At 41.8% G+C, this 144179-nt stretch overlaps 1 protein-coding gene across 4 annotated transcripts; it reads left to right on the forward strand.

Moving 5' to 3' along the window:
* The first annotated feature begins 5164 nt into the window (after positions 1-5164).
* KIF26A (kinesin family member 26A) lies at positions 5165-100961 on the forward strand. 4 transcript variants are annotated; one of them, XM_088166291.1, is made up of 17 exons: positions 5167-5520; positions 7846-8091; positions 37649-38149; positions 54561-54721; positions 63535-63720; positions 73131-73314; positions 85083-85292; positions 87259-87352; positions 87840-88102; positions 88352-88535; positions 88830-88989; positions 90615-90777; positions 91332-94710; positions 97758-97948; positions 98403-98423; positions 98821-98971; positions 99489-100961. In XM_088166291.1, the coding sequence occupies exons 1-17, from the start codon at positions 5386-5388 to the stop codon at positions 99662-99664; spliced, it is 6405 nt and encodes a 2134-aa protein (XP_088022417.1). In that variant the 5' UTR covers positions 5167-5385; the 3' UTR covers positions 99665-100961. The 4 variants fall into 4 exon arrangements, with proteins under 4 accessions (XP_088022418.1, XP_088022417.1, XP_088022420.1 ...); XM_088166292.1 differs by lacking the exon at positions 98403-98423 and having other exon boundaries at positions 5165-5520; XM_088166293.1 differs by lacking the exon at positions 63535-63720 and having other exon boundaries at positions 5168-5520.
* The last annotated feature ends 43218 nt before the right edge of the window (positions 100962-144179 follow it).

Raw genomic sequence — 144179 nt, forward strand, 5'->3', positions numbered from 1 at the left:
CGAGATCAGCTCTGAGCTGCCAAGCCCAGGCAGGGACAGGAGAGCCCTTGCACCAATGTGTTTTACCCAGCCCTCCCTACACGGCAGGTCACGACCTGGGGATTACTAAAGCCCCTGCTTTGCACCAGACTGGTGAGATCCACATTGTGGCCTGCATTGCCCTAAGTGCAGGTGGGACATGGTCTTGGAGCCCCTTACTATGGTGGGAACTGCAGAGGGGTTCTGTAGGCTGGGCTGGGCCCCGCAGGACAACAGGTGAGGTGAGGAAGCCCTGTTAAGGTGAGCAGAGGGCAGAGCTCCAGGAAGAGGCACCCGAGCCCAGAGCTGGAGGCAGAGCTACCCAGAGGCAGGACGGAGTTGGCTAGCCCGACTCACCTCGGGGACAAAGAGAAAATCTGCCTGTGGGGATGAATTTAGCCACACTTCTTCATGTGTTTCCTCCGTCCCTTCTGGTGCAGGCATATCCCGCCTGCGGAGTCACTGCTCAGCCATTGTGGAGCCACTCTGGAGCTGGTACTGGTATCCTCTTGACTGGTGACCGGGAGAGGGCCGGGGGCCTCTCCGAACACCCTCCCCCCGAGCCCCAGGGGTGTCCCAGGCAGTCGCTCCAGCCCTGCGTCTTCAGTCGGGCACCCTCAGCTCCTCGGGGGTAGCCGCGTCCCCACCTGCATGTGAACAGGCGGGGGCCCGTGTCTGCCATTCACGCCGGTTTCACCGATACCATCGTTATTTTCTCCGCAGTCTGCAAGGGCTGAAGTTTCCCTTGATGGTCTCAACTGCCCGCCCCGCAGATCAATTAAACCCAGAGCCAGCCTGATCAACATAAAGGGGAGGCCACACAGCAAACAAACAAACCAACCCAAAACAAACGGGCGCCCCCGCGGCTCCCAGGTCCCCCCCCCGCCCCCCGGGCAGCCCGCAGTGGAGAGCGCCCGGGAACGCCCCGAAACCTGCAGCGCCCCGCGGGGAAACAGCTCCCTTTACCCGCAGGGAGCGGGTCCGGACACCCCCGGAGTCCCCCCGGCTGCCCCGGGGCTCCCCGAGAAGGACGAGGCCGCGGGTCCCCGAGGGGTCCTGCTGCCCCCTCTAAATTCCGGGCCCTGCTCGGTTTGCCTCGGGGCCGGCTTTGAATCGGGCTATGCCCGCCTCCCCTGCCCACCCTCCCAGCTCGCTTCGCCATCGCTCTCTTTAAAGAACCACTCATTTATCGTGTTTTCCTAATTATGTTTTATTTAGCGATTCATGAGCTATTTGGTGTTCCACTGACTAGGGTTATTCCTGGTCTGCTTTCCTTTCTCTCCCTCCTCCTCTTCCCTCGCTTTGATGTCCTCTTGCATATTATACAAACAAGATCAAAAGCTACTTTTACCACCTCCGCCCACCTCACACAATATTTGTTACGGGAGAAAGTGTGTTTCGGGTCAAAACTCTGGCTTGTTAGAGAGAGGTACTAACCAGCTGAAACCGGGGGAAGGGAGGGGAGAACGGGAAGGGGCGGAACAACATCAAGTACATGAACTTTAAAGTGAGCCCTATTACCACGTTATTTAAAGGTCTGATCGTGTCAGGTATTATACTGATGAAAAATGTTATGTTGGACAAAATGCTTATATTTTCCTGCAGTATTAATGAGAAGTTTGCCCTGGGCTATTTCCCCATCTCAGAGGGCAGCAGATGCAGAAAGTCCTTGGGGAGTAGATCTTTGAAATTTCATCAGCATTCATGGGTGACCTAGCCTTTTCAAGCACAATGATAGACATGATAAATCATCTTTGCAACGAATTCTAATTATCCTTTATATGGCCAGGTTGCCTCTCGAAAAGCAGATATCTAACACTTTTCCATATTGCTTCCAGATTTCGGTGAGGGTGTCAAAAGTCTTGTGTAATCCTTCTTCCCTGCTGCTGACCATGTTATGTGACATCAACCCCAAACCCCCGAATGTGCTCAAGTCAAACTACTCTATTAAGTTACATGCTTGCCTGTATTGAACTAAATTTAATTCCTGTCCTCTCTTACCCAATGAAATTATGTGGTGCAGTGTAAGATAGGATTAGAAGTATATCATTATAGCAATTAATACTATAATGCCTCCATGATTAGTGTGCTACATTGAATTTCATGGATTTTTGCTCACTCTTGCCTAGATTTCCCTTGGGTCCTCTAGCCCAAACCATTGTATTCTTAGTAAATTAAATGTGAAATCACAGCAATATACTTAATAAATCCACTATCACCTGTATGGTGTATTAATAAAGGGGTCCAGTGCAACCTGTACAGCATCACCTTGCAGCCTGGGATGCACACACTGGGAAGGCTGCTTCCCTCAAGGTGGGAGCTGCCTGCTGTGTCCCTCCTCTCCTGCCCAACTTTCTCTCTGCTTGCAGAGCAGGCCCAGGGGAGTAGAACTGTGGGAGCCTAGCACTGCTCACCCCAAAGCAGGGCACAGAGGGGATGGATTTGGGCTTGTGGCTAGCAGGAAAAATGCCTTGCTCCATGGTTATTTGTGGAAAGGAATGCATTGCAATGCAGTAACCCCACACCATGCTTGGGGACTTGGTTGAAATCCCCCACACAGGGAGGTTCAAGCCTTTTCCCACCTCCCCTCGGGGAAGAGGCAGGGGTCTTTAAAGAGAAGCCTGTTTGAAGTGGCCCTGATGGAAATGGGGTTATTTCAGAGGTACAGTAATGGCTGTCTGGTTATCTGCAGCCAGGGCTCTGTGGCAGGGAGATAAGATATTTATTAAGAGACCCATTTTAATGCTCAGGGATCGCTTTCAGAGGGCCCAAGAAAAATGGACTTTATCTAGTATATTATTATGTACAGTCACCCTGTTGATGTTTTACTTTAGTTTAGACACCATGAATAAAAGGTAATAACTTTCCCTTCAGCTTGTTTATCGGAAAGACACCTGAGGGCAGTGAGGTGGGGAGATATTTGCTTTAATAGGGGTGATTAAAAGGAGACTCTTCAGGATTAGGGGTGAGGTTGGGGTTGCACAGGGACCCTCAGTGCCTGACATTCAGGGCATATTTTAGAGCCAGACCTTCCTAGGGACTTTGTCAAGTCAGGAAAGGGGGATAAACTGTGTTGGGGAAGGAAGTCATGGTGGGCTGTAGGTGACATGAGGACAGGGAAGGCTTGGGCTGTCTTTGAGCATGGTATGAGTGCTTAAATTTGGTTGGTCTGAAAATGTGGGGGATGGAGACAGATGCCTCAGGCCTTCTCCAGAGCAGGCAACAGCCTTCCTGGCCTGGCTGAATTTTTCTCTATTGTTGAATATTTCCAAGCCAAGGTAGGAAAGACACCAGTGAATGGGAAATGACATTTCATGCTTCTGGTTCTGGTGATGGGCACTGTTCTACCTCATGCTGAACACCTGAACTGAGTGCCTGGGTGGGGACACTTTTTTACCTGGACTGTTGATGTCCATACCACCATTTTGCTTGAATAGTTTTTCCTTCTGCATTCCTCTTCACCCACTTCTTCCTACTCTCTTGGTAATGTGAGGCCTTCCAAGCATGGGGATCTTCTGTAGTAGGGTAACATCCCACTTGTGCAGGGGATGGTGGGGGAAGACTTTGAATGCATAGTGGTGCACAGCAAGACAGGAGGCTGGGACAAGGTTGGTGGGGGGTGAGAGGGTGAGACTGGGCAAGGTGGCCCAGGGATTGACCTTGCAGACACCATTCCCAGAGGGGTTCACATTGGCACATCTCTGGTCTGAGACATCAGGAAGGAATGCAGTGAGAAGCCAAAAAAATCCTTGCACTTTTGCTGTAAGCATCTCTCCACTCTCATCCTCCTCTCCTCTCTCCCAGCGCTGCTTTAGTGCCTGTCTGTTACATCTGTACACCTCCATCCTACAGAGACATCCATTAACCCACTTCCTTCATCTAGCACACAGCTGGGAAGCCCAGAACAGACAATGAGTATATTCAGAATAAACTACAGTGTCCTTTCATGACCATAGAGATTTAAGACTTCTCTCTTTTCTCTCTTCCTCTATTTCCTTTCCCTCCCTCCCTTCCCCCCTCCTCCCTTCCCTCAAATCCCCTTCCTCTTCTCTATGCCTCCTTCCCTCCCCGCTCCCCAGCAGTCGCCACCGTCCCGTGGCTCCCTCCCGACGTGCTGGGCTCCGGCCGGGGCCAGGCTGCGGGCCAGGACCTCAGCCCTGCCCCGGACGCAGTTGCGGGTGGGAGCAGCGGGTCCGGCTGCCCCTGGCAGCAGCAGCCGGTGTCCGGGCGGGGCGGCGAGCCGGGATAAACAGATTATTCAACTCCCTTTCACTGCAGGCCATATGAACTGGATAATGCTTTTGTCAGGCGGGGTGGGATTATTTGTTTAGCGGGAAAATACGCGGGAAGGGATTAGCGCTTTGCCCGGGGCCCCCTCCCCGCTTCCATCCATCCCGCCCGCCCCGACGGGCCGCGCCTCAGCGGGGACCCCCGAGCCCTGCCCGGCCCCCAGGCTGGGAGGAGAGGCAGCCTGCAGGGAGGGCTGCCCGAGCCGGGAGCAGCCATCGGGCACCTGTGTCTCAGCCCCTCGATGAGGAGGAGCTCGCTCCCTCCTGCCGTCCGCACCCACTGCAAACACAATTAAACAGTGGGGAGAAAAGAGGAGGGAAGCTTTTTGGAGGAGTGAAAGGCCGAGTGCCTTCCGGAAAGTGCTTTACTCTGCTCCCTCTGGCTTTCCTTTTTTTTTTTTTTTTTTTTTTTTTTTTTTTTTTACCTTCCCCTATTTTTTTTTCTTTATTTTTCTACGTGCCTTTCTTCCCTCTTAAACTGACTTCACTGGCAGCTTTTCCCTCCTTGCGCTCACCGCGGAGGAGGAGGAGAAGGAGGAGGGAAAAAACAACCCACCAACCCAGCCACTAAACCCACCCAGCAGTGGATGGGGGGAGGCAGGAGGCTCGCAGTGCGGGCTCCTGGCCAGCGGGCGGTGGGAGCCCCCTCGCTCGGCGAGCTGATGGCCGGCGGCGGGGGAGCAGGGCGCTGCCGGCCCCGCGCACCCAGCGCAGCGGCGGCCCCGGCCGCGGCCCCAGCGCCTGCGGGGCGCTGAGGGCTCCGCGCCCGAGCTCGCTCGTCAGGCAAGGTGCGCTGAGGGGGGATAAAACGGGAGGGAGAGCGGCGGAGAGCAGCAGAGAGAGGCAGGGAGACTGGCGGGTCTGCCCGGCTGCTGGCTACCTCACCCCGGCGGCACATCCTGGCAGATGACGGAGTAACTCACCCGCGTCTGGCTTTTTTTTTTTTTTCCTTCTTTTTTAAGGGGTGGGAGGTGTCTGCTATTTTATCCTTTTTAAAAAAAAATTCCCCTCTGTGTGCGTGTGTGTATACAAATACATCGCCTCCGCTCAAGGAGCAGGATATTTTAAACCCCAAACTATGGCTTTTCAAAAATCGCCCGATGCCTCCAACGCCACGAGGAAAAATCCCAGCCTCTTGGAGATAGGAGCCTTGTGCTTGGACTCGGAGATCATCTTCGGCTTCACCAGTCACCTCCTGCGGAGAAAAGCCAGGGTAAAGGGATCTTGTAAGGGGATCTTGCCGCGGTCCGGGGGAGCTGGGGCCCGGGAGGGGGTGGAGGGCCGGCTCACGGGAAGGGGGTGGCAAACTTGGCGATGCGAAGTTGCGGGCGGCGGTGCCGGGCGGGTTTCAGCACCACGAACAGTCCTGGCGGCTCCGCGGAGCGGCGCGGAGGGGCGCGGGGGAATCGCGCTGCCGGACCCCTCCTGGAGCTTCCCCGTGGGACCGCGGCACCTTATGTGACCCCGCTTTCAGATGGGGAGTGGTGGCACCGCGTCTTGCTATTTCCAGGAGGGTTTTGTACTTACTAAGAAAAGGAGATTGCTCAGCCCCGTAGCGCGGCTCAGCCCAGCGTCGGCCGGGGAGCCCACCCCTTTACCCCCCGCCCCGTCCAACCCGAGCCTTGGAGCCGCGGGAGGGTTTTGCAGAGGTTGTTTGGGCACGGGAAATTTCGGAGCAAGTTCCCAGAGAGCAGCATTGCCCGGAGCAGGCGGGAGAAAGGGAGCCGGGGCGCGGCGCCCTGGTGCGTGTGTCTGTGCCGGTCCCGGTTCCCCGTCGATCCCAAGACGGGTACACAGCAGCCCCCGGGGACCAACCCGTGTCCCCCTTTACTCCCGCACCCAAACTTTTCCCGGGCTGCCGGCGGGCGCTCCGAGAGGCGGGGGGTGGCGATCCCAGTGCAGGGGGGCTCTTTGCCCGCCGTGCGGGGCGCACCTCAGAGCTGTGCTGGTCGCCCGCGGCCCCAGCCCTGCCCCAGGGCATGCATCCTTAGCGGTGGGGCCGGTGGGGCGCTTCACACACGTGCTCGGGAGAGCCGGAAAAGTTTAAGCGGCGGCGGAAAGGTGCCTCCTGAGGAGGGATTATTTTTTCCCCCATACGTACGTGTTTCCCCACTCTTTGTGCTCGGCGATGCCCAGTTAACCACAGACCTTACCCCACGCGCCAGCAGCACCCACTCGCGCGGTGGCGGGGAAGGGGCCCAGAAGCGGTGTTGGCATCTCCGGGGGAGTGGCCGCCGTCACCCGGCGCGGCCCCGCGGGGCTCCGGCTGCGGGTTCGGCTGCGGGTTCGGCTCCGGCTCCGTCCCGGGTGGGCCCGCGGGCGCGGCGGCGCCGGCAGGGGGCGCTCTGGTCACAGGGACGGCGGCCGAGCCCGCGGGGCCCGGGCACGTCCCGGCCCCGCCACCGCCGCACCGGCCGCCGTGACAGACAGCGCGCTCCGCTCTCCCGGGGGAAAAAACTAAAAAAGGGAGAAAAGTGCTAAATATACGCGCCGGAGCGGCAGCCAAGTAAACAATTAGCTGCGAGCGTTAATTTCTCCATCTGTCAGGTCAATTTTCGCGTGTAGGAGCATCCCGTCGCGCCCGCCGAGCGGCGGGAGAGTCGGTCCCGCGAGGCCTGTGCCCCCCGGCACTCCGCATCTGCCTGCGGAGGGGGGGCACCGCATCCCAGCCCGCGCAGAAGAGCGGCAGGAGCGGGGGGAGCGGAGCCCGGCCGGACCCCTGACCCCCGCTGGCAGCTGGTCCGCACCCCCAGCGCCGCTTTTCTGACTCCGCGCCCTGCGGCGGGACCGCACCCCGCGCCCGGCCCTTTTTTCTGACTCCCGAGGAACTTGGGTTTTAGAGTGTGAAGGAAGCAACGACTTAAGTCACATTGATTTTGGCACGATCCCGTAAGGTCACTATGAAACGGCATCTTTCTCCACCCGGCGCTATCCCAAACCTAAACCCGAACCCCAGCCCGCCCCGGCCGAGGCTCCCCCGCCCCGCTTACCCCACCCCACCCGCCCCCTCCCAGCCCCTCCTCCCCTGCCCTCGGAGCACTTTTCTAGCTTTTTTTGCCGACGTGCTCCCGTGCTCTGGGTCCTTCCCCGTGCCGCCGAGGGGAGCTCACTCCTCCTCCCTCTCCCATCCCAAACTTCGTTCCCGTCTCAACATGGGAGGCAACATCACCTAGAGCGCCAGCCCGGGCGGCGGGGACCCGGCGCGATCACTGTTGGCACCCCTGACCCCCACCCCGCCATGGGCGCCCCGGGCCGGCCGCGCCGCCGGGCACCGCGCCCGCACTAGCGGAGCGGGGCGCGGGGCAGGGGAGCATCCCCCGCTACCATGATCGCTGCCGCCGGCAGGAAGGCTCTGGGACCTGATCCCCGGGCGCCGGGGGTAAGTTCCTACAACACTCCTCCCTGCGGTTGAGCTTTTCTTTGGTTTTTCCTTTTTTTTTTTTCTTTGCTCTTCCTCACTTTTTTTTTTTTTCCCTCGCGAGGGTGGGAGCAGCGTTGCCTCCGCGTCCCGCGTTGCTGAGCTGTGCTGTCTCCGCAGGTGGCGGAGGGGAGCGCGGTGCGGGAGCTCTCCCCACGGAAGAAGCCTCCGGCCGCCGCCGAGGAGGAGCGCTGCGCCAGCCGCCCGCCGCCCGAGGGAGCGGGAGCCGCCGCGGGGGCCGAACCGCGGCCGCTGGAGCGGGCGGCGGCCGGGGGCTGGTGCCGGAGCTGCCAGGCGCAGCTGGCCGAGCTGAGGAGGCAGGCGGCCCGGCTGGCTGCCGGCGGCTGCCCGCCCAACGCCCCGCCGGTAAGTGCAGCGGCCAGCACCGCCGGGGGGTTTGGGGGGGGAGGGGGGGGCACAGAGCCTGGCGTGGGGTCACAGGTACATCCCCAAAGGATTTGGGAGGGCAGCGTGACGGCAAAGCCGGAGATTTCCAACCGAGGAGGGTTCTTCAAAAGTTCAAGGATTTTTTTTAATCAAAAAGCGAAACTGTGCGGCTGGACGCTCACCGGCTGAAACAGTTAAAAATAAAATAGGGAGTTGGGGAAGAGGAGCGGAAGAGCCGAGGAGCGGCTGTGCAGGTGCCGTGCGGGACGCGCCCTCGGGGCCGCCCCAGAGCGCGGGTGCCGGGGGAGCTCCCCGTGTCCCCCCGCTGGAGCCGGGGCCGCCCAGCCCCGCTGACACCGCCCCGGGGATGCCGGCTCGGTGTTGCGACTGGGGTTTGCCTTTATCCTTACTAAGAGAAGCTGCTGGTGGCAGGCGTTCAGCTCCTCCTTCCGAGAAGCCCATAAAGTGCAGCTGGGAATCAAACACTTGTGTCTGTGGCGCTGGAGGAAACTTTGAGTGGGATGATTTTTGAGTGGGCTGTGATTTTGCCCTCTGGGTGCTTGAACGTGCCTGCCTGCCTGCCTGGCTGATGGGCTCACTCCTGTCTTTAATGTCCCTCGGGTAAGCACTGGCTGTGTCATTTTCCTCCGGTTTGTGCGGCACGGTGGCACTTAATACCCAGTAGGGAATGAAGAAAGTGCATGAGGACGCAGAGAGGTTCTTTCTAACACAGGTGCAGCTTTATTGTAATTGTCTGCACAGTTTTTCCTTTCCGTGTTTGTTTTCTGTCTATCAGAGGCCTTGATTATCCTTGTCCCTTATAATTTGTCAGAGCAGGCAGAGCAAAGCCTTTGAAAGCTTTCAGATTTGATACAGTCTTGCCTAGACATTTAAAGTGATCCTGAGAATTAGCTGATGGGGCAAAATGCAACAGAAGACCCTGAGATTCTGTTTCAGGACACACAAAATGTGTGTTGGGGTTTTGATAACGTTTGGAAGTAATGTATTGTTTTCTAAACAATGCTTATCTGGATGTTTGCAAGAATAGGGGGGAGGGTCTGAAGAGGAAGCCAAACCCTACTGACCTTCGTTTTCATTCAAAGAGTTCCTGTATGATCTACAGAATTCCCATTGAATCTAAATATAGTTTTGTTTGGAAGTGCATTGTGGAGCAGTGTCCGAATGCACAGTGAGGTTTGCATTTTCAGGCCAGATCCAATGCCTTTTGAAATCGACAGGAGTCTCTCTTTTGACTTGCTGGGTTTGGAGCAGGCTCTTATTTCTGTGGTGTAAAAGGTCTCATATCTTATCTCATTGGATTCAGGACTGTTGGACCTTTTGTTTTCTGGATTGCTGCAAATGGTGGAAAGAAGTTAAATTTCCCTTGTGAAGTGCCTGAAATAGGCTGCTTCAATGAGGAGCACAGAAACCCCTGTTCCTGTTGTTGGGGTGGGCCTCTGCCATAAAGAATTGGGTCCTATCTGTGAGCAGATCTCTGCCATGGGAAAAAAAAATTCCCAGTGTAGGAGAGTCGGGGGCCTCAGCCAGGTGTTCAGGTGAGGAGACCTGTGAGCAAAGGCCTGTTTGTGTGGTCTCCTTCCTGCAAGTCTCGGGGGACTTCCTTGATAAGCACTCGATGATGGGTAAATTAATCCCCCATTTCTGCAGGGTTTCAAAGCATGCCTAGGAACATAATAAAATGGAAATCATCACAGTGTCAGAACCTCAGCAGACCTGAGCACGGAGTAACAGATATGTGGAGTTTACACACTATGCAGCATGCAGTAAGGCTTGATGGTTGAAATTTCTTGAAAACTGCATTCTCTGACCCATGTGAGACCTGCAGCCTTATTGTAAGCTCAGATTCCCTCTAATCCTGGTGTGGTGAGCAGCTCCTCAGGAAGGAAGATGCAATAAACAGTTGCACTTACTGCCTTGTGAGTGTGAAGTAGGTTAGTGGGAGATAACAGTCAGGGGTTCGGCTACTCAGCTGCTGTGAATTGGCCTTGCAGTGGGAATCTGATGCAATATGTTGGCAGAGTGAGCACCGTGTAATGTTTGTGCCAAAAAGGCAGCTTGCTTGATTCCCCCCCCCTTGCTTTCTTGTTTAATTATATAACAAGACATCTGAAAATGCAGCTCCTCTCTGCCCATACAATGCAAGTCCAAAGTTTCCTACAAAGCTCTTCTAATGCACTGTCAAACTAAGCAACTACTGGATGAGTAAACACCAGAAGGCTACTGCTTGGAGCATGCTGCTCTCAAAGGATTTACCTCCTTTGCCATAATAATTAAGAGATCTTTCAGCACAGATTCAGAAAGGTTTCCACACCTGGTTGAAAACCCTTTGGAAAGGTGGGTGGGTGCCTCAGAGATGAAAGAAGGGCTAGTTTCCTGCTGTTGATATCTTTCCTGATGAAAGAGTGGAGGTGTATTCTCATGTGTGGGGCAGCTGACAAGGGATTGAATTCACATTAGAATAGAAAACCAACATAGTGTTTGCAGTCTGCAGGGATAACAAATCTAATTACTCGAGAGGGCTATGATTCATACAGTTTGTGTTGCTATCCTTTCAATTAGACGTATTTAAAATATATAAATAATTTAAAGTTTCAGTGTTCAGATGATGTGCATTGATTACAGAATACTGTTAGTTGTTTGTGTCTCTTCAAAGTCCTCCAAATCTCTGTGGACAGCTGATAAAAAGATGCACCTCTTTGCTTATGTTAAAACGCTTTAAACAGTCTCCCAAGCACAAGGTTTACTGCATCCTACACTCTCAGTTCCCTTCATACTACTGCTGCTGCCTTTACAGTTTTTCACCACAGTGAGGCCTGTGTGTGAATCAAAATGTGATTTTCATTAACTGTGGATGGAACCAAGCAAAGTTTAATCTGAAATTATCCCAGATTAACATTCTGGTATTGCAGTTTTGGCATCAATCACTGGGTCATGTACTGAACTAATGCAGGAGGGAAAAACAAGGTGTCTTGGTTTATCCCTAATTGAAAGTTTTGCAGGCTGTGTCCCTGGGGAGTTGGTAATGGGATACAGGATCTCTTACTGCCAGAGTTCTGGCTGGAGTGGAGAGCAGGTTGCCGTGCCTGGAAGTTGTTGCTGTTGGCAGCTGTGGGACAATCCATGGGAAATGAGTTGGTGGTCTGTGTTTCACTCCCAGTTGGCAAATAGCCTTGTCACAAACCACAATTACCACTAATTGGTATCATTGTTGGCAGTTTCAGGGAGACACTGAGGACTGAATGGGATGTAGATTAAATTAGTAATAATATTACTTAGCACCTAAATTCTTCATTGTGCTTCACAAATGCTAATTAATCAATTTGTGTGATTGCCCCTGTTAGGTAAAACCCAAACATGCTGTCATTTTTGAGGAGGTGTATGCCAGAGTGAGGTGTGTGTTTCCAGAAGGAAGTGGAGGGGCAGGGACTGTTCAATATGAGAGATGTGCTCCTCTAGCTGCATTTCAGGAGGTAAACTCTTTGCTGCCTCTGGCACAGGCAATAGCCTTTAGGATATACAGCTACTGTAAAATGGTTTTAGCTAATCCCTTATGAGCAGAGGAAAAAAGCTCTGCTGGTGTTAGGAATACACACACAGATGCAACTACATCCACAGAAGGGATTTATACTGGTGTAAATATTTTGGTTGTAGAAAAGTAATGCTTGTGCCCAGGTATACTGTATTAGAAAATTTTTTTTATCAGTAGTGAAAGGAGGCCAAGACCAGCAGAAATTCACTTTGAAAGTGATTAGCTTTGATCATGTTTTTCCCAGCCCAGGGATTCAGACATGGCCTTTCACTTGTCCCCGTCCACCCTCACCCCCAGCTTCAGCAGTTTATACTGTACCTACTGCCAGTGCAGGCAGGTGCTAAAGGCAACATCAAACAGGCAGAAACATTCATTTTGTGTTATAGCTTGAGTTCAGGAAGTTCTTGCTGTCTTAGTATTTAAGAGCTTCTTTTTTTCCCTGTTCTGTTGTTCTGTTTTAAATTTTTACCCTCATTGCATTATCTGCACTGTGTGTTACATGAAGCACACCACTGAACAGCTTCCAAGGGCCTGAAGGGCAAAGAAGAGAGTGTGGCTCTGTTGCTGGTGGGATTGGCAGTTTTTTGTTCCTCAATACCTGAAAAGTCTGTATTCCCGGTTGCCCAGGTAAACTGCACTTGGGTACAAAGGGTCACGCTGCCAGCCCTGGTCGGCAAGGAGCCTCAGTGACCAGGTTATGCCTTTGTTGCTGATGAATCACGAATCATTTGAGGGAGCCAAGCAAGTCCCAGCCTGCTTTTTCCTTGTCAGGGCTTGGTGTTACACCAGCCAGAGTTGGAGGAATCTCTGGTGCTCTGGGAAAAAAGGGAAGATGGCAGTGGCTTTAGACGTGCTGTTTACGTGCATGTGTCTTACGTGTGCAAATGCCAGGCAGCACTGCTGGACTCCCATCACCTCTCCTTCTGGTCAAAGTGATGGTGGCACACCTGTGTGTGCTGCTGACTGCATCACCTGAAGGGGAGATGAAGAACAGAGTTTTGGGATGGGCAGGCTCTTTCCTATGGGTTTCTCCTGTATGTTAAATAACTCCCCCATGTTTCCACCAGCAGCAGAACTAGGGAAGGAGGGCATGGTAGGATGGATGTTCACTGCATTTGTCCTCCCAATCCTTCTGCATTAATCCCAGCTGTTCCCTCCTTGTCCCAGATGGCTCCATTAGAGGGAGCATCTTCTCTGCAGCTGCATACAGTTTGGTTGACAGCAAGCTAGTACTTGGACATCTGGCTTCTGCCAAACAACTAATAACACATGGGTACTGCCCAGTTTCTCTCACAGTTTGTGGAAGTTGTAGGAACTTGTTCTGAGCCTTCTACCTAAATTTCATATCATTTGACAGGTTCATAAGCTGTTAAGGAGGGCTGTCAGTAACAAGGATGGGAAGAAGGGCCATGCAGTAGCTCTTGCTTTGGAAAACTAAGCTGAGAGTCAGGCATGGGATTGAGGGCTGTAGTCTTGATGTGTGAGAGTCAGGGATGTTTGTGATTCCCACCTTGGCCACTCTGATAGCCTGGAATTGAGGCAGGGAGAGCTCATGTGGTCCCTGGCTGCCAGTACCTGTCTCCTCACTGTGCACTGTTGGGTGTTCCAGGAGCCCGTGCTGCACGTGGAACACCCTGGGAGAGGGCTCTGTGTCCTAAGTGTTTGCCTGTGGAGTCATGCTTCCCTGAAAGAAAAAGGATTCACAGCATATGGGGGCTTCTTGCAAGACTTGAGGTGCATGTGGAATTGGCCTAAGCTTTTAGGAGCAATCTCTGGCTTCACTGACTTTTCCTGCCTGTGCCCATTGTTTTCTGTTAGTGTGTCAGTCCTTAGTACTGGGGTAGCCCTTACTGCCTGGAATTTGAGTCACAATGGTGAAACAGCTGAGTCTTGGCTAAGTTTGGGGTCTTCTGTTACTTAGGGGCTCTTCTTATTTTCATGGGAGGTCTTTCTGCAACTGGGTTGATGTGGATAAGGGGAATTGAGTGGGAGAGCTGTCTTTTACAGATTGCTCTCTAGAGAAATCCAATTTTCATGGCTCTTTACAAGCACTAAATGTGCCTTAAAATGTTCTATACTTAACATTTCAAAAATGCGTAAGTGGAAAAGTAATGTCTTAGTTAATAAATATGAAACTACGGGGCATTTTTTTAAGATGCACATTTAATATTTAATTTTGTGAGAGAGACTCTTGCAGAGACTTGGCTGTGGGGTGCTCCAGGCAATGAGCTCAGATGTGGATTTCAGGTACGTGTGCAGTCTAATAACAGGGTTAGTGACAGCACTGTGTCAAATGTGTTGACACGAGCAGTTCCCTTCTTTGACTCGCAGTCGTTCCCCATGTGACAGGACAGGCTGCAGAAGCTAATTGTAATGAGTTTGCTTTAGACACTTAGGATTTTCAAGCATGCCCTTTTAAAATACAGGTGAGAGGAATTATCTTGCAGTTTGGATGCTGGAGGCAAGAGACCTTCTCACTGGGGGATCTGAAGTGGGGGAGTGGGGATTGCACAATTAGCTGAAGGTACTGTGGTCTCCTGGGTAGCTGAGGGTAATTAGTGTTTCTCTGGCTCTTTCTCTGGCTAATTCCTTCAGCACCCTGCCCTATTAGGGGAAAGGGAGGAAACACATAAACCATTTCAAAATCCCAGGGGGTGGGAAAGAGCATCTGCTCCTAACATCTGAGGTTACTTTGAACCTGTTGAAATATGTAGTAGCTGCTTTATTGTTTTTGCCAAGAGCTTCCACCTACAGTGATCCCAACCTCTGACTGGTTAACAATGAGGTTGTTGGAGGCAGTAGTCATCCTCCTCCTCTTCCCTGCTCCCAGCAGCTGATAGTGGCTGCTGCCCTGGACCTGGCACTGCAGGGTAGAGGAGTGGGGATGTTATTTGTTTTTTGTTTTCCCCCCAAGACCAGGATTGCTCACCTTGTTCACAGTTGCTGCATGTGTCTCCTGCTGCTCGGGTGCCCCAAAATAGCTGCACTCTGTAGGCCTGAGTTGTTCTTGCCACAGTGAAGATGCTGATGTAGGGAAGAGCCAGTTAGCCCCTGGGTTTTCAGCTGGCATAAGAACATTTTGTCATGAAAAGTGAGCAGAGATTTTGCTCTTCACACTGGTTAGATGAGGAGAATCTCTCTGAAAGCATCTCTATGTCTTAAGGAATATTTTTCCATGCCAATGCTGTTGCCTTTCTCAAAACTGGATTACCTTCAGGAACTAGATCTATTTGGATATTGGTCACACTGAGTATGGCAGGCAGCTGTCCAGTTGGAAGTACTGTATCTGCTCTTATTTACTGGAAATCAGTGGAATTTAACTTGTCTGAATTTGTCTCCTTGCCCTCTGGCTGCAGACCTACAGCACTGGAATAACTATTTTGTATTTATTTACGTGTCCAATATATCCCCAAATGGAAGGCATCATTAGTAAGGTGGAAATCTTGTCTATTGCTGGCTGTGCTTGGGATTGGGACCTACCTGACTTCTTCTACAAGTGTCTACTATTTTTGTATAGTGACTTATGGGAGAAAACTTGGGCCTTACTTCAAAGAGAATCATACCTCCTGCTGCCTCTCTTAACAGGAATTGTCCCACTGCAGGGATGCAAAATCTGAATTAATCCCTGGATCTGTCACTAAGTTTGTGAATTTGGGCAAGCAGCTTAATATCCATGGGCTTAATTTCTCCTTTGCTCAGCAAAGAGAAAATGCTTCCATCTTTAGTTCATTTCTACTTTTTTTGTGGTGAAGACTCTCTTGCTTGTCTCATTAAGCATCATCAACTGCTGTTAGTAGAGCTGACTGCTGCTATTCATGTGCATTATAAGAATATATCACACAGGACACAGAAAATAGTGGACTCTGTGACTTGCAACTGAACTTTCAGGTCAGGTGTCAGGGAGGGATTTCTGGATCTGGGGTCACTGCAACAGCAGAAAGAGCTAAAAAGCTGGGGACTTCAGGTAAACTGTAAAGGTAGTAACAGGTAGTCCTGAAAATCTGCTAGTTCAGCAGGAGAGGAATGGTGAGGCTGTGGAAGGAGGCTGAAGGTCTGTGTCCAGTTGAAGTGGAGTTTTAGTGGTAGCTAAAAAAGTTTTATCTGCATACTGCATGATGCCTCCCTGTGCTGGAACTGGAAATCTGCCTTGTGGAAATGTGATGTGGCCTTGTGAACTGGGGGCTCTCAGTGGCTTCAGTCCCTCTTACTGCTGCTGGAGTTTATGCCAAGGTGTATTAGTTTTTCATTAAAATGTTTTACTTTTAAATGAAAAGAAAGCTAAATTTTATAGAGGAACTTAAGAGCAAAGCTTCAAATTATTATTGCTATAATTTGGAATATGATGGGAATATGTCACTTAGAAGGAGTAATGTATTCTTTTCTAGGATAATCTAAAGGGAATGTAAATTTTTGGCATAGAGTTCTTTGGACTGACTTTGCTTTGAAGCTGCTTGAGCCTTTAAGACGTAGCTGGCAGATGTTCATTCTCATGTTGGAGAAAAAATGTTTAGTATAAATGTATCCATCTATTTTAGGCAGCATAATGCCATTGTTATGTGTTTGTTTTATCACCAAGAGTCTGACTGCTGTACACATTACCATATTGTACAGTGAATCAGAGAAATCTCAGCTCTTGCTCACAAAAAGAGGCTTAGGTGAGTACAACACTCCTTCTTTGAGTCAAGTCTTGAAATCTGTCTTTGATCAGCGTTCCTGGAGTTTGCAAGCTGCTCTGAGTTTCAGCTGGGGCTGGGCTGCTTTTACCAAACATCAGTACCTGTGCAGGATTGAGTGGAGCACTGGACAGCCGTGGGAAGATGATCAATTTTCATGTTCTCTTAGCAAATCTTCCCCTGATGCTGCTGAGGGATTTTACACTGCTGGGTGAATGGGATGGGAGGCCTTCTGTACAAAACTGAAATGTGATACTTCTGCCTAGGCTGGGCATAGACTTGGCTTTCAGCATGAACGGTGAAAGAGGAGCATTAGTCCTGGTTCTCCCAGCATTCGAAAGGCTATGTGTAAATGTGTTTCCTGTTTTATTGCAACATACCATTTGTTACAACACGGTTTGTGTTGCTGTCTGTGTGTGTATAAATTCACCAGTGCTGATTATACTGTAAATGGGCAGCGTTTGGCTTTGTGTTTGAAACTCATTTGGGATGTTAAATATACTCGGTTTGTATTGTATTCTGGTTTTATTACCTTATGTTGTTCTCACTGTATTGTATGTTGTAGCATGTATTTACTCCTTTTGGCATTGCCTCTTTTCTGCTAGATCTCAGACTATGGCAGTTTCCTATAGTTTGCATATGGCTTTATCAAGTAAAATTTCTTCTCAGGGGTTGCCTGGTGCTTTTGCATCTTATGTGGCTCCTGAGGAGTTCAGGGATGATGTCTGTGCCCAGGGTACATCCCATGGCCTTCAGCAGAGTGGTGCTGCTGAGTGTTTTGGAGGAGGTGAGACTGCTGAAGTGGTTGAGACCAATGGCACTGGGCCAGACTGGTGGCACACATCCAATTCCCACCCCAAAGCAGGAGCTGTCTCCAGAGACTGTGGAATGTGATAGTCATAACAATTGTCAGAAACCTGAGGACTAACAAATGGTTTGTACAATCAGGAAATCTGTTCATCCTTGTTTCAGTCACTCTGCTCCTCTTGGGTCACCCATGGTGCTCCCATGGTGCATGGCTCTGGGAAACCTGGTTCCAAGGAAACACTCGTTAATGGTGGGAAACAAATTTGCTCTACAAGATTTGGCCTTTGGAGGATGGAGGTGAGGGGCAAATGTCTTTGTCATCATTTCTAGGCAATGCTTGGTGCTACTTCTCTGGACAGTGAGCAGAAGATGGAAGGGCTGGTTTGTCCAAAATAACCTTTTTAGAAGATATGCCTTAGTATGATCTACAGGTACTGCAGAGCTTTTGTAAGCTATCTTGACAACTATGCTGTGGGCGAAACATGGGACAGGAATTGGCCTATAACTGTTTTGCCTGTAGCTTGAAATTCAAAGTTTAACCCAGAATCTGCAGTTAAAATGTTCAGGTGTTAGTGTAACTTGTGTAGCTGTAAACTGTGAACTTTGTCTTTCTCTGAAGATTTTGTTGCAGAGGCAGGCAGATACATTTGACATTCCTCCAACAAGCTCTCACAAGGGTAATTTTGTGAGGATGATTGAGTGGCATGGAAACACTGTAAGATATCGTCCTTTTGTGGATTTTGTAAAGAGGAGATGCAGTTGAAATAATTCATAATATGCAAAGAATCTCAGCAGACTGCTGAGAAAGCTTCTTTCAGCAATTACCTGTAAGAATAAAGTAAAAAGCCTTTATTATTGATACTCACTTTTTACATATTAAGAAATATTCTTTCTGATACTTTCAGTTTTTTATTTGTAGGCTCCAAAGGGGTGTACAGTAAGACAAATGTGTTCAAGGAAGAAAAAGATATGAGTTAATACGTTAAGTTTACATATTTTTCATTTGATGGATTTATGGTTTTTAATTACATCTTCATGTCTTGCATTGGGATCCCTGGGGGCCCTTTCTGAATTTCATAGTTGTACTCTTGTGCACATGAGATACTTCAACCTGCCACCTCGTGCAGTCTTACTGCTGCTTCACTGACCTCTGGTGAAGTTACTTGTTATTCAAGTTTAAAATCTGAGATTTCCACAACGAGCTAAATTATTAGAATATTTGTGTGGCTGAGAGAGTTTTTCATGCTGTCACGTTGTGAAACGCAGGCTGTGAATGGGTTTCTCTGATTTTTGTGTGGAAGGTGGAGTTTGTGCTCAGCATTTGCTCAGTTGATCACAAGGAGCAACACCCTGGCTCGGTGTTACTGGCTCCCTGAGGGCAGTTTGGCAGTGGGAAGTCGTCATGTCTTTGGTAACAACCCTTTGGGGAGCCATAGCTGGGTTTAGGGAAGAGTATTTTCAGCAATGCGTCATCCTGAGTGCTCATCTTCTGTCTCCAGTTACATGTGACGCTGGATTTTCATTTCATAGCAGTTTGCATCGTGGTTCTTTTATTGGCAGTGGGATCAATAACCTGTGTTAACAGGTGGAAAACGAAGCCTGTTTGCTCTGTGCAGTTTCAGTTGATTTACATGGGTGAATTACAGAGGAACCCAGACTGCAGAACTGGTCAATGTCTGTTATTCCAATCCATCCCTCTGTATTGGTATCATTACCTCCGTCTGCTTTTCTCTAGCCCATCCTCTTCATTTTTCTGTTCACTGGAAACATAATTACCTGTTCATGTGTATGTGTGGGGAAATAGTGCCAGGATCTATTTTTTATAGCTATGATTTAGCTTATTGAAGAGGCAAAAACTCTGGCTGACAATATTTAGGCTTTCCAAAAGATACTTGCTTTTGGGACTGACAGGGAGCATGAATATTCAGGCTCAACTTGAACTCCTGTTCTCAGATTTGTGCTGTGTATTCTTTTATTATTCTGGTCATGGCTGCTCATAAGCACATATATCTCAAAAGCAAAATAGCTCTGTTGTGCTGTAAGAATTTAGCTGGATTTCAGCTTCTTATTGCCAAATCTTTTGATGACATGAAAGATGTGTTACATACAGGGTTGGCTTTCCTGACTCACCCTGAGTTTTTCACTGAGTGTTTTATTCCTGTGGGAGGGTTTGGCTCCTGGAGGATTGGGTGCAGTGAGAAGTGTGGAGTAGATAGTTAAAGAACTGAAATGCAGAACACTTAACCCTGAGAAGTGAACTCAAGTGAGAACACAAAGGCATTGTCCTCTGAGGTGATTCATTGGAAGTCTCTACTTTTTTGTTTTCTTTTTGCAGTTTTTATTTTAATTTCTCTTGCTAGAATCATAGAATATCCTGAGTTGGAAGAGACCCAGAAGTCCAACTCCTGGCCCAGGATGGACCATTCCAAGAATCACACTACACTGGTCCAGGCTCAGTCTAATTTTTCTTTCTTGTCGCTGGAGCAACAGTCCTGTTTGCTAGTGTTAGAAAATTGTCCATGGCATTCTGTCCTTCCAAGAGGCTGTGTTTGTGCTTTCTCTGGGAAAGCTGTCTCACCAAGCATAATGGTAAGAAATGGTCCACCTGCTGCTAAGGAAGTGAGCTGAAAGATGTCTGGTTATTCAACAAGAAAAAACATAGATTCACTGAGTGAAAAACATACTTCTTTCTGTACCTGAACAGGATTCCTGAAGTCTGTGCAACAACAGAGAGTTAAGGTAATCCTGATTTTACAGAGTGAGTTAACCCAGGAGTTTTGTAGCTCAGCTGAGTGCAATACAGGAGTGACATCAGTGAGAGATTAGAATAAGCTTTGTTATCTTCAAAGACTGTTTACTTAGTGGTTGGAGAATTGCTGTGTTTGTAGGCAGAGGTAGGAAATGTCCTGGGGCAGGTGGGAGCTGACAGCATTACACAGAGCATCAAGTGTTTCTCCTCATGCATTGCCTCCCAACCTGCTGGCTGCACTGCTTTTGTGTACACCACCCATACAGAGGTCTTTAAGAGATTGCCAAGGTTGTTTTGGATGCTAAACACTGAACTCAAGCAGTATCCTTAATTTCTCTGAATCTTGGAACAGTATCACTTGTATTTTTCTTACGTGTGTAAGTTTTCCTTAAAATATTGGTTGGAGGTATTTTAAAAATCTCAGAGTTGAGTTCTGAGGATAGTTACCTAGCCTTGGGTATTTCAGCTATTGCTTGTTATCACATGAAAGACAGTTTGGATTTGGGTTTTTGGAGGATTCTTGTGCAGCTCTTGGGTCTTTTCTGCAGAATTCCTTTTGACAGTAGTTAAGTTACATCTGATCTCCAGAAAGAGGACAACCTGATTTGCAGATTTATGTATACAAACTGCTATAAATTTAGTTTGGAGCCCACTGGGATACATGTCCCACATGCAAGTGTATTGCAAGTCCCTTTTTTCTCATGAAAACATCCCTGTAAAAGTGGTCTTGAAAGTGAATTTTTGCCTCATTGGCATTTTTCAAAAGACAAAACACAGATGCAGTGTTCCAGGCAGATATCTTTTTCTTCCCAGCTGTTTTGAATGCTCATTTGATGTTAAGTCTTTGTTCAATCCAGTCATATGTCATTAATGACTCTGGCATAAGTAGGTATGCAGAGCTGGAGGAAATCCTGTTTTATGCGTTCCTATTCTAGGAGAGCCTCAGAAAGAATAACAATAATGCAGCTCGGTGAGGTAATGGGTAAACATAGTAAGAAATAAAACGTGCTTGCTCCTTACTGAAGCAGAAAAATAGCTTATGAAGCATAATGTTGTCTTTGATAAGTGTAGATAATCTGACCTGTTTCAGAGTGTGGATTAAGACATTAACTGGGGAAGGTGAAACAGTTTCTCATAAAGAACCTGTCCCTCTGGTTGTAAAGGAGGTGTCAGCAAATGTTAATGAGAACTAAGAAGGAGTAGGAGCCCAGTCATAACCCAGCAGAGTCACATGAAAGGCTCTCCCTGCCTCGGTGGTCAGTGAATTCCCACCTGAGCTCGAGGGTTGTGTTGTGCAGTTCAGCCTCACCCTGACTCTCAGGTGGGTGATGCTTCCAGGCAAGGGGTGGGTGGTGCAAAGCAAAGGTTGGGTCTGTAGGTGTCCTCTTCTTGGTCCTCCCAAGATGCTGTAGGAAGGAGAAAATGGGAGCATCCCCCAGCTTTTCCTTCCCTCTGCTGAGTGATGTTTAAGGAAAAGTTTGTTTTCAAGAGGAACCGGGGTTCTTATAGGAAATTCTTCCTCAAGTCCTTGAGGAAGTTAAGGCTGGATTTAGAGCTTTTGATCCTGGTCAGCAGAGGGATAGCAGGTAAAAAACAGGATGAAATTATGTGGACTGCTTTTCTTTGAGAAGAAAATGTGAAATTGTGTAGTTTTTCCATCATCCAGCTTCCACAGCAGCATGTGTGAATACAGTGAAACATCTGAACTCCAGCCCACTCACACTGTGCTGCAGGCCTCCCTAGGGGCCCAGGGCAATTCAGCTAGCATTACATTTTTAGATAAGCTTACCCCATTTAGCACATGCATTTTGATCAGCCTGAGATTACAGACTAGTGACTTGCATGCATATGTACCCGAGCCCTGGTGTTGGTGTGCCTTAGATAGGCACTAGTTTTATGAGCATTAATCTGGTGTGTGTACTTCAACTGTATTTCTCTTCCTCTACCTTCATCTTTTTGGCTGCAAAACAGCAGAGATCCCTTTTCTTTGAGTAGGCAGAATCATACTTGTGACATATTTTAAGACTGCTTAGAAGATATAAACTTATTTAAGCGCTTGTGATTTATCTAGTTTTGCTTTATTTGATTCCTTAAATGTCAGCCACTCTGAACAGCTCTAGGATTTTCCTCCTTTATTTGTGAAGTGTCAGTTGATGAGAATGCAGCTGATGTGCTGAAAGCATCACTCCCTTAGGAATTCGGTGTGTGAAGTGTTTAGCTGGGAAGAAAGCCCTGTGACAGTTACCCTTTTGTTTTTGTTTTCTTTTGCTTTTGTCCCCCTCCTTCCCCCCACCTCCCCAAAAGCTTCGGTTTTGCCCTGCTGGTTTAATGGTTAAAGAATGCTGCAGCTCTGTTCAGCTGTGCAATGCCTTTCAGGTAGTGAGAGGTATCTGAGGAATGAGAGGGATCCTATGGGAATAACTGGCTGGCACTTGGTTGACCTGATCTGACGGGTCTATACATAGTCCCAGCTCCTGCCAAGAGAGATCTGATGCAGCAGCAGCTGCCGGGGGTGTGACCCCTCCTGGTACCTGCGTGGGCTTGTGCCTCCCTACCTGTCTGGTGGGTGTGGCTGCCTCCAACACTTCCTGTGCTCCTGGAGAAGGCAGCCCCTTCAGGACACCTTGGCCCGGGTGGAAGGAGCTGTTGGAGCTCTGCTGGCAGGAGGGAACTGAGATACCCGAGCGTATCTTCTGTAGAGGAGCAGCTGGTCTGGCTCCCTTATACACTCAGTGCTTCCTGGTGCAGCGTTCAGGGGGAAGGAGTGAAGGGGTGGAAATGCATTTGGCATCATGAGCTTGTAAATGCCGGGTGGAAGGTGCAAGGTGGGAGGTGGCTGAAGCATCTCCCTCTCCCAGACCCCACCAGCTGTGTTACTGCTCCAGGAGGGGCTCCAGGAAGGATGGAAACCATCCAATTGCTGCTGCTTTCCAGAAACACTTGAGATCAGAGTCTTACGAGTATGTATCACCTCTCATGTATCTTGCTTGTTTCAGGTTATGTTGTGATGGCAGTCGTGATCATTATCTCATTTTAATTTTCAAGAGCATGATGTATGTGGATACACCTACTGCGCTCAGAGATTTCACTGCGAGATTAGAGACATGTTTAGGAAATTAGTAATGAGAGAAAAACACGTAATTAAAAATGATATCAGTTTGGAAGCTCATCCATCTTCAGCCAGCTTGCTGGAAGAGAAAGAAGTCTTACACAATACCTAGTGGTGGGAAAATGCATTTGGCTCTCCACATTTTAAACAGGAAGGAACTATTTAAATGACAGACTTACAATAGTAATTGGGGCATTTACTTGTGAACACTGGATAACATATTGTAGCTGAATAATATTGCATTAAGTCTGTATAAAGTTAAGGCAGATCTTGTTGTATTTGTTTACTTTTAATGATGCCTTCACACAATTTTTTAAAAACTTGTTTGGAGCCTTTCTAAAACAATTGGGTAATTGTACTGAAAATAGCATTCATATTTTGAGGTAGTCATATTTACATATGCCAACTATTGTCTGTAGCATTATGAAGATGCACACTTAACAATTAATTTGTTTCCTGAGATATGCAATTTTATGTGAAATGCCTTAAATTCAAAGTCTGCAACAGAATTTTAGCTCCTCATCCCTGATGACCATTATAAAATTGCCATATGTCTTAAAATATGCTCATCACAACTGCAGTTGTTTGGACTGTGAATTTCCTCTCATTTTATGATAAAATCCTTAGTTTAGAATAATTTTATTCTTTAGTAGGAGAAACACCATTTGGTCATACATGGTTCATTACAAAATGTGGTAACTTTTAAGCATTTCGAACACTACATGTGCTTCATTTGAGTTTTTATGCCATTTTTCATGGACAATTAGCAGTACTTTGTTGTCATTTTTGTCATGAAATGCCCATAAACTCAATTATCTTCTTGTTTGGTCCCACTTACAAACACACAGAAAACCTAAGCAGATGTCAGAGCAATAACCAGGTGTATGCTGTACTACTTTGCAAACTTTTAATTGCTGCAGGGATGTTTCCTAGTTAATGGCTGTGTTTATTAAGTGCTCCTATCTGTTGTGCCTTGTTCAGGAGTGTACCTTACATGTGGTGTGCTCAGGCTGGTTTATCCAGTGGCAGCCTTGGAGTAGCCTTGCAGAGGGATATGCTTTTTCAGTTTTGTTTGCAGTGTAGTTAGGAAAATTGCTGAGTTGCTGGTGGTGTAGGGTCCTGTGTGATCCGGTATTCAGTGATCTTTGGGTGGCTGTTGACTGTCCACCTCTTGAGAGGTGATGAGTGTTGTTACCTGGGAGGATGGGAAATAGATGAGGATGGTGTGGCCAAAATGACTCACCAAAAGTTAGCTGTTCTTGATGGTGCTTGGAGCAGGGAGCCCTTAGCTGGTGATGAGAGACTCTTTGTGTCTCAGAGCTGGAGGTCAGCAGCTGTGGTGGAGAGGGTGGGCAGCTGCTTGGCATTCCCTGTTGGGCTTACCCATGGAGAACTGGCCTTCCTGCAGGGGTGTGAGGGGAAGCACAGTCTTTCTTGACAGCCTCCTTGGGGTCTGTGCTGTTGTGCATGAATGGGGAGATACAGATGTGGACTGAGGATACCTCCAGTTGCTCTGTGTTCACTGCCCAGAAGCAATGGCAGCACAGGAAAAGGAGACCCTTGATTCATGACCCTGTGCAGTACTGCAGGTTTGTACCCAGACCAGGCCAGAATGCCAGGATTGGTTCTGAGATATATTATATATTGATGAAACAACGAGAGAGATCATCTTTTCCCAGGAATTAAATAATTGCTTCCTGGATGAAAGGGCCCAACATCTGGCTCTTGGTTTTCACGTATTTTATCATGTACATGTAACTGTTTGCTTTGTTCCTGCAGTAATGTTAACCTACTAATGTATGAATTTGTTTCAGGTCAGTGAAAAACTGCATATAAATCTTTATTACATGTACTTGATTGTCTTTAACTCTTTATAAGATGTAATTAGCACCCTGTAATCATATTGTGGTGCTGTTTCTGTGATTACCCTGGTAGTTAGTGTGCAGTGCAATCCTGGTTTTATAGACTGGAGCTAATGTTAACTTGACTGGAATAATGGACAAAAATCGGCCTGTGGTGTTGGCCAGGTAATTTTCTCACCTTTCTGCTGCCCAGTTCCATTGCCTCCTGCAGTTCTGAGATGTGGCTTCTGATTCCAAAGCTGTGATCTTCAAAATGTGGTGCTTCAGGGTGAACTGGGGCCACTTTGTGATGGTGTCTGTGATGGGAGGGAAGAGGAGGGTTGTGGCAGGTCTTCAAGGATGACAACTTGGCGAAGCACTAGTGCCTAGAAATGTTTTGATCCTATTGTAATGAATAGCTGCTAGTTCCTGTTGTTGTTTCTGTTTTGATTGAGTGCCCAGCTGGTGTGTGGTGCAGATAGGATGTTGGGGCAGGGAAAGGAAGTAACTGTCAAAAGTGCATCTCCCTCAGGAAAGCAAGAATGTGGAGGCATGGTAGAATTGGTGTTTAAATAGCACTTATTTTTCCTTGGTTTTCATAGTGCACTGACCGTATGCAATTTTCCACATGCTGGGTAATGGAAAATTGGCCCCAGAGGAAGTCACTTTGTAAGTCAAGTTTGGGATTATAAAATCAATCACTCTTGGGTCACTAATTGATGTGGAAGATAGGAATTTCCTATACAGTATGATAAGTTCGTTGCTTTTCTGGCAGGGTGTGTACAGTGCACTGTTTAGCCAACGATATTCTTTCCTGATTCTGTTGTTAACTCAGGAAAAGCATCAGGTCATTTACAGCTACACCCAAATTGTGGGTTTGTTTCTGAGTAGTAAGGGGAGGGTGGAGGGAGTTTCTCATGTAGAATCTACATGTGTTTTATGAAGCTTGTTTTCATCTCTTTGTGGCATAATAGCAAAGCTTGGCAGCCATGTGGGAATCATGAAGATTGATTGCTCATGGTGTTAAGCATCTCGTATCTCTGAGTTTATATCAACACTACCCTTTTTCCAGCAGCAGCATCTGGCTCATTGGCAAGCTCTGTGGACAGTTGTTTTCACCACTCTGGAGATGCCTCTGGCTGTCATGTGGCTGCTGCCTTGGCCATGCTGCTTTGTTATTCTAGCTGGTCTCATTTTCATTTATTTAGTTTTTTGCTTACCTTTGATTCTGATCAATTGCTCCAGAGACTGTAGTCTTGAATAAATCTTGCCTAACACTCTCATGCAGGGACTTCTATGAGACGCTGATGTTAATTTATTTCAGTGACTGTTTGCTGATGGAGCTTTGAGCAGTAACATCCCAGCTTGTGCCTTCTGTGCAGGTTTTCCCTGTGAATCACAGCATCAGGCATGTGGAGTAAAACACACATCTTTGAGCCTACCCTGCATAATGGCTTTCTCTGAGACCGGAGCTGCAAGCATACATCAAATATTAACAGTGCACAGTCATTGCCTGGAATGGTGCTGAGAGTCCTGGAATCAGCCACTTGGATTTTTCAAGTTGACCATTGGGAGCAGAGTTTCTGGCCCTGCTGATAAAAACTGTCACAGGAGCAAAGAGTAGTGTGTGTCAGTTCTGGATTTATATCCTCACTTGCTGTCCCTACCTGCTTGATTGTGATTTCTATTCATATACCATGTACTTTAAAAACATTATTTTTTTCAGCAGCACTGTGGGTTTGGAAGACACATGGGCTTAAATAAAAGTGAGTGTTTCTTAAAATATTAAAGCATCTATTTCCATTAAAGAAGCCTATCAGGGTCACTACTTCTCATAGTTGAAATTAACAGAGCTGTGATGTGCAGGAGGTGGGACAAGGTACTTATCTTCACTGCCCTTTTACTCTGATCTCTAGAACTGGTTCAGTGCTGTCCACAATGGGGACTATTTGACAACCTGTCAGATTTTATAAGGAAATCAACAAGACATGATTACACAACTGGTTTTAAATGTGTATTTACATCTGTAATGATAATACTAAAGCTGCTTGAGTGGCAGGGTTTTTTTAGATTCACTGCAAATTTGACACATAACGCCAGAAAACCTTGTTTGAAAAAGAATGGGGAAATTTTCACACCTAGATGTACCTTAAGTCATCACCCAAAAACTACAAAAGTGCATTTCATGGGCTTTTTATGAATTGAGAAGGCAGGTTGGTGAAAGAATTTACTGCTAATTTGAAATTAGGAACAGGGATGTTTCAATTTAGAGGGGGGATTTAGTGATTTTGCATTCAGTATGAATGTCGCCATGGATTTCTTTAGGGCCCAGGTCTCACTCTGGGGCTATAATTTCTATTCTTAAAAGAACCCTTTCTTCCTCTGTACTTGGCCTTTTCCAGCAGGTGATGAGGCAGCTTCTTTTCCAAGGTCCCAGAACACAAATTAAAATAAAAACATCCTTTTATGTAGTACCTTCAATTGAACGGAAACATAAATGTATCCTATGATGTTAGGCATTGTCTACAGTTGTGGAATTTCTATAGAGGTAACGTTAGATACAGTAAATGTTTAAGAGCCTTGTTAAGTGTGACTGGTAGGACGAGCTAGTGCCTTTCATCTCTTAGTTGCTGGTTTTAATAGGATCTGGCTCGAAGGGTTTTGAAAGTTGTTGCCAGGTATTTGATTGCTTCTGTGTCTTGGGAGACAAGGTTTGTTTTGTGTGTGTGTGAGGAGCCTGAAAGAGTTTGCAGAGTATTTCTGCCAATCATTTGTGGGCACGTCTACGTGTGCGAGTGTTATGGGCAGACATAAGCTCACTTTGCCCATGGGTTTAATATGTTTATATCCCATGCCTTAGTAGAGTTTATAAACCCTATTAACATGGCTTTTGAGATGCTTCGAGTATGGGCAGAGTGGGTTTTTGTCTGTCTGTGGGCATAGCCCCATGGATTTACTTTTGTAGAAGACAGACCTTAGGCAAAGGGAGCTGCTCCTCTGTGATTACACAAGTCCTTTGATGGTGAGAGGTTGCACAGCTTGAAGTTTTCACAGGACCACTGCTGGGCTTCCTAACAAGAGGGTTACAGGTGGATATTGATCACCCGACTGTTGTCATTCCAGTCATGTGAGTGTGATTTGTTGGGCTGATAAAGGCAGTTCTTACCCAAGCCCCTCTTCTGGGAGCTGCTCTCAGTCTGTTCACCCCCAGCCTGGATTGGTACTGGGGCTTGTCCTGACCCAGGTGCAGCACCAGCACTTGGTCTTGTTAAACCTCATGAGATTCACATCAAATTGAGCTTGTCCAGCTCTCTCTGGATGGCATCCTGTCCTTCAGGTGTGTCAACTGCACCACTCAGCTTGGTGTCATCTGCAAATCTGCTGAGGCTGCACTCAGTTGACCTTAATAAAGATGTTAAATAACACTGGTCCCATATGGACCCTGAGGGACACCACTTGTATCTGATGTCCATTGAAATGGACAGATGGAGTAGCTGGACCTGCACCTTCTAATTTAGGCATCTCATTTGGATTCCTAAAACTGGTCCCTGAAGTTGTAGGAAACGAAGTGTAGCAATTCTATACTTTGTATCTATAAAGGAAGATTCAAAGTGGGAGATAAAATGTAGCATCATTAATGACAAAAGAAAGTTTTGGGTGTGCTGATGAGGGGCTGTATTTGACAGAATTTTTCAGAGTGTATAGAGGGTCACAACTAGGACGAGAGGTATGAAATTAATACAGGAATCATGAAATTTGGAAAACTTGCTGTGTGCAAGATAGTGTAGGTTACTAATAGTCGTCTAAGTAGAGGAGTATTTTGAAGTCTGTGGCACTTGGACCCCAGCAGCAAGTCTGTGCACAGATATGTTACCCATCTTTCCAAAACTAGTATCATAGGGCTGGGGAGTGATCTGCAGGTCTTTAAAAAGTAGTCCAGCTTCCTCCAGTGGAATGGGGTCATCTATCTCTTGATCACCTCCCACAGATGTCTTTCACCTGCTCTTCAGAAATTCTCAAAAGAACAAGATTTCTCAACACCACTCTGTAGAAAGTGCCAATGCTCACTCACCTTTGATAGTTTTTTCTTGAGTTACCTTTGCCTAAAAGTAGAATGATTTCCTATTTTCCTTACCCAAGTGGATCTAGAAAGCAATTTGGCACCAGTCTCTTCATAACCACGTTTTGTACTGGAGGACTCCGATTACTTTTCACTCTTCTACACTAAATAAACTAAACTCCTTTAACTTCTACAACATTCTTGTTTTTTAAGCTGCTATTTGTCCTGTAGACACTCCTCAAATGGTCTGTCTCCAGCTGTGTTTTATCTGGCTGGGATCATACTTCACCCTAATGGGATTCTGTAGGAGGATCACTTGATTCTTTGGGCAATGTCCTCCACCTGCAGATATCCCTTGGGATCTGCATATTTGTATTTTCTTTCTAACGTAAGCTGGGGTGAGCAGAATGAAATCAATTATTTCTATGCCCTAGCATCCTACCTGAAACTGAGGGACAGCAATGGACCTTACTTCCATCCTATTCCAGAGATACTGAAGACACAGGACCAACAGGTAGCTGACAGCAGACATGTGAATTTACTTGCTGAAGCTGTGCTCCTGAAGAGTGGTATTGAACAAAAGTCATCCAAGAATTCACTTTGAAGAGCTGCTGGGTGAACGGCTTGGAGAGGAAGGTGATGTCTCATAGATGCCACCTAGTAAGCAAAGGAACTGAAGCAGCCTCTTCAGGCAGAGTGTGGCCAGCTTGTGGTTAAGGAGTTGCAGATGCTCTTCATCCTTCCTTGACTATTCGACTATTCATCCCTGTTAGGTTTTTTTCCTTTTTTTTTTCCTTGATTAAGTCCAGGCAAGGAGAAAAAGTTAAAACTCGACTCTACTACAGTACTCCCTAAATTCGATGTAAACCAAAATTTTTTCAGCCAAGGAGATTTTTTTTTTTTTTTTTGTGAAGCAGTCAAACGGAGGCAGTGGAAATTAATTAGGATGAAGAATAAGTGTAATCCACTTTTGTAATAATAAAAACTACTTGGTGTTCTAACTGTGCACTGTATGCAGTAATTTGTAGCATGCAAGGGAGTGCACAATGGGCAGCCTTTTGGTTGTGAAGGCTAAATAGTTTCTGTACGGTCTTCAAGTATTCATCTAACAAATAATTGATAAAATGAGCAAGTGAATGAGACACTGAGAGAGTGTGATCTAATGCCAAGTGCTGGTTTCCATAGTTGATTTTAAATCTGCATTATGCTAATGATGTTCATTTGGAAAATGTGTCCACTCCCTAACTTCTGCCGCTGAGCGTTCTGTTAATTGGATTCAGATGGTTGGACTGAAAAAGTGGTAGGGTTCGTATACAGAGGAGTGTTCCAAGCACTTTTTTTTTTCCCAAGCAATCTTTCTAAGATGAGGTTGCTTTCACTGTGGCTGGTGTCCAGCTGTTCTGGAACTCTCTCATCAAAGGTCTGTCTGATACAAATGGGCACGGTTCTGCTGGGACAAAGGAAGTTATGATCACTTAAATGTGCTGAAGATCTCATCTGGGGCATGACTATTCTCCCAGGCCATTGGGCTGGCTGGGCTGGGTTGCTGGTCAGAGTTCATCAGTGAGGGAGTCCATTTCACCAGGCTCACAGTGCAATTTGTAATTCTGGAAACACAGGCTGTCGACTGAATTCTAATTGCAGGAGCAGCCTTTTGTTTCCCATGAAATGATATTAAGAGCTGGTGTTTCTGAGGCATTTTGACAAGGCAGCATGTTTCTGTGTAGTGGTGCTGTGCTCTGATTTTCATCCCTATGTGACATTCAGAGCTATTCTATTACCTGGGCAGCCTCACTGAACTCAAACTGTTTGTGGAGTTGGTGGCATTCAATGTGACATCAGACATCATCTTTTCCCAAGTCGCTGTTCTCACCCATGAACACTTCGTTTGCTCTGAAGAGGAAAGAGAAGTTGTGACTTTTTATGCAGTTACGACTCTAATAGGCAGAGTTTTTATAATCTGATTTACTGCGCTCATGGGCTAACCAAAATTTATTCCCTGGTTTCAAAGAAAAAATAATTAGGGATGGAAAGCTCTTTATCTTTTAAACAAAAGTGTTTAATTTCTGTAAGAGGTTTTTTGTCTGAATTTCTGAAAATCAGCCTCATCCAAATGGCTCTTTCTGAAAGTAGAATCAAACAAAGGCTTTTCAGACACCAAGTATTGTGTAGTGATAGATATGCAACTATTTCTACACATACTTGCTGCTATTTCAAGATAATACTTTTCTGAAGGTTTATAAAGGAAATAAGAAGGAAATTAAAAGACACAACGTGTGTTGGAAGATGGTGTTTTCACATGAACAAAATCAGTACTGAATTCACATGGTGAAGTTATAGTAAGCCTCAGACCCAAGAGGGAAAATTAAAAGATTACTTAAAACCAACAATAAACATGCAAATTAAAAGTCATAAATTTTAAATGAAGTCATATGCTATTAAAAATAAGCATAAAATTGCATACTAGTTTGGATGTGTAGTTTATAGAACACACCAAATGTTAAAATTGGATGAAATTAAGAAAAACATTTTCCAAAGGCAAGTAAAATATCTGTTTAATTAGATTGTAAAGAAAGAAGATTAAAAGTAATATTTTGTGAAACAGTAATTACTGTTTTTCAGAAGTAGTCAGGTTCCTGTGTGTTGATCTAAATTTACCGGTGATAGCAGATCTCTTTGGGGTCTTTTGTTTTGTTTGTGTCTTTTAATTAATTTAAATGGCAACCACTACCTTTATTTTGTTTTCTTTGCGCTGAACACACTGCATGGCTGTTTGCTCCAGTACTCTGCCAGCTCATGAAAGCAAATCTGGGAGATCAGCTCATCCCCTCTGGTTCTGAGAGGTTAAAAGCCAACTCATTGCAGGGGACTATACAGCAAGATAACAGGAAAGGCAGCTGAAGCCATTGGGAGGTGGGCTGAGGTGCTGATGGGAGCCTGAGATGTAAATAAACCAGATTGCTCTCATTTCCTCTTTCCACTGTATTATGCATTCCAATAGCACTATTCATCTTTATGACAGACACCTATTGCTTTAACTTTACTGCAGGCCACTGAAGTACATTAAAGTGGGCAGGAAATGGAAATAAATAGAGTTCAGTGGAGCTGCCGAATAACTAAACACGGCACAGTCGTTTTTAGTGCGGGCTCATGTGGTTTTGAGCAGATTTATCTTATTGCTTGGCTTTTGTTAGAAAGATGGGTGCTGTTTAAAAGAGATACAATGTAATTTTTTTTATAAGTAAGAAAATGTGCTTGGATCTTTTTTTTTTTTTTTCAAACTCTTTGGGATGCCAGAGATGAAGAGAAATTGGGTTGAGTCTCAGCTGGGTAGAGTTAAGGGGATGTGTCTGTGTGCACTACGTCAGGTTGTGGCTGGAAACAGAATAATGGGATTGGAGATTTGAAGAAATCCTGCTAGGAGATAGAATGGGAGGAGGGCCACAGTCCATTGGCTTAAATTAACCTTCCACCTAAAGGTAGCGAGACGTTACTGTAAAGAGACTGAAAGGAATTCAGCCTTAAAAACGTATCTACTTTTTTCCTAATGCCCGGACAATTTGCTCACTTTGGAAATGTGGAATGCTATCCTGCTTGTTCAGAGGAATGTTTTCAAGGACAGTGAAGTAACATTGCAAGTTCCAGATACCCTTAACCCGAAGGAGATGGGACTTCAGGTGAATTCTGCTTTTGTGAAAGCTTCATGTGTTTGTTTTTCCTTGATTGTTTATATTCTGATAAGATGAGGTCAGTGACTGAATGAATTCACAACATGGGTTACTTGAAGACTTAAAGCTCATATTTTCACTCCCTTGAGATTAGTCAGATAATTGGAAACTTTTCTTAAAAAAAATCTTTAGCTCTGTTTTTTTTTTTCCCTTGGTTATATTGAACACTCTCTGGGTTTGCTGAATATAGTGCTTGCACTTTTTTTTTTTTTTAATTTTTTGTTTGTTTTCACAATGACTGCTGTATAGTTGAAAGCAGGCATCAGCTTTCAAGGTATTTGTCAATATAGAAGATATTAGGGGATATTTCACAGCGTCATGTAAAATAAAAACTAATTTGTAAGCAGTGTGGCAGAGATCTGGAAGGACAATTAAGACAAAAAATCATTAACATTGATTCTTTTGCACTGGGATGGTACATTCCTTTCTCTAAAAGCATCCTTTTAAAATGTTGCTCACCTCAGTGTGTATTTAATTATGTATTTCAGTGTGACATTCAATGATTCTTCTTTCTCTTAAATTATATTTATATCAAGACTTTAATTCAATTCAGAATACCACTCCAGATACACTCTCACTGCAGAAAGCAGTGCCAGGCAAAATTGCAGGTAATTACTGGGGACGGTTGTTGGCAATTTGACTTTTCATCATTTGTTCGTCATCGTTTGTTCACACTCTGTGCATAGTTCCTCGCTGAAAGGATTAGGTTACAGATGGGTGGGTATTACTTCAGGGACTTCTTAAGTGAGAATCCAGATGCTTTTCTGCCTCCTCTTCTCTTGCTTAGTTTGGGAGTTAGAAGTCAGTAGCTGCAGGTAAGATTCAAAGCTTGTATCTTTGTTTCTCGTTTGCAATGGAAAAAAAGCTCTCTATTCTTTCTTGTTAGTTGAACAGAAAATCTAACTGCAAACTCTAAGTACTTGGGAAATTACAGATTGAGCTACAATTTCAAAATAATTTAATTTAAGTGCAGTTATCACTGACAAACTGCTTCAAGTTCTCAGAATAGTTCAGGTCCAGGAAGGTAATTTTGTGCTTTGGAAACCTGGCTATGACTTTGGAGTCTAAGCTGTAGCAGCGATTTTTGGAGATATTGGCCTTCGGCCACATCCCAGTTGCTTTGAGTTATGTCTGTAGTTTCAAGGGCAATGGTCTGGGGATGTAGTATTTTGCAGTTGTGAACTGTGGGGTTTTTTTGTGTGCCCCACGTGCAGCATGTGGTGTTACCCCAATAACTGAGACCCTGCTGGTCCTCACTTGGTTTCATGGGGAGGCAGCAGAGCTGAGCTGTTACACCAGAGAGGGAAGCCTGAATTACAGAGGCTGCTCCCTTCTCGCTGCTGCAAGTTGCTGGATCTGCTTTCAAATCTGTGCTCCTTTTCCCTACTCCCGCTTTGAGGTGATGCCTGAAGGCAGGCTTCAGGCTAAATGCTGAAGGAAATGGGTGTTTTGCCGTGTGTTCTAGTGGGAGCACAATCCTGGTTTTCCAAGTTTACCATCCTGCCCAGCTGAACTCGCAGACCATTTCTGTGAGCTCCTCTCATGTGGGCAGTTTGCATGTGTGTGTTTAATCTCCCAGCAGCTGTTGTCAAGCCTGCTTGTGTCTGTGAGAACTGCTTGCTGAAAAGCAGTGGTAAATTCAAGCATTCAGAAAATTTGTCCTCATATAAGAACATGTAATTATCTCTTGCCCTGACCTTGCTGGGAGCTGCTGGGCTCCTCAGTTCCTAGGGGGACCATTTATTTTACAATTCTAACAGTCTGTGATGTTTGAATATCTAAAACTTGTACGCAAAAAGTTAACAAGCTGAGTCTGAAATTAGAGTTATCGTTTTTTGCAGTGGGTGGGGAAGCTATGAATGTTACAGCATCACAGTATTCTGCTTATCCTGCTTGTTCAGGAGGAAAGAAGAGCATTTGGAAAGTAGGTGTGACAAAGACAGCATAGTTTATTTACACTGTGAAGGAACAAAAGAATCATGTTCTTTGTAGCACAGCAGACTAGAGAGGTTTTGGAGTACTGTTTGGAACAGAGGCTTGTGTGTTGTATGTTTAATTTTTGTGCCATTCCCCTCAGTGATTTGCACACCCCTTTTGTTCGGCTTGCCTGTCTGCTGGTGGAGCTGCAGCAAGGATGGCTTTGGCTGCTTCACCCCTCCCACGTGTGTGTCACACATTTGGTCACTCAAGTTTTATTTCTTCCCTCTGTTAAACACCAGAGTGTAACTGCCACCCCAGCCTTGCTGAGCTGCAGAAGCAGGGGCTCCCCAGGAGCAGGCATTGTCACAGGAAAACCTCTTTAATGGGGCTGGCTAAACTTTTAAGTTATGGCTAATGTTTTTAACAGTAACTTGTGTTTCCTCTGGCCTTCAACCATTAGCCAGGTGTTTTTGTCCCTCAGAGTGGAAAAATAAAAGTAATCTAACTATCCAGCAGGGCCCTCCCTGAGGTGCTGGAGAAGGCTGACCACAATGTGAACTGGGGGTCACAGAGGCTGGATGTGTGGGCTAAGAGGCTCCTTGTAAAGCTTGGCAAAATACAAGCATTGGAAATGAGATGTCCTTTTTTTTTACTATAAATAAATTATGAGGTTTAAATTTGGCATGCTGTGTGCCTATAAGCTTTGCTCTGTGTAATTTTCTAAATATATGTATTTTTAAAATTTATTTTTGTTCCCCCCTTTCATATGACATCCACTTGATTTCTTTGTAACTGCGAGACAGACCTGACTCTGATCTGCCTTATGCTGTAAACTGTGTTTATGGAGCTAGAATTGGGGTCATTAATTTTCTTTACATCAAAAGAAGTAATTTCTTTTAAATGAGAAGCCTGTTTCACCTAGTAATTCGCTTTAATTGCTTATTTGAAACTTTTGACATTTGATAGCAATTTAAACATTGCCAGATGAGGCTCATGCAGTTGGGACGTGCAGGTGCTTCCTTGTGTGCCCAACTTGGATCAAAGGAGCGAGCCCAGGGATGTGCCTGGCCGCAGACAGGGCACCCGGTGCTGGAAGGAGCTGTGTTTTGGGGCTGCTTGAATAGATGCTGTGTGTCAGCTCAGCAAGTATTTGCTCAGAGGGCTCTCCCTTGGAGAAGTTTCTGAGGAGCACTGAGCACGGTGCTGTTTGTTTTTCTTGGGAGATAGACTGCATGGCCTTTGTTTTGCCCGAGGCTAAATAGTGCTTGCAGCACTGAGTCTCTGTTTCTTTAAAGTCTAACAAATAGCACTTTCTGCTGAAGGGATAGAAAAAAGTTTCTAGAATATTAATTACTTTTTGTTTTCTGACTAGTATCGCTTAATTTAGTATTACCATCTTCTGGGAGGTTTGGTGGGAAAGAATTTTCTTCCTCATGAGGGTAAGCAAATGGTGCAACTTCAAAGGCATTTCTAACAGGATCTAAACCTCAATAAAGAGAAGAGAAAAATGAAACAGTGTCTTACCCTTCACTTTTTATGCTGGTTCACTAATGTGAACCGATTTCTTGTTCAGCCAGTGGCAGAAGTAGCTTTACTTAGCCTGAGAAATATTTTTTAAGTCAATAAACAATAATTTAGATTATTGCAGAAAGAGCAACTTTGGTTAATTGCTTTTGGCTGTGGAATAACGTGATGCTAGATAAACTTACAGTGGTTTCTATCAACAGTGTATTGTGTCTTGTGAGAGATTGAAACTATTGCAGGAGTAGCCCAACAGCTGAACATGAGATAAATCTGGTGCTGCTGCTGCAGAAGTTAAGCAGTATTTTAGTACTTTCTGAATTCAGAGCAAAGCCAAAGCACCAGTGCCAAGACTTCTTTAAAGAGTTTTATTGATGTGCATTGTAATTAAAACCAGAATTAGTTTTCTAATAGGACATTCATTTCCTAGAGAGCAATTGGAGCTTGGCATAAAGTAATACATTTTTAAAAACAAGTGCCAATCTGGGGATATCCCCAGCATATGTTGGATGGCTGATTTACCAGCTATGTGTGTCCTACTTATTAATAAGAAAATTAAATATTTGCGTTTAAAATAATTATATGAATAAACCTTTGGCTGTGCTGTGATTTCATTAAAACCTTAATTGTTTAGAGAGCTCTGTGAGAGTGTGTGAAGTTGGGTCAGTTTTACAGCCTGATGTTAGTCTCGATAGCAGATTTACGACAGGGCTGGATTTAATCTCTCGACTAATCTTTACAGTAGCAGGCCTGGGATGGGAAGGCGTTTGTGTGTTTCAGGAGATAGGTAACTCTATCTCTGAAGTGGAAACACGGTGCTGGGTTTTAAAATGTCTTAGCAGCCTAAAAATGAACTAGCTGAGGGATGGTGGGGAATTGCTCTGTGGAAACAAAATAGGTGTTGCTTTTAAATCAGCGTCTTAGCGTTCTCATTGTCACACCTTCACACATGGCTGTAGGCTCAAATCTATTTCTCATTAAAGCAACTGTAGCAGAAGGGAATATTGCCACCATCTGGGTTGCAAAGATCAGAAATAACAGTCCTGTGGGCAGCACCATGTAAACTGGCTTTTATGCCACTTGATTAATCATTTCTGAGGATAAGGGCAGCAAGATGTTTACCAGGTCACGCATTAATTTTTTAGAATACTTTCAAGTCTAATTTTCCTGGCTTTCTAATGGTGGTATGCCTTTGAATCAAGTTACGATATTTGTAGGTTCAGCATCTCAACTGACATTGCTCCTGAGCACGGGAAACACGGGTGCTTTAGATGTCTCCAAAGGAGAGTTAATTAGAAGAATGAGCAGTTATTAAGAGCACCACAGCTCCACTGTTTAATTCTGATGATAATTTTCATGCTGGGTCTAATACAAATGAATTCACTTATGGTTTATTAATCGACTGTGGGCCTGTTAGGGTATTCAGCAGGAAAAATGCTGAGAGTTACCAGAACAGATTTAAAGCACTTCCGTGAGTGGAGAGCAAATCAGAGAACTTTATTTTTTCCTCCCCTTTTTATCATTCTGCACTGCTGTAACTGAGTACGGTGTTCTTCCCCCTTTTCTTCACTTCTTTAGGACCCACGATTATCAGCTTTAATTTTTGACAAGCTTCAAGTGCCTGACTATTTACAGAAAAACAGGAATGAAGGAGAGAGCAGATGCGAAACTTGTGCCACTCACTTGAATCAGCTGAAGCAGGAAGCCATTCAGATGATGCACACCCTCAGCCAAGCCAGCTACCCAGAGATGCCCGACCTCCCGCCCGGCGCCGGGGCAGTGACCAGCATGGTACCCAGGATGGTCACTGTGTCTTCCCAGAGAGACCTGCCACTCCTTGCTGGGCAGGTGGGCAGGCAGCCTGGAAAGTCGCCCAGTCTCTTCTCTGCGGCAGAGAGGAAGAAAGGACTGGGATGGTCCCAAGGCGTGGGCAGCTTTCCCAACTCCAGCGTTCAAGTGACAGTGGCCCCCAGCGGTCTCAGTGGTGCCCTGAGCTCTGTCACCATCCAAGCTCAGCAGTACCTCGAGGGCATGTGGAGTATCTCCAGGGTGAACAGCTTCCTGCCTCAGGCTTGTCTAGTAAGTAGTTAAAATTCAGCTGCTTGAGTTGTGTTTGCATGTGTGTGGACATACAGAGAGATACAGATAAAGTTTGAGATCTATACATATTTATCTTTGTGGGGATCAGCTAATGGTATTCTAAGCCATGTTTCATGAGTTGAGGAGCTTTGAAAGATGTTCTATCAGATCTCACGAGGCATTTGCTTTCTTATCTCACATGGTGGGATCCTTTCTCAGATGTTCTTGCACCTATTTTAGCTTCATGTATGCAGGTGATGTTATTTGTCTGTCACATACCTGGTAACCCCTTTAGAAAAACACAAAAGGCCAAGTTTGTCACACCTGAAGCTCTGGGAGCTTCATGGGATTATATCAAAGATGAACTTGACCCTCAAGTCTAGTGCTGAGCTTCTGAGGCAGTGTGCAGTTCAGCAGTTGCTGCTGATGGGCTGTGATGCACAGCATTAATCTGCAGCTTAGATGTGTTGCAAAACAGTTTGCTGCTGAGGAAGGGGCTCAGGAGGTTGCTTCAGAGCCACATGCCTGTAAATGTCACTGCACTTGGATTTTAAGCCTTGATGTTGATTCCTTGTATTCTGCGTGCATTTTACAAACTCTTGTGGGAAATGGAAAAGCTTTATAGAGGTGCATGTTACCTTTAAAGTAGGTTCATTATGTGGCTACCTATGAAACTGTGCTAAGAAGAAGAATACAATATGTGGCTGGTTTTGAGTAAGATTTATTCCTGACCAGTTTTCAGGTAGGGAATGGGGAGTGTATGTAATAATGAAATATGTACGATTTGAAGTAATGGTTTTCACATGAAGATGACATAGCAGATCTTGTGAGATCAGGTATTGTGGTGCCAAGCAGCTTTAAATTTAACATAATGCCTTATGTGCTGTTGTATGTAAACACTACCTAATATTGCTTGATAGCTTCAGCTGGTTGAGCTCCAAGATCATCAGAGATAAATATTTGAGTGCTGCTGTATAACATTACTTTTCCAGGCTGACATGTGTTTCCTTCCAGAAAAGGCTTTTGGAGACTTGATTCCTCCCTCCCATACTTTTCTCTCTTAAGGAAATTTGTGAATTCACATACATTCCACCTCTGAGGGTTTCCACTTAAATCCAGTGAATCTCCAATGACATCAGGTCATTCACTGAGAAAAGGGAAAATGGCCCATTCAGCTCTTCATAGTTTATAAGGAACTTCTGCTATGAGAGCTTTTCTCTAAATTGTTGCTCCATGCATTAGGGATCAGTTTGGCCATGTAAGGTGTATGATGTTACCCTTAAATTGCCTTCTAAGTTCTTTGTATATCACAGAAATAGAGAAGGAAAAATGGGAAATGTGCTGGTCTAAGGAGCCTGCACTCTGAAAGCAGAAGTATTTCAATTTGTCTGCTCATTCTTTGTCTGCCCTTATTCTTGTCCTAAATAATTCAGTAACAGCCAGCTGCAGATATCTTCCTGCTTAACCATGCTGACTGATAGATGTGGTCTTCCCTAACCACTATGCTATTCTAAGATAAAACTGTTGCCTCATTTAACCCCTGTGAAGGAAAAATGTGTATAATGCAGCAGAGCTTAAGTGTGATTTAGAAATGTGCAAAGAAACTCAGTAGCCTGGAAAACAGTGACCTTTAACGAAAGGACAAACACTGTGAGTGTTGGAGGCAGCTTGGATATGATCCAGTCATCTGCAAGGACCGTTTAGATTTATAAGCAATTTTTGGAGAGAAGCTAGTCTTCAGTTGTTTTATCTCTCCTCTCTCTATTTATTTTATTCATTTAAACCCAAATGTAGTTACTGAAGACTGAGTGCATCTCTTTCCAGATGGTGCTTCTTGTGTCTGTCGGAATTCTTCCATTGCCTTTTGTATTGTTAAGAGCCTTGTGTCTGATGAAGTTGTTTGGGTGGGTGAGGCAGAAAGTGCTTCCCCTACGCTCTTCCCCTGAGGAATCGCAGGTGTTGAAGAAAATAGGATTGGAGAGATTTCAGGAAACAGCTAGTCTAGCCCTTGTCTAGGATAGTATCCACTGCAGGACATTCTTGTCCAATGCTTATCTTACCTCATTTTACAATTTTTCAAAGACTGGGATTTTCCGAGTTCTGTTGATTCTCACATCTGAACTTCCTTCCCTATTAGAAAAGTTTATTTGATTTATTTACTTTTTTTTTTTTTTCTGGTTAGAGAGGTAATTTTGTCTTTTCTTTCCTGAAGTTAGAGACAGGGTTTAGGTTTCAGATTAACCCAGAAGAGAACTGTGCATATACATACTTTTAGTGATGTCTGCCTTTAGTAATACTTCCTGTCCTGTGGAGCAAAGCTGGTCTAGCTAGAGGAATTCTGGAGCAAGAGCTACTGCAGTAGAAAGAACAGCATTGAATGTACTATTTATTGTGTGTGACTGGATTTTGAAGATTTCAGCACCCATTTGGGCAACATGCTGCACAAATGCAGAAGAAAAAGATGGTTCTTTTTCTAGGGAGTTTCCAATCTTGGTTGTGACACCAGTTATTTTGACCACCCTGTAAATAGTCTTGTTTCACTGGGAATCTATACTTCCCTTTTTTCCTTACCAAAGGGTGCTGGAAACACATGCTGAACTCCCTGGTGGGAGGCTCCTACCCAAAGCCTACCCTCCCAGTGATTTAACTCACTGCTGCACATGAAGTGGGCATGATTAATTTTACGAATTTGGGAAGACAAAGGTAAAAGCTGGGGTTCATCTCAACTATTTTTAATTGCCAGAACTCCAGATGTTTATTATAACATAATTACTGAGGTTTCCTTTGTTGCTGTGGAAGACCAACAGGCACTTCCAAGAGATTCTCTGTCCTTCTCATCTTGGATGTCTGTCTTGGCCTGCCTTGTCCACCAGTGGTGCCCGTGGCTTCCAGCTGGTGCTGGTAGAGCCCAGGTAGGTCATGTGGAGCAAATCCTTTTTGAGATGCAGGCTGCTGTGTCCCCAGTGCCTTCTGGGTGTGAAAAGACACCGCAGTGCACATCTGCCAAACCTCAGGAGACTGCGCACGTTTCTCCAGGATCCATATTTTTTATTCGTGGTTAGTTCTAATAGTGGTGGTAGTGGAATTGTCTGTGGAGAAGAAAAAAAAAAAGAGATTTGATTTCTGCTCCTCTCATCTCCCTCCCCAAACTCGCATGTATTACCCTGTAATGTCACGGTTGTGAAAACACTTCTGGGCTGAACGTTGGGGGTCAGAAGTGCAGGACATCGTAAATTTTTAATACGTGTTTGGAGTTCAAGTGTGAAAAATCCATTATATAGATTATAAATTTTTTGAACAGGAACATGTGTTTGAAGCATAGTGTGGGTGCTGCTCAAACCAAAATAATGACCATGGGCTTTGGGAGCTGTGAAGAGGAACAGTAATTAAGGATCTGGAGGAAGGTTCAGGGAGGGGAAGATTAGGATTGCAACCAAGGTGCAAAAGGTGAAGTTGTAATCAGCTGCTTTACCCAAGTGGCCTGTTGTGAAAAATTACAAAAAATAATCACCAGTATCAGTGATAAGTTGTCTGAGCAGACAGTGAACACAGTGGAGGGGAGGGAGCTGGTATAACTCTGGGTAAAGCAGGTGATTTGTGCTGGACACCTGAGAAGTATAATTAATAAATAGTTTTATAGTGATGTTTTTAGTTCTAGAACTGACAAGTGAATATAAGGTTACTACTCAAATGAAAAAAAAAAACATTAGCAGTGCTCAGCACTGCTACCCAGTTTAATGCAAAACGAGAGGACTGAGGGCAGTTTGGGCTTCCCAGATGTGTTGGAATCTGGCTGAGAGGTCGAACATGAAAACTACTGAAAATACCTTGTATGCCTATTAGAAGTATCTGCATTTATTGTGTATTGTAGAAAAAAGGAGGTCTTACTGTATATTTTAAATTGACTGTGTTATTATTATGCAGTGTTATGTACTGCATAAAAGTGCTAAAGTAGCCATGCCATGTGCTATAAAGACATCTCAGTGAAACAGAGCTTATTTGCAAATTGCTTTTTCTTTCATCTTACCCAAAATGAAATCCTGGTCACACTGTATTTCTTACTTGAATATATGCAATTGGTACTGGTTATAAGGGAAAGCGTGGCTCCTTGAATACTTACCAGTTTGTAAGTGGATTTAAAAATACATTAAAAAATGCACCATTAAGAAATTGGAAAGTTGGAGCACTAAAGAATTTGAAATGCCTTAAGAAAAACTTTTAAAGCCTAGGTATGTAAAATTGTAAAATTATCAAAAGCTCAATGTATGTTCCTGAGAGTATTCACAAATTTAAATTTAGGTATGAGTTTATTGCTTGGGTCTGTGAGGTTCAGTGCGGGAGGGTTCACCCAGAGCACAGCACATGTAAATGAGTGCATAGACTGAGGTTAAAGAATTTATGTTTATTTGTCTTATGTGAAAAACCTATGAGTTATTTTAGTCACAAATTCAAGCTTTCCTGTAGTTTGAGTAAGTCTTCTGCTTACCCTAATCTAAACCAGATGGATTTGTCTGAGAGTAGCTCAGCCTCTGTTGACTTGCCTTAAAGCCTCTTTGTTTGTTTATAGCCAGGGTGACTTACACTTTGTTTAAAAGATGCAATAAAAGGCTGACTGTGGAAAACAGAACAATGACAAGATTTACTTTCCAGCATTTACTTTTTTACTTTGATAAATGTCATGCCAAATGGATTTTTAAATTAATTTTTAAAACCCTTCTTGATAGCTTTCTCAGTGACCTTTTATTAATACAATGTGGGAAATATATTTTGTAATGAAACAATTAAAATACAGTGCATTGACCATAAATCTTGTCCATGAGACATATAGATGTCTTTGAGCTTTGGGACATTTCTCAGACTCCACATATAACATCTTGATCCTCAAGAAGTCAGTGTCAGACAGATGGTGAGGCAGGGACTGCACAGAGGCTCTTCTGTTTTCCCTTTAGCTCCAGTAGTGCCAGTGTCACTGCTCTTATAGAGGAAGTACATAAAGGAAAGGGGGTGGCAAAAATGACTATTTTTCAAAGTTAGTGTTGGTCACCCTCCATAACAAGTCTCAACAGCAGAAGGAAACCTTTTGGTCCAAGTTACTAAATGCCTTCTCATACTCCCCTAATTTATGTTCCCATGGAAAAGAGCTTTGCTGTGACTGCTGCATGTCAGCTGGGCAGTCATGCCTTGCTTTGAGCTTTGCTGCCTTGGCAAATGCAGAGGGAGGATGTGATGTGGGAGGACAGCACTGCCACTGCCAGTGAGACCCTGCCCAGCAGACTGGCTTGGAAAGAGTGGGTTGGAAATTCAGCCTTAAACGTGCAGCTGAAGGCATAGCCCTCTGTTTTGTATAGTTGATGGGACCTTTGTTCTCTCTTATTTTAGGTTGTCCCCAGTGCAGGGTACTGAAGGTGAAAACGAGGTTGCTTTTTAATGTATTTCCAGGTATCAGAGTGATGCTGGAAAAATATGAAGAGTTAACAGAAAGGTTATTAGCTACAAGATGGAAATTAACATTTTTTTGGGTGAGAGTGTGGATTGCATTTCTTTTTACTGTGTTTGACACTTCTACCATAGTATTGGTTTTACAGCTGTGGGACAGGGTAACTATTTGAGGACTCAGACCCTCTTGTGGTTCAAATTACCACCTGAAACCAGTTCTTTTGATCTTTCTGCCCTCCAGGCTAAGCAGTTGTTACTACAGCTCTCATGAGGAAACAAGTCCATACTTGCCTCTGTTGACAATCGAAGTCAACAGGCAATAATAAAGAAAATGTTTGCCCAGACTTCACCTGTAACTCATTAGAGATAGATTCAAGACACGCAGACTTTAGAGATTATGTGGAAATGATAACCCACTGGATTTACCTTTGGCCCACAGTTCATTCTCTCATCTGGCAAGTATATCATAAGCTACACTAAATACCCCAAATATTTAATTTTTCTACTTGCCTTTCAACTTGTTTCTTTGGCCTTTTCCGTTCACTTTGCTCGCTTCATCTTCTTTTGCTTCCTGCTGGTCCATTTATACTCTGAAGTTGCTCCACTATAAATCCTCCAGGGAGCTGATAATCAGTGTATCCCATGTCACCCCAGCACTAGAAGTCACTAGAAGTACAAGGAAGGTTCATCCTTTTTGGCTGAAAATCAGGAGTGATGGTGTCATCCAAGATTTGAGAAAGAACAGTTTTTATGAGGCTACTGTTGCATGGGCTACATGGGTTAGGGGTGGGCTGCACATGAATAATACCCTGTGGCTTCAGAAGTTAATGCAGCAGAGAAACCAAATAAATTCAGGCTGAGCTCAGACCTTAGTTGCATGCAGGCTGGTGGAAGGGAAAGTCTTGCAGTGGTGTCTGTATAGCACATGAAAGGAACTGATTTGTACAGCTGTATGCAGGTAGGATTGCCCAGTTGTCCTGCTTGTGTAGAATAGTATTTGAACATAATCTGGTGGTGGTTTTTGTTGTTCTTTTTTCTTTTTTGAAAGTGCTTTGAATTTGACATTTTCTCAACAGGCTGTTTACTGCAGTGATGGCATGTTGAGGGTATGGGCCTTCAGCTGTGCACAGTGTGAGGATTGCTGAAAGCATCTCCTGTTGTTTTGTGGCACGAGCGGCTGAGCATGGGGCAAAAATTGGTGTTCTTTGTTACTTGCAGCTAGAGTCACTGAAGCACCCTGCCTGGTAGCTTCTGACAGGAGGTTTAAAATGCATCAATAGAAAATGATGTATCTATTTTTGTGTTTCAGCACTTAGGAGAGAATTTATGATGTATGGATAGAGTTCATAGATATTTCAAGCATTTCTTATGTGTGTGTTTAATGGAATGGATTGCCACTTTAGTGAACATAGCATCAAATCAGCTCTGTTAATTGAAAAAGATTTTTCACATTATTGCTAATGATGTGACACAGTTTTGTTAGAGATGGTGCATAAAATAGCACTACTTCAAGTGACATTAATGTATGCATTTAAATTCCTTTTTTCCCATTTACGTGCATTATTGATTTTATTTCATTGTTGAGCAGCTAATGGATTTATAATTTGAATACAGTCATTGTAATCAATGGTGGGATTATTAGACTTATAAATAGAACTTTAAAACTACGATGAGATAATTTCACAATGACATTGGAGAGAGTGGGCTGCCCAACCAGGAAGACTGAGTGGATGAGATCCTCCAAAGACAGACAGGAACAATCTCATGTTGTTCCAGAAGTTCTGGTCCTCATGAGGAACTTCAACCACCCTGATACCTGTTGGAGGGACAGCACAGCAGAGTGTAAGCAATCTAGGAAGTTCCTGGAATGTGTTGATGATAATTTTCTTCTCCAAATGACAGAAGAGCCAGTGAGGAGAGGTGCTATGCTGGACCTTGGTTGTGAACAGTGATGCAGAGTGTACTCGGAGCCCTGTAGCCAGGGAACACCAGTGCTGATTCCAGTTTAGTTCATCGTATTCATCAGTGCCCTGGATGGAGGGATAGAGCCCAGCCTTGAGACGTTTGCTGAGGAGGAATGGCTGGTACCAAAAACTGCTGTGCTGCCATCCAGCAAGACCTGGGCAGGCTGGAGATGTGATGTGGATAGAGAGGAAAATAATGAAATTCAACCAAAGCAAGTGTGGAGTTCTGCAGCTGGGGAGGATAACCCCACGTACCAGTACAGACTGGGGGAGGACCTACTGGAAAGCAGCTCTGGGAGTCCTGGTAGACAACAAGTTAACCATGAGCCAGCACTGCCCTTGTGAACAAGAAGGCCAGTGGTATCCAGGGCTGCATTAAAAAGAGCATTGCCAGCAGGTCGAGGGGGTGATCCTGCACCTCTGCTCAGCCCTGGTTGAGACCACATCACAGCACAGGAGTGCTGTGTCCAGTTCTGGGCTCCTCTGTTCAAGAAAGACACAGAGCTCCTGGGGAGGTCCCATGGAGAGGCTGAGAAGATGATGAGAGGACTGGAGCATCTCTCGTGTGAGAAAAGGCTGAGGGAGATGGGCCTGTTTAGCCTGGAGAAGAGACAACTGAGTTAATTCCTGTGGATTTGCATAGCTCCTACTACTTCAAATCTGGACGAGTTTTTCCCTTTGGTGATACCTTATCTCGAGGAAGGATTTGCAAGCTTCTGTAGGCATGCATCTGTTGCTGTGTTTTTGGTGTTGCTGGGCAAAGATAATGGATCTGCCATGCAGAACTGTCTCTGTTTGCTTCTCAAAAAAGAAGGTGATGAAGTTGTACAAGGCTGTCAGGTCAGGTGCCAGTGGAAGGATAAAGAAGGGGAGAGTGGCCCTTGTGTTTTCTGGCTTTGGAAATGTCTAGGTTAGTTTGTTCATGCAAGGTAGCTGTGTGGACATCCCCTTGAGCCTTGTCAACCTCTCCTAATGACTCTGAAATACTGATGGGGGATATGGGAATAGCACAACCTCCTGTTGATAGTTAGGCTAAGATTCTCTTGAAAAGACTGAATGGGAATGATAAGAACATTAGTAATATCCTGCTGAGTCTCAGCTGCAACCTGTCTAGCCCAGGGCTGTCTCCAGCAGTGAAGCTGGAAATGGTATTTAGGGAGAGCTGTGGAGCCTGGCTATTTTCTGCAGTCAGCTCATACTCCCCAGCCTGCTCAGTTGGAGAACTCACAGAGACACATACCTGTCTGTTCCCTTTAGGATCTGTTTAGGGACCTGATGTCCAGGAATTTATCCAAACCCTCTCTGACCCTGAAACACTATCCAACTCCACAGCCTTCTGTATGCCAGCAGTTTCCATGAGTTCACTACCCCAGTGCAAAGAAGTATTCACTTCCATTCAATTTATTCTGTACCTCCATAACTTTGTAAACCTCAGTCAGGCTCCAAGCAAGAGTCCCAGCCTATTTCATCTCTCCTCCTGGGGCAGCTGCTTTATCTTCTTGACTATTTATTGTTGTCTCTGTCATTTCCCTTCCTCCACTACCCTGTCTTGAGATGCAGTACTAGATTCAACATGTGCTCATTATGGGGACACTCTTGTTCTTTGTGCCCTGTCTTGTGATGTCTAAAATTTGCTTGCTGGTTTTTTTTTTTTTGGCTGCTGCTACACCTTGGTTTAGAGGAACTGTCAATGATCCTTAGATCTTCCAAGTTGTAGCTGCAAGTTTTGAGCTCAGTATTGTTGAGGAGTCATTTAGGTTGCTTTTCCCCCTGGTCTTATCTGTGTCAAATCTTACCTGACACTTCTTTGCACAGTCACTCTTGGGAATTTCTTCTGGAATTCCTTATTTATTGGCATTTGGTTACTTGAAAGAGCTTTGGGAGGTCTGCAGGCTTGCAGATTTCACTTTAGTCATGGTGAATCATGTCTGGTTTACATGGCCCCAACACTGGGAGAAAGCAGTGGGGTCAGCAGGAGCACCTACAGGAAAAGAGTGTCATCTACACAGCTCTATCCCTAATTTGTGACCTCGTAGTCCTTCAACAATGATCCAAATGATCTCAGCTGTCCTTGTCTTTGCAAACTTAATGCTGCTCCATGAGCTTACCTTGGTCTCTAAATATGGGTGTAATAAAGAGCCAGTTTTCCCTTCAAATAAGGAGGGCTGGTACCTCTTCAAGTGAGCTACTAGTCAGTGGGTGTCTTCCATGTGGTAGCTGTCAGGCAAATTGATCCCAAGGGATGTTCTTTTTAAAGAAGCTACATCTAATGTATAAGCAGTTCAAGTGTGATTGAGATAGAAATTAGGTATGACAATCTCCGTCCACCTTTGCTTTATTTGATGACATTGTATGTCAGTCATTATAACAATACAGTGATTTTAATGAAATCGGGAACATGGTAATTTCTTTTGCTGAATAGAGAGTAATCGAGATATGGTGAGATTTTTGTTGAGTTGCCCAGATCATTGAGAAATTTGTGGAGTCAGGAAGGTGGCACAAGTTCTCCCAATTCAAAGCTCTGCATGTATCCTGTGTTTAGTGGCTGTTAGAAACACTTCTGGCCTGTGGAAGTCAGTCCTAATGGAAAAGCATTTATCTTGTAGGAAACTCAATTCTAAAATGACAGAAACTTGCATTATTATGAGCCTGTTAATGAATTCCTTTGCTTGCTCTTATCAGACTTTGACAAAAAGCAGGGATTTTTATTGTATATTTGTCCATTTGAGTAAATACCCCAGGGAAGTACCCAGCTAGATTTTTTTTTGCTTTGGAGGTTGTAGCTATTGTAATAGAAGTCAACAGGGAAGGCTCTGGGCACCACTTTATGATGCTTGCCTAGAGGCATTAGAAGAAACAGTTCCTCTAGTCTGGCTGTTTTAAATCCACTGCACATGAAAAGTCCTGATTTGAGAGTGTTAATGTGCAGCAGGATCTATTTCCTTGTTGGTAGCTCATTTCATGACCTCCTGACTTTCCAGGTGGTAGGTTTACATGTGCAGATAGGAGGGTGTTGTTCATGTCACTGGTGGTCAGATTGCTGTGAAGAAGGAAAGAGAAAAGACAAATTCCTTGCTGTGTCTTTTGGTATGGGTGTCCTGAATAGCTGGAATGTGAAGGAATTGGTCTGTCACTGCCTGCTGACATCTTGGCACTGCCAGAACCCTGCCTGCAGGGATTGCCCATATTCTCAATCTGAATGAAGGAAAGAATGACATTTAATTTTGTAGATTGAGGCCTGCCCAGAACCCAAATAAATTTTTCAAGTACCAGGTAGCATGGTTTATGACAGATCTGGGTCAGATTGAGACCAAAAGCCCTTGGTGAGAGGGAGAAGCTGCTGATTGTCCATCCTGGTACTGCCAAGGACGCCAGTGCTGGATATAGCTGGGTGTGTGCCCTGCCCAAAAGGATGAGGTCCTTTCTGCATGGAGCACAGGCTGCTAATGATTCTTGGTGCTAAAACCTGCTTTAGTAATTCAGATATTATTTCAAAAAGCAAGCGCTCTGAGGTTGCCTTTGGATTGCCTATATTACTTTCCAGTCTGTGACAGCAGATGGGCCTCCTATTTCTATTTAATTCTACTTCTCTATAATTTTTCTCCTTCTGCCTCATCTTCAGAGATTGATCATAAGCCAGACATTAGAAATTCTTGTAGCTGAAAAACCTTTTCTAAGAGAAGGGATATTATGCTCTGCATTTGATTTACATGGAACACGAGATGCATATAAAAGTCTGAAACCACAGGTTTAGGCATTCTTATTACCACATCGCAGCTGCAGGTTATAAATGACTACAGTAGTGTATTGTAGTTATAAAATGCCCTACTTACTTTATAATGAGCCTGGCAGAAACAATGCCAAATGGCAGGAAGAAGTTTATCCAGAACATGTTTCACTTCAGCCGGGCATATGCTGCCCTGTTAACTTTATGTAATGCTCGTCAGTCAGGAGGAGACATTTCTCACTGGAGACGCACGCAGAACTCATCCACGCTTATGGGAAAGAAGGGTTTATAGTGTGAGCATTATCCAGCTCGAGATTTACGTCACGTTTGTTCCAGTCAGTGGTAGTAGGTCTTAAGAGTCTTTGCATGAGTCATTTAGGTGGAAAATTATTGTTTTATCATATATAAACAGCAGGTTTAATATTTTGCAAAATCGTTGCATCAAGCAGTTTTTACAGTTTAATTGACCGTGATGTTCTAGTCAGAAAGGGGAAAATAATAAGTTAGAGCAAATTCTCAAAATTCTCTAGTCAGAAAGGGGTAAGAAAAGTTAGAAGAGGTGGAAAAAAATCACCAGTACAGATTCAGGCTGTACCAGAGCACTTAGTGCTTCACCTGCACTGCCCTGTTAAGTACGTTCATTAAGGGACCAATTTTTTGAAGTAAAATAAATTATATTGAATCTTGATTCTCATAAACAGATGTGTGTCAGATTCATACAGGCTCTTGTAATTTTCTTCATTTCCTCATAAGTGATTCTGTTCTTAATATTCTTTTGCAGCTATCCAACTTTCTGGTTTTCTTTTGCCATGACAGTATTATCCTGGGACTGATCTATTTTTCTATAGGTTTTTATAGTCCCATGTTTTTCTTGCCTGTTGCCAGATATGTATTTTGCATGCATTTCAGGGACCAAGGGGCATGACCTCGTTTGGCTTTTTTGGATTCCTGGACATTCTCTGGACAAAGGTCAATGTCCAGAGAATGGAAATACTCAGAAAACTGGAAACATTATGGCTTTGTTTTTGGCTTTGTCCTTAAAATGTGTAAAGAGCTTGTTAGAATTTTAATTGTCCTTTGGATGGTAATGGCCTGACAGAGTCCTGTGTATCTGGAAATTTCATCTAGGGCCAACTTCTTTATAGCGTGATTTTGGGCCAGTCTTACTTGCTTATGCTTGGGCAGATGTTTCCTGCCATGTAGTCACAACAGTGAGCCCATGTGTTGGGAATCAGGGATGGGACAGGGGGTGCCCCTCTTTGCCCAGCACACCTCCACTCTATAGCCTGAGGATGTCAGGTCACCTCCATCTCATCCTGCCCTCTCCCCCTTGGTCCTCTTAACTGGGAACAACTCACGCTGTAACTGCTTGATGTGGCCCTGCCACCTCCAGCTGTGTTTGTGGATGCTGCCAGCTGGGAATGCAGCCCCCATTTCTCAGGATGGGTGCTGGGACCTGGTCCCAAAACCCTCCTGCCCATGACACAGGCACTGACATGAAGCACCAAGACATTGCTCGTTCCTGCATGTGCAAAATGTTTGGTGTAACATTTTCAAATGTCTTCCTTGATGTGCTCTTACTGATGCCAGTTTTCATGTGGTTTTGGACAGAGTAGAGGGAAGGGGTCCTATAGAGCAGTTTTGGAAATCCTTCCTTTGAGGTTTAGCCTCTTTCCAGAGGGTTTTTGGTTTTTTCCTAAGGCTTTTGTCCAAAGCAAATACTTTTTTAGAAAATTGAAGCAAGCATTACTTTCTGGATGTAGAGCCCTATGACATTTTAAATATTCAGTGCAGTCAGTAACACTTTATAGTGACAAGGTTGTGCTTTCTGCATTTGATCATTAATGATTTATGAACATTCATTAAATGGAGAAGCACAGTTCCCTCTCAGCTGCAGTCTGGAGCCTTCTCTCTGTGCAGACTTGAACACTTGGAAAAGTGAAAAGTTGCTCAAATTCCTCTAAAGAATTGTGTTTTCCACACACAGTCCTCAGAAAAGTATTCGTTGAGATGAAGAGGTGCATTTGGTTAAAAAAAAAAATTTAAAAAAGCCTCTTTCTTTTTTTGTGGTGTGGCAAACTGGTGTCCAGGCCCAGGACGGTCCCATTATGTGTCATTGATTTTCTTGCCTCAGGGTGAATGACCTGGACCTGAAAAATTTCCTCGTACCTGAGCCTTCCTCATCACTTGAGAGATGTTGCCTCTCAGGGAGAGCTGCATATGGCTGTGCTGGAAAATCCTGCCACTTTGGATGGTGCAAACAGTCCTTGAAATTAATCCTAAACTTGGAAGAACTTTTGCTGCTTTTCAGCTTCTCACCATGCAGCAAAACTGATGTTACCTCTGTGTTTAATATTTGAAGACAACGAAAATGATATGGGCTGTCTTCTGCAGTAGTCTTCTGATGATTGTATTTTGTATATCTTCACTTCTTATTCCTTTACAAGAATCAATGCCTTCTCATTGGCTTCCCCTCATCCTCTTTTTATGTTCACACAGAACTGAGAATAAAACTTACAGAAATTACAGTTAGAGTTTTCATATGTGTTTAATGTGGGAATAGCAATTTATCCAACTCAGATATGTTGGTTTGGAAAGTACATTAACCATCTGCCATCTGAAACACCAGGCTTGATTTGGATAGTTCAAGTTACATGCCTGATATGGCATGTACACAGTCATTGGTCTCTTAGAAATGTGGGCTTTTAACTTCTCATAGAAATAAAAAAGCAGTGTGAAAGGAATGTGTGTTACACATGGCTTATATTTTTGCTAAGTGTGAATAGTTTTTACAGGAATTGATCTGTTAACAGATACCAGTCAGTTCTTACAAGTCTGTTACACTTTGCTCTAAGACTCAATGAAGTTTTGTGCTAGATCTACATATTTCATATTTAGCTTTAGATCATGCCATCATTTAGATTATACATTAATTAGTGTGATTGGTTAGAAACATGTTGCTGCTCCTGTCTTTTTTTCAAAATGTTGCTTAAACACAATTTCCTTTGTGTCAAGGTCTCTTGTCTAGTACAGCCCCTCCTGAAAGTGAGTGAAAAAATATGTCTTGAGAATTCGACTTGAGCCTGTAATTTTTCAGACACAGATGTTATCCTGCTGTTGGTTGCAGGTTGGCTTCTCCTCTTGCTGGCCATCATGCCACTGCTGCTGGGCATGGCAGTCCCTGGTGTGCCACTCTGAAGGCTCCACGTGCTGGCTCCAGAGGTTGTAGTGTAGATTGTTTTAGTTTGTAAATTGCTGCATTCATATAAGCTCCACTTGCTGTCAGCCCTTTCCATCAGTTCATGTAACTCCAAAATTCAGATGTCCCACTGGATTTTACCCATCTGCATGTTGTTCCTCATGCCATATTCTTTTTGTGACTGCTGTAGGTCAAGACCACACGTTTGTTGCTTCAGTGCATTAATGATCAAATACCTGCTTTATCGACCCCCTCAAGGTTCATTACTCCATCACTTAGTTATAAGCAATTAACCACACGAGTGGATCTGATCCTTTTCTGAGCTTCTCTGTTCCTGGCTGTCATTGCCAGTAGATCAAGGACAGCATGGACAGACAAATGCCCTTTTTAAAGAACTTTTTCCTGCCACACCATTTCTTTGTGCCAATCTTCATCTCTAGCAGTGCTTGGTCTTTCTGCTTTCATCATAGAGAAATCTGATGTCATGCAATTTCTGTATTACAAAGTGAAGGATTTTGCAGAGTGTTGTTCAACGTTTCTAGTTTGGCTTCTAGCGTGAGCAACTTCACTAGGATTAAGTTAATCTGCATGAATATTATTCTGTGTCTCGCCTCAGATCTCTTTGGTAAGCTCTATAAAAGAACTTTTTTGTGTAGTACTCTATGGTAAAGAATTAGTCAGCCACTCCATAATACTGATAATAGTACTAATCTTGAAAGAGCAGACCTTCAAAAGAGCTGGGTGCATTTTATTCTTGTTGACTTTGTTGGGAACTGGGAATATAGCACTAAATCTACAGGAATGAGTCCAGATGAAACTCCAAAGAGGTTTTCATGCACTAGTTGAGCACTGCTTGGTTGGCAAAGTTTTTTTCCTTGGTACCTAATAACTGGGTTGCCTCAGTTCTCATGAGAAAATCTCTATTTGTATTGTCAGTGCATGAGAAAATTGAGGGTGTGTATGTAACTGGGAGTGCCCTATTGCCATGTCTGCATATCTGTAGTTGTAAAACATGATCTATGGCAGCTCAAAATTTAAAATTTGGTGGCATCCTAGGAAGTACCTAATTGTGCTTGTGCTTCATTACCAGGCTGTCTCCTTTCCTGAAGTCTATTTTACCTAATTAGTTGGAAATGTCAAAGTAGTATTTCAGATGACAGAAACATCATATATTATCATACATGAAGCAATTAACTCTTTTGACAAATATTTATTGTGGTGTCATCTTTAATTAAATCTTCAGGACTCCCAGGGAGCAGGTTCTTCCAAAGAGGAGGCTTCCCAGCACTGTCAATGAGCATTTGACTGATGGGGCTTAATTGAACTCGGTACTTGAAAGAGTTGGTGGCCTAAACATAAATATATAGACCTGACATAATTTCACAATACAGATGTCTAAAATTTTGGCAAAATCTCAAAACAAATGCCTCCTTCCAAACTGTGTCCTAGATACTGCAAATGCTTTATGCTGGAGAAAATGCATCTCCAGTCTCTCCTGTTCTTCCACTGGAACAGTTTGCAGGAGAAGTGTTGTACACTTGTGCTACTAAGAAAAATAATACTGAAAAACAGGGCTGTATATATGTTTCTAAAAAAAAATCAATTTTCTTTTATTTAGTTCTTGGGGTTATTCGTGTAGAAACATTTCACAAGTGTGACTGTTTGGTTAGTTCCTCTTAAACAGATAGGTCTTGTAGGTGATGTGCCACTGAGAAATAATTCCTGACAGTCATAACTGAACCAGATAAACAGTTCTGCCAGCTCCCAAATAACACTGTGAAACAAAAAGGGCTCTGCTTATCGTTTTCCATTTCTTCATGCCTGTCAGACTATTTAACTGTGCATTACTCCTCACAAAGGTACTCTGTGTTTTTTCTGCTCCTCCTCTGTGGTCATGGTTTTTTACTTTCTCTCTTGCTGAACCTACTGTGGTGCCCTTGTCCACCTGTATCACTCCTCACCTGCTGCCGATCTGTGCCTTCACCCTCGCAAAGCCTCCCTTTGGAAGTGCTGTGTGAAATGTTTCCCTGTCACGGGCGTGTATTGCAGTGTACTGACCTGCAGGTCTGTTTTTGTTTTTATCAGGCAGAAGCAGCACCAGAAGGTGGCCGAGATGTTCCCAGTGCTCAGGTGGGCTCAGGGCAGCCCAGCTCGGAGCCCGCGGGCGGCACAGCCGCGTCCCAGAGCGCCGTGGCTCCGGCCGCCGTCTCGGCAGGAACCTCGGCTGCAGCTTCCTTCTTCATCAGGTAGATTCTCTTCTTTCTGGTTTCCATAACTGCCTCTGGGTCTGCAGACAATTGGGAAATGCTGTTCAGTGTTTGCCATGGTGCTGGTTGCTGGAGGGGTGGAGTTGGTCACCGGGTCATGACTGTGGCTTTCTGCTGCCACTGGAGAGCAGGGATGGGATGGGGACACCCCGATTCTCTCTGGAGACCTGGAACCTCTATTGACAAAAACTCAAGAAAACACGACTTGGGTTTTGTCTAGTCCTTAATGGCCATCTTCACCACAAGGCTGCTATTCTGTAGGTTTCCTTGGAGTAAAAGCTGAAGTAACAAGTCTTTTTCACTCAGATCTAGATTTAAAAAAAGGTATTTTTTACTCAGTAGCATGACCTATGTGTCCAAATAAAAGTTTCTATGGTTAGTAGAAACAGTTAAAACAGTTTGACATTGTTCTTTTAGCAATAGTCTAGAACAATCTTTTTTTGTTCCATTCTGGTGTCTTATAACAAAAAATATGTTAGTTTTATTTGGATGTTTGTTGTAATTAGCAATGTTGATTAAATGTAATATGCTGTCAAGCAGATGGTATTTAAAACAACAAAACTCAGGGCTTTGTACTTGCATTCCAACTCCTTTTTTAATTCAGAACTGAACATATTTTGAGACAATATTGAAAAGCGTATGTCTGTGAATGGCACTAAAGTAAAATTTATGCACCGAGAATCCCTCGTAGAATGTAATCACAATGGTAATTGTATTGTTTCCTTTTCACTGGTCTTTAACATGTTTTGTACCATTAAATAAATGATGTTTGCTGTAAGTTACAATCTGACCTCAGAAAGAGCTCGAATTTCCAAGTTCTGTTTTTTTAAAAGAACATAGTACAATGGTTTGAAGTGTTAAATACCTGTGTATCACAGTCTGTCTGTACACAAGAGGTTGGGAAATGACTGCCCCAAGAGCACTGCATGTAAGTTAGTGGATTGTCTCTGTGCTGTGGGTTTGAAGTCAATGCAGAGAAATGGTGGCCTGCAGAGGATGATTGGTTTCATTCAAAAATAGGTATCTGAAATAATCAGTGGGAATGGAGAGGAAAGGTAAAGGGAGAAGCTCAGAAGTCTCTTTTCTTGTTTAGTTACCTAAGCAAGGACAGATGCATCCTTTCCAAAGTATTTAGATGGGACTGCAGCACACCTTGTGTTACTGTATTTCATATTGTGGGTGTGATTTTAGCTTAATCTATTTTGGATTTATTTCACTGTTAATCTGTGTGTCATAAACAAATGCAAAGATTTTTCCTTTTCACTGGGGAAACCAGAAAATAAGATACCTTCCTTGCAACTGAGAGAAAGAAATCAGTGCCTAAAAGTATAAAATAAGACCCAAAATATTTTCTCTCAGTGATGCTTTTGTCACTGGTCAGCAAAACTCAGTTCTGTTTTTATGGTGAAGTGAGTGTCATTGGCTTAATTCAAAGATTCTTGAAGTCAGCAGCAAGACTGCAAATGACATCATTGTATGTTGGATCAGGCCCTAATTGCTTCTCATGAATCTGTCTTTACCTTGAGTGAATCAGAATTTTATAGCTTTAGCAGCTCTGTGCTAGCTAAAACATTCTAAAACCCCATTAGTACGTTGCTTATTCCCTACCCGTGTTTCCTATATTCAAAATTGATTCTCTTGAGTTTTTTAACTGATGGACTGAGCTGATGGAAATTTTTGTGCACAAAGCACTTTTGTATCTTATTCTGTTGCTGTTAAAACACAAGAAGAAAGAAATCTCACAAAGGTTTTGTGAGGGAGAGAGATCCATCATTGATCCCTGGCATTTATAAATAGGTTGAGCAGATCCTCAGGTGGGTACCAGGTGTGGCCAGGCAGCTCCCCCAATTTTGGTATTGACCTCAGGAGTGGCTCACTCTCCCATTGCTCCTTCTCTTTTGACTCTTCTGCCATTGGGCCTTAATGGATCAAAGTTTCCATGCTGAGTTCTCCACCTTCAAGCCATGCAGTCCTCTCAGCAGGAGGGGAAAGGAAGAGGAGGAAATCCTCAGGGATGAGTGAGAGGTGACACAGATACTGGCAGAAATGACTAATCCAGGAACCACAAATATTAGGATATCACCAGTTTGGGGGGTTTAGTTCAGTAAATGGGCTCTGAGGCTTCTTTGCTTCAACCTTTCCACTCCTGTCTGTTTCCCTTTGCATCATCCAGCCTTGAACATGTTGAGGAAGAAGATCATCCCTGCCTGGACTCTTTTGCAGCAGCATTCATTGTCTCTCCATCTCTCTGTTCAACTAATCCTCTCTCAGGAAGTACCTAGAGATGAAAGAAGAGTCGTGTCTGTAGTGTCATGCTGTAGTCCCCACTCATTATATTTGCTAATTTTTTTTCTATACTGAAACTCCTCAGCCACTTAAAATCTGAACTTCATAGCAAGGCCAGTGTGTGACTCACCTTATGCAGAGACTGGCAGATTTTGTTCTTGTTCTCTGCTGGAATAAATGCAGTTAATATATTCACAATCACACAGACACATATATTTTTTTGCAAATAATTGGCCTCTCGTTGACCAAGTCTATTGAGGACCTTCAACTTTTTACATGAGCCTTTTGTAAGAGGAGCTGTGGTTGAAACTTTGGCTTGTTAAAAGGGCTGTTTTGCCTTAGGAATAAAGTGGCTAGGCAAAAATATGCATATATGTTAATGTCCAGTGTATTTGGGTGCAGGGTTAGTTACTTTGGAAGACAAAACCTTCATAGGGTGCTTGTGGAAACTGCACCTGTGATTTCATGAGCCACAGCAACACTAGATACAATTCTTTTTTCCCACATGAATAAAGTATTCCAATCCTATTTTTCATGGAAGAGCATTCACTGTGTTTGTACAGGCACAATTAGCTTTTGGGTTGTGACATGGTTTCTTGGCCACTTATAAATGCCTTTTTCACATTAAAAATGGAGTTTCTATTTGCTGAAATAATACCCTTACACTCTTGCTTGTGGACTGTTTTGTGCCTGGGAAGGGAGATCTGTGCCGGATTTTTTTGGTTGGTTGTTTTGTTTTTTACTCCAGTTTGGTCCCTGATAAGAATCAGTTTTGTGTTTGTAAGGTCACCAACTCTGAAGACAGGACACAGAGTTCATGTCCTCACCTGGAAAATAATAACTAAGAGATGCAACAAAAAGGATACCTGGTCATAAGAAGTTCCCAGGGTTAAAATGAGTATCTTTAAGATACTCTTTGCAGGGAGTGCATTGATTTTGTTAAGCATATGTGCAGCCTGAATCTACATATTCATCCAAAGCTCTTTCTCATTTGAATGTCATATTTAATTTCTTCAAGCTTAATTATGTTCTTCTTAAAAAAAGTATTTTATTCATTACCAAGAAATGCAGAGAAGCGCTAAGTATTCGAAATCAAAGCCAAATATTAAAGACAGCACAGAGAAGTGTATTAAGAAATTAAATCAGTTTTAAGCTTTTTTCCTCACTGTGATCTGTCACAGAAGGAGGAAAGCTTTGATTAACATCTGACTGTGTCACGCAAGCAAATTGCCAGACATTACTCAGTGGTTGTGTTACCAGAGGACCAGAGGATTTAGCAGAAAATGGAGCTTCTCAGTAGGTCACTGGCAGAATGAGGAAGCCAGGGTAAAAAGTACAGCTTATGTTCATGGATGGCTGTGAAGAGACTCCCAATTCACCCTTACATTTCAAGAGAAGTTTATTCCTGCATTCTTCAGTTTTAAGAAGAATGCAGCTGGCTTTGTCCCTCAGCATGGCGTGAGCTGTGCCTTGCCTAGTGCTCCACACTTCATACCAGTTTCCAGGAGGGTTTTTTGTGTAAGGAACCTGAACAAACTTTATATTACTAAGGGAAAATATGTGAGATGTAGGATCTCACCTTCTGAGGGCTATGCTTACAGCTAAGTAAATATTGGCATATTTTGTTATAAAGCTGTAATAAACTTTTATAACAAAGTTGGGTTTTCTTGTCACGCGAACAGCGAGGGAAGAGAGGAAATGCTGTTTCCAAGATCAGGCAGGAGAAGGGCAGCAGGGAGGAGAATGGGCATGCACTTGGGAAGAGGTTAATGGGCTCTCTGACAAAAAAGAAAATACCACTCCCTTGGGAGAAGAATGAAGACCCCCAATAAATCAAAGCTGTCCCCATTAAGGTGCCATTTCTGCCTATTGGTGACAGCGGTGGCAGCAGTGGCTGTGCAGCTGGGTGGGGGTGTGGTGTTTGGAGAACAGGGATACCTGCCCTCAGTGCCCAAGCTGGAAGGAAGATTTGAGCAGTGACAGGGCAGTGAGGAGGAATTAAAGCTGTTTTGAAGAAAATCTGTATCTCAGCAAGCAACCCTGAGCAGCACTGAGCAGAAGACAAACTGCATTAATTCCCTCATCTAAAATTCTCATCTTGTTTGATGTTGTTGATCTTTTCAAACTGGTTTGCTTACAAGGTTGCATTTGCTGCTGTGGGACTGCTGCCTTTGAAGTGGGGAAATAACTGTATAGTTGCAACTCCTTTGCCTTGTATCCACCTGCTTTTGTTTGAAAAATTAATTTTCTAAACATAGCACTCACTAGTTTTCAGGTTACTAAATTATTTGCAATGTTGCTAGGCTTTGCTAGATAAAACCATTTAAGATAATAAATCTGGAGAATCACAGTGGTGAATCACACCCATTATCTTTCTGCTCTCCCCATACTCCTGCATGTTTGGGAAAGCTGTGTCAATTTAGGCATGATATAAAACATTGCACATGATATGCTTTTTGCAAGCAGATTTTCTTAACAAAATATATAATCTCTGAGTAGTGTAATTGAACATCTGAAGAGTTAAAATAAGCGTAGTTGTCTTTTTATAGAGTCAGGATATTCCATCATATTTTAATGCCTGTGAATTTGGATTAAAGAATCTAATTATTCACTAATGAGCAGTAATGGTACATATAAACTAAGGGTCACTATCCTATTACAGGCACCTGATGGTTCACTGATAAGCATTTGGCCATTAGATTGACCATAAAATATAGTCAATAATTGAGGTTACTCATAGAGCAGACACCTTATCAGCTTTAGGCATGGTGGGACAGCTTGTCAGTACTCTGTGTCCTGATTGTGCTGTGACTGAGCATATGATTAGGGTATTGAAGCAGTCTGTATCTAATGAAACTGCAGGAAAGGCATAGCAATATTAGCACAACCACTAAATGACTAATGTGTTTTTGTTCCAAGCCTTAGACACTTCAATTAGTTCCAATAAACTCTGATCTAGTGTAGTGGTAGGCAGAGAATTCAGACATTTTTTGTACAAGCTTTCATTACACTAGTCAAAATTTGTAACATTTAGGGGACAGATGAAATCTGTGTAGCTTTGAATAGAAAATGGTGGAAATAATAAAGCCTGTCATTACTGGTTTTACTTCATGTTTTTTCAGTTTTGTTTTTGCATCTATTAAATTTAGAATACTGAAACAATGCCTGATGCCTGATTTAAAAGATGAAGCTGATAGCAACAAATTAGATATGTACATTTTGCTTTAAAGTCCATTAATGCAGTTCAATGTAGGTTTGTGCATATATAGCTAAACTTAGAATGTATTCTTTAGCGTTTTGTAACATATGGAACATTAGTCAAATAGTCTAATCTTGAAAGCTTTTGTAGAGATATTGATTTTCCTATGCTTCAAACTGTTGCAAAGAAAATAACCTCAGAACCTATTCTTTTATGATTTTTTCCTCGAGGATGCCTTAACTTTCATAAATTATTTAATATGGTGAAGGATGCAAAATGCCTTTTGTCTTTCTGTTCAGGCTTCTCTGATGCGACCTTGGAGAGTAACCATAGAAACATGTTAAAAGCATCAACTGAAAATCAGTAGTTCAGTTTGACAGTGATGCAAATTCTGTGAAAGAAGATTATGATGTATTAGGAACACTTGAGGCATATATTACTGCTAACCTGTTAAACCTGATTATTCCGTGACTATCAGTACTTTCAGAATTTAATTCAGGGAAAAAAAAGAGAAACATATTTTTTTAATAAGTTGCCATGTTTAAGATGTTTCTAGGTAAATCACTTCAGCCTGTCATTCTCTGTCCCGTTAAAAGCAAGAATTATATTTCTGCCAAGCTCATAATGTAATTCACAGTTCCCTGTATTTAATAGCTGTAAACTTCTGCCCAGTACCCTGCTGGGGTGCATGGGTATCCTGGCTTTGTGCAGAGGTGACAAATGAAATCTCTTTGACAGATAATATGAATAACTGGGTTATGAATAAGTAGTAGTTCATGAAAAGGTGAAGAAAATCTATGATTCATTGGATCCTGAGTTAGAGATTTTTGTGCTGACCTGTGATAGTTAAGCTAGTCTGTGAGGCTGAAACAGAAATCCCTGCTGTAGTTGCAGGTAACCACAGTAAAATCTGGATGAATCATGGGTCAAGAGAAGAAGCAGAGTCACTTGTTAAAGCTTCCTCAGCCCCCACCCAAGAAATCATGTGTTGATGTGATGTCAGAAAATTCAATTTGTACTAGTCACCTCAGAAAAGTGGGGTACAATTCCTTCCTGACTGGGGCTGCTTTGCTGGCAGATACATCCAAGCCCCATGCGTGGTTTGTCCCTGTTTCACAGTGCCATGGCAGTATGATAGGAGCTGCAGGGCTCCTCAGGGATGTGATGGCTTGCTGGCATTAATACCCAGCAGCCCCTCAGTGCCATCCCTTTTTTGTTAAATGCCCTGAAAAGCCCCACTTTCTCTTACTACCATTTGGTCACTGCTCAGGCACAGTGGCAGAGGAATTTGCAGCTTGAGGGAGAGCTGTGGATGTGTAGATGAAGTGGAACATCCAGCTGTTTCAGAGGCAGCCAGATACATAATTCATGTTTTCTCCTTTATGAGTCCCTACTCTGGATTTAGAGTAGAGGACTGGAGCAGCCTGATCCCTGTGGTGTCCTCCCCACTGCGTGGGGCTGGAGAGGGGATGCCCTCCTGTCCCCCTTTTCCTGTCTGACTGGAGCCAGGGAGAGCAGGACAGCCCTGATGCAGATGTGCAAATGGAGAAGGAGCAGATGTCACCAGGGGCTGGCCTCGTCTCCCGGTGCCATGCCACGCTGCTGGAATGTGGCTGCTCCCTGTCCCCAGAGAGCAAATGTGACCTGCACGTCTCACAGCACAGTGGGGACAGGAGATGGGGCAGAGTGCAGGCTTTGTGCAGTATCTTGTATCACTTAGGGCAGCTTAAGCTTTCCTAGTTGCTGTGGCAGCATAATACTGCCTGTAATTAAGGACAAACAAAGAGTGTATGCTTTAGGCATATCCCATTTCACGTTAGCCCGTGAGGAGGATAAATTAGGAGATAAGCCTGAATTTATTAGGCTTTGTTCTTGGAAGCACAAATGACTCTCAGGACAGCGTGTTTAACAGCAGAACATCATTACTGGTATCACTGCTAATACAGCATCATGCATTTACACCCTGCATTGTTGGTGTGTGGTGAGCCAGGCTCCCTGCTAGGAACAGCTCATCCCTGATACTGTGAGACTTACGGGGCAGGAGCGAGACACTGAGCAAAGGGAAAGGTGAGGAAATTGGAGTAGCTGAGAGAAGAGGGAAAGTAGAGTTTGGAAATGAATAGTGCTGAGTTAGAACGCTGCACAAAGCATGGAAAGGTCCCAGAGGCCAACAGATCAAGTATGCCTGTTGATTTAGAGGGGTGAGGCACTGATGATCAGCCAAGGTGGAGAGCCCATGGTGAGGGTTTGACAGAGTCTCAGGGGGAGCTGGGCGGTGACCAGATCAAGCAGATCTGTGAGTCATTGCCTTGGAAAATAAAGCTCCTGTATGGAGTGTTAGGGGTCATGGTATGGGAGAGATCATTCAAGACAGCGGTGCCAGGGAGATGTTTGGAAGGAGAAGCCTCTGTTGGATAGCACAGGCTGCAGGACTTGTATGGAGGTGGTGGAATAAACAAAAGAGGGAACCTGATGCCAACCAGATTGACAAGAAATAAGAAAAGGAAGAGGGAGTGGAAGAGAGGGAAAAATGGATAGAGTAATGTAGGGACCATGCGATGAGGTCAGGATTTTGGAGAGAGTGTTCCAGGTCTTGACTCCAGTTTGAGAGCAGAAGCAGAATTAGGGCACAACAAAGCACTTCCAGTGTCTTCTGTTGACCGAATACCTTAAAGATCTTTGTAATTTGAGGCCACACCTGAGGAGGGCTGATTTTTGTCAGTCCTGAGTGCCTTGATGAAGGATAGTACAAGAGGTTCTGGAGTGGCAGAGGCAGCCCTCTCAGGAGATATGATGACTTTTTGAGCTGCTGTAGGTGGTTCAGTACAGACAGTGGTTGCAGCAGCTGGGTCTTGGATTAGCTCTATATACTGAGGCATTCTTGATGCCCATGAGGAAAAGAAGAATAATTTCAAACAGATGTGCCCACAAGTAGGGGAGAATCTATCCCTTCAGAGCTACCAAGGTTCGCGTTTATTGAAGAGGGTAAATGGTGGTCAGTGGATTTTAAACTAGGAAAATATCTGAAGTACTTGACTGGAGTCATGCAGATATTTCTTCTTACTTTGTCCTCTCTTGGATCTTCTGCTCACTTGGACTTAATATTTTCTCCCTTAATTTTAGTTGGTGTTATTTTTGTTTGGTTGTTTTTTTTTTTTTCCTATATGACCCTTTCTTTATTTTCTCCCTCCTCCCTAGTTGAATGCATTTGATTATTCTGTTTCCCTGAGTGTATGGAATCTCACTGCTGCCTAGCTACCAGTCTCTCTTTCCCCTTGGATTTTTCCTTTCTTTCTGCCCTTCCTAGCTTGTCAAGAGGAGCACTTCTCCTGCCTCCCCCTCAGCCCAGCCCTCCCAGTCTGCCTGCTTTTTTGGTTCCTGGACTCCTGAACACCAGCGCTTGCTCTGACTCCGTTATTTGGGGCTCCTCAGCCTGGCAGCAGTGGCAGCTGCACTGGTGGTTTTTCTGCAGTGGGAACGGAGCATTCCATAGGTAAAATGATAATGGTGACTTTCCTGTGGGGATGTAATTTGACAGTTTGCACCTGTTTTACAACTTTATTAGTGACTTTCAGACTCTTCCAATAACATATGTAACTATTTTAATACCATTGTTAAGACAGACAGACTTAGCAGGTGTAATAGTTTTAAATCAGACTGATAGTTAATTGAATATTTAGTTTTCATGGCTAACTTGGAGTCACTCTAACATTCAGTTTATGGTGTGCAGGATGTGGTTTGCAGGGCAGATGGACTTTGAAGTGGCACTGTCTCTTTTCAGAGCTAAACTGCTTTGCTTGATTGTGCTTGTCACAAAACAAGACATCTCACATTATCATTTATTACAAAAATAAAATATAGCGCACCAGCAGTATAGCTGCAGTGCTTGATCAACTGCAGGATTACTGATGCTACTTTTTAATTCTCTGTGAATTATTGAATTTTGGCTTTCTAAAACTTCCTTCATCCTTCCTGCTGGAGTGTGGAAGATATTTCTTTTGGCAGGACATTTCAAAGAGCTTAGCCAGTATCTCACTCATCATTAGTTAGTGCTGCCATGTGGTTTGCTTTCTGCTTTGTTTTTGGCTTTTTTGTGTCCTCAGTGTTGGAACTTATTTATTCAGAAGCACTTGACCTCTGGAAGAAAGGACTCAATGGATGTTAATCAGCATATAATAAATCTAATGTAAATGTTATTAGTGAAGCTTTCTGGACTTTAGGGCAAGCTTCAAAATATGGTTTGGTAATGCATCTCAAGCAGATCTTCAGGAGTTGCTCATTTTTACTTAAATTTGAAGTTACCATCTCTGGGTCAGAAATAGTCAGTTCTCTCCATCTGCAGTGATGGAAAAACATGCATCTCAAATTTTCCTGCTAAGTGCTATTTTAAAGGGCGCTGTAGTATCAGCCTGTTATACCTCTGAGAAGTATCACTTCAGAACTGATGTCAGTTAAATAAATCATAGTAACCTTGGGTTTAGAAGCCCATGTGTCCCTCCTCTGTTTAAAAATACTCATTGTGTAGGCATGCCACTTCTGTACTTGGATGATTTCCACTGCATCATTTAGTGCTGTCAGTGACCACTTAACTCACTAACAGTAGGAATAAGTAAATGCCCCCCTGAGAAGTTATTTGCTTGGCAGTATAGGTGTCAAGCCTTTAACTAAGCGTCTGAAATAAAACCCAGCTGAAGTGGGAATGGATCCTCTGTGGATTTTCTAGATGTGCAATAAAATACGGAACTGAGGGAGCTGGAATTGATGAGAAAGGTGTATCTGTGGGGATGGTGTGTTGGGTCAAAGGAAGGTAACAGGAAAATGTAACCCACCTCAGAGCTTTTATTGTGAAGAAAGCATTATATTCAAAGATGCTAACTTGTATTCAGACTGCTATATGCAATCAGGAACATGGAAATACTGAATTTCCCCCTCTTTTGGTCCTTCTCTTTCCTGTTAGATATTTGTCTGAATCTGGTGTTCCAGACAAACGCTTGTTAGCCATGTCATATATTTTATCTCTCATCTTTTCCACTTACAAATATATCTACCTCTTCCCTGGAGCAGCCTGAATGAGCAGAATGATTTTTGTATACCAGGAGCTGATACTAGAAAGAAAATTTTTAAGTAATCAATTTAACTGATACTTCAATAGTGAAGGGCTAGTTAGCACCATTGTTTCAATTACATTACTTTGTAGTTTTAAAAATGTCTTTCTTACTTTTTCTTGACAGAATACAAATGAAACTAGAATTCTATTTTGCTCAACCTGACTGTTTCATGCATCTGTGTCTTGCTGGCAAATAAGTCCAACTTCATTTTTGCCTAAGGAGTGAGCTTAGATTGATGTGGTTCTGCCTGCTTTAGCTCAGTTAGCTCATGAAACAGAGTGGGGAAATATTGCTGGCATTCAGGTAGCTGTATTTTCAGTACATAGCTATCCATGCAGTGTGCAGCCTGGGAACTGACATATTTCTGTATTAGGTGTTGACAGTCTTGCTTACTTAAAGATTAACCTACACAGGTTTTCAGCAGTTTGTCATATGGTACAGTTGTAAACAGTGAGTGTGGAAGTACAGCAATATGTTCATCTGCTCTTGCTTTGTTTAACATCATTAGTGAGCAGAGCTGGAAATGGTATGTGGCAGGCTGCTGTGACTAGCTGATATTCTGATATATATATATATATATATATATATATATAAAAGTCAGTTCCTGAACACTGGTTCTGGCTGCTGAAGCAATGTTCTTTGGCCAGAAAAACGTCTTAAATCTGCAAGCTGAAGAGAATATGGAAGTGACAATTTTGTAGCAGCAACCTCAGAAGCTGCTGGTTTGGGAGAGCAGGAAAAATGCTTGGAGTGCAATTGTCAGTGCTCGTGAGCACTTTTGTGGTTCTTACAAAAATTACAGAGAAGTGTAGTGAAAACTTCTTGGATACCTGTATGCAAATTGCTTGGAATGCTTGAAAATGGGCTAGACTGGTTGCTTCTGTTAATTTAATAACCAGCTGAGTGGAGGGACCAGATCTTGGGTCTCTATAGCAGGAGGGAGCTCTTTTGATGTCAGGAGTACCTTGCAGGTTTTTAGCTTCTCATCTTCTGGAGATTGTTTAGAGTTTATCCCAGAGTGGCTCTGCCTGGCCTTTCTGTACTGTGCCTGAATTCAGGTGAGCCTTGATTATTGATCACTGATGCATGCACAAAGCCTTTATTCCATAAGTTCCATAGTTTATGAAGTTGTGAACAGAGTTGGGGGCAAGCAACAAGGATGGTCAGAAATCAAGGAAACCTGACCTGTGAGGAGAGGTTGGAAGGACTGGGACTTATTAAGGTTTTCATCCAGGTAACAGCTGTGGCAGGACAAGGAAATCAACTCCTCTGCATGTCTGCTGGTGAGGGGGGGAATATAGGAGCGGGAGACATGAGATGTGAGTTTTCTAAGAATAAGTGTAGTTAAAAACTGTCTAGTAAAAAACTGTGAAATGATGATGTTCCTAATATGTCAACACTACTGATTTTTATTTCTGCCTTGCTGATTTTAATAAGAGATAGTAAGAGAAAATTACAAGGTCAAAGTGAGAGGCTGAAATTCAAGTCTGAATTGCAAGATTATGCTATGTGCACGAGGCAAGGCATGAACTTTGTCTCGAATTGGAGATACTTGCTCTCACAGTATTGGTGAGGTAACATCCTCGAAATACTAAATGTGGTTTGACATTTTGGAATGTTTCAGAATAATGGGTTTCTATTGAAACTTTATTACCCTCACCCATTATAAAAATGCCATTGTTTGAGGCTGTGCATTGTGATCCAGATGAACTAATTATTTATTGAGGAAGTCAAAACACAGAAATAAGGAACATTAATTGTTTGTTCTTCCTGGCAGTGATTCTCAGCAGCATTGTTGGGACAGCTAAGCAAACAAAGGTTTGGTGCAGAATTTGTGTAATGGTACGAAGTGGGGAAAGTGTCTATATCTTCCAGAAGTTATACATCCGTCATGAAAACCTAGCAAGCTTGAGGGAGGAAGGGACCATACCCTCAAAGTTTATCATATGTTTTATAAGTGGCTCTTTGGACAAAATTTATTCTAGAAATACAGATGATGCCTGTCCTTTCCAAACCTTCATGATGTATTTAGGCATTTTCTCTTTTAAAATGTGTTTTCTAAATCACATTTTGTTTTCCAAGGTGAATGCTATTAGTGGTTTTTAATTTTGCTTGGGGTTTTGGGTATCAACTGCACTTTTTTTTTTTCATTGTGCTGCCTAATTTTTGAACCACAAATCAAACAGCAATAGCAATAATAAAAATAATAATGCCAACCAAGTTTATCCTGTAAGTTGTGGAAGGCTTGGGACAGGGTGCTGGAGGATGTATTGTAGGACATCCGTCTATTTGTTGCCTATTTTGATGAGTGATTAAGGAAACAATAACTGGAACTGCAGATAGGATGACAGGCTGTGACTTTCCCACTGCTTCCTTTTGGACTGGGATATAGGTTGTGTGAGGGGATTTATCCCTCGTTGAGCTGAGAACTGGGAAAGTTTGGGAAAGTTTTTCTTTAAAGTTGACTGGTTCTCAGTGTAAGAGTGAATCCATAATTTTTCAAACTTTGGAGATGGCTCAGGATCAGGATAAAAATCACTTCCGTGATGTCTGTCAAGGTCAAACCAAAAGTCTTGAGTAAGCACACTCTTGTGTAAAGTCCAAAGTTCAGGATATTTAAGGCTTGGGCTGTACACTTCTTTGGCCTTGACCCTTTCAGTGAAGCCCTTCAGCATTCTCACAATATGAATAATGATAGTGATCTCTGAAAGATAAGACTGGCTAATAACACTAAAACTGTTAATATTTAATGAGTCAAGTTGAAATGAATGTGCAGAGGTTTTCTTTTATTATTCTTGTAATTGGAGATTAATAATGAGAAACAGGAGTCCCAGTTCTATTTCTGACTTGTGGCAGTTTGTCCATAAATGTCCTGTGTCCATTAAGTCTTCTGCCTTTATCTCAGTTGACCCATTTATAGTATGTGTCCCAAAGAATATTTTATATACATTCTTCCTTCTGAAGGTTAATAAAATTCACAAAGTTTTAAGCAAATATTTATAACTCTGCATAGTTATGAAAGTTTCAAATATAATTTTCCTTTTTTTTCTTTTTTCTATTTTTTTTGTGGAGAAATTATGCTCAGAAAGAGTTCTTTAGGGATTTAAATTGTGCTGTTTACTTTCACAGCTATAATGTGCAGCATGTGTGCAGGGAGTGTAAGCCAGAAGCAGCTTGCTGTACATCAGAATATCTGAAATGTCATGCTAACAACATAGGCAGAATTTAAAATTAAAAATGGCATGGCTCTTTCAATGAGCAGGCTTTGTAGCTACTGTTGTTGCACAGCCTTGTTCCCTAGGTGCTGAGCATTATGTAATTGATCTGGCCGTGGTTTTCCTCACTGGTCTCATCCATGCATGGCAGAAAACCCAGTAATCTGTAAATTGTGTGGGGGAAAGAGCAGGTTAGAGACTGTCCCTTGTCATTTGATATTTGAGTGCCCCTGCATGTGCCATATATTAGTTTTATTTTCTAACATGACACCTAGCTATGAGGAAAGAACTCTCCAGAGCGTCTTAAAAGACATCTTCTATTAAAGAGGGAAAGAGTTAAGCAAAATGCAGACAGTAGATCTCACAACTAAAAGCAATATACATGGATGTCTCTCGTGCTTTAACTGGAAGGGAAGTGTAAGAGTGTGGGCTTACTTTCCCTTGTAGAGTGTTCTGTGGAAGAGTGGTTGTGAAGGCTGAATGGGGAAAGAGAAGATAGGTGGGAAGTGTAAAACTCTGTCAGAACTATGACAAATGTTTGGCACATTCTCAGAGAAACAAATGATGGTAATGCTTAAGTTTTGTGTAGAATTCCCTAAAGGTCATAATTTTCCCTGTGAGGAAGCAGAAATTGATATTTAACAAGGTCATTGTGGTGCTGAAGGTATGTGTGAGGGCCTCCTATGCAAGAGTAAATTTGAGAAAAAGAAGCAGGTCAGGCAGTGGACATGGCACCAAATTAGGCTCCCTACAGAAAGTGATCTGATATGAGCTTGAGTTCTGTCTTCCTGATGCTAGGCAAAAACGGCCCAGTTGAGGGAGATTTTCCAATCCTGTCTCCATGGAACAAATTCCCCCTGAGAAAAGGAATTCTGGAGAAAAGACACAACTGAAAACTTAAGTGTAAATTCAGAAATGTGTTGTTGGATAAGGAGTGCAGAAAGTCTGGCACTCTAGAGTGTCTCAGGGCTGGCTCCATGTAAATGCATCCTCTCATGAATTTTACCTAAGTAAAGCGGTTTCTAAAGTTAGATTTTGTTTGATTTATTTGGGCCCATGTCCAGACCAGCTTGGCCTATATTTTGGCCTAATGAGTAAGTGGCTGGGATGCCACCAAGTGTATTGTTTGTTCTGCAAGAAGCACAGAGGGATTGATGAATGTTTCTGTTGTGCTCTTTGCCTGGACCTGCCCAGGAGCCCAAGCAAGGCATGTGAAAGGGGCTGCCCAGCTGGCTTTTTGTTAAGAACTGACTCTGCTTTTTATAGGAGCTGAGGATGACAATTACTTGAATTCATATTCAGAGTCTGCACTTTGATAGTGATGTTTTGTTTTGCCTAAATTGCCCTATGCTTTCAATTAGATTCTTACCCTTTCCCTTTTAGAAAAAAAACAAACCCAAAACAACAAACAAAATCAAACCCAGCAAGCTGTTTGATACTGCTTTTGCAAGTTGTCTGTGGTGTCCCAACTCCAGAAATAACCTTGTTTGAATGTCAGGCAAAGCCATTCTTGCATTCAAACACAGAGAGGTTGTAATTAAGCTTTGTGCACTGTTACCTGACAAGAGATGCTTTTTAAATGTGAACCACACGCATCATTATTAGTGCAGTTGGCTGGTTGCCCATCAAAGCACTGATTATTTTCTACAACAGCTACTCCAGTTCCTCTGTTTTCAGTTTCCTGTTATCTCACATGGACACCAACAGTCCTTTTGCCAAATTTCTTAGTAAAATCATCACCCTCCAGACTCACAGGAAGAGGATTTATCAGCACTACAGCAGTTAATTGCTTTAGGTAGCATATGCCACTGTCCTTTGAACAGTGGAGGTGCAGGAAGGTTATGCATACTGTCCAATGTGAACCAGTTTGAAAGTGGTTCTGGCTTGGTGCAGAAATTAACACAATTAGTAACAGATTCAGTATCTTGGATCTGCTTATCAAAATGGCCCAGAATATGCTACTGTGGTATTTTGAGAAATGCTATACTTCTAAAAAGTGGCATTTTCTGTTCATTGTTTATATATTTTGCTTAGCTTGGCCTTTTTGGGTGCAGTTACTCATTGGGTGTTAATGCTTAGTTAGCTGCTTGAACACACAATTCCTGAGTAAATTTGTCCTTTGTATCTCATTCTCTTTCATGTATGTTTCCCAGAGGAGCTCCTTCAGCCAGATCTGTTGCAGGAGTAATTATTTCATCAGGATTTAATGTATATCTTGATTGCACTTTGAAGACATTCTCTTGAGGAGTTTTTATAATTTCAACAAGGGATCATAGCATGTAAACAAGAAAATAAACATTATCTTTCATATTAATCAACAAGGCGATTAAATAATAAGCAGGATTGTTAATTGGTACTTGGAGAGAGATGCTAATGACTGTCTTGAGTTCCACAATGACAGTACCAACAGGTAGAGACTCTTTTCTGCACAGAAAAGCTGCATATAATTTAGGAGGCATTACGGTTTTAATGTGCAGCTGCAGCCACAGTGAAGTTGTGCAACTGTGTTCCTGGTGTCCTATTTCAGCATATGTTTTCATAGTGAATGAAGTATTAGCAAGGGGATTTGAGATTTAGGCAGTTAAATCAGTTCTCATTGCCACCAAACCCTTGAGGTTCTGTATAAACCCATGCTTGTGGTATTTTGCTTCGCTGTGGGATGCAGCTCCTGCTGGTTTCAGGATGTAGTGGTAGTCAAAAGCTGCTTCTTTCCTCAGAGGCAAAAGTCCAACTTGTTCCTCAAAAGACAGTGGCTTTGGGCTCCCTCTGAGTTTGGAACTAGAGCCTCATTTTTTCATCACATGACTCTTTGTCTTTTTCTAAATACTATGGTGTTTATAGAGGGAGAAGGAAGCATGTAGGGGGTCTGCATGTCTAGAAGTTGAAGTAAAAAAGTTCAGGAGTTTAACACACAAGTTTAGGAATATAGAGAAAAGGACTGGGAATTTTGTATATCTGTATTGAGAGTCTTGTTGTTCTACTAACTAGCTGTCTAATTTTGACTCAAGTGTCCAGTTCTGCTCCTCAGACACAGCCAGTTTTTTGTGCTTTTACTCATATGAAGTCAATAGTGTAGCTGGAAGACTGTGCAGCCCTTCTGCTCTTGGTGTTAATTTTTATTTCTAACCTACAATAAATAAAAGGAACAGTTTCCCTCTCTGATCACCTTACTAAGTGACTAAGCCTGAAGCTGCCTGACAATGATGACAAGATTTGTAGCAAGGCTGGGGTTCTAGATTTACCCTTAGTTCGTTATGACAGCAAAACACTGCCTTGGTTTCTTCATAGGTTTGTTACTTATAATCCTTCACCGATGCTAGTGCCAGTTTGATCTCACTGCAAAATACTTGGAGATCTTGGGCTGAAAGACATGATGAAAATATAGAGTAGTCATTGTCTAAAGATACTTAATAATTTGTTCAAAGTGACAAGCCCTTATAGAGCAAGCATGGATCAGAATAGTGGTTTGTCCCCAAAGACCTGCTGGCATCAGTAGTGTGGTCTCAGCATGTCTACAGCTGTTGGCAGTAGGACACCTTGTGCTTTTGCTGCCCTAACAAAAGGTAGCAATTTGGATGCTTTTTTGATATTTATGTGTCAGTGGACTGTCTGCTGACAGTCTCAGGGTCGCATTACACGTGTCTTTTTCAGGTGGCAAAGCACTCCTTGACTTTGAGAGAACTGACATTTCACCCTCATTGCCATGCCCAGTTGCTCAGCATGTGCTTGCTAATATATATATTTTATTCTGCTTAAAATAATCACTCTGCAGGGTGAATTTTATTTTTCTATATGGGTTTTGATGTAGGGAAGAGTTTCTGCTTTGGTTTCTTGCTATCTTGTTTGGTGCTGCTGATGGGGAGTAGCAGAAAAAACAGATTATGTTCCTATTTTTATTCACAAGGAAGAATGTTACAATTTTAATTGTATGTTCTAATTTTTCCTCTTTCTTCATCTTTTATGTTTTGGAATTCTACATTTCAAAAGCAGGATCATTATCATTCAGCACATTAAAGCATGTCTTTTTAATAGCTTTCCATTTTAATGTGAAAGAATGGAGTTGTGGAGGAAAAACCAATCTGTTTTGAAGGAAATGTGCTGTTATCTAAGGATTTTCTGTGCAGTCAACAGGAGACGATCTTGAGCTCGACTGACTTGGAGTGCTATTCCCTGCCTTGAGTAACTCGTAGAGTACAAAGAACCATTTTCATAATGTTATCACCAGCAAAGTCCATCTGGTTCTGCCAGTGACAAGGGGGATTATTTCAGCTTTTTATTACATCAATGAAATGTTAGTTTTTTAGAATTCAGATGTCAGGCTGTTGGGGGAAAAAAAGGGCAAGTTAGATTATAATTGAAATTCTGTTGGTGGAGAAAATAACTGAATATTTTGCCAGTAATTTTTCAACCCATATTTCCTTTATTAGTGTCCTGATGGCTTGTCCTTATGAAATCAGATTAGAATGCAATGACTTGATTTGTTAAGCAGGCAGTGATGACAATGAGCATCTGTTTGTCTGGTTCAGATTCCTGTTAACACCTAAATAACATTGTCTTTTCTTGCTGTTACTTTTATACAGAGCAGCACAGAAGCTTAACTTGTCTTCGAAGAGAAAGAAATACCATCCGCCCCTGCCACACACACACGACTTCTCTATTTATGCTACTAACTTTAGTGGCATCCTGCAGCTCTGCCCTCCCCCAGCACCACCATGCCTTCTGAGAGCTGTGTCCAAAATCAAGGACAACCCTGGCATTGGAAAGGTAACTTTGCATTTCAATATTTTGAAATATTTTTCTAGACAAATTTTAACAGGGCTGGAAGCTTCTGGCTTAGAACAGAGCTGGACTCAAGAATGGGTCTTGGGATAGAGAGAGAGCCACATCAGTTTGAATGTGCCTGAGTGCTATTCCTCCTGTGGGCTTTACAAAGAGTAAGAGGCAAAATTTCCTTTGACATGCAAACCCACTGGTCCAAACCCAGGGCCCATAAAGGTTTCAGCTGTGGAAGGAGGAGTCTCTGTGTTGGCAGCAGGACTCAGGCACTGGTGCTGTCTCTCTGCTGAGGTTAAGGAGATGTGCACAGGGGGCTTTGTTTCCCTCTGCTTCAGATGTCATTGAAAGAGTATGGAAATGGAGTAACAGTCTCGCCAACTTAGGAAATGCAGCACCTTTGAAATTGAAAAATTCGTGATAAGTTTATCTAAAATTAATTAAAATACAACCCAATTACTTGGAGCTTTATTCATATTTATAACTGTTTAATCACCTACACAACAGAGTCTGAATACTTATTTACATAGGCTACAAGAGACTAGTGTTTGAAGATAGAATTGATGTATGTAATGTTCACAAGAGAGCTAAAATATGCACCTAGAATAACTATACAAGTCAGCATTAACATAAAGAGTTTGTCAGCCTAACTACCTGGATCTGACACTTGCTCACAGAGAATACTCTGTACTTCCTGAATTTGTGCTTATTGGAAAATAAAGAAATAATTTGGGCTATTTTAAGTAGGTGAAAAGTCACAGAGGAAGATGGATTGGTTTTTGTCTCCTGCTTTTCCAGTGTCTTAGAAAAGGGGATGTAATGATGGAATGCAGTAAACCTGGCACAGTAATTTAGACATTCTCAGGTGGAGAAGGGTTTGCTAAGGAATGTCCTTTCTATGTGTGAGTTTTAACAAAACCCATTTGTTGTGCCTGTTTTCTTTTTCTGTGAGACATAGCACTTGGCCATGGCACCAGGAATAACAGGGAGCATGGCATTTCTGAGGAACTTTACCTTAGGAAGACCTTTAAAGTATGTTTGTATATCCTTGTGCCTACAGCTCAATAAACCTGTCTCTGCACTTGTGTGCCTGCAGCTATGTGTAGCCAAGAGGCTACAGCCTTTTTCCTGTGCTTTGAGGGTGACTTGTACCTCATGGAAAGCTCTGGTTTATCTAGTGTCTTCAAACAGATTAACAGAGTCTGAGATCAAGTGTGTGATTCCAGAGGGCAGGAGATTATATGCCTTGGGTCATGTGCTCTACCTACTGTTTTCATTAGTGAGTAGAGCAGAGAGCTTTCCAAGGGAAAAGCTCCACCAGAATTCCATGGATATGGCAGGACCCTGATCAGCTCAGCTGTGGGAGCTTCTCCTCCAGCACAGGATATGTCAGTCTGTTGACCCTCAAAATATGTTATTTAGCTCTCAGCTGAAAACATTAAAAACATAGAATCACAGAATGTCCTGAGTTGGAAGGAACCTACAAGGATCATAGAGTGTTGAAGATTCTGTTTGTTGTGATTCTTGGAAATGGTCCTCTGCAGGGCCAGGAGTTGCACTCGATGATCCTTGTGGGTTCCTTCCAACTCAGCATATTCTGTGAATCTCTGAGGGCTCCAGCTGTGTCCTTCTCACCAAATACTTCTTGACCACAATTTGGAAGAACCCTGTGCTTTGCTGGAGAGGATAAGAATTCTCTGCTAATTGAATCAGCCCTTTAGTTGAGATTTAGAGCATCAAAATGATGATGGGGTAGGCTAGTTACCAGTTTTAATGCTCCTCAAAACTCAAAGTAGCCATCTCTGAAACACAGTGTAATACCTACTAAAAGTAGTACCTATTAAAGTTTGCAACTTTATAAATATTAGTGTTCACCTTAAAAAGACCCTCCAGCAATATAGCTTTTTCTAAAAATTATGAGTCACAAATGAAATATTTCACAAATGAAATTTCATAGGTCTGAATTCTTAAAACTTGTGATTCAAGAAGTGTCGTTCCTCTATAGGTGTTCTTTAGTACTAAAAATTAATAGTTTTACCTTTTCTGAGCAATGCCAAATGGTTTTTGGAAGCATTTAGCTCACTGTGTATTAGCACGCTCCATTATTTCCTACTCAACAGCGTCTGCTGATCAAGATTTACTCAGCTGGTATCTCATGATGAGGGTGATGGGAATAAAGTAATTACTTCCTCACTGCTTTAAGTAGCACAGCAATGGAGAGAGCAATCAGTAAACACTGGCAGTTGTGCTGTGGTCCTCGGTCAACATCAGTCTGTCTTCTAACAGCTTTTTACTCTACACTCCTCCTGGTTATCATTTTCCTCAGCTTTTTCTTGCAGCTTGTCCAATACTGAATATAAGATATACATATGGAACAGAATCAGCGATGAGTTCTGGAGTCACTTTTTCCTACCACAGCATCTGTGGCTGTGGTTGGTACTCTATGTGGTTTGGGTAATCATTCCCATTTCAGCAGTATCCCTCACAATTACTGTGTGGTTACAGTGGGTTAAGCAGCTGGTGAGGCAGCCTTTGCCTCACTAACCTCTGAGGAGTTGTTGCAAGAATGAAAAATAGAAGTAACAAAATGGAAACCCATGCAGTGTCCAGGATGCTTCAATGAGAGGAATGTGCCTCCTTTTATAAAAAAATGAAGAGATGAATGATATGCCAGCTATGCCAAAATACTATTTATTCTGCATGCGTAGTACTTGAATACTACAGTGACTAATTATTGTTTGTCCTGACACATTCTGTGCAGTCCCATTTCTCTCATAAATCCACTGGAAGCTTAGAGTAAAGTACATGTTGAAACATTTACAATGGCAGATATGAATGGCATTCTTTATTGTCTCTGCAATGGTAATAACATTTCTTCCATCCACTGATACTCAAGGTTGCTTCAATATATTGTAAGAGACACAGAAACAACATGGAAAATGTGACATAATTTTTAAGGCCAACACAGAAATAAAAGTTATTCTGAACTGGGTGATGGGACAGTTGAATCTAAGGAACTGACTGAAAGTAGCATCTGGACTATCTTGTGTTCTTCTGGGGTGTCAAGAACTGAACAGGTCCTGCCACTGGTAGTGGGACCTTGTCTTGAACATTTGAGCACAACAGACATTTGGGGAAAGGAAGCTTGAATTCTTGCTTTTGATAATGCAGTTACTGTGCATTGCGAGCGCTGCTGGGCGAGGCAGGAATGTGGAGAGATTATGATGGCCAGTTCTAGCACTTGCACTCAGTTATTGATTATTTGAGCCCAAGATCTAAATTTATTCTTAATGTCACATCATCATCTCCATGCATATTATCCCATTCTTCTGCAGTGAAATTGCTGTACAGCTTTTATGGTTGAATAGATTTGTTATTAGATACTTACTGCAGCAGAGAGCCCTTACATATCTTTTGCAATTTGTATTTATAATTTCTCACTGTTTCAAGTATTTTTCTGGAAGGTAGAAAATAAATCTTATTAATTTCTTTTACATTTCAGAAATATCAATTTTTTCTGCTTATAATAATTTCAGCAGCAGTGTGTGGACTTGTCCTGTGATACGAATCTTTAATTAAGCCTTTTGCTTAATTTTCTTTAGTAAGATTGCAAAGTGTTATACACTCTCTAAGGTGCTTGCTGGGGTTGTCAACACACAGGAATACCAAGCAGGGAAAAGTTGAAAAAACCAAAAAAGGGACAATTTAGAACAGTAGGTCTGCCTGGGACCTGTGTTTCATATAATCAACAGTAATCAACCTAATGCACAAAGGAAGAGATCCACTATCAATTCAAACTGGATACTGAAAGGAATTTTGCACACTACTGATAAATGTTACGTAGCAAAATTCAAACCTTTCTCTTGAATGTGCCAAAAGCATCAGAGTCCAAACCATTTAGTTGAATCTTGCTTAAAAGGCAATGATCCAGTGCACCATGATTCTTGTAACTGAATCATTTTTGTGGTCTCTCTGGGTGTTATTAAATTTAATGTCAGAATAGTAGGAAAGACGTCTGAAAGCCATTTAATATTGTCACTGGAAAGAAGTTAGATTATGCTCAATTTCTGACATTAATGTGCTACTTAAGATAATTTATCATATTGTGGTATTAAGAAAGACATCCTTTTTACAGTGGCTGCTGTATAGCATTCTAATGTGCTATTTTTCTTTAGCATGGTGGGAAGCCTTTTTCATGCAAAATGTTATTTTCTAGGGTTCTATTCAGATCATTCTTTATAATACTGCATCACTTACAACAGCAACTTTAAGTGCTTGTCTCTTCCAAGGATTCTGTCAATTTTTTTTTAATGTTAGAATGACAGAATGCTCCTATGTGAGACAATTGAAGTGGAGCATTTAAAGAGAACCTGAATCGTCAGACATGTTTCTTGGACAGGTATATGCATACTGCTCTCCATTTATGAGTTTTAGACATTTAGTTCCGTTTATGCTTTACTAAGCCATAGCTAAGGTACTGCTGAGATGATTTACTGATCATGCAGGGTTGTCTTAAGTGTGCTGTGTAAGAACCATTCACTGGTTCTTACTATGGTTTGATGACGGCTAACAAATAGGTACTTAATTTTGGCATCTTTACTGCTCCTTGTTCCCTAATGACTGAAGCATTATTTCTGATATAAGTCATGTATCACAGTAAGTACTCACCTATGGATGCAGGTAGCTCTGTATCATCCAAGGTACTTGCCAAAACACCTTGAACTGCTTAAACAAAAAAAAAAAAAAGTGAGATAAAAACACATAAGTTCTTATACTTTGTTTTCACCTTGAAAAAATGAAATAGTTTTCCTTCATGTTTTCTGAGAGTACAGAAATAATTATTTTTTAGCAGAGTACAATATAGAAATTATTTTTTTTCTTTTTGTTTTAGGTTATCCCAGGGGAGCTAGATGGTCTATTCTAGTGTGGCAATTTTTGCATATAAATTTGCCATCCATTGGTTATGGCAGTATATAAAAGGCCTGTAAGAACCACCCACAGTAAAACAATTTAGCAAGGGTTATATATCTGTCAGTTACAATTAAATCCATGAAAAATATTGGCTCTATACTAAGACTTTTGTAATTTGATTTATACTGTAGTTGAAAAATAAGTGATTTCATTGGAAAATGGTCTTTATTCAATGGAATGTGAGTTCTTTGTAATTTCTTGGTGAGAAATCTTAATTCAGAATGGTGGGTGTCTAAACATAGTTATTTAATTAACCTGCTGTTATACGCCATTTTGTGAACATTGGACAAAATTAACTTCCTGGCTGCACCATGCCTGTCAAGGATGTGTGTTTCTAGGGAATATTTAGTGTCCATTCAAATTTGTTATAATGACATTTATTGCTAAAGACCAAATTGCTTGTTCATTTAGGGATTATCATACTGCTGTAATGCAGAATATGACCAGCATTTTTAAAATGGATTCCAGTATAGTGCCAGCACTTTCCCAAAATACAGACAGACAGAGTTTATTTTAGCAAAAAAGGCTTGAGCACATGTATTTTAAAATTTTTCATGCTTTTTAATCCATTCCTTTTACTTTTTTCCTTGTAATTATGTCTAATATGAAACTTGACAACTATATAAGCATCAGATGCTAACAAAGCATCACTATAAAAACATAAACACTGCACATCCATTGATTTCAAAGGAGGTACCATATGTTACACTTATGCCTGTGCTAACATACTTGGCTGGGTCAGGATCCTAATTTCCTCAACATTCAAAATGCCATGGAGTCTAGTCATTACCTAGTGAATTAGTGGAGTCTTCTCTGTCTACATGTCTGTCCCTAATTAAACTGTGTAGTGTTTGGCACCCTCCACTGAAAGATGAATGACCAATTTTCTAAGATATATATATATATAAAATATTTTTTTGTATTTGTTGTCTAAAACATGTAGTAGAGGTCCATGATAATCTTAGGAACAGAATTCACATCATCTGGTTATTCACGTGTGAGATGGTTCTTCCCCTTTCTCTGGTCTCAGAGTTTAAAGCCTTTCCATCTCTCTTGTTTAGGGGGTAATAATCTATGAGAACCTGATTGTCAGTCTGATGGCTATTTCTGTCTAGAGCCATTATATGGGATTGTGTCATTCTCTCTTTTGGCTCTTCTCTCTGCAAATTCAGGCTTGGACATGATTTCTTCTGGGACAACACATGCCTCATTGGCCTTGGAGTTTTGTATTCTTTGATGTGTGGCTTTGCAATAGCTCCATTCAATTCAGATCCAAAATACATGGGCCTTACTAGATAAAATTGCTAGCTTGCTTCTGACCATCAGTCTCACCTTCAGCTGTCAGTTGCTTTAAATTTTGGGTTTCACAGGCTTTTCTGGTGCTGGCATATGCTTGATGCTCTGTGCTGTCTTGACGAGTCCTGAAGCCAGCCCATTATTTTGTTTGGTGTGGCTCCTCTGTCCTGTTCTCCTCAACTCCTTCTGCTTCAGTGTGTTGGGGACATCTGGAAACTGAGAGCCCACACCAGTGGGTCATGTGGCAAAGCTGGAGAAGGTCACAGCATGGGAACAGTGACTCCACATGGCAATGGGGCAGAAGGTCTCTCCTTGTGACCCTGTGCTGTGGAATGGGGCAGCCAGTATCAAAGGAGGAAGGGCTGGTGCCATCATATCATGTACATCCCTCAGTTTCTGAGATATTTTGGTGTTTAGGTGAAAACTGTTAAAATAATTCATCTAGATTTGTTTTTCATAAAGGGTAAAGATCTCAAGGTTTAGAGTTTTGTCTCGGGACTCCAACAGGTTACTGATATTTGAGTGGATCTGTGATTCTCTAGTGATCTCATCAGATGTTTCTAAAACTTTATGGGGTTTGGCCCCAGAGTCCTCCACATAGCCTTGTCTTAAACAAGGAGGACTTTTCTTTTTTTCTCCTAATTTATTTTTTTTTTTTAGTAATCTACCTTTTTGCCGGTTCATCTCCTTAAAATCCCTATGTTTGGGATTAAATTGGTGTGATTTTTGTTTTTATTCTTCAGCATACATCCGTTAGGTTTGTCCTTCCATATCTGGAGCAAATGAATTATAGTGGCTTTTTTGTTGCCTTTCTTTGACCTGACTTCCACTGTAAGCTGGCAGATAAAGTTAAAAAAAAAAAATTCTTTGATTGCGCAGAAACTCTCATCCTTGCCAGTGAAGGTAAAAATTACACCCATTGTTGTGCTGGGTGAGGGGCCTCTGACCTTATGCCACCCATTTCTAAAGCTTTTCCAAAATTAGGTGCTTGTTTATTTATTTTTTGAATTCTTTATCTTGTAATGACATATTCAATATATATTTACCATTTTCTTTTCCTAAGTACTTTTGCTTTTAATAGTATTTCCTTCAGCATTTCTGCTGACCTCCTGGTTTCTGCATATACACGAATTTGGAAAAGTTCAGTAATGGAGTGTGAACCCTCAGTGTATAAACCCCACCAGATTAGAATCAGTTAATTAATGAGATACTTCAGTTGTTTCCATGATTTAGTCTGTCTTCAGGCACTGAGAAAAATGTTAATAATGTGAAAATATTGTGATTTTTATGTTTCTTTTATTTTTATTTGCAGAAATTGAACTCAAATACAAACCTTAGTCTCTTTTCTATCAACATCCTCATTAAAATAGAACTTCTCTCTAGTATCCAATGCCTGCATGAATGTCTGTTTATATCCTTCATAATTATAACCTTCTACTTGCAATTCTTTTTTACTTTGTGTCATTCTCTACATTGAAGAAGAAACAACAAAAGGGGGGAAAAAGGTAGTAATAATACCGACTTTTAGCAAAAAGGGTAATTCCCATCACAGGATGGATATTTGTGTTCGCTTCCTTAAAGAATATAAAAGACGTGGAGTGCCCTGAGCCTGAAATGACTTTTCTGAAATCACCAAATTTGTATTGTCTTTCCTTTTTTGTGTTCTCTCTCTCTTTCTCTCCTCCCTCATCCCCAGTCCTTTTAGATCTCTTAGATTCCTAGCTCGCCGACCTGTTATTTTTCCTTCAGACCTGTTTTATTCTTCCCTTTCTTTATTCATTCTCTGAATTTATTTTATTTTGTTTCCTTGCTTTGTACAGATGTTAGCAGTAGCTGGTACCACTGCATTTGGAGTTGACCCCAGTACATATTGTGAAACCTGTACATATTGTCAAATAATCACCCACAAAGAGTGTAATCTTGAGTGAGAGATTAATTGTGCTTAATTCTAATAATTCATTTTCATAAGCAAATAAAAGTATTAGAGTGCAGTCATTGCTGATTTGCTCCCTAGTTATGGGCCAAAGTTGCTTCCAAATTTACAGGCCCTGTATTATCCTGAATCCTCCCCTCCCTGCAAGCCCTTGTTTCTGGATGATTTCCTGCACATATTGCTTTCTCAGGTGAGCATGCCTTTTGTATGAGAACTAGATAAAGAGACCCAGGAGAAGGTCAGTTAAATTGATCCTTAAGGCAAGAGCCATGCTGTCTCTGTAGTACTCATACTGTACTGTTTTCCTGCAGTATTAACTCCAGAAGAATACTGGGATGAACTTCGGAGCTGGGAATATAAACCTGTCACTTAAGATTGGTCCTCAACCACAGGCATGCAGGAAGTGTGAGAAGAAGAAACAGTATTACACCAAACCTTTCCTTTATACACACAGAAGCATGTGCATGCACCCAGCATCTGCCTGCTCTTAGTTTTTGCTCCTGTGAAGGGATATGTTTGAGCAATCTTTGTGCTTGATGGTACTTCCATGAGCATTTCTGCTTTATTTATGAGTGAAATCAGTCTGGCTCAGCATCATGAATGAGTGTGGCACATTATAACTCTGCAATTACTGATAGATAACACTTATAGATATATTTACTGGGCAGGAAAACTAAATGTGAAATCAGTATTTTTCTACTCTGCAAATCAGCTTTTATGCACAAAACACTAAAAGAAGAAGTCCCTCAAGCTGCTTTTCTCTGCCCCCTCACATTTGTCTTGAAAGCTCACTTCCATTGTAAAAATGAAGATGACCTTTGAGACCTGTTAAGTTTGGGATCTGTTCATTTATGGGAAGCTATTGTATTTTTTTGATTCGGAGAGGTGGTCTTAAAAAACTAATTTGTCACACAAAGATTTTCTGTGGGTGAAGCCATCATTGAGTTTAGGGGGAGCAATGCTCTGATAGGGGTAACTTGCTGTTTAGGTCAGGAGGAAACCAATTTTCCTCTTATCCAAGCTCTGGCTGCTATAATCTAATAATAGATGGAAGAGAGAACAGAAATGACTGTTTAGATAAGTGGTTTGAAAACAGCATATATTTTAAAATTCATTTTAATCAAGTGACCCTGAAGTGGGCATTTATACTTACATATATTTATATATTTAGGTTTTGTTTCTTTTTTGCCCTGAGGGAGGTTATTTTTTATGAGCACCTTGGTAGCATGTCAAGGTTGAGCTAGCAGGCTAATACACAAAGCTGGCTTCATGCAGCTTTTATGGGGAAACAGCCTTGAGTGTGTCACCTCTGATGCACTTTGCTTTTGAGGCAGCTGTTTCATTTATTCTAAGGTTTGCTTGTTTTCTGGGACTGTATTTTCATATTTATATTACTGTGAAAGGCAAAAGAAAAGAAAGTGTTGAATCAGGGGACAGCTTGAGTCAATAGGTGGAAGAATTTGCTGATATGTTTGGTGGAGCCTCCTGCAGTGTTTATTGATAGGGTTGGTTGTTTCTTAACCTTTTTGTTTGGAAGAAATGCTTGGGAAAAGCTTTTAGAGCTGCTTTGTGGAAAAGATTTTCTTTGAGGGTGCTTGAAGAGTTGTGTAGGGATGCCTGTGTGCAGCTTAGCCCCCATAGAGAGAAGGAGATGGAAGAAGGGACAGTTGAGAACTTAAATGTTAGAATTACCTGCCCTCCCCAGCTGGTAAGGGCAGGGACAGTTCAGCATGGTGCTTCCTGCTGCTCCCACATCTGCTGTGGATCATCCTGGCTTGGCCACTGCATTTCACTGCACACACTGGGTGCAGATGTGTCTGCTGTCACCTTTTCATCTTGTCTGGTACGAGGGGCAGTCCCTGAGGGTGGCTCAGCCTGCTCTGGTCTCTGCTTGTTGCCTGCATTTCACATGCTGTGCTTTGCTGAAATAGGTTTTCAGCTTTGGTTCTTGCTTTGCCAGTATCTCTATGGACACAGAAGTGACAGGGAAGTGCTGACTGCAAAGTCCATTTTTTGGGTAAAGACATAATGTGTTCATGGAATAAGTGCACACCATTTTAATGACATAATGTTCTTGAAATGAAGTAAGTAGGGGTCAAATTGTTCCATCACATTTAAGGTTACATTTAGCAAAAAACTCTCTGAAATGGAGAATCATTCTTTATCAGAGACAAGTGCTTTTGTACCCTGCTTCTACATGCAGTATCCAGCTCAGGGCTAAAAGTGACCCTGACTCATAGAACCATAGAATTGTCTAAGCTGGAAAGGATCTTCAAGTCTAGCTGTTAACCCAGCACTGCCAAGCCCACCACTGAACCATGTGCTTTAACAGGAGTGGGTGTTTTGTGGCTCAGTAGCCATGCTGCAGAAGATGCAGGTGCTGATGGGCACTGTGGACAGTGCATATGTAAATTGTTCCAGTGGTGGTGTATCACAGCTGTCGAGGCTCTTCAACCACCTGGTTAACTCTGGTTCTGTGGGAGCTGTTTGGTAGTTGAATAAGGAGGTTATGCTGTTATTCAGCTTGTTACTGAAACATTTCATACACTGTGGAAAAAGTAATTCTCATGGAACATTGCTTTTCTCTGAAGTCTGATCTGCGGGGCAGTTCAGAGTTGAAGTTGCACCTGTAATAGTAATTTACTTCAGTGCAAGGTGTATAAAACATGCTGGTTCTGACATGGGAGCATTTCATAAGGATAAATGGTTGTAAGTGGGTGTGAGGCAGTATTTCACAGGTTTTTAAAGTAAGAGCATGATTTCCAGGAAGCTTAAAAGAAGCAGGTGTGCAGCTGTTGCTGAATTTTCCTGAGACCCAGTCACTTGGCTCCCATAAGGTGCTTTGGAAATCACATCTAACATGTCAGAGCTTTGTAAAGATACGTCTTAAAAACCTGTGTGTAGGATATCATAATTTGTAGTGCTGCAATAGAAATGTACCTTGTGAGAGGTTTCTTTTCAAACTTTTTCACCTTTTAGTGGTTTGTGATTTGGTTTTTTTTCCTTCATTTTTTTTTCTCCCATTAAATCTGAAACTAACCACTGAAGAGCCTAGCAATGACAGCATAAAGGCAACTGACTGGGACAGTTGTAAGAGAAACACCTTTTTATTAGAGTAATGTGAGTGAGAAATTGAAAGTTTCTAGACATATTTCAAATGCAGTAGGTGTCTGAGCCTTGTGTTATTCAGACTGGTTTTCAAAGTGTCCTTTTGGTCACATTGAGTACTTGAAAGGCAGGAGACTAGAATTCTCTTTCTTTGGCAGTGTGTTACACCTACAGTGGATCATACTTGCAAATCAGACATTTATAAATTGAATTGGTAAAACTGGAATAGCATCAACTGAAGAGACAAAGTGCACCTTTGAAATCTAATTAGTTCAGCGAAGACCCCAGGCTGGAAAATCTGGCTCTGTTTTCGTCCCATGGTTGTTCTGACACACCTAAACATTGTGAACAAACACATCATGGGAAGGGGAGTGGGTTTGGGAGGAATGCTTTGCACGTGTTTATCTGTAGCTGGGAACTCAAGTTGTTGCTCTCTTCTGAATCCTTGCAGGTGAAAGTGATGGTAAGGATTTGTTCCTCTCAAGGAGCACACGAAACGTCTGAATCCATGTCCTTCCTAAAGGTAGACCCACGAAAAAAGCAAATCACATTTTATGATCCAGCAACGACTGGGCCTTCCAATGCAGGTCACAGAAGAGGTGTTGTTGCTGTCCCAAAGATGTTTGCCTTTGATGCAGTTTTCCCCCAGGACGCTTCACAGGTACTGTAGTCACATAAACCTCTTGAGTCTTCTCTTGGCCACTGCATTTGATTGCCTGAAGAGTTCCTTCTGTTTCTGGGACATTTTATTTAAATGAGTTGTCTTAATGCCTGGAAAAAAACATGGTAATTAATAGACAAGTGGGTACATTCTTACATCTTCTGTTTAGCTGAGAGGTAAAATTAAGGAGTAGTAGCTGGGGAGGTAGATTTCCTGACTAAATTACTTTCTTGTGCATTCTCTTGTTAGAGAAGGGCATACAGCCAGCTTGAAATCCAGTTTTCCATCCAGCTAGGTTTTAACCCATTTGATGAGACTGAAATAATGTTCTTCAGGAAATAAACATGTGCTTAATGTTAAACTAAATGCTGTTAGGAGGAAAGATAAAGCTAACCCCTTGGGACTGTTATACTGAAACAGGGAGCTTTTACATTATCTGCACCTTTTCCAGTTTGTTTATACTGTGGTTTTGACTGATTATTTTATGTTGATGGTTGTGGTGATGGTGGTGCATGTCTTTCTTTTGGCCTGCAAAAGGGAACATTAATTCATTAGTGGCCTCAGACCTGAAATCTGCTGCACAGACAGGATGGCTGGTCTGAGAGGACTGGGGTCTGTAGTACATTCAGTGAGGTTGCACTCATGGACATCTGATAATTCCTTCTGTGAAAAATCTTTGGTTCAGAAAATAAAATCCTAGAACAGCTTTCAAAAGAACTAATTCAACAGCATTTGAAGAACTACACCAAGTCTGAACTGCTGAAAAAAAATTAGAGTGAAAAATACAGCGCAAAGCATCCAAGGTGAAAACAGTCTATTAATGTTGAGAAGATACGACAAGGTCTAGTTCATAATCCCTCCTCTTCTCCTTGTTTATTTTTTTGGGGTCTCAGGCTGTAGATAGGAAAATATCTATTGAGTCTAAGTTCTAGACAAGCACTAAAGATGAAGAATAACTTCCCACACACATCAGTTCCCAAAGCACCCATAACCACATCCAAAAGCTGTTTTTAGATCCTGCATGAGTTCAAACAGAGTCTTTGTGCAGGAGTGTGCAACAGCAATCTCAGCATTAGGCTAGAACTGGAAGTGAGGTTTTTTCACTTGTGCTGCCAGCCCTGCTGCAAGGTATCTGGTCACAGCCTGCATGTCTGCTGGTTTTGGCACCAGTCCTTCAGGCTGTTGACCCTGATTTAGGATGACTTTTCAGTTCCTTGTAGCAGGCCTGTTGGATGGCCTGTTGTGATGTTTTTGGGTGATGTTGGCCACTGCAGCCCTTTCTGTGGAGGCATTACTGCTGGAGGTATTATTGCTGGAGGCAAGCTTGCTGCCATGCACCTGCAAACAGAGCCTTATCATTTCACTGTAGTTACATATTTACAACAGCCCCCTCCTCTGCCCCCAGTTGCTGTACTTAATAGATCATCTTATTGTGTGTTTGAAACCTTCGCTGACATGGATAAACTGGTTTTAGAACAATCAAGTATTTTAGCAAGTTGTCTTTATTGATGATGGTGTTTCTGCTGGAAGAGGAAAATGTGATACTATGAAATCTTATTCAGGGATCTTAATGCATTTTCTCCAGTATGGATGTCTTTTTAATTCCTGTGAGCACTCCTGAGTAGCTTAATTTCAGTGGAGTTGCTACTATTACTGAATAGCCTTGGCTAAGCTATTATACCAGCAGGAAGCCTGGTTGGATAGCATTCAGTTTGCTACATTAGTCATAGAATCAATATTCCAAGAGAATAGGTTTAATAGAATTGAAAACTATTTTAGGCTGTAGTAGCATATTTTATTATTTTTTTAAGATAGCATAGTTACTAAAATAATAGGACTGATGCCATAAAAGTGGGGAGAATATTATGCCTCAAAAATATTGAGTCATTCATTTCATTACAGAAGAACAGTAAAAACCACAGTAGTATATGCTCTTTCACTTATTTGTCTCCAATTTTTCTTTCAGGCTGAGGTATGCTCTGGAACAGTAGCAGAAGTAATCCAGTCTGTTGTGAATGGTGCAGATGGTTGCATATTTTGCTTTGGTCATGTCAAGCTTGGTGAGCTCCCAAATTCGTTACAGTTAATTACTATGTCAGTCTGATAATTACATGCTGTCAGCTCCTGGAACAATAAACCTGGAGTATATGAATAGATTAGAATTTCTTTTTAATTAGCTTTGCAAACTTATCAGGGTTTATTTCTACACCGTGATTGTAAGTTTTAATTTGAAAAGGTAAAATGTAGCATCAGATTAGCTTATTCAAGAGCAAGTTTATGTAGGTGCACTGTGATGGAAATCAAAAGATCAGAGATGTTTTTAACATTAATTTGCTCTGGGTCTGGCTTATAAAACTTGCAAACCTAATTGAATAAATAGTAATGGGTTATTAATTACATACTTTGAATTTTTTCATTTGTTCTTTCCCTTATCTGTGCAGCACATGGTACACGTAATGTACCATGGTGATATCAGGTGGCAATATGAAGACACACTGCCTTGTACAAGAAAGGTTAATTGTGTTTATATTTATCTTTTCGTTCTAGGAAAATCTTTTACTATGATTGGGAAAGATAACTCCACACAAAGCCTTGGTATCATCCCCTGTGCAATTTCTTGGCTCTTCAAATTGATCAATGAACGTAAAGAAAAAACTGGAACTCGTTTCTCTATTAGAGTATCTGCTGTAGAGATCAGTGGCAAAGATGAAAACCTTAAGGATTTGTTAGCTGAAGTAGCCACTGGCAGCCTTCAGGATGGCCAGTCTCCTGGGGTATATCTGAGAGAAGATCCAATATGTGGAACCCAGGTATAATGAATATCACAACATAGATTTTTCTGAGCTTGACTATCTTCTACTTTTTATTTCCTTTTATCTGACAACAATGATGATAACTTTTAAGCCAGTAAAAAAATTTATTGCTTTTAATTTATAAGCCCTTCTCTCATGGTGTATATATTTGTTTCTCTTAGTGCCCTGGAGATTTAGCATGTTCAGCAAAAAATAATATAAAAAATGCCCCCATGCTAATTTGTCATTTTCTTGTTTATATTCAAGCTTCAAAACCAAAGTGAGCTAAGGGCCCCGACAGCAGAGAAAGCTGCCTTTTTCCTTGATGCTGCAATTGCTGCCAGAAGCACCAGCAAGCCTGAATGTGAGGAGGAAGATAGGAGGAATTCACACATGCTTTTTACTCTTCACATATACCAGTATCGCATGGAGAAGAGTGGCAAAGGAGGAAGTATGAATGTTCTTACCATACTGTTTATTTTTAAATGATGTGGTCTTGCATTAGTTTTAATAATAATTTGCAATTAACTTGAAAAGAAGAAAATGAACTCTTAAGCCAATTGAGTCACCTTTAACTTTTGTAGCTGTGACTAATATCTGGTTTCCTTACAATTAAATATTAATTTGGTCATTATCCCATGCTGTATTCATTATTCTCCTCATTTGAATGCCTTTTGAATACCAGGTTTGGCTTGAGTCCACACAAGAACGTGATGTACAACTGTTTTTCCCCTTTTTGTTTTAGTGTCTGGAGGACGCAGTCGTTTGCATCTCATTGATCTAGGGAGCTGTGAAAAAGTGCTGAGCAAGAGCCGAGATGGAGGAGGCTCTCTGTGTCTGTCTCTCTCTGCCCTGGGCAATGTAATTTTGGCCTTAATTAATGGTGCTAAGCATGTGCCATATAAGTAAGTGAATTCTAGTCTTCATTATCTTAACTTTGTGGCTGGTGTTACCTGAGAAATGATTACATCAGCAATTTACTGTTTACCTAATATGAAGTTAAAGGAACTTCTGTTAGAGAGGGGTCTGTCTGCTTTTAAGGTCACTTCTACAGATACACGGATCTGTTCATCTTCTTGTCCATATTAACATACACACAGGTTTTAAAATGTTAAAATAATGTGAAATTCTTAGGTAGATGGCCAAAAATGGTATATTGGTATATGCTGAGTTTGAGTAAAGGTTTGGCGAGGGTTTGATTGTTGAAAAAAGTGAGGGAAAAATGGCTAAGATGTTTTCTTCTCTCTCCTCTTTGTTTCCTGGATTTGGAATTTTTGGCTGATCTCAGCCAGCTGGACATTAGTGAATAATTGAACTCAAATTTAATAGGATTTTCTCTTCTTTTTGCAATGTAAAAATTGTACTGAAATTCTGGAAAATAATTGAGTGTTGATTAAGTATGGTCATCAAAGGTTGTTACTGACATTAATTTAGCAGAATTGAATGTTTAGGTGTGTTCCATTGTGGAGTGTCTGTGACAACAATTTTGTGTCAAACACACCTGTGGGGAGCTCAGCTTAAAGACAACAGCCACACTGTAAGCACCCTTACCAGAACTTGGCCTTCAGTCCTTAAATTTAATTGCTGCTTGTCTTAACAACAGCACAAAGTTATAATGCATTATCAATCATGTCATTTCACATATTTATCTAGTGATGCATCTCAAACAGGTGGTTTTTTCTTTCTGTATTAGGCAGAGAGATATTTTCCTCAGGGTACTTGCTAGATTTGTGTATGGAGTAGAGGATGGATGGGTTAGAATAGAAAAGGGCAGATCCTCAACTTGGTCACCTACTGTGGTTTAGTGACCAGACATGACAGGAGTTCCCTCAGGCTGGAACTGCTCAGCAGGGCAGCTGGAAGCAGGGAGTTTCCTACTCCTAGGAACTGTGGGGAAAGATGTCTTGGAGACCAGTGGAGGACAAAATGTCACTTGTCTTGTCAGCTTTACTGTCCACAGTGGAGGCTTTGCATCACCAGGAAAGCCTCCAGAGATAAGTTCTCCTTCCCTTTTGCTATGTCAGAGCAGACCACAGGTGGCAGAACGGAAAGTAGATTAGTTGGGATGACACTTGTATTTCTGGTATCTAACATTGTTGTATCTGTTTAGAGATCTCTTACCATTTCTGTCGATTTCTTTTATTTCTAAAAAAAGTGTTTCCATAGAGCTTACAGAATGTAACTGTTCAGGTACTAAGTCTGTTCAGCTAAAAATACAGCACTCGTGAGCTCTTTTGGGTGGTATGACCTAAACCTGAGAAAACGAGTTATCAGTCAGTTGGTTAACAATTTTCTAAGCAACAGAATGACTTACCATACTGTAAATACACAGGCAGATAAATTAAAATATCGGTACATTTGTACATGCACATTTAGACACATTTTAAGTGTGATCAATAACAGGAGCATATTTCTTATCTACATGTACCATGCATGCACAAGAGTGAAAGCACAGCTTGTGGTATAAAATTCTGCAAAAAAAGGTGGTGGTTTCTTTAAATAATCCTCGTGATTTCATTTTTTTGCACAGGGACAACAAGTTGACAATGTTGTTGAGGGAATCACTTGGGAACATCAACTGCAGGACTACTATGATTGCACACATTTCTGACTCCCCAGCCAATTATGCAGAGACTCTCACCACAGTTCAGCTTGCATCGCGAATCCACCGCATGAGAAAGAAGAAATCCAAGGTTGGTTCACAAACAAGCAGAAATTAATTCATTTGAAAATGAGTTTTCCTAACCTCTCAGTAGGGGAACATGGAATTTCTCGATGGTAGGAAGTAATACAAAATGCATAGAATCTCAGGAGAGGAACTGACAAATGACTTGGCACTGAGCCATCATTCTGCCCCCAATCCTTAATCCTGAAATTCCCTTCTTTTTGTTTCAAACACGTATTCTTTCTTTGCTTACATGTAGAACTATCTCAAAAGCTTCTATCAGTATTAATTAAAAATCAATAGAGGAGGAAGAGAAAACTATTGAGGAGAAAGACAATGCATAATATTTAATGGAAATTATTTGAAAAGATGTCATTGTTATATTATTACTAAACAGTAAAATCTATGTAGCATGTTATTTTAATTTACCCTCCCCTCTAATATTTTCCCACTAGCTGTAGTTGTGATAGTATACACAAAGCACAGAGTATATTGCAACCTGACCTTTTAATCACTTACTGTACATGTATATACTTATTTACAATTGATACTAATAACTTTTCTGTTACTTGTCATTTGCAGTATGCATCCAGCTCGTCTGGAGGAGAGAGTTCATGTGAAGAAGGACATGTCCGGAGACCACCCCACTTGCGGCCATTCCACCCACGAACTGTTGCCCTTGACCCTGACATTCCTGTCCTGAATATATCCAGTGATCCTGACTATTCCTCCAGCAGTGAACAGTCTTGTGATACTGTCATCTATGTTGGTCCCAACGGTGCAGCTTTGTCTGACAGGGAATTGACAGATAATGAAGGTCCACCAGAGTTTGTTCCCATTATCCCATCACTAAATAAGAAGAGAAATAAAGACAATTCTGCTATTGGTAGGAGTTCTGACAAGGACCATTTCAAATGCAACACTTTTGCTGAACTGCAGGAAAGGTTAGAGTGCATTGATGGAAGTGAGGAACCCATGAAGTTTGCCTGTGGAGAAATCTCTGTTGGGTCCAATTGTAGTCCTGTTCCTGGAAGTACAGAAAATGCACAGTCTAAGTTGATAAAGGAAAAAGTATCCTCTCCTTCTGGAGGATTTAAGAAACCAATTCCACAAGAAACTGCATCTCCCAAAAAAGGACATAACCTTCCTTTCCAGGCTGTTGCACAAAGGGGTGGCAATGGCAACTGTCAAGAAAATGGCACACCTCACTTGAAAGCAGAGCTTTCCAAGCTGCAGAGCAGAGTTGACAACAAAATAATAGACTCTATCCTGGAGGGGGAGAGAGAGACAATCACTGATTCTCTGCAGACTTCAAGGTGTAGCCCTTTGAGGAATCCAGAGCAGAATAAGGCCACAGCTGAATGTGTCACTAAGGAAAAGTCCTTGTATATGAAGAGACCCTTGCCGAGCCCAGCGCCTCCCCCTCCACAGCAGAGAGAACACTCCCCAAGCTCCAAAGCTGAGAATTTGGAGCTGGACAATAGCAATGCAGTTCGGACACCTCCTGTGGGAATGAGCAAACAGATGGGAAACAAACGTGAACAGAACCCTTTAGGAAGCACATTCCTTGTTGGTGGAAACACCCAGAGTCAGTCAGGTGCGATAGAGGTACACAGCTTCAGGTCAGCATTCAGAGGGAAATGTTTTGATCGGGATATACTGACCACCACAGTGACTTTGCAGCAGCCTGTTGAGCTGAATGGAGAGGATGAGCTTGTTTTCACAGTGGTGGAAGAGCTCTCTATTAGTGGAATTATGGATAATGGGAGACCTTCCAGTATCATTAGCTTTAACAGTGACTGCTCCCTTCAGGCCCTTGCATCGGGTTCAAGGCCGGTCAGTATTATCAGCAGCATAAATGATGAGTTTGATGCTTATACCTCACAGGAGACTTCTACTGGTGTAAATATTGATATTGTTGTGCCCTTTGCTAAGGATCCCTTTACCAGCAGCAGACGTTCCTCCATCAGTTCATGGCTTAGTGAAGTCAGCATTTGTACAATTGAAAGTGATGGAGCCCAGTCCAGTGACAGTTTTGTCGCACAGACATCTTACAACTGTAATAACTCTGAGGAACCCTTCAACTTGGACTCATCCCATTTATGTGTCCCCTTGAAAAGTGCTCTGAATGACAGTGGATTTTGCTTCTCTGAGCTGGAGAGTGAGAGCTTGAGTTCCAGCAAGCTTTCCTCAGGCAAAAGCCCTCCAACCTCTGAAACTACCAAAGCATCTCAGATAAAAAGTGCTTTTTGTGTCACTGATCAGCCAGTAAAAATTAAATTTAGTAATTCTTGTGATGCGCCTGTGATAGAAACAATACATTCTAGTCTTCCTAGGAAAACAAAAACTACCTCTTCTCCAATCCACAATAATACTGTCCTCAGCTATAAAGAGCTGCAGAATCCACATGGTATATTTGAAGATCCTTGGCTGTTACGCTCTGATTATCACTTGGAAACAAAACCTGCAGAGTCACTGCTGTCTCCAAAACCTCACACATTTGGTACTGAGAAGCAGCCAGAAAAAGCTGCCCAATGTTTTGGCACAGCATCCAGGCCAATGAAGTCACAGACTATGCTCGCCTGTTCGCAGAGGGTTGTGGATGGTTGTGAAATGGCCTGCAAATCCTCCAGTGGAGCTGCAAAGAAGTCAGAAGCTGCAATGAAGATGCCACAGCTGAAGAGAGGAGCCACCACACTGGGAGTGATGCCAGTGTCACACGCTAACAGTACTTTGCCAGAGTCTGTGACCCGAGGGAATTCGGATGCTCCCTTGGCAACTGGCAGCTTGAAATCATCCCTGGGAAAGAAAAATGCACCACAGAAATCAACCATGTTGCCCAGACCAGGTGGGCCAACACCTCCAACACCTCCTGTACGTAAATCGAGCCTGGAGCAGAAACCTGTTGGTCTGGGTAACGGTGGGGGGAAAGCCTCCAGCCTGGACTTTGCCAGAGCTGCCACACCAAAGGCTGAAGACGAAGCAGATTTGCGGTTGAAAGCTGGCTCTTACTTTAGTGAAAGTGCCAGCTGCAAAATGAACTTGAAGGGTGACCACTCTTTGCCCAAGATGACGTCCAGCTTAAAGGTGAAGGCATCAAAGAATGAAACTGTGCACCGATACGGGAGCCACATGTCTCTGGAGAGGTGTGACAGCCTGACATCAGTTGGATCCAAAGCAAGCATGGTGAGGGACAGCGGGAGCACTGGCAGCAGCCGGGCAGGGCGCTCTGTCCCCAGGCTGGGCGTCCCCCCTGTTGCTTCCAGTATGGGCTTGCCACTGCCCTTCAGCGCTCCTGCACCGGGTAAAAACAACCCGGCAAAACCCACAGCTAACCAGAAGGTGCAAGCCAGTGGGAATAAAAGCCGGGGCCTCTCTGCCAGCGGGTCAAAGTCTCTCAGCTCCTCTGTGAAGTCCCTGGCCCAGCCTGCAGGGAAGGGCTCTGGCATGGCCCCCGGCGGGAAGGCTGCCCCCCGTGCCGTGCAGCCTGTCAGCGGCAAACCGGGCCGCGGCACCATCATGGGCACCAAGCAGGCCATGAGGGCGGCCAACAGCCGCGTGAACGAGCTGGTGTCGGGCGGCTCTGCCAAGGCAGGACACTTCCGAGGCTCCACCGACTCTGACAGCGGCAATGACAGCGGCATCAACCTCAGCGACGAGAAGTCGCAGATGCCGGTGCTGCCGTCTCCCTACAGCAAGATCACGGCACCGCGGCGGCCGCAGCGCTACAGCAGCGGGCACGGCAGCGACAACAGCAGCGTCCTGAGCGGGGAGCTGCCGCCAGCCATGGGGAGGACGGCTCTCTTCTACCACAGCGGGGGCAGCAGCGGCTATGAGAGCATGATTCGGGACAGCGAGGCCACCGGCAGCGCCTCCTCGGCACACGACTCCATGAGCGAGAGCGGCATGTCGTCACCGGGTCGGATGAGGAGCCTTAAATCCCCCAAGAAACGGTCGACAGGTAAGACATGGAGGGGCAGGCGGCCTGGTGTTCGCTGGCACTCCGCTGCGTCCCGGGGATGGAGGAGTTTTGTGGTATCTCAGAGAGAGGAGTGGAGGAACTCAAAGCAGGGAGGAACTGACTGCATGCGCTTGTGTGTGCATGTGTATTGCTGTGACAGCAGCTACTTGTCATTTATTTTACTTCAAAGCTGCAGGTGTGACACAGGTGGTGGAGAGGGCAGGAGAGGTGTGGGTGCCCCGGGGTGCCGGCAGCCACCTGCTGCCTCCTCCCTCGCAGGGAGGCTGCTGGCAGGTGGGGGACATTCCTTCATCCCTCAGCAGGGCCAGGACCAGCGTGGCCCAAATAGGAGGGTGTTATGGGTGGGTTGGGAAAAGTGAGGTGTTGATGAGTTTTTGTGAGGAATGAGTGAGTGATCCTTGGAAGACTGGTGAGAGAAGGACAGTGAGGAGAGGAGGAGCTCTGCTGCTAGGTGTCTGTGAGGGAATGCCAGAAAGACCAACTAGGACTGCTGTTTAGAAACAAGGAATATGCCAGAAGGGGAGAAGAGTGTTTGTGAATTAATGGGAATTGCCAAATATGCAGTAGATTACCCAGAGGTAAGGCTTGGAGCAGTAGGGCGTGTGCCAAAGATGCAGCAACTCTTAGGTTAATGCTACCAGTGCCATGTAGATCATGATCAGCAACCTGGGCATAGTGACTGTTGGAGATGTAGTAGGAACTAAAATCAGCAACGTGCTGGATCTGAACTTCTGGTTGGAAAGTGGCAATTACTGCAATCCCTGTAGATACCCACAATGCTCAGTTCAGGCAGTAAAACCAAATGAATCAAGTTGATCTCATGGTTCTTTCTGATCAACGAAACTGAGTTGCTTCAGCAAGTGATAAATTATTTTGGAAACTTAGTGCAACATTTGCTGCGCTTCTCTTTCCATAGCCTCTTAAACCTTTCCTACAAATCAATATTAACAGCTATATAAGCTGCACACATATTGAGAAGGCATTACCCACTGATGGATTTGTATTTGTTTTTGCCCCAGGAAATACTTATAAGGTCTTTAAAAATGACAAACTATTTCTTTTTCCAGTTGTAATTGCTTTATATCAGTAAATTATGTATTACTTTTTTGGAGTGGTGTAGACTTTCAGAAAATAACGTGTTTTATGCATGAAATGCGGTTTACCAGGAAGTGCATCAAGTATTTCTTACGAGAAATGTTTGGTTCAGACCTATTATTGTTCTAAAATAACCGTAATCTTTGCACCTTATTAGATATTGAGTAGCTTATATAACACCAGTCTACGTTGGAGTCTCTGGATTTAAGGGCAGATCCTACTCCTATGTATGTCACTCTAAACCTGTCCCCTAATCCTGTAACTTCATTCTTGGAGAAATGATGTTGACTTTGGCTAATACAGTGGAAGGAGATGAAGTTTGCCTGCTTACTGCGTGTGTTTGACCACACTGTTTGGTGTCCTCCTCAGAGGGATCTCCTGTCACCAAAGCAGGGACAGGATCAGGGTTATAGTTACAGGATCAGGGTTACAGTGTGTGGCTTTGTCCAACAGGACTGTAGTGGTGTTTCAGGCTGAATGGATTGGTCTTGTGAGAACGGTTTTGTAGAAGTAGAATCAAGACTTCCCCTTTTGAAAACATTCCCATTTTGTTCTTGTTACTTAGAAAGCAGCAAGAATGCAATTAAGAATGAGGTATGTTTTTCTTAAGGATATGTAAAGCAGGTAACTTTTGGGATATTAATGGAGGTGTGTTGCTTTGGGGATGCCTGCTGGGATTTTGTCTTCATGTCATGTTGAAGTTCATGACAGGGCTTATCTGACAGCCTTAACTTGAGTTTACCTCTCCTGTAGAGGTCTCAGCCCAGAAGTTATTTTGGCAGCATTTTCCTTTGAGCAGAGCTGCCTCGTTTGTTTGATGTGCTCCCTTTTGTAAGAGCAGAAGAAACAAGATTTCTTCACTCTGAGTTAGTTTTTAATAAGAGGAGGCAATTAAGTACTTCAATTTATTGTCACCAGTCACCTTATACTTACTGCTACCTTGTGTCATTTCACTTGTTTCTGGTGGCCTTCAGCCCTCCTCTTCCTAGGGATTGGACTGCTGGCTTGTTATTGTTGCCTGACCCAGCTCTATGCATGTGCTTATGCTTGAGACATGTACTGTAAAGGTCAGATTTTTAGAGAATGGTGAGAGACTTAATAATCATCAAAAAATGGTGGGCACCAGAGTGCCAACTCTTGCAATCAAAAGGATCAGCATTTTTGAAGGATATAACAGATTCTGCTTCTTGCTTCAATGAAACTTGAACCCTAGCAGAAGCATAATGGAGCAGTATAATTTTCTTGGAAAATCTGTGAGCATTCTCTTGAAGGCTCCCAGAATTGCTGAGTTTTGTCATGCACTGAGCTGCTGGGTGCTGGTGCAAAGGTGTGAGATGCCTCAACATTAGAGGTGCTCAAGTTGCAGCTTGGTTGGTGCCTTCTGAATACCTCTCAGTCCCACAAAGTCACTGAAAACTGCTGGTATTTAGCACCCTAAAATAGCAGTCGTTCTGGAGGGAACTGTTTGAGCTTTACAAAGATGTAATGCAGTGACAGGGATCTTAGATAGCCTTGCTTGACTTTAACTGGGGGAGCAGAAGATTTCCAGATAAGTAAGCCATTATCAGTATTAGTTTTAGATTATTCACTATCTCACTGCCTTTGCAAGGTAATGAATACCATTGTAGTCCACCAAAGAAAAATCAATCCAGGCAAAATATTTCTTCCAGGAGAGAATAAAGCACTGATGTTCAGACATCTGCTTTGGGAGAGGAACTGCTGTTGCTTCCATCTGGGAACCAAGTGAAACCTACTTTGTCAAGGCAGTAACTAAATTAGCAGCCTGAGGGTATTTTACTAAAAGGAAAAGATCAAGAAAAGCATTTCTCCCTAAGTATGCTGAGAACCTAGATCCTTCCTTAATTCCTGCAGTAGGTTCTGCAGCATATTAGTCTCTTAGATCCTGAGAAATGCTTGTTTTTGTATTTTAGGTCTCCAGCGTCGCAGACTGATTCCTGCACCATTGCCAGATGCTGCCTCCTTAGGAAGAAAACCCAGTGTCACTGGCCAATGGGTTGATCTACCACCTTTGCCAGGCACTTTGAAAGAGCCATTTGAAATTAAAGTTTATGAGATTGATGATGTGGAACGATTACAGCGACACAGACAAGAGGAAACTGAGGTCAGCACATATTTTACAACTGTAGACAACTTAAATTATAATATACAGACAAAGTCCTTGCTTGAATGCCAGAATGGTGTTCAGGAAATTGAGTGCAATTAAAGTACTATAATTATTAATTTTACAATTCATATGTTGGGGTACCCTTAACACAGAAAATGAAAATGATTGCTGTCTAAAATTAATTGTGGCTAACATGACTGATGGTGTAAATGGAAGTTAACCAATGAATACATTATGGGAAGACTTCATAATCCCAGCCTGGCTGATGGAACCTTACAGCCTTCCTCAACCATAGGGTCATTAACTCTTTATGTAAATGACAGGATTCTATTAAATCAGGGATATACCGAGTTTAACTTACTTGTAATTGGAAGACACTTCAGCTAATTCTATTTTAGAGACCAGAATTCTATGTTCTACTGATGCCTTTTTCCCCTTTCTTTTGTAATAGCCTTTCCAGGATGTTGAGAAGGTAGGAATGCTTTTTAGAAAATAAGAATTCATGTTTTAATATTAATGGTAACTCTGACATTACCATTAGGCTGTGTTTATAATTTTCACTACTGGAAAAAAATCTACAAGCCATAGTCCTTTCAGAATGTATTAAGAGATGTTTGCTAATTCAGAGAAGTGCAACAAGTGCCCAAGTGATGTAGCTTGCAGTTCCTCTAAATTAGAACCCATTAATGTAAACTTCAAATAAAAAGACCCCCCAAAAACCCATAAAAACCCCACCAACCCCACAACCAAATAAAACAACCCACCTGCTCACTCTTACAAGTAGTGAGCTGGGAGCCATTTTTGTCAGACTGTTATGGCCCAGCTCACAACAGGAAAATTCATGGAATGGTCTTTCTGTGTCTTAAAAGGGTCTGATGTATTTCCATACCAAGCTGAAGATACTGGAGAGGCGCCAGCAGCGAATCAGAGAAATAAAGGCAAAGCACGAAATTTTGAAGGAAGAGTTGGAAGAGACAAAGTGCAGGTTGATGATGGATCCAAATAAGTGGAAAGAAGACTGTAAGTATTTTGCAATAACAGCAGTATCATCAGCCTCTAACAGATTTTCAGTATGTCATCAGTCCTACTGAAAAATTTAATCACTTGCTAAGATATTTTGCTGAATTGAGTGCTAAAATACTCTATGACTCAATCTGTGTTTCTGTAATATGCTATTTGAACAAAAAAAAATCTAAACCAGCCAGAAGAGAACATCGAAATGGTGCCGTTAATATTAAATGTGATTTTTTAATATTAAATATATACTATTTTATTATTCTTTTTTCCAAAGAAGGAAAAAATTGTTTCCATATCCATACTAAAGCTGGGAAATTGAGGCATGAGATTTGTTCCCATACTGAGTGTTGTGAATAACTGGAGCCTCAAGGTAGAGTTTTGCATCTGCTGAACATAGGGGGAAAAAAAAAATCTTCATTCAAGAGAAACTAAATTTTGCTCTACCATAATGGCTCCTTTGTGATAGAATAATGTTTTATAATAAGCTGTTTCTCTTACTTGGTACTTTTTTGTCTGACAGTTGAAGTGGATCCTGATCTCGATAAGGAGTCACAGGAGTACCTGGAGGCACTGGAACAAGTGACAGAGGAGCTGGAGCAGTGTGTTAATCTGTGCAAGTCACACATCATGATCGTGACGTGTTTCGATATCGGGATAACGGATGTGCAGGATGGAGCGAGGGAGGTGGAGGTTTGAGGAGAGGTTTGTCAAGGGACTGAAGGAAGTGAAGCTGGGTCGTCCGACATGAAGAAGTAAAGGGATAAAGTAGCTGGGAAGTGAAGGAGGAAAGGTGAAGACTAAAAAGCAACAATGAATGTTGTAAGAGAAAGAAACAGCTGAGGAATGGGAATGTTCATAAATCATTTGGTGCCTCAACGTGACCTGAGCTGTACAAAGACAAAAGTAGGATCAAGTCTTGCTTCTACCAGAGGGAAGTGAAGAAATTTAGTACAAACCCTGATGTTAATTAACAAACAAACATGAAATGGAAGTGCCTTTAAAGTTCATTTGATTTTCATTTTTGTATTTGGTGCTAGAATTAAAGCCAGCAAACCTAAGCAGACCACAAAATGTATTCCTATGAAATATTTTATACTGTATAGTGTATTTATGACTATATGTAAAAAAACAAACAACACTGTAGCAAAAGCAATAAGTAAATTATGTTTTCATACCTGAACTTGCCTTCTTGTTTCATAGAAAAGCTGTTTTATGTAGCAGAATTAAAATTGTATTATAATTGTTTTCTTGGTTAGGGTTCAAGATATTTTTATGAACATTTATCTATTGAAAAGGAGTATTATGGCATTTTGAGATGATTGTTTTACCTTCAGGTTTTGTATTATTACTTTTTCAGATCAAAATAAATGTTTGTTTTCCATTTGATATATACATATATAGATATATATTAACTGCTTACCTACTTTCTTGGTTACTAACCTCACTTTTCACAGACCTGGTCTTTTTTGGAGTCGTAAACTTAATGTGAGGAAGTCTACAAAGGGCACTGTGGTTAGTTTTGGTTTCCTTTTTTCCTCTCTGACTGCAGGAATTGAGAATTATGTTTATTACCAAAACCATAAAACAAGCAAAAAAAAGGAGCAAAAAGTTTTTGTAAATGTTAAGTTAGGTCCATATTTTTATATAGTTTTGACTATAAATATAGCATTTGCATTTTGAACTTTTAAGACAAATAGTATATCTTTTTACAGTTTTTCTAAGGAAGGCAAACCCTCAGGATCAAGTTTATACATGCTGCATGAGATTTGTGCTTTTTTGAAGGAGGCCACTTAAGTGTGGAAACTATTGATAAACTGTTGCCAAACAAATACTTTTGAAAAGGTTTAATAGTGTATGTAATACCACATTTCATAATGAATCATATTTTCTAATCATCTTCCTTTTTATGGTTTTTTCAAATCCTTTGTATAAATATGTATTATAACAGCTTGCTTCAGTTTTTATCTGTGAATAAAAGATACATCTATTGTTACCAGTGCTTTTTGCTGTGTATGTGATTTTAATATTCAGAAGAGGGGGGATGGTCTCTGGTATACTGTGTTAAATGTCACATTGCATTGTCTCTTTGCCCATAACTGGGAACAGAGTTCTGACATTTGTCATCCCAAACCAATCAGGAAAGAGAGACAAAACACCAAAGGGTGAAATAAATAGTGGTGATAATACTTATTCTCTTAACACTTGATAGTTTACAGAACAAAGACCTGTGGCTCACATACTTGTTTTCCCTGATGAGAAAAAGCAATTAAAAATGAGTCTGAAACCACAAGAAAAAACTAAGAAGTGGAATCAAGCCCTGGGCTGCCTAGGTCCATCACACTGCATTCATTTCTCTGTGGCACTGCTGTGTTTGCACACTGTTTGTGACACTGTTTGTGTTTGTTTGTGGCTGGACAGCAGCTGTGCCTGGTCCTCAGCTCCTGCTGCTGGCTGGAGCCTCCTCAGGCAGGGTTGATGTAAAGCTTGTGGTTCTCTTGACACCATCTCTGGTGTTTTCCAGCCATTTGGCCAAAAGGCTGATATGTGGGAGGTTTTCCCCTCCCTCTTTCTCTCTCCTTAGGTAGGTCTAAGAGCATGGCATCCATGCACTGTTTTCTTACCCTCACAAGAGGCCAGTGAGGTGGGGTAAATTCCCTCCTCCTCATTCTGCAGCTGGAGAAGTGGGAGAGTCAGAGCAAGAGTTTGATGCTTAAATGGCTTTTTGACTGCATGGGTTACAGAGTGCCCTTCTCCATCCCTCAGATTTATCCCTGGAGAAGGGTGCACCATATTTGTTTACTGATACTTGGCACTGTGTCTGGTTGTATGCAAGGGAATATGGCATCTAGAATTTCTGGAGGATCCCTTTGCTGATACCCTGGAATACCAGCTATATTTACTAACTTGTAAATTCCATCTAAATTTACTTTCAATGTGCAGAAAGTCACAGCTCTTCAAATATAGAATCAAAGCCATGTAGTGATTCAATACGTTGTGGGTTTTTCAGAGCAAGGATTAGATAAATAAAAACAACCAAAATAAAAAAAGGAGCAGCATGCCGAGGAACAAATATTTATTAGCAAAAGGGAAAACTTCCACAAACATGATGGCAAAAAGAGAATGTATTCATGAGGAGCTCTGCACTTGGTATTGGGTTCTGCACTGGTGCCATTGCTCTCTCCTCTGGAGGTGCACATCTCAGTGGTGCTGTGGCTGGATGAGTTGACCTGTGGTACCTCTGAGCCCTGGGCACAGCAAGGCTGGGCACATTCTCTTTTTCAAGGTAGCCTCTAACACCATCTTGAATGGACCCAAGGGATTTTGTTTCTTTTATTTATTTGCCAGCCACCTTATCCTCTCCTTGGAGGTCTTCATTGTTTCTCCCCTACCCTTTCAATATTACCATCTTCTGAAATAAAAATCAAGCTGCTAATCATTCATCCCAGTTTTCATAAACATGATAATTTGTTCAAATATTCCCCTGTACAGTGTTTGCTGATCAGAATTGCATCCTTTGATACTTTCTCCTTTGTTTCTATCTATGGTTATGTTTGCCACAATGAAAAAAATGAGACCTTTCAGGGCTACTGAGTTCCATGTCAACATGGCAATAATATGCATATTAAATGAATTTAGCCTCTGCATTGGTGGCATAAAGCAAGCCTGAGATGCAAAATAAGGTGAGGCACTGATGGATGAAATACAGAGTTCTCCCTATGCAAATACTGTTCTTTATTGGTAGTTGTGGGTAGTAAATTATCTTTCATATCTCAAGACCTGAGATAATCTTTTAGTTTACTGTTTTAGCTGTTGCAGTTCTGTCCAGCTAAAACTTATATAAGTATATACTTGGTTTATTATTTGAGTCTATTTTACAAAGACTTAATTATATCAGATTACAGATGATAATTTCAAAATTTTACTGTGTGCTTTATTTCATTCCTTGTCTATTTGAATTTGATGATTTAAAATAGTCATTAAGTTGCACACTTAAACACCTGATTGTGTTGAGCTTGTTATGGTATCAAAACTTTAGAAACCCACTGGCTTTGGAGAGCTGCCTGAATAACGTTTGGCAGGGATAGTTCACACTGGAATTCTTTCTCCTTTTCTTGCAGCTCTTCCCATGAAATCCCTCACCTTTTTCTTGCTGGGGCAACACTTTCTAGGTCCCTTGATGGCTCAGTTTATCAAGTAGCTTAAATCACACCTATTTCCCAACAACAGGAAAAAAAAGTATTGACAGGTGCTGGGTTTTTCGGAACTAGTGCATTGGTGATTCAAAGCTTAAAGATTAAATTTCAGGGACACAAATTTTCTTTTCCTCAAACCTCACATCTGACTGTTTCACAAGGAGGCCAGAGGTGAGCTTGCCTGTGTGTGAGGCAGAAGAGGAGAGGTCCCCACATGTCAGGCCTGTTTCAGGAGGAGATGAAGTATGGACTGGAACAGAAATCAAGTGAGAAAGCAGGACTCTCATCTGGTGACCAGGGATTGGAGAAAGTGAGGAGGAACTTGTGTTCTGGACATGGCCTCCAAGCTTACTTTTGCCTTTTCCCATTTAATGGTCATGGCTTGTAATACATAAAACTACTCCTGAGAGATGAGATTTCAGCTGAGGACATTGCTACATCGCTACAAGTGTTTGGAATAGCAGTTAGTACAAACATAGATTCCCTATAGAGAAGTAAGATGCTCTGTAGACAAAAACTTGTTTAATATATGTGTAAACCCTTTTCCCATACAGTGCTTCTGGTCTAACCACTTCCAGCTAAGGCAGTTCTAGGACACTGTAACTGCAGTATTGAAACATCAGTACTAAAAGTGAATGCAGTAGAAATACAAGATTGTGAGTTCTTTTCTCAGCATGCAGAAAATGTTTCTTTTATTTCTATTTCAAGGTATCCTTATATTCTCTTTCTAGTTATAAATGCACCTTTTCCAGTCACTTGCATTTTATTTTTAAAGTTATCTGTGGAACATAACTCCACAGGCAGCTGTTCTATAGTGTGGCTATAGGCAGGGTTTAAGACAAAAATGTTAGCTATAAGATGACCTCTGTATCAGATGTCCAAGCTGGAAGAAGTGGACATAAATAAAAAATGCTTTCAAATTTGGAAGCCAGTTCACTACAGCACTTAGGCACCTGTTTAAGCAAGCAAGTAAATCTGGTTTGTATCCAGCAAAACACTCCAATTTTGGCTTACATCCCATTAACTTGGATTTTTTTTTGCTCCAGGGCTCCAGATGGTGTAAATTCCTTTAGCAGTGGTTCAGAGGAGTTACCCTGACTTTCACCAGATGAAAATCCTGCTAAAAACATTTTATTTATCAGTGGTATTTAAGAGAAAGGAAAGATATTGATGTGCAATGATATCACAAGCACAAATTAGAAAGCAAAAACTGCCTTCCAGGCTGCTCCTGTATGTAGCATCTCATGGCTTCGTGCAGAATTTGACTTGCAGAAATACACTTGTGGAATACACAGAATAAGACATAACCCTTGACAGTGTAAATGCTCAGAGATTTATTACCACACCTGAGGGGAACTGCTGGGGTGTGTTTGGCACGACAGTGACCTCAGAGCAGCTTACAGGGAAGCCAATGGCTTCACTCCTTGTTTCCCCTCCTCAAGAGCCTCCCCACAAACGGAGGGTGGGTGGGACAGCTGGAGCATGGAGCCAAGAGGAGGGGAATATTTCAGAGCAACCCACAGAGGGACTCCAGGTGAGGCACTCCGTCAGCAGCCTGCTTTTAACCTTGTTTATATGCCTTCTGCTTCTGAATTTAGCTTGAGACAGGTCGTTCCTGATTTTAATATTTTCCTGGGACCCCATATGAGAAGAAAGGCAGGTATCACTAGACTGTGTTCCACTGGGGGGTAGATAGTAAAGGAATGCTCTTACAGCAAAGACAAAAAACATTTCTGCCATCTCTCCACTGCATCAACTCAGTAGCATAGTTCACATGCTGCACTTTCATATTAATATTCTCTCTTGAGACTAGGACCTTTCAAATCTTGGTTGGAAGGAGGTCTCTCTGAGATAGGTTTTGTTTGTTTGCTTTGTCTTCCAAGTGGACAGCCCAGGCCCTGGCATGAACCAGTACAACTTCACCCTGCCAAGGTTTTGCTTCATTTATTTCTTTAATGTAAACATTTCTTTGGGAGCTTCCTATCAGGTCTGGAAAAGGACAGCAGCAGCTGTCCCTGACTTTTGAAAGACTTGGTTTTGGAGTTCTGCTGTTGACTTCAGTAGCTAAAGAACCAGGTCACTAGTTAACTCCTGGCATCTCTGGTATTTTAAAGCAATATTAGATGACCAGAAGGAGCAAAGCCTTCAGTCCCAGGATAGGGAAATGCAGGTCCTGCCTCCTTGTTATCTGGCTTTCCTATCCGAGGTCAGCAGATTGTCTCAGACTCTGCCCTTCAGTGTGTCAGGGATCTAATCAGACTGTGGAGCTCCTGCACACGGCTCACGTCACTCTATTTAAAGCACGTTTTAATTGATCTGACCTTGTATAGGAAATACCTTTGGAGTCCTCATGTGCTGCTCTCTGGGAGGCAGGCACAGTGCTTCAGGGCAGAGGTAGTAGAGAAATAAGCAGACATTTTAGAGTTTGGTCTTTGACTGGAAAAACTGACTTTTAAATATTTTCTAACGGAGACCTTTCCCTTTGCCTGCAACCATGACCTTCCATTTGTCAGCACCTGGCAGGGATACGCTTACAAATGCTGCTTGTTTTGAAGAGTGCCACTCATTTTGTTGTATATTACCATTTAAATGAGTTACATTTGTACCTAAAGGCTTCAGTCTCATGGGGCTAAGTGCTGTACAAACACAATTTTTTAGCCTAAAAAGACAGGGAACGAGAGGGAAGGACAAAGTGGACTGCTGTGTTTGCCTTCAAACTGAGCATGTAGGAGTTCTTAAAAATACATCTCTTCCAATGCCCTTTGCTGTATACAGAGCAAAATATTCAACTGTGGCAGCTGAAACCCTGCAGACAGGCTCCAATGGGATGCCATTTTCAAACTGCTCAGTTTTCAAAGTGAAGATAATGTTATTTATTATGCAACAGGAAATGAGGGAGTGATTTGATTCGGCTTTTGGGGAGAGAAACAGAAGGAGGAAAATGTAATACTGTATACAAATACATCCATAATGGAAGAAAATGCCAGTACATGCATTGTGCACTTCTTTGCAAAGCTGTGCATTCTGGGCAAGCACAAGGGAGTGGAGAAGATTGAGGGCAGCTGTGTGTTGCTCCCCTGTTTATATCCTTGCTGACATTTCTGCTCAGCCTCATACCAACCAAATCATTCACAACTCCCCTATGTATTCATCAGCTTTGATGTAGAAATTTTCTAAAACACTTTTGCAAACACAAGGTTTCCCTATTTTCTCCTTTTCCCAGTTTTCTTCAGTAGGACATTGTCAATTCTTGCTGTTGCCTCTTTGCATGCCTCACCTGGTCTCTGATCAGCTCTCTAGTATCTAAATTCTCTCTCCCTTTCTGCCCTTCTTTACTAATAATCCTGTTGTAAATGCAGTTTACTATTAGATGTTGTGAAATGGTAATGAAGTTGCTTAATGGGGTTGTCCTTGATAGACAGGTGACCCAACACAAACCAAATATAGCAAATATGCTGAAATAGCATCAAAGCATTAAACTTCAATGACAGATCTCACTTATTTTTCCTCTAAAATCAGAACTAAAAGATCTATCTACGTCTAGGTAAGGAAGGTGTTCCAATATACTGAAACAACACACTAACTAGTTTACCATAGCAACTAAAGATCCCTTTTCAGGTGTGTAAGTTGTAAATACAGGATTGAAAGCTTTTGTAAAATTAACCCCTCCATGGTGTGGATGTGATGTTTGAATCACTAATGTTATAAAATCCATTAATGTAGTAGATAGGTCTGTATATGTTGGGAGCATGGCCAGGAGTCTTGGCTCTGTGTGCACCAGGCATGCAGCTCTACAGCCCTTGTCCTCCAGGGCCTCTCCCCATTAGCAGTGTTAATAATCAGGCTGGAAAGGAGCACAGCAATATGCAAACTAACATTGGAAACGCTAGTGCCCTGCCTCCCTCTCCCTGGCAAATCTGCTCTTTGCATGGATGCAGCTGGTTAATAGTTTTCCAGCTGATGGTAACTGAGGTGCAAGGCTGCTGGTGGCACTCAAACAAGTTGTTGCATGCATTTCAAGTGGCTGCCACTTGTGTTGCTGCTTACACAGAGCCCCTGATGCTTTGCAGGGGGTGATTCAGCTGCAGCCTACCCCAGCAACACGCTGCAGTAGTTCTGCTGTTTGTATGTATGTAAGTTGAAAATGTGGCAATACTTCAACAAAGCCAGCGTGGCTCTGTGTTTACAAAGGTGTTGCATCAGCCTTGCCTTTGTTGTGCTATCATCTTATCAGAGTGAATGAGTGATGAGTTTTGCCAGCCTGCAGTGCACTGGCACGAGCTCTTCTAAGGAACCTGCTGCTCCTTTTCCTTTCTGAAGTGCACCCACGTAGGCTGGGGAGGGTCAGTGCATGACCGAGCAGCTCCACTGGTTGACAGAAATATCTGTGGGAACCAGACTATAACTCAAGCTCTGCTGCTAGTTCCCAGTCTTTGGGAAGTCCCAGGTCTAGTTTAGCAATGTCACAGATGTCATTGCCAGCATGGCAGAACCCTGTAGGCCACCTGAAACCTGCCAGTTTTTGCCATTGCTATGCTGCATTTGCCGTTTTATAGGTTTTAAACCTAATGTCAAGATGGGAGTTTTGTTAGCATTTAGATGCATCAGATGATGAGCACTCCCATTGCCCAGGGGGATGTGAGACTGATGAAGAAAGAACAGATTTCCCTGTGCATTTGGAAGGAGGAGTGAAAAGGCTGTAATCTTTATTTGCACGCAGAGAGGGGAGTGGTGACCATGTGGAAGGACTCAGCTTTGTACTGCAGCCAGCTAAAGTGACAACTTGACAGCCCTGGCAATGTGCTGGTGACTCACCACACCTATCAGTCCAACAAGAGCTGGAGATTTGCTCTGTATAAAAAGAAACTGCTCTTTTTATTTGCTTTATGTTGATTTTTGCCTCCTCTAGGATGCATGATGAACCAGGGACAGTGGCAAGACGTTTCATACCTTAGCAAACAGGCACCCATTTTGTCCAAACCTGAACTTGTCCAGCGGCCTTTGAATAGAAACACAGTTTGCTTTGTATGCTGGGTGTTTCAGACATGTTCTGACTGCATCATAAAATGACAGTAGAACTGCAGAACACTAGAGCAGAAGAGAACCTGCGGCTATTAGTAACTCTCTGAGTTGATTGTTCTGCACCAGCACCGTTCCCACACACACCAACAATAGGCTCAGTATTAATATTAAAGCAAGAGAGCTTTGTCCCATGATTTGCACTTCAGGCTGTGCATGGTGTCTGGCAGGAGGAGCAGAGTATCAGAGTTTCTTATGGAATTAAAATCCCCTCCTACTAAAGTTGATCTTCTGACACGCTCCCAGTGACAGTCCCAGCAGACAAAAGGCAGCGTGTGCCTTGGCTAGTACAGAGCAAATTGTGTTCTGGCTGCCTGGCCAATTGCTGCCACAGGGATAGTGAGATGCCTGACTTGCCTCCCCTTGGTGGAGGAGTTAATTTCCTCCTCTATCTCACTGCCAGCTTTCATGAAACCCTGTGGGAATGTAATTATCACTGAGATTTCTGTCCTTGGTCAGATTTGTTTGATGTTGGCCAACCCTTCTCCCAGTTACTGTGGAAAGGGGGAGAGTGGTGAGATGTGCAGTGCTATTGAATAATTTGGCTCAGCAGTTAGATGCATTCCTGTGTGCAGTACGTATCTAAATAATTTGCTTTCAGAGCTGAGCATGGTATTAGAACAGAAAAACACACAATGAAGCTACACAGTCCTGAGTGATTCAGTGACTTCTTGTCCTAAACCTGAGGTCATCTGCCTATAATGAGATATGCCTATAATGAGATACATCTGAAATAGGGTTTTGCTTTTCTCAGTAAATAACACCTTTCTCTGCTTTATTCCCAGGAATGAATTGTAAGTAGCTGAGGAGAGAGAATATCAGTGCAGCCAGTTGGTCTGTGCTCTGTGGGGTTAGAAAAGCTGAAAATGGCACTCCTGGCATTTGCTTATGAGGATTTCTGACAGCTCCAGATTCTGGTTATGGATTACACTGGCACAGGCTTACCTGAGGGTACACTCAGGTAAATGCAGTTTGTTTGAACTTACATCAGTACTGATGAAAAGAGGATTTGGTCCTCAGTCCTTCATTCAGGAAATCACCTGTATTTTAGAAAGGATGCTCACACACTGTCTCAGCTCCCTGCCATGCTTCAGGAGGCACTTCTCTAATTTACAGGCTTTGTGCACATTATTGAATGGTACCGAATTAACTGGAGGTGAAAACAATTCTAGCACATTTCTTCTGCTGGCAATACATGTAACTCCATTGTCTTTAATAACAAGTGCTAATTTTACACCTGTTAAGGACTTGATAAAGAGCAGCTTGGCAGTGCTGTGCCTTCTGGGGTAGATAATGAGCCATTTTGTATCTCTCAGTCCTGGCTTTCTCACTTGCTTGTGCTGGCTGGAGTGCTAGGAGGGTGAGATGTGGATTTTATTTGCTGCCAAGGCTCTTATGTTATTATTCTGCCTCTCCCTTGCTGCTGGTAGCCATATGGGTGACTCTTCTGGGAATGTGCAGGCACCGTATTTTGACTTACAACCGTGTGTGAATGGTTTTCTTTACCTGCATGATAAGTCTTAATATGAGGAGAACATTTGAAAATAGTGTTGACTTGCACATACCTTTGTCTTAAAAAGTGAGGGGAGCTTTGGAGGAGTTCTAGTGAGAATTTTTTGAAGTCAGTAATTGTATGGGCCATCTGCTGTGAGGGGGAGAGCTGAAAAATGGTAGGTATTGTCTTAAGTGTGCGTAATCCAATTTTTTTTGTGAATGCAGCCTTTAATCACCACTCTTGCAAAGTGAGGCATCTGCTTCTGAATTTAAGTAGCTGCGACTAATCACACTAATTCAAGTCTTTCTGCAATAGGCCTAATTGATCAACCTAATATCTTTGCAAAAAAAAATAAAAAGACTTATTTGTTACTCTTTATGATAACTAAGATGAATATTTTAATCACTTTGCAGGGTAGTCTTGAAAGTTGATATAGAAATTTGTTTACAAAATACACCTGTTCTTATTTGTTCCTACTTCAAAGTCTGCACTGTGCTTAAAGGGAGAAGAAAGTGCTGATGTGTGTACTTTCTACTGGAGTCCTCTTATTCTTGTCATAGTGCAAAAAGTTATGTTAGTTTGAAATACAACTTAGCCTGAAGTGGATGTGAAGTATTCTAATAGAAATTGCTAATTTGAACTGAAGAATTTAGTCTGAGTAGAAGTTTTCACTTAAGCCTTTTCTCATGTTTGCATGCCATTCCAAAATACTTTTGAGAGCTGATCACCCTGCTGTGAAATCATTTGTATATGTATTTATGTGCACAGGACGTGTTCAGTATGTTTTGCAAATATTAAACCAAGCTATTATTGGAAGAGTGCTACTGAGGGTAAACTGAGGAAAAGCAAAGGCACACGAGTTAGTAAGGCAGGTATGTCTTGGCTCCTTGTTCCTCACTCTGGCTGTTGGAAGATGCACCTCATCCCACAGCTTCCAGTGTAATATTGCCTGGACCTGCCCAAAAGTTTTTGAATCAAATACAGAAATGTTATTTACAGGACAAAAATATGCTTCTGAGAAAAGGATGCTTATCACTGTAACACTAACAAATCTGAATTCTCCTCAACTTGCCTCAGGTAGGAATTCACTGATATTTTTACAATTGGATATTGTCACATTCCTGAAGTAAGTTGATGTGGATGAAATGATTAATTTTATTGTACACATAGACACACATTCAGGCGGAAAATTGTGGTAGCAACAACATTGCATTGCTCTGCTTTGTGATCTCGTTAAAATAAGATGTTTTATTTGCTGGTGTTGAAAGCTAGGACAGACCCCCCCCCTTACAGCTTCAGATAAATCCTGACATTTCACACAGACCTCAACCCTGGGCAGATTATTAACCCTTGAGTGAAGTCTAATGCATAGTGAAAGTTATTCATATACCTAAGTCTTTATCTTAATTATTGTTTGCCTACTATATTAGGGAATGGCTTAATGTGCCAAGGGCAAAAAGCATTTCAATTCAGCAAGTGCCCATGGCACCAGAACTTCTTTTTAAAGGTAGAGAGAATAGCTCTCCTCTCACTGTCCTTGTGATGGTAATATAAAAAGAGAGGAAACAATAGTATTGAACATAGCAATGAGATAATGTCTATTGGTTTGTAAGGCTTTAGTGGAAAATAATCAAGGGAAACAGCAAGAATAAGCCAGTGAGACTTAGAAAAACCCAGCAATATACAAAGTCAGAAACATATGAAAGCTTCCAGCTCGCTTTATTTCACTTAGTTAATGTTTTGCAGAGTGTTCGCATGTGTGGTGCTGATCTGAACTAAGATCTAGTCCATGTAAGCCTTTTATAAGGTAAATAAACCAACATCCTCCAAAGAATATTTAAGCATAGATAATCATCTTGGCTTAATATGTCATGAACATTTGTTACAAGTGTTCTCATCCTTTCCCCTCCTATCTTTTACAAAAACAGCCTAATAACATTTGTAGGACATATCTGGAATGTTAACTCCCAGAAGTTGTAGCATAAATATTTTTACTAAATGATGTTACTTGAACACTATTTTTGACTTGTTCTTTTCTTTGATGTATCCAGGAAGCACATTGCTTTCCCTGCAGTGGGAGAAAGGGATACCTTGGTCTCACAGGTGTTGCCACAGCCCAAGATGTATTTCATCAATTTGAAAAATTAAGTCCTGGGACAAAAATTAAGTCTTGGTCATAGTCATGATGCTTTCATGTGGTTCGCTATTCTATTAGTGGTGTTGTTGGAAGTCTATTGTAATGCTGAAAGGAATTTTTACTCTCAAGTGTCTCATCTATTAGTAAGTAGTGATCCAGTTCTGTTTAACATCTTATCAATGCTCAGGGTGAGGGGATTGAGGGCATCCTCAGTCAACTTGTTGATGACACCAGGTTAGGTGGGAGTGTTGATCTGCTGGAGGGTAGGGAGGCTCTCCAGAGGGTTCTGGACAGGCTGGATGGATGGGCCCAAGGCCAGATGTATGAGGTTCAACAAGGTGAGGTGCCAGGTCCTGCCCTTGGGTCACAACACCCCCTGCAGTGCTGCAGGCTGGGGCAGAGTGGCTGGAAAATGGCACAGTGGCAAAGGATCTGGGGTGCTGTTGACATGAGCCAGCAGTGTGTGCAAGTGGCCAAGAAAGCCAGTGGCATCCTGGCCTGTACTGGGAATAGTGTGGCCACAGGACCAGGACAGTGATTACCCCCCTGCACTCAGCACTGGTGAGGCCACACCCCAAGTTCTGTGTCCAATTCTGGGCCCCTTATTTCAATGAAGAAATTGAGGTGCTGGAACAAGTCCAGAGAAGGGCAATGGAGCTGGAGAAGGGTCTGGAGTACCATCGTTATGAGGAGCAGCTGAGGAGCTGGGGGTGTTTAGCCTGGAGAAAGGGAGACCTGGGGGATCTTATCACCCTCTACAACTGCCTGAAAGGAGGCTGCAGCAAGGTGGCCTCTTCTCCCAGCAGCAAGCAATAGGATGAGAGGAAACTGCCACAAGTTATGCCAGGGAAGGTTTAGATTGGATATTAGGAAAAATTTCTTCATGGGAAGGGCTGCCAAGCATTGGAACAGGCTGCTGAGGGCAATGGTGGAGTAACCACCCCTGGAGGTGCTCAGAATATGTGTGGATGTTGTGCCTAAGGACATGGCTTGGCAATGCTGGGTAATCGTTGCACTGAATGGTCTTAAAAGTCTTTTCCAACCTGAATGATTCTATGATCTAGAGAAATTTGTTAAATGAAATCTCTGTAGTGTTGTTACCAGAGACTGCTTGAGCACTGGGCTGGAGTTGATATTGTGATCAGTGATGCTGATGGGTCCCTTCCAACTTGGCCTATTCTATGATTTTAGGGGATGTTTTAAGCAGGGGGCTCCTTATGAGCTGAGAGACTCAGAGGGACTTTTCCGGAAAACACAGGGACTGGACAGGCGGTGAGTTTTTCTTTCTTTTGCATATGCAGTGGCAGAAAGGTAAGGAAACTGTTGTGAAAGTGAAGGAAATAGTAGGAGAATTTGGAGAGATAAAGTGAGAAAGGTGAACTAGACAGGGCTGTATCAAAGTTGTTACTGTCAAGTAGTGGGGTTACATGGATAGCAACTAATGGGAGCACTATCTGTCTTGCTATTTGGTTGCAGTTTCTATCATGATATCTATCATGAGTGTGGTAATGAAAAGGATTCTTTAATATGTGAGAAGACCCTTCTCACCCTCAGTCTGATGTTACAATCCTTTCTGAAGAGGAAATCATTGTATTCTCCTCACCTCAGCAGTTTGCAACAGCAGGAGGTAAGAAGGTATTTTCACTCTGAATAAATGATTATGTGGTTTGAGTCAGCTCTGACTAAACTTACAATTTCCCATCTGCTGGTGTGCAGCCACTTGCTGCAATGAAACAGCATTTGAGAGACAGAAGCTATGAGTCTTCCTAGCAAGAACATGCAATACAGTCCTCTTCTACTTTAATACTTGTTTAATAATCTTTCAAGGCCCAGTTCTGATCTCTGACCCAGAACTGCCAAGATTGGAGTAATGCTGGTGTTTTCAGAATAGAAGCAGTTTATACTTCTAATTCTTCTCCTGTAGGCATTTTTGCTGTCTCCCTTAAAGTGATTTAAGGTTGCTAGGGGTCTCTAGAAGAAGTGAGTTTCAATTTAAAATGAAGCTAAGTTTTGATTTTGGTAAAATAAATAGGCTTGCATGCTTGATTCAGTTTTATTAATCTGCAAACATCTGAAGTGATATAAGTTCACAGGAAAAATTGTGTATTTAATCTGTATCCTATGTTGTGCAGGGATGTTTCTCTCCCTGCTCCACAATTGAAGTTCAAGTCCACCTGAAGCAAGCCTAACAGATTTGAAAGCAGCATTTCAAACCCCGCTTTGCTAAATTCCTTCTTGAGGAAGCTGTAATCTGAGCATTGCTTCATAAATGTAGTACTGTCTGTAAGAGTTCATGAGGTTCTTCTTGCATATACTTTTGCTCATGGATCATAAAATTAAGTCCTGGCATTTAGTTAGGGTGTTGCAGACAAAGCCTGCTCACCTGCATGGTGGTTTAAAAGAAGCTGCATAATCCATTCACTTTTGTCCATGTCTTGCAATTTTCCTTGCTGGTTAAATCCATTTCTGTGCTAGTAGTTCAAGTCTACAAAGGCTAGAGTAGTTCATGTGTGCTTAAAGCCAACATTACTTCTTTCACATTCTATCCAGGTTAATCCATTTCAGCCAAATATTTTAACTGAGACATTTAGAATTCTTCCCTTATAGACCACCATTTGATTTGGCAAATGTCTTTGTAGGGATTCTGATAGATGAGCATCTGGCTAAGGGATAAAGTGAAATCAAGACGTCCTTAAAACAGTTTTAGAGATTCCTTATGTTGGAATAGTTCTGGTGTTGAAAAGCTTTGAAAACATTAGACCAAATGGGGAAGACTGGGGTGTGAGGACACACAATTATGTTGTTTTGTTGTTTTGTGGGTTTTTTTTTTGAACACAGACACTTCCTGAGATTTTCCTTTATGGGAGAAATGTAGATACTTAGGCTGTATCCTTATTGAAGATAAAGCAGAGTGGTTTTACTGAAGTTAGACTGATACTGCCTCTGTGTTTTAGCTTAAAGCCTTTTTCATCAGTTTGCAGAGGAGAACAAGTGTACTTTCTTCTAAAAGACATTGTGTTCTCTGTGGAGCTTCAGTGCTGAGCAAAGAGAAGTCTTTCCATTTAAATAACTATAATTTATTTTGATGATAATATGCTGAATTCCGTAACCCCTTCCATCTCTCAGAAGGATCTTAATATATCCTTGAATTTTGGGACACTGTTTCATCTGGGTGTAGTAGATGGATATAGATGTCATGGGGTCTTTAATTTTCACTCTTTAGATTCATTCCCCTTCTTTCTGATTAATTTCTCTATGGGGTGTCTGCCTTTTACATCATGGCAAATGGAGTGCCGGGGGGAGGGAGATATAATGTTTTATCAGCAGCCTCTGTTTAATGTAACTCTGCTGGTCCTGTGAACTAAATATGCTATCACATGTAATTCCCCTGAGATGAACAGACTTAGTGATACTGGGAGAGCTGCAGAAGAACATATACAGGAAAGTCTGAAAAGCCAAATCTTTCCTGTACCTTTTTTCTATGGGGTCTTTTTTGTTAATCTTACATTTTTCTTTCTTGTAGACAAGGAAAGGTATTTCATTGTATAGTATGTATGTAATGTTGATTGAATGAAAAGGTTGAATCTAATGTGTGATATGTACTGCAGCAGCCCTGGGAAGGTATGAAAGACAAGCTGAAACCAAAACAGTGCCCACATGCATGAGGTGTGTTCTCTTATTGAGCAAGTTTTTGAATAAGTCTATTGATAGCACGGAACTGAAGGAATTGTGGAGTCAAAGTCAAGATCCCTCTGTTAGGTCTCTGCTTTCACATCTTTAATTCAATAAGACTAAGTAAGATCTATATTGCTCCTTCTGTAGATTGTTTCCCCCATTAGTGAGGTGAGGTGGTGGCACTGCTGCTGAAGCACACGGGAATGAACTTTTATCCTAAAGCTTCTCTCTGCTGGAAGAGGTTGCTGAGTCCCACCAGCATTTACAAGTCTTCCTACAGAGCCTTCTGTGTATTTCCCTGTGTGTCCCAATGCCTCTGCTGCCAAGAAGCAGCTGCACACTCACCAAGGGGTGTAGGACAGTCTACATGGCACTGATAGGCATGAGCAGCAAGTCAGGATGTGAAGTTACAGTGCACTAGCACAAACTTGCCCACATCCTTTGGGCTCCCAAACTGTCTCGATGTGAAGTCATTTTCTACTTTGAAAGGATAGGTGGAATAAGCTGCTTTGTGTACCTGCACTGGGGGTGGTATGTAATCTCCTTGGATTAACCTGTGCTTTGGTTCCTATTGTCTAAGACTAAGCAGTTAGCAATTAAAGGAGGAATTATTTTTCCTTTCTTACACATGAACAACAACATTACTGCACAAACAGTACAGGCTTGGGCTGTGTGTGGCTGGGTTACTTTGATGCTTTCTATATTTGTCTAGCTCCTATTTAATCAGTTTCACCCACTTGTACTAAGGATGAACCTGGAGATATCTGGAAGCCTGCCAGACACAAAACAAAAGGTGTATGGGAAAGAAGTGACTGCAGATCTCCCAAGTATCAATCTGGTGCTTAGCTATTAAGCTGCCTTCCTTTTCTTTGCTATAAAGAACACTTTGAATCTGCCACAGACTGTTTAAGAGATCTGAGGGCAGATACTTGGTTTCTCAATCTCTGTTTACTTCTGCAGTGGTACAGTAATAGTAACTGGAATATTATGAAGCTTGTGGTGATTAATAAGCGTCCTTGAGAAACCCAGTTGCAATATAGCATAGCAATGATGTAATAACGGTATCTCTACTGATCAAAAGGTGATAAATTTTATTATATTATGACTAGACTCTAAATTTTTGTAGCCAGTACTGGCAGAGTTCATTGCCCATAGACCTTCCTGCCCTATAAACCAACAGTTTGGATGCTACAGTTACAAGCCACATTTATATTAACTAGAAATATAGTCAAGAACTTAACACATCCCTAGTCATGTGTAAATAAGTGTTTTTAAAAGAAGGTAGCATTCTAGAGCTAGGAATTTTTCTAGTATCTCTTTTCCAGTTAGAAGAAGGCGAAAGTAATGCATACAACTGCAACTTCCAATTGAAGTTTTGAAATTTAAGTTCTGCATGTGATGTTAGAGCTAAGCAAGTGACCTTTTGCTGCATACTTACCTCTCATGACAACTGTTCCAGTAAGCACCCTACCCTGCTTCAATCAGTGATTTAACACCATGGCTTGTACTGATCTCTGCTTTCCTGAACCACCTGCTGTGATTGTGGTTAGCAGGGAAACAATTCACTCATCAGGACAGTTCTATCACAAAAAGACCTTATTCTTGAATGGCATTTTTCTGGGGTTGTTACAGGCACTCTGCAGAAAAGCTACTGTCACGCAGAGGCATCTGTGGTCACTGACATTGTACCTGGTTTTCATTCTTGTAATTTTTGTCTGCATTCACTGCCTCAGCCTTTAAAGCAAAAATCCAGGAAAAACTTGGGAATAGTTGCTAGTTTCTCTCACGGACTGTGATTTTTTTCTCAGTGGATGGTGTTTCTTAGGCCCTCAGATATCCACTCAGGTGTTCACAGAACCCATTCTTATTTATTGTTGATGTTCCTCCTGGAAAAGCTGAGGGGACTTCTGAGGCTTCGTTTCTAATTCCTTTAGAGTTGAAGAAATGAGTGCACCTTCTCCTGGATCCAAACTGCTGTTTTGTTGTCTTGGGGGACAAATCAATTGATCTTCTCAATAGCTTTGCCTGTGGCAAAAGTTTGGACATAAATCTGGAGTCACGTTTAGTAACTGCTTTGCAATAGCACCTCCTGACACACCATACAGGGAGTGCTTATTTCTCATGGGAATGTCCACCCAGTTTGGGGGAATTGGACCCTTTGTTCTTGCACATCCACCCTTAAAGACACAAGATCGTGCACTGCTTTTTCTCCCTGTAGTGACAATGTAAGGGACACAAGTCACCCGGTTGAAGCAGTGAGGGTTTGCAGTGACCTGTTTGAGTGGGTCATTAATTATTCTGTGATGGTGACCTGTGCTGCCATTCACCTCTGTGGCAGCTGAAAACAGCTGAAATAGCGGGCACTCACTATGGGCCAAAACCTCAGCCACTTAATTTGTGTGGTTTTCCTGCTCAAATGCATTTAAACAAGAAACATTTCTAATGAAAAACTGATGATGCCCCCTAGACCTTCTGTGCTACCTATCACCTCACTGGGCTAATTTTGACTGAAAACAAGGCAAGTTGAGACTGGAGAGTGGACACAATTTGTGCTTCATTGAAGAAAAAAATCAAACCACAAACCAAAAACCTCACTACATTGTTTGTGTATGCATGTCCTTTTTCTCAATGCCCAAATTAGTGTTCAGAAACGTGTATCATTTAGCAAGAAATGAAATAAAATTCTCCTGACTTGAGTGTTTCTGATGACAGCAGAAAGGTTAAAGCTGGTAAACTTGTTTTAAAAGCATGTTACCAGATCACAAGCCTCTGAAAATGAGTGTTGGGTGCTTAGAGGAGCTTTATGAGCATGCTTTTGTTAAATAGCTGCTCTGATCTTGCTTATTCAGTCTTTAAATTAATGTGTAAAGGATGCCCATAAGCAACCAGCAACTGAATTGACTGTGATTAGATGGATTATTACTATTACTCAGCCCAACAAGTTGCTATATGTTTTGTGTACTCAAGCAAATTTTGCTGTGCAGGCAAGTGGAATGATATGCACATGGGCTATCATAAAAGCCCTCAAAATATCCCAGGATTAGACAAACAGATTTATGGCGTTGAAATAGAAAGGAATTGCCTGTGTTTCTAAATTAGAGGCTTTCTGGCATTTACAAACACAAATAGCTTCTATCTCAAAATACTTTGTTTCAAGCAAGCATCAACTCAGTTGCTCCTTTTTCCCCTCTGTTAGGAAATAAGAGTTGATTTATCAGAGCATCAAGCTGACTTAAAAAGACATTATCTGTTGTAAGGGCTCATTTAAGGAGGTCTGGAGCTTCCACTGGGTTGTGGTGTTTGGTTGACTTCATTTCACACAGTAAAACTCCAATCTCTTGGCTTTAAAATTCTTTAACTCTTTCTTTGGGTGAAATAACTAAGAAATTCTAAAAGTTTAGAAGCCATGCAAATTGCAGAGTGTTGTGTGGTGATAAAGCAGCCCTGGAGGGTTTGCATTTATATGATGAGGAAAATACTTGGCAATATGGACCATGAGCCAGGTCCCACAACCAGGCACTTCTTCCTGTGGCTGAGTGATCCAGACTGAGATTCCCTTGGGAAGGACTGGGAGCTGCTGCTGATGGCCTGGGCTCAGGAGTGCTGTGACCTGCCTGCTTTAGACAGTCACTCAAGGGATGGTCATGGGGGTAAGGTGGAAAACCTTCCTTAGTTCTGTAATTCCTGGAGAGCTCTGGAGCTCTAGCTGAGGTAGGAGCCAAGCACTTTGAGAATGGGAATGAAGGGAACTGACTTCATATCCAGTTCCTTTCCAGAGCCAGGGGTTGGAATGAAATGTCTAGGTGTTATTCTTATATACAGAACGTGTTTTTAACAGCTGACTGGATTTTTTAGATACCAGTCTATCATGTGTTTTCTAGGAGAAACTTGCCTTACTGCAAGACTCGAAATGGCCATTAAGACAAATTCTTATTTCATAATTTCCAGGTGTTCTTTGGGGAAACTCTATAAGGCAGGGAATTCAAGCCATGAGTCAAACAGTTATAACACAAACAGCATTATTCTAATCAAGGAAGCCTCTTCTGAGATAATGAAAATAGAGGAGAATATTTTTTTTCTTCTTTAAGCTGTTGTTCAGGAAAGCATTTAATAACTTTATGGCTCAGTGACTGCAATGTGTCTTACATATGTTAAAATGTTTTCTTGACCAGAGGCATATTCCCAGTGAGAGGCAAGCACTCATGGGCTATGTGCCTTGCTCCACAGGCCTCCTATTTGGTCTGAATTTGTATTTGCTACTACAATACAGTTATTTTTTATATTTTTTTCATTGGTCTGTTGGAGCCTGATGGGCTGGTGCTCTGACTGCTAGGTTTGGGAAGAGAAGGAAATTATTGTAACCTACACTTCCCCTAATCTGTCTGAGTCTGGGAGAATGTATTTGCTGATGGTAGTTTGGGTAGGTGATAGCTGGGGATCAAGAATGCATACATTTTGTGAGAACACAATAGCAATGCACTGAAATGCTGTGGTGTTTTTTGTACAGCTTTATATCAAGGCTGGATCACATTGTCATTAAAGTAGCATCTGCTGAATCTGGAGGGGAGGGCACCAGTGTAATGGTGATTTTTGTCCTTTGCAGTGATTTATGACCAACAGCTTACAGAGAAAATACTTTCTCTATATTTTTCTAGTCCTGTAAATCCCCTGCAGGGCTGGTTTTATTTTTTTTTTCACATTATGCTGCCCTTGGGAAGACCCTTGTAGCTGAGACCTCCCTGGTGTCTGTTGTGAGAAGCCCCAAATAAGTGTTTATAATCAAGGTAGGGCAGGCAGAGAAGTGGTGGGAGCTAAAAGACATGGGACAATGAATTCAGAAAGGGAGGTCACCTCTAACTCTTCTGGCAGCACACACTTGAGTCCCTCTGCACAAGCTCTTTCCTGCCGATTTCAAAAGCACTTCCCACTGCATGCTGCATAAATGTGAAACCAAAGCCTAGGCAAAAACTTCTGACTTGTTGGCCCTGAAGAGAGTGTGGCAAGCTGAAAGTGGGACTTTCTTGCTTTCTTTTATCCTTTACCACCCTATTGTGGTTTGCCATGTCGATAAAGATACTAAGGTGTAATAAAGTCAAGTAATGGCACTTATGCAGCCTGAAGAATATCCACTCAGTTGGTAAAACCTAGCTAAGTGGGTCCAATGTCCAAATGAATCTTCAGTCATCTTTTTAAAGCTTGGAGATCAATGTGTTTTAATCATATTGCATGCTATCAGTCAAGTGTAAAAACAAACTTCCTTCTTAAAAGATTAATTTACTTAATTTGCAAAATCCATACACTTAATGTTCAGGAATTTTGATTTTTTTGAGAGCTCTTTGAATGTTAATTGAAGTAAGATTTCTATTTATATTTTCCATTTATATTTTATTAGAGTTGACAGAGGGGGAAAAATGAATAGCCATCTGCTAATCAGTTTATTTCCCATAATGAAAACAAATCTGCAGTTTCCCTAATCTGAAGGGCATAGAGCTTTAACATTACAGGGAGCCAGTTACTCTCTGTCCGGGGAGGCTGCTTTCATCTTGCAGGAATAACTCTTTGTGCAGGACCTTGATTGTGAAATGCTGCTGCTAAAATCACCATGACTCTTGTCTAAAGTCAGAAGAGGCCTCGGTAGGTGTTGCAATGTGCAAGGTCTATAAACAGATACCAGTGAGTATTCTCAGAGGCAGAAGCTCTGGACCCGTGTCTCCAGCCTAGTGCTGCCTAAAAATCATGCAGTGGTTACTGCAAATAACCCAACAAACCCTGCTGTGAAGTAGTGTACAGCACACTAAGGGATGTGATAGTGTGAATATGGAGATTTTGAAGGTATGGACAGGCTTAGCCTCAGTTTCTGGGTCAAAGATGAGAAAATATTGAGACTCGTAGTTCCCTCTTCCCCTGCAGCTTGTCAATGCTACAGGAAGTATGGATTGCAAACTAGAAACTGTCAGGTGATGTCTGAGTAGTGTGAGAGTGAGCTCTTGCAAATCCTCCTTTATTTCAAGTACATTGTAAGGTGGAGGCTGTTTTTCTCTGATCTAGCAGCTTGTAGTGTGTTAGCAGGAAAACTCAGAATGTTCTTGCTTCAAAATTGAGTTTGGGATCTGGATTAAGGAGGAAAGTTAATCTGAACAGACAGGATGTGTCAGTGATAGACCCTGTACAAAATTAATCTCTCTCCACAAGTACTGCTCATAGCCTCATGGTAGAACAACTCATATACCTAAAAATCTGTCTCTGTAAAGGTGATAGTGAGACAGGTGAAATTTATTAAAAATAATTGTATTTATTTTTAATTTATTGTAATATTAATTTATTGTAATTTAATTGTAATTAATTTATTTTAATTTTTGTAGTATTTATTGTAATTGTAATTTATTGAAAAGAAATGTATTGAAAATAATTCTTTTTCATGTTTGCAGTGAAGATGATATTGAAAGATTTTAGTGTTACTGTCAGGCTAATAAAAAAAGGACAGCTTTAGGATCTTTAGGACGCTTGTGGCCTGTGTTAGTCTGGCCAGCATCCTGTTGTAGGGAGAATTTCCAATATGAAAGTGCTGGTGTGAGAAGGGGAAAAAGGAAAAAAATTCCTTGCCAACATGTTGGTAGAGGGAACAATTTTTCTTGCCAGCATCCTGGAGCAGGATTTTTTGTTTTCTGTCTGTAGTAGCTCTTACAAAAATATTTCAGCATATAAAATGTGCATGCTGAACAGTGGCAATTGTGACCCTTTTTGCTGCTGCTGCTCTCCTCAAGCAGAATCAAGCAGAGGAGCTGGCAGGGTGTTCTCAGATTAATCAGTCCAGGAGTCGTGGCTCAGATGCTGAAAAGCAGCAGTAAAACTTGGTCTGTGTGGAACTGGTGCTCGTGAGAGCTGTGCTGGTCCAGGGTTGAGCAGATGGAGGGGAATGGAGGCCCAGGAGCCCACAGAGAGCTTGGAGAGGGATGGACTGTAGCAGCTGGGAGGGAGGTAACATGAGACAACTCTCTCCATAAAATTTTGGGTGCAGAAGTTACATGCTGCTGTTGAATTTCATGTTGTGCTGCTTCCTGCCTTTGAATCTTCCTGCTATGGGAATAAATCAGCGATCCCAGTTTTCTGTCAATTTAGCATGATGGCTGTGGTTGTACCAAATAAATGCTTGACTGATGAATACTGAGGAGTGGAAAATAAAACCCTTCCAAGCAGATTGGAACCCTGCTATTTTTCCCCTGGCTGCTCAGGCAGAGAGGAAATCTGTGGAACAGGGACAGAAACTCATGTCAGACTTGGTAGCTTCATGCATCAAACCCGTGTGAGCTTAGCAGAGCCATTTGGACTGGTCTGCTGAGAGACTGGATGAGACTTTTGTCTTTTGACACAAACTGAGAAAAGAACCATCAAATTGGAATAGAAATACAGAAGCTCATTTCTGTGTTGAAAGCTTTTGGAAGCTGCAGCTTTGTGACATGCCTCTTTCACAGCTTTGTGCTGTGTTGACGTTTCCTACATGGAACCTGCAGTGAGGAAACAAGGAAATACATTTATCACTATGAGCATAGAGGTATTCACAGTAGTTTGTTAAGGAAAATTTGTAGCTAAGTGGAAATCTATGGGCTTGGGAAAATATTTTACAGCTTTTGAGTATTGAGCATCAAAGAAACTCCTGAGTCCATGGAAGGAAATGTCTTTATCAGAGATCTTTTAGAAAGATGGTAGTATATTTTCATATTTGACCTCTCCATGTTAATGTGGAGATTACCTGGACTGATCAACAATATGACATTACCTTAAAATCATATTGCTTATATAGCTTTTGAAATGTTTGCTTCCTTTTGAAGTAACTTCTCAGACTCTTCAACTCCTCTAGAAAAAAAACCAACTAACTCTTCATTCATAGTTCCCATTAGCTGCTTTAGTTTGGAAGGATGTAGAATAATATTTGAAAGTGAATGTAGATCATTGTCTCAAACATGCCAGGGTTTGTTCAGCCTTTCAACATCAGTGGATTTTTATGTGAACTCTGCTTTAAGTGCTACATAAGCAGAAAAATGAGCTTTGTGTCAGTTCATATAGGAGTAAAACGGGCCAGGACATCCTGAACTAAAATAATGTGACGTACCATGGATTCATGCTTTAGCCTGCCTGGACTGGAGTGCTTTCTAGTCTTTCTCCTTTGATACCTAATTTTAAGACTTCTCTCATGGTTGTCCTGATGTAACATGAATGCAACCATTCTTGTGAACCCTGTCAGCTCCCCAGGGGTTTCTCTCCCTTTCCTGTATTTTAGGAAAGTGCTGATGAAGGTGCTATCACAGAAACGAGGTTCCCTGTTAAGTGCTTGGGAGAGACACTAAATCAGGTTGTCTCCACATAACTCTGACTTTTAGAGGTAAATCTTCTAGAAAACCTGAAATGCATGGCTGTTTTCCCCTCAGTGAATGAACCAAGTGCTAAATTCATGTGCAGTCTAAGCTGGCCTGTAGCTTTTGATTTGAACTACTCAGCTGATGCTGACATTTGATTTGCCTCTAGCCTATAACACTTCTACTCAGGTATCTGTGCTTCACCACAAGCACAATCTGAAGCTCACGAGCAAGGACACAGATGGATGCAGTAAGCCTTTCCACAGAGGAGCACACCAGCAGTCACTGGCTGAGAGGTGACCTGTGTAGGTTGTATGCATAGACGTGAATTCAAAGTTCTGCATGCAATTCTGGCTCAAGCACATGCTCCGTGTCCATGTGCTCAGTGGATATTTTAAAGGTTGATTTTGGCCCAGGTTTACCAACTCTGTTTAGAATGAGCTGGTAGGTGAAGTTTTGGAGGTCTTTGAATTGCAGCTCCAAGAGAGTTCATTTTTACATCAGTTAAATCTGGTAATACCTTTAGCTTGTAAAAAGAAACCTTGTAAGAAGAGGAGTGAATCAGTTTAATGTTCATATGGTAATTACCTATTTTGGGGTGACATTTAGTAGACTGAAGTTCAGTGCTCTTCATTTTATCCTTTTGTATGGAGATTGCTGGAAAAGAACGTGTACTTAACATTTTGGGATGTGACAAAGGAGAAGAAAATTATACCCTTTGGCTTTGCTCTTTTGATCTTGTATTTTACCAAGGTGAAAATATAGTGTGAGTCATATCTAGCTACAAAGTACATCTAGGCTATTTTTGGGTGGGACTTGCAGAGAAACTGGTCATTCAGATAGCAAAAGCATTTCTTTCATGGACTAGAACAGTTTTGTCCCACCAGTCAGTCCTTTGAACATTTGTGGATATCCAGACTATGCAGTTTCTGCTCCTTTGCAGCAGCCAGGAACTTGGTTAAGTTTGATGAAATAGAGTGGAGATATTAAATCTACATGATGTCAAATTATACCTGAATGTCAATTTCATATTTTCAGCAAATTGAAGGATCTGTGACTTGTTTTATTTTATTGTTGCATGTGAAACATCCATGACTTTTAAATGCAAATAATTAACATGTGTCCAAAGAATTATAACAGGGGTACAAACCTCAGTTTCAACCAGTGAAAATTAAAACCAGTAGTGTTTACCTAAATTTTTATCCCTCTTCATTTTAGTGTTTGAGATTGAGCAATTGGACATTGAAGAATTAGTGGTTTTAGTAACAACCAAAGTTAAGTTTTCTGGCACTTTGGGAAGAAAGATATGCTGTGTTTGAAACAGACTAAATGTCTCTCAAGGCTTCATGGGGGCTACCAGCAGGAAGGGGAATTAAATGGAGCTTCATTTCCTTACCATGAGTCTGTCCACTGTAAAATGAAGGCGTGGATGTACAGAAGAAAAGTGAATCCATCATGTCTTCAAGTTACACATGTAAAACTTGTGGTGACTTTTCTCTGTATTCTTTTTTCTATCTCTAAATATCCTCTCTCATGAAGTAGGCAGATACTTGTTTTCAAAAAAGCAAGAAATTTATGCCTGAGGAACTGTAAGCAGCAAAAGGTGAGAGGAAAATAGGCAAAGAATTTGGATGCTGATAACTGAGCCTGAGAGGCAAATTTAAAGTAGTGATTCCCCTTTTCAGACATGCTGCAGAATAGCAGGAAGCTTTTCTGAGAGATTTTCTTGTGATGTTGAGAGAAATGGAGGACTGTTTCCTTTGAAAAAGGCCCTTTCTTGGATGGATGTGTGAGAAGTGAAGTTTTACTGTTATTCCTGTAGCATGTTGAAAATAAAGATGCCCAAACAATTAAAGAAATTCCTAAATGATAGACTTTTAAAATGTATCATAGGTCAAGATTTGTAGGGAGGCAGAGAGGGAAGAATAAGATTGTTGGACCAAATCATTGTCTGATCCAAACGAATGGAGAGTGATTTCCTGAAATCACCAATTTTGCTGCTGGCCACAGGTTTGGTGTATTCATCACTGCTTATGCTTGAGCCTCCAGTGTGTCACAAACCCCACAAAATTGCTGATCAAAATGAATTGGATTAGTACACTTGGGAGAACTACACCAGACGATCTGAACTAATCATGAAAGCAAAGTTTGCTGCTCAAATGAAACACCAGAATCTGTCTAGTGCAAATCTACCAGCCAGAGAAGTTATTTTAGATTGTACCAGCTTGAGAATCTGTCTCAGTTTTTATTGTTCTGATAGAGGTAGTGTCTGAAGAGAGAGGCCAGTACAATTGGCTCCAGTTTAAAGCAAAGTCTGCAAACAAATTTTTATGTAAAGTTATATTAAGTGAACTGATTTGCTTTAAAAAAATCAAATCTACTGAAAAGATTAAACCAAATTTCAACCAAATTCACCAAAAATTTGGATTATAGCCGGTGATTTCATCTAGCTGAGAATTTTTACATTTAGAGCTTTTTCCAATTTGTCTAAAATTGGTGTTATTATTTTTTAAATTAACAACAATAACAAAGAGAATCTTCACAGGGTTGCATTCAAATTTAAGTAGAAGTGTTCACTTTGAAATTGAACCAGAAGTACTTCTAAAACTTGTTCTTCCTCTAATGTTATGGGATAGTTTGTATTGAGTTAATTTGAGGTTCTGCTTTGATTTTTCTCATTATGGAACTGAGAACCAGTTGATCACTACATTTAGCACATCTGTCACAGTAACTTTCAGATGCAGTTTCTTTCAGACTCTGAAACACTCCTGTTAACTAAAGAGCAGAAGTGCAACATAAAGTAGAGATATTTGCTGAATAGAAATGTACCACAGTCTCATCTCTAGAAAACCTGCTGTACCAGAAGGGGAAGATCAGACCCTTTCTTCTTCCCTAAGAAGAGGAATTTTATTATTAAAATGTTTCTTCAGAGTGTCTTGCAGTGTCAGAAATCAAAGGTCATGAAAGTAGAAGGCAAGCTTTATTTATTTCTACCCTGCTGCTCTAATTAAAGGGTCAGAAGTAACCAGAGAGTCCCAGTTCCTTTTGGTTCTCAGTAAGCCTCTGCAATTTATTCTGGAAAGGGTGGAGAGAAGGGAGGATAAAATAGACATGTACTTCTGTCTGCTGTTCTTTTAAAGTCTTTGATCACTGTCTGTTTGATTTTTGTCTCCTTTGCAAGAGGAAGGAGCAGTAAATTAAATAAATACATTTAAATAATCATCCATCTGATGTAGAGAGGAGTTCTGGAAGAGGAAGGAAAGAGTGCTTCTGCTGCTGTGAGTTGCAGAAAGGACCATGTAGCAGTTTTGTAATTGTCTGTCTTCTCTTGCTTTAATGTTTGTCTTTAACATTACTCAAATGTATGCATGCTTTTAAATTTCTTTGTTCTTGTTTTTCTGTCAAAAAAATGTGCTGCAGAAATAAACTCAGCAGGTGGCTGAACCAGTGAGTGTAATTGCAGCTGCCCTCTGTGCTGTGCATGGGTGCAGTTGGATCTCAGCATCTGAAGGGAGTGTTCATGGACCAGAAGGTGTTGTGTGCTCTGCACCAAGGCATTTGACCAGGATGTCATGGTCTTAGGGTGCCCTTACAGGCTGATGTGCTGCAGGAATCCTGGGGCTGTTCTAATGTGCAGAGGAGTTGTGCCCACTCTCCTTGCACTTGGTGCTTGGAATTTTTTTTGCTTATGATGGAGGCTGTGCTGTTTCTGTATATATACATGTACATCTTTATGTATATGTAAGCTTGACTAACTGTGGTAACTAATTGATTTACCTCACTCATTAATTTGCAGAATCCATTGCCATAAATACCGAGGCTGAGGGCTTACACATTCCTGAAACAATTACACTGTCATGGCTAAATCTCAACTGTGTGTGGGTTGAGGTTGGAGAAGGAGCAGGACTTTGCTCACCTAATAGTGAAGTTCTGCTTCCTGGCTGCCAGCTTGGGATGTTTGGTTGCCCTGTTTTGTATTTGCACAAGCAGCTGGGTGAATTGCCTGAAATGAAGGGTAGAGAGGCAATTAATACTTGATTTGCTTTCTAATCCCATCTTCAGAGCATTGGATTGCAAACATTACTTTTTGACTGCAGAACTGGTAACATGAGTTATGTTTCAGTGGAGTCATCTCTCTTGCTCTTACAAGGAAGCACTGGTGTGTTCACTTTTTCAGCTTTCATTGTGGATCTTAATACCTGATGTTAATCTTAAGGCCTGACAGCCTTATTTCAAGCTACTATTTGAGATCCTTGGTTAAGCTTCTTGGTAAGAAGATTGAAAAAGTGGTTCAATTACTCTAATAATGTCTCCATACACATGTGAACAATGATGGCATTTCTAATTGCTTCCTGAGTGTTGGAAACACTGCTCATTAGGGTCTGGTTTTTTTGAAGGTGGATGATGCTAACTGTACCAGCTGTAGAAGACCTGGCTTTCAGCCTATGGCTAATCTGTGAAGATTGTCTTAAATTTGATTTTCTTTTAAAAAAGATTTAAAATAAGTATGTGGTCTGTGTCTGCTTCTATTATTTATCAAAGTTCCTTTTGAATAGTGCAAGCACAAAATTATACATTAAATTAAGCTCTTTACAGTTGCCAACACTGTCAAACCTCTGAAACCATTGTTTGGCGAAGGAGGAAGATAGTATGGGGAAAAATTGATCAAATATGAAGTAAAGGGAAACTTTAATGGTGGACAGAAGGCCTGAAACAGGCTCAGGTGATGAAGATGATTAGTGTAGGAAGTGATGATAAATGATGTTACACAGTGCACAACAAATATTTACGTCCAGGCTGGTGGCTGATTACAGTCTCCTGGAAGCATTAGAGAATTCATCTTTTATTCTGCTCTAGAGGAACCATTTTATACAGAACTACCTGGGGACAGTGGGGACATCACCGTGGTAGCAGTTGGAGTGCAGTCAGTCCATGGCTGGGTAGCTGATGCAGACATTACATTGTATCACCCACTATTTTAATTTGTGCAGAAATTATGTAGAAATGCCAGGTGCCTCAACCACAGTGCTGAAAAACATGAACTTCATGTGTGGTATGGGATTCTTGCTCTGTTGTAAGTTTTGTAAGTTGCATATTACAGAAAGAAAAATGGAACTTCCCTCTCAAGCAGGTTTTCTAAACCTTGTTGAATGCTGATGTTCCATCCTTATAATTGAAACAAGCTGGCTTTTGAGGTTGTGTGCAATCAAGAAATGGAAGATTTTATAACACCTGTTATCCCCTGACATGTGGTGAGGGAAAATACCAGTCTCTATCCATGTGCTTCATCTGTCATAGAGCAAGGTTTGTCCAGTTTTCCCATGCACGTAGGTTTTCATTGCTTGTGCAGTTTCTGTGCACATCCACATTGCCCGTCTGTTTTTGTTTCTGAAGTGAACCTAATTGTACATTATTAGGTGATGTGTACTAATCTACTGGCCTGTGCATAATAAAACAACTGTGCATGCATTGTAATGGCATATTTAGCTGAGTGGTGTTGCTCATTTTGTTGTGCTTCTGCTGTTGCCAGTACTTCCAGGATGCTATTACAATGTATTTGAATCATGCCTGTTCCCAGGCCCCTATCCTTACTGCCAGACTTTGTGTGGGGCTGGGATGACAAGATGTGGTGATTAATGCATGATAAGTTACTCTAAATAGTTTTCATTACCATGTAATATCTATTCTAGAATGGTCTTTTCATCAATTTTTTCCCCCCTTTGCTGTACACCTTAATCTCTTCCTCTTCATTTATGAACTAGAGCCCCCCTGAAATGCTCAAGATTCTATGCTGCTTGTACTCCAGGATTTCCAAGCTGAAAAATCAAATCGTGTCTCTTGGTTTTGTGCCAGTGGAGAGTTTTAATGTCACAGAAGTGGTATGTTCAGACTTTAAGGGTAAAGCTGGTCTACTACTGATTGTGTATTCAGTGCTGATTGTGTATGAGCTGTTAACAGCTCTGCTTTTTGATTGAAACAAGAATAAAAATAAAGAAAAAGGAGACCAGTTAAAAGCACAACAGGTAAAATGTCATCTCAGTAATTTGTAGTGTAGGTTTTAACCTGTACTCTTAGATGCAAGAGACTTGTGTTCCTTGGAGTTTAGGGATAAAGCTGCTGTTGCTGGTATTCAAAGCAGAATTAATTAATTTTTATGAATATGTAAAAAAGGTAGATACTCTAGACATTCAGTCATCCCATTTTTATATTTACCAGATTGACTTTGGTTTGATTTGATTTTGGTTTTGGGCTGGACCCCTCCCACTAAGGGTCCAGTTCCCAAAATTCCTCTCAGAAGAAAATCTATAGATTCTATAGGGATTCATGCCCTAAATTTACAGTAATTCTTTTCAGAGGTGTGTCCATAAAACTTCGGGGTGAGATGGTCTTTAAATGTGGGTCTCTAGACATTTGACCCTGTCTTCAGGTGAGATGGACTCTAACAGGTTTAATGTGCTGTTTTCCCCTTTCCATGACAGCTGCTTTCAGGAGCAATGTTACAAGGAGAAAGTCAGTCATTGCTGGGGCTGAAAGTCTTGTAAAAGGTGAAGCAATGTACCATTCTCAGATAATGGGAATGAACCATAACCATCCTGTACATTTTAGCTATCAAAGGTTTAATTGATTGTAGAGGCATCAAGTAAAGGAATCCAAGAGCTGTGACTGCTGTTTACACAGGGTTGTAAGTGAATGAAAAAGTAAGTGTGTGTGAAAACTCTTGATTTGTTTTACATTTAAGTGATGCTTCTTGCTGGGCTTTGAACACCTTCTACGGAGATCTGTGGATTCTCACACTGTAGAAAATCTTTCCTGTTTTTTCAAGGCTTTTTAAATTAGAGCTTCTGATTTCTGCACACATCCTTCTGTTTGGCCTTGAAACTACACAATGCTATTTTGCTTTCTTCGGGCAAGAATTCTTTTCTGTTTATTCTCACACAAAAGAAAGAGAATGTAGTGATAAAATACAGTCAGTTTCTCAGCTGGCATAGATCGGCATATTTCCACTGGTTGCCCTAATTTAAATCCAAATGTTATCAAATAGTTTCAAATAGGCTGAATGAATAGAATGAATTAAGTTGATAGGGAAAAAATCCTTAGGTGCTTAAAACCCAAGTCTAATTTTCCAGTAGAAGGGCATCAGCTGCTGCCTTGTGCATTCACAACCTCATGTTGGCTGCTTATGGCTCAGTAGCTGATATTGGCTGCGAAGGAGACACTTGGCTGCTCCTTTGGCCAGTGGAGAAGAAATGTTGGCTGCTGGCTCTTGTGAAAAAGCAGAGCTATAAAATGAGGAAATAATAAAACATGATGAGTAGGTTAGGGTCACAAAATACTGTAAATAGAAGCATATTGGCCTCTGCTCTTTTTAAAATACTTTGCGTGTTGGCTAGCCAGCTTCCTGGATGTCTGCCTTCCTTTAACTCTTTGGTTGGCTAAAGGTGATATATAAGGGAGTGGGGGGGGGGGGGGGGGGATAAACTGTTGGTGACCTTTTGTGTAAATTAAGGTTTGAAACAACTGTTTTCTTGAAATACTTTCCTTTCAGACCTTTATCCTACTTTGGCAATGATGCCAATGAGCTCTGTCCAGCTCTCATGCCCAGAAATCTTGGTAGTGTATAAAGCAGTAGAGATGAATTGCAGTAACCAGTACTTCTTTTAACATGTTTAGACTGGAACTTCCAACCTATCTAATTTTGTGCAATTTCTAGTTTGTCTGAGAATTACAGGAAAGCAAATATGAAAGAATAGTGTAGCTTGTCAGAGGCTGCTGTGCCAGGAAATGTGAGCAATTGCCAGCAGTGATGCACAGCCATGACTCGGTGTTTACATGTGAGCTTTTTGCTTCACAGGGGTAAGCTGGCCTGGCTTTTATAAAGCCCTGAGCAGTCAGAAGATATGGAGTCAGCAGGAGTTCTGTTACCAATAGCTTTGAATATGAGATTGTGTGAGCACTGAGCAATGCTGGGTGTTCCAGGGTGAGGGAGAAGAAAGAATAAATGTAAAACTGCAAGCCAGGCCCATTGCACTGTAATGTCTATGTGGATTTCACGGGGAAGATGAACATGAGTTTGTGTAGGGCTTTATTGCTGAGTCTTATATGGATGACCTTGTGTGAAGGATTTGATTTCAAGCAAAAGCTTGGAAGTGTTATGTATCACTATCCTTTTTGCCCCAAAGCTCAATATTGTGGATTTCACATTTATTTTTGTGGATTTTTCCTGAGCTTTTACAAGCTAGTATCTTGTAATTTTTCAGGGGTAAAAATAATTTATGTTTTTTCCTACCCTTTTGCTGCTGCATGCAAATACCAGGGTAATTATGGGATGGTATAGAGAGCTGTAACATGAAGATATGTTTGATAAACTTAGCTAGGAAGACTAAGCAGCTTTTGAGCTTGGTGCTCAACACCAGTCAGTACCTGTCCAGGTGAGTTGGAGAGATGGGTAAAAGTCTTTCTATGGACACAGACTGAGAGAACATTCTGTGTGAAAATTCAGTATCCTCTTATTAGGGCAAAATAGCTTTATGAGCCATGAGAAGCTCTTCCCACCTAGGAATGTCCACCTGTGTGCAATTCCACCAGGTCTGTGGCCTAACAGATGGTCCTAACTAATGAAAAGAGTCATTTTAATTAGTCCATCTAAAGACATTTATTCACACTGGTGGGCTCTCCCAATAAAGTTTCAGTGACTAGGATCTGTGTTGCTGGCTTCCAGCAGTCACCATCTGTTTGGTGGCAGAAACTGGCTGTGGTATCACTGCACGTATTTCCCACTCCAGTGGGCTGGAAACAGGTTTAAAGCGTGGGGAAGGAGGGGGAAAGGTCTCCTGGTTGCTGCCTGCAGCAGTTTGAAAGATGTGGTATCCCTGCTTCCAGACCTAGGATTACAACAGCTTATCCTGCTATCTCTAGCAGCAGTTTCAGAAAGCAGCTTTGGAAATCATGCTCATTTCCTCTGGCAGCAGTTTTTAAATATTTGAGAATACCTTAAGTGTATTTGCTAAGGCTCTTTCTTAGGCTGTTGGCCTATTTCTTAATTGAATATAGAAAATCCCTCTATTTTTAATGACTGTTAGAAAATAATATAAAATAATTAGAATTAGAAATGTCATGCAAGTAATGCTTATTCTGGGAGTACAGTAGTTTGCATGTTAAAGGAACCTTACTGGCTGCATATTAAAGGGAATCATTTAATGGCAACATTCAATTAAAAATTGGAGGGATGGTAGGGAGTTGGAGCAGTACAATAGAAGATTTGCAAGGCTTTATTGCCCATGACTAGTTTATTTGTGTCCTCTGCATACTGACAAACTAGTTTAGTTAAAGGGATAATTATGCCAGGGGGAAATTACAAAATTTCTTGGAGAAGAAACACAGGCTATGGATGAGACAGGAATTATGGGAGTTCAGCATCCTTCAGGATAATTCTGACAGTAAGTGTTGTTTATATATGCTTTATATTATATATATATATATTATATTATATATACAGCCCTTCCCTGGGTGACTCCTAGATCCTCCTTGTTCCCAAACCCTACACAAACTCTGTTTTATTTAAGCTTTAATTTTCAAGTCTGTTTTAATGAAAGCTTTTTACAGGAAAAGGATATAAGTGGTAATATTAGATTTAATAGACTTCTGGATAAGCTTTGATCAGACAAAATCAGAAGTTTGAACTATTGAGAGACCTTCCAAATCAGTGTGCCTGACATCTTCCAACTGCAAGTAAATAAAGGTATATTCCATTTGTTTTCTGATTGATGTGGTTTGATTTTCATGTCTTTCAGCTTTTGCTGAAATTCTTTTTCTATGTAAAAGCTGAGGCACTGATGCCAATAACATTTCTCTAGGAGGTATAACTTACATAATGAAATCATGAAACATGCTAAAATAACAAGGTTTGGTGTTATTTTTATAATAGTCAAAGGCAAAGATCTAGTATAAAGCAGTGATGCCCGTTTTGGATTAGTACAGTTATTTTGATATCCCCTCCCTCCCCTGTGTTAATGTGATCAGGTTTTCATTGTTAATCACCTGCCATTCTCAAATGGCCTGAAGGGCAGCCTTGAGGTCATCTTCACTGCAGCTGTCAGTCTTACTTGTGGAACTCCTCCTCCTTCAAACCACATTTACCTGTTGTTGTGTGGATAGTTGCCATTTTGTTGACACTGAGACTGACTTTTGGTAGATAAATGTGGCTGACCTTTCCTTGGAAGGACCCAGAATTTTTTTCCTCAGAGACAAATTGGTTTAGAAGGCAGCCTCATGCCAGGATGTGTGCAAACCACTTTACAAATGATGTTTCCCACTCCCAATACCCTACAGCTTGGCTACCCAAGCTGTAATTTTTTTGTTGCTGTACTGTCGAGTCATGGGAGAATTCTGTTTGTCAAACACAGATGCAGGGTGTCCTCGTCCTAATGTGTCTGTTAAGTACAAGATGTCAACAGACTGGCAAACAATATGATGATGTAGCTCTGGGCAGACCCAGCTGTAGCTGCAGGCTATTGTCAAGCACCACACACAGTCAAGGTCACAAAAATTAAAGGATGTCCATGTTTGCCATGAGGAGCCTCATAAGGCAAAACATAAGGATGTATCTGAGAGCTCAGTAATGAGTGTTGGATTGGCTTGTGGGCTGATTGCAGGTAGAACCCAGGTGACAAATGACGTGTAAGAGCTTCAGAAAAGTAACATTTATATAAATTAATGGGAAAATATCTCATAGGAACTCTTACATGAGAAAAGAAACCCCTGGTTCAGGAAACAGAACAGTAAAACTGCAGAAATTTGACTATAGATTTACTCAGTTCTAATATGTTTCCTGTGACATCCAGCCATCACTTGAGATAGATTTGCTTGGCTTGGTTTGTTTCAGAGTAATCTTGATTTTTTATTTATGTGCAGGTAAAGTCTGCTTAAGATGCCACACTGGACCAGGGGCTGGTGTCAGATGTGCTCCATTGTTCATGCCCAGACTGGGACAGAGTTGAAGGTGGCACTTTAAAAGGAGGACTCAACAGAAGGTATCTCTCTTGGGCTACCTCCTCTGCCACTCATACAGAGCCCACCAAAGCCATTTCCATGGTTCCCACACAGTGAAGAAATTCCAGGAGCTAATATGGGGTATGACTGGAAAGGAGAATGTGAGAATAATTTGGACACAGTCAAAGATGCTTTGTGAAGACCAAATAAATGGTTAGACTTGATAGTTATCTTTAGGCAAGCTTTAGCTGAGAAGTGCTGGAGACACTTTTGGGTGGAGAGGAACTGTATGGGACAATTCAGGTTAAAGCAGTTAAATGGTTTTTAGACCAGTTTTCTCTTGAAACCTTATCTGTTTGAGGCCACGTTTGTCTGAATGAAGCATTTATGGAAGGTTTTTCCCCAGCTAAATTTTACTTTTTGGGAGAAAGGAAGTAAAGTGGTGCTGGGTTCCTATTTTAGCCCTGAGCACAATATGAAAATCGTTAATCTGGGTGATCCTTTGAAAAATTCTCATGCTAATTAGCTAGACTGAGATTTTCCCATATGAGTACCTTTGCAAGACTTACTGTCTAGTCTGAGATAGATATCTCTGTCTCTGGTTTAATAAAAATATCAAATTATGTCAGTTTTATCTCATTGTGAAAGCAAAGAAGAAGACAATTAAAGCTCAAGATCTTTCATGGCATGGGAAAAGCGATTCACATCCAGTTCTACTTCAGGCAGACTAGACAGCACAGTTATGTTTTGAGATTAAAAACAGTACCATGAAAAGAGTTGGTAGCTGGATAATAAACTGGACTGAAGGGTGGATTTTGTAAAGGCCAAGATCTTAAAATACTTGCAACTTGGGAAAGAAAATCCTTATAGGGAGAAATAGGAAAAAATAGGTGAAAATAGACATGAGGGAGATGGGAGTTTACTGGGAAAGTAATGGGCTGAAAATTAGGAAGCCAAAAGATATCTGTGTGATGAGAGAAGCAGTAGAAGGTGAGTTACAGATGGGTCAGATTTCAACAAAATCCTATGAGAAAGGAGATGTGATGGCAGGAGGAGAGGCACAGCAGAAGAGATCCCTGGTTTGAAGATCAACCCTTGATCCAGAGGTCATAATAGTGGGAATTTTCACATAGGCTTTGTCTCAAGCCTTGAGGCTTCTGAAGTTTCTCTAAACCAGATTGATTATTTATTTATTGAAAGGCAATGCAGTTACACCTGTCATCAGTTACTTTTCATGGTATTTAAGTGGTTAATATTCTTGCTGTTGCTGCTATGTTGTTGCATTTCTTGTACCATATGTCCTCATTGGGATGTCCAGCTTGTATGAGCATCCTTGAATTTCTTTAGTAATCTGTGTTGCCTCAAGTGCATAGAGTGAGTTCAAGTGAAGCTGTAGCTTTCTTTCCTGATCACATTTATGGTCTCGATTAAGCAAAGGTGAGGTATGGTTTGGGTTGGTCTCTCAGGCTTGAAGCTCCATTTACAAATTCTCTGCTGAGGAGGGTTTGTTTCTAAGCCTTTTACAAGGCAAATCCTGTGTTGTTTAAGGAGAATCTCATTTTAATCGTTATAGTAACTGACAGCTGTGAGGATTCTGTATATCCAAAGGAAAGGTGTAGCACTAATCCTGGCCTTCACTTATGCTCCCTCTGATACACTGGAATGAGTTTGTAGGCTTTTCTCCTAGAGTAAATTTCTTTCAGTGCCTTTGGCCACAGAGCTTCTTTCTACAGAAAATATGCCTGGAAACCCTGACTGTGTTGATGCTCTTGTTGCATGTGTTTGGATTTTCTCTGTCTCTGTCACTATTTGAGCTCTGAAGATTATAGCGATTTGGGGAGGTTTTAGTTGAAAAAGCCTAAAATTGAGGATGATCTGAAGATATGAGGAGCAGAAAATCTTCTCAATAAATCTTTATGAGAGATGCAGCAATGCACATTTGTTCAAGTTCTTGGAATATCAGACAAGGATTCAACTCTGTTCCTCTAACTGCTTCAAATAATCGAAGATGTAATCTCTGATGCTTTTAGCTCAAGCTGTAGGCATTTATGTTAGTGATATCTGAGTAATTTTCAAAGTAATACAGGTTTCTGAATTTTCCTCTGCATTTCACTGAATTCCTGTCATGCTCAAGTACCCAAGTGTTTGCATTTCAAAAAGCGGATTCTTGGTAAGATAGAGACAGGTCTTGGTTAGAGAACACATTCTGACATTTTAAAGTTTATTTTACTTTATAGCAGAGTAAAATGTATCTTTTTCTTGTGTGAATTGAAGTGTTATTTTTCAGAAAAAAAATTTAGAGATTCTGAAAATTAGAGAAAATTTCATCATGGACCTTGCCAATTCTATTATCAAAAATGTCATTAAAATCAGTAACATTCTATACAACATCTTTTAACAGAAATTGCATGGTCAGAGCTTTCTTGAGCAGAGTCATTCATTACTATTCCAGCCTGTGTACCTAATTTTTTAGAGTTTTTGTAGTTTGAAGTTTTCCAAATGATTAAGTTCCTCTGTGAAGGAGCATAAATCAACAACACACAGAACAAAGAAGAGGGAAAGAGGATGTGAAAATGGGTTGCTGAGAGAAAAACCCCCATCATAATTACAATCCAAATTGAAAACCAATGCAAGGATATATTTTTCTCTTTTTTTTTTTAGCTGTCTTCATCTGGGCTACCCTTCCCTTTTCTTTCATGCACATTGTCTGAGCTTTAGTTATAAAGCATGAACAAGAAAAGTTAATTTTAGCTTTTGTGAGTTGTGGTTGTGCTTTTCATTTTCCTGCAGGTGTTCTGCACAGCAAGACAGGCTTGTTGGTCTGTTGCATGCTGCCCACAGAACATTACTAACATGCAGCTGTGCAGAAACATCTGGACATCTTGACTTGAAAGCACTCAGAATGTGTGCATGTGAATTTTTCCCCTAGCCATATAGGCATGATATGTAGTGTGTTCCATGGGCCATTGCTTCTCTGGCCTGAGCAGTGGAGGACTTTGATATCTTTTTGTTTCTGGTTTCTTATTTTTGTCTCTTGCAATTTAAAAAAAAATACTTCTTGCCTCTTCCCGTAAGGCTGGAGCACACATGACCTTTATATCTGGGATGGAGAAATGGGAAGCTGCTTGTTCTCAGCTGTCTTGTAAGCTTTTCTGTAATTTGAAAACTTCTTTGAGAATTCAGCAATTCCTGAAGCTGCTGTAGGTAATATCAAAATTAAAGGTATAATTTTTTTAATTGGTTTTGCAGCTTGGAGCTACAACCAAACCCCAAATACCTGTGTTTTGGATCCAGAGGTTTGAATCAACCCTCAATCTTCTTGTCCAGTATCTTGGAGGAGAGTGTTTGATGTTATAGTTCATTGCTAATACATTGCTTATTGTTCTTTGAGAGCGTGCTGTCAGTTATGATGAAAGTTTATGCACATGGACAGCCCATGCACATGGAGAGGCAGTTCTGGGTTAGCAAGGTTATTGTTATGCAAATGTTTGGTGTAAGATAAGCTTTATCTGTTTAAAGCAATTTGATGGTTGGCAGTACAATGTACATAAATTATTTCCATGAGCTTCTGTTGCAGGACAAAGCACTGTTATCCACTCTGGATTCCTGTGCCATTTTAGGCAAAGACACTTTTTAAAGCCCAAGTCTTTCTGTCTTGTTAATGGAGCAGAGTTTAAATCCTGCTTGACCGGTGAAAATCTGAAGGCACTCCTACATGGGTTAGTGACATCCAGATTGGATTAGTGTAATTCTTTGTTTGTAGTTCTGCCAGCATCATCATTCAGAAATTACCGCTTCAGAACACAGGAACGAGAATGATCTCTGGCCCTGCAGAAATAAGTAAGCTAAACAATCCAGACTTCTCTCTTCAGAGTCTCCCAGCTCTGACAAAATTGGCTGGAATATCTGTTTTCTGTCTTAAACTCTTTAATGATTAGTTTCCTAATTGTTTGACTGGGTGTCTGTGTAAGCACAGACCCAAGCATTCTTGAGTTAATGCTGGACTTTTGGCACTAAAAAGCAATATTGAATAGATAAAATACAATCAATTTATATGAGTTATATTAGTTGCAGCCAGTATGGTTACTCAGCTAATGGTATATTACAAATTTTAGGATTAGTGTTTTAAAGAGTTGCAGCCCTACTTTGGGATACATTCTCAGAGGTATTTGATCTATAGAGTCAGTTGTCATAGATGGAATAGTTTGCTGTTCCTTACTTAGAACACATGAAGACTGAAGAGTGTCTGTTCATTGCTTTGTAGTTTGGAAAAGAACAAAAACAAATGCTTAACTTCAACCATATGTTCTGCTAGAACAGGAGAAAGTGTTCAAATGTTTTCCTGTGCACGTCTGCATTTAGGTTGTATTGAAGTTATGCTTTGCCAACCTAAATGGGATTTTTGCATATTGCTTTGTGCAGTCCCCTCCTAGTGAGAGCTTGGTCTGAAGGAATGTTTCCTGATCTTTCTCTCAGCCATTGCATCTTTGCAGGTGAAGACTAATCTATAAATTTCTTTTTCTGAACTGAAATGTGGAAAAATCGCCTACCAAGGAGAATATATAGCATGTGTTTCTAGTTTGTGTTGGTTCCATCCACAGAAAACTAACTTATTCTCTGTGAGTCTCTTTCTCTTTTTTTTTCTTTTTAAACAACTGATACCAGAGGGTAGATCAAGAATAAGCTCAGGGAAAACCTCATTTAGTTTCAATAGTATCATTTTTGGTTTTGTTATCAATATAATTCTAAGTGTCATACAGTAAAATCAGTCAGCAGAAGCTTTTTAACCTTCCTGGATTTAAGTCTGGGATATTTGTTTTGAGCAGACATAACATGCCCTGTTTACTCTCAGTAAAAAGGTAACAGAGGTGTGTGACATGGGAGGCTCCCAATGGGTTATTTATTCCCTCTCATTTGAGGTGTATCAGGCCACCAATTACTAGTATAAGTGTACTCCTACTTTCCTATTTCTAAAACATTTCCTCCCGTGAAACTGGAGGATTTTAAGGCTGCTTGTGTGCTGTTACTTTTAGTGTTGCTTCTGTAATATCCATTCTTTTGAAGACTCTACTAAATACTCTTCTTTGTTCATCAGTCTTCTACTGCAACGTTTCATTTCATTCATTGATTAGTACTTAATTTTTTTTCTGTAGCTTTTCTGTGTGGGTCAGATAGGCATTTTTGTCAAATGTCTTTTTAAAATTAATTCTGATATTCTAATAATGCATAAGTGCTTTGCACGGAAAGAAAGGATTATTGGAAATTTGAGTAGAAAGAACATTTTATCTAAAAATATGCCTTACTTATGTCATTTCTTCAGTATCATCATGCTTTTTATTTCTGTGTGCTACACTGCTGAATAGAAAAGCTAAGTGTTTCTGTAAGATGTTTATCCTTAATTTGCAGTTACAGAAGAAACTTTAAGTGTCTGAAACATTTTGTCTTTAGGAGCATTTAGATATTTTAGATAAAGTGCTCTACATTTAAAAAGTGTGAATCCATCAAAATAGTCTATGTATAAGATCACAGAACAGAACAACTTCAGGGAAAATTTCCTTCATTTAGTTTTTGTGAGAACTGGAGTTTGAGCCATCCCAAAATGTCCTGGCATCCAGGAAAGTCAAATTCAGCAATTTCAGGAAAGGGACTAGAGCCATATCATCATTATCATAAATTGTGACTAATTTAGAGCACTGTCTGTTAGCTGTGTGTACACCAGACCTGAGAAAATTTGGATTTGTTTAAGGTTGAAACCACAGATATTTTTAGTAATCTGTAGTTGGCTGTCCATGTGGTCTGGGGGAGATTGAGGACAGAGACAAAAGCAGGTTACTTAGCATGCACCAGGCCACATTAACTGCTTTTAACACGTCACAGGACTCAGAAAAGCTTGAATGAATTTAAATGCTGCTGGACCAAGTTCTGCTTTCCACAAGAGGTTCCTCCAAAGCATTATTTCCAGAAGGGAACTCTGCACTTGACCTCTACCTTGTGCCCAGTGCAGGTGCTTGCTGGTCACGGATTTTTACACAACATCTCTTTTGCCAATGTGAGTCATGCTGAGTGGCTGAGCTGGGACCTTGCTGAAGCACAAACCTGAGATTTCTCATGGTGGTACATCGTCATTCTGCCTCCCAGCACAGTGAAATACTGTGCATAAACGACCATAATTGGCAGAAAATAGAATTTAGAAAAAACATGAGTGGCTGTGCGTGGATGTGGCTTCCTCACACATTTTAATCTCTTCATTTTGTCTCTGATTTCCTTTAAACGTGTGATACCCATTGACAGCCTTTACTTAAAATTCTATTCCCCCAAATGATGTTAATATGTTGCAAACTATTCAGCTGGGAAATGTGCAGCACAATTTCATTCCTTTTAAGGGTTGAGAGGTCCTTACCTAATGTTTCTAACAGTTCATCTGTGAGGTTCTCACTACCTCAGATTGTGCCTTTTATTTCAAAAGAAATTGCAACAGATTTAATGAAGGGAACATTTTGAAACCAATTTCCAGTATTCTTTTCCTAAAGGGATTAAACTACTAATGTAAATGTTCACAATAAAGCAATACTCACACATATGATGAAATCTGAGATCCAATCATTCTCTGGCATTCACACACTTGGAAAGACTTGATTGAAATTAGTGCACCTTTCATGTGCCCCTGCCTTTTGCCTCGATTTGTCACACTACTGAGTGCATCAAATAGAAATTCCATTGGATTTTAACTGATTTAACCCCTGCAGTAGACAGGATAAAATTAACCTCAGTTTGGGGGATGTGTTGGAGGTCATACTGTAGACCTACATCAAGGTACAGAATTGAATGACAGGATATATTTTTGTGGTATAGTGCACTAGAAACACTTACTAAAATCAGCATTTCTCCAAGCAAGGAGATGGAATTTTTCTCCTGAGTTAACGGCTCAGAGACCAGAGATTTTCTTCCTGTTACAATAGTGAATTTATCCAAGTGAGGAAATGAAATACCAGACTCACGATTAGAATCAGACTTACACATCTTTTTGGTGGGGAAAAGGCATTTTATTTTCAGAATTAAAATGTTCTGAAATATTTAATACAGCACTGAATTTTGTTTGTTGCTTTTGGTGTTTAAAAGGAACTTTTCTCCCACACGGTTTTGAATGAGCTATCATTTTCAAGGGTGTGATATCAAGCCAAACAGCCAGGAAATCTCTAGAGCATTGAGATTTAGGAAACAAAACTGACTCTAGCAAGAATTAATACTGTAAGATGGCAAAGAATTTCCCAAGAGATGTGTGATATGTCCCATAAACCAGATGCAGTATGGAAAGAAGTTGATGAAAAGGCAGGTTGTTGTTATAGACCCTCAGGGTGGTTCAAGAAAATATTGGTGTAATGTTTGTACCTATAAGAAAAGTACCTTAAAGAAGCCTTGGGGATTGATCATGAGGGATTTGAATTGCTCCAATATTGATTGCAATAATAACCATGCAAAATCCAAGGAAAGCAGGCTTTTAGAGCTACTCTGGTGTAGTGCTGCTTTCATAATGCAATTTGTTGAATGGTCAATATAGCCAGAGGATATTTTGGACCTAATCCCTGGAAATGAATCAAGTGCTTTATGATTTAATAAGGCTGGAAAATGGGCACTATTTGTATCTGAGTAAAACCTTCTAGAGCTATCATCCAATTTGAAATACTTGTTAAGATAGGGCAGTAGATGAAGCAACACAAAAGTGACTTTGAGAGACTGTAAAATGCCCTGAGATACCTTGATTAGAATTCATCAGTTTACAGCACAAGAGTGGAGAGGTGGTCAGAGGGATTTCAGCTGTTGATCCCAGCTGCAGGAATAAGTGTGTGGGCAAAGGGGCAGCAGGAACCTCTGTGGGAAAACAGCTCAAGGCAGGATGCAACAACAACTGTGCAGCTTCCAACATACAGCTGGCTGTATAAACACATCTGTCTTAAAGACAATTGAGAGTAAATATGAATACTGAGCACGGAGAGCTGTGCAGTGCATTCTAACCTGAGGTCAAAGGGTTTTCCAAATATACTGACAGTGGTGTGTAGGTATGCAGAGGGCTGGCTCCCTGGTGAGCTGGGACAGAGCTGGAGATGGAGAATGAGGAAACAGCTGATACTTGTTTTATTTGAAATAGCAAAATAAAGCTTGCTTATTTACTGTTGGATTTTTTTGGTCTTTAGGGGGACAGAAGAGGCTTTGACAAAAAAAAAGAGCTAAATTTGCTAAAATTTGAGGCAGCAGAGCATATTACATCGCTTTTTGAGAAAAAAATTTCATATCTTTTTCTTGGAAATTTCCTGAGCCCTTTGTCCATATTGGCAAAAGAATCTATTTGTGTCTCTATTCATTTTAGGGATAAAGTTTGTCCAGTCTTTTTGCTTTTCTCTCATGTGATTAAGGAAATAATATAGTGTGTGATGATGCTTATTCTTGTATGTGTCGACTTATGGCACCAGCAGCCTGATTTTGGTCTAAGAGTATTTGTAATCCTTTGTGTGAATGTACAGAAACAGTGACCATCAAAAATTGTTTAACATATGCTTTGCAATAAGTGAAAGAAATACAATTTGCTGTGGTGAGAGGGAAAAAAGGAGCCTGTAATACTGGGTCATGGATAGTCTGAAATTGAGTTCAGGTGTATCCATCTGTGTTTAGACTTTAATAAACCAGAAGTTTCATGGATTTTTATGTTTTCCTCTATGAAAACTAATCTGATTGTAACATCTTTGAAGAAATTATTTTCTTTTTAATGCCTGTCACGCTTGCCTAGGTCTTTTGGCATGATTAATATTGGCAGGATTTCTAGTTGAAATCCTGCTCATATGAGCTGTCAATAGAGGGAAACAAAACTAGCCCAGAACAGTTGTGTGACATGTTCAGTACCAAACCATGTTTCAGTATTGATGAGAGATAAAAGATTGGCAACTTAAAAATAAGTTTCCCTGATGGATCTGCTACCCATGTCTGTTGTTGGCAGACATTTTTCAGAGGAGAAAGAAAAAAGAGAGAAACACCTGGAATCTTCAAACTTGACAAGCTTTTATTTCAGATGGGAAATTATGCTCCTGGTACTCACCCTGCAGATTCTGAAATGATTGAAAGTTTTTCCATTTTAGTGTCTCTTGGAAACACTTTAATTTGCCTCTCTTGGCCCTTTATGTTTTGTGTACACAATAAACAAGCGATATCTTTTATTTCTTGAGCATAAAAGACTGGTAATGTGAAATATATTTTTCCATCAGATCTCATGACTGGTACCTGATTTTTATCTCAGGCT

Source organism: Sturnus vulgaris, chromosome 6 (assembly GCF_052056855.1).
Source record: "Sturnus vulgaris isolate bStuVul1 chromosome 6, bStuVul1.hap1, whole genome shotgun sequence".
NCBI lineage: Eukaryota > Metazoa > Chordata > Aves > Passeriformes > Sturnidae > Sturnus > Sturnus vulgaris.

Excerpts from the sequence above, each read along its gene's own strand:
- KIF26A (XM_088166291.1), top strand. The coding sequence starts at position 5,386 with ATGGCTTTTCAAAAATCGCCCGATGCCTCCAACGCCACGAGGAAAAAT. Across the intron at positions 98,424-98,820 it reads CTTTCCAGGATGTTGAGAAG|GGTCTGATGTATTTCCATAC; the intron begins GTAGGAATGCTT and ends GTGTCTTAAAAG. Across the intron at positions 98,972-99,488 it reads AAATAAGTGGAAAGAAGACT|TTGAAGTGGATCCTGATCTC; the intron begins GTAAGTATTTTG and ends TTTGTCTGACAG.